The following is a 117,691-nucleotide window of genomic DNA, read 5'->3' on the forward strand; positions in this document are numbered from 1 at the left end:
GAGTTCACATCATCCTGTGGAAATGAACCCCACATCCTCACCAAGTGCTGACATGACAGTCATAAAGTACCACACCAAACTTGAATATTATTTTGTTAATTGAATTTTTTCATGCCATATATTCTAATAATGCATCTCCAAACTCTTCTAAGATAAAGGAAAATACAATTTTGGCTATAAAACATTCCTGTTCAGAAAAATAAAAGGGCTGGTTTTAAAAACATGGTAAATTATTTGAAATGTGTAATTGGCAGCTAGAATTTCATAGAAAGCCTTCTTGATGCGTATGTTGATAGAAGACGGTTTAAAAACTTGAGTGAGCTTTTCACAGATGTGAAAGTACAAATGACCAGAAAGTATATTCAACTGGTCAGTCTCACAAAACAGTGTGTTCAATGCAAATTACAGATGTTGTTGATTAGATTTCCATTGCTGTAATAAATACCACGACCAAAATCAACTTGTGAAGCAATTGGGGTTTTTTTTTTTTTTTTTTTCATCTTACAGTTTTTAGTTCATCACTAGGGAAGCCAAGACAGGAACCTGGAGATGGCAGCTTGAGGTACAGACCATGGAGGAATGCTGTTCATTGGCTTACTCTCATGGATTGCTCTGTGTGCTTTTTCTTAAGTGCCCCAAGACCACCTGCCCAAGCATGGCACTGCCCACAGTGGGCTGGGCTTTTCTCTATCAGTCATCAATCAAGAAAATGTCCCTCAGACCTGCTCAAAGGCTAGTTTGAAGAGAGAGATGATCCATAATGATGGGAAAAGTATGGTGGCAGAAGGAAGGGTGAAGCAGCTATGCAGATCACATCCCCAGTCAGGAAGCAGAGATGAGTGCTGGTTGTCAACTGCTTCCTCCTTTTTTCTTTGTAGTTAGCCTGGGAGCACTGCCCGGGAGTTTGGGGAGGCTTGTTCTTAATTAGGAATGCCTGGCCTTACCTTGGCTTCTTTCTTGCCAGTTTTCCTTAACTTATTACATCTACCATTTACCTCTGGGCTTTTCCCATTCTCTTCTTTAAATCTTACTCTTACTCTGTGGCTTGCTGTGTAGCTGAGTGGCTGGCCCCTGCAGTCTCCTCCTTCTCTGGCTGCTAGATCTCTCCACCTCTCAGATTTCTCCCTCTGTATATTCTCTCTGCCTCACCTATCCTTTTTCCTGCCTTGCTATTGGCCAGTTCTTTATTAGACCATAAGACGTTTTACACAGGCACAGTAACACAGCTTCATAGAGTTAAACAAATGCAACATAAAAGTAACACACCTTAAAATAAAGATTATCTATCACTATCCATATCTGACAAGAGTGCGTCATAAAAGTTTTAGAAATGAAAACAAATTTTTGACAGGAAGATGCCATAAGCATAAATAGAACATATTAATATTATACATGTGACAAAGTGGCTTTCTATAGGAGGAAGCTATCATTAAAATATATAATAAGGCCGGGCGGTGGTGGCGCACGCCTTTAATCCCAGCACTGGGGAGGCAGAGCCAGGCGGATCTCTGTGAGCTTGAGGCCAGCCTGGTCTACAGAGTGAGTTCCAGGAAAGATGCAACGCTACACAGAGAAACCCTGTCTTGAAAAACCAAAAAATATATGTATATAAGTATGGTATCATATATGATGGATAATTCTTTGTCGAAGCTTTACAAATCATCAAAAGATTCATTTCTGGGGTTGGGGATTTAGCTCAGTGGTAGAGTGCTTGCCTAGCAAGCGCAGGGCCCTGGGTTCGATCCTCAGCTCCACCAGAAAAAAAAAAAAGATTCATTTCTATGTTTAAAAAATAGTAATGGTGGGGGTTGGGGATTTAGCTCAGTGGTAGAGCGCTTGCCTAGCAAGTGCAAGGCCCTGGGTTCAATCCTCAGCTCCACAAAAAAAAAAAAAAAAAAAAGTAATGGAAGAAAAGGTAGGATGATTCACAGAAAAATAAAACTAAACTAATCTCACAGATAATGAAAGCCAAATTAAAGCTACAAGATTTTGTATGGTGTGATATGACTTGTCTTGTAATACTGAGGAGGACCAAGTCTAAGGCATACATGCCAACCAGTTTCCCTGCCACTAGCTTCATCCCCCAACCTTGTGATGTTTGGGGAGGTTTTTTTTCTAATCAAATTTTCAGAGGTTAGACCTGATGAAATAGGTTTAAGTAATTAAAAAATATTTTCTGATTTATTTTCAGTAGAAAATTAAAACAGCTGTGAAGAACAGTTTGAGACAAATGAGTTACTAAGAAGCTAAGAAATCAATACCTAAAAAGTAGCTATAATACCAGAATTATGAAGTCATAGACAACTGGGGATGACTATATTACTCCAAAAACATAGTGGTCAGATTATCAAATATAGGGAGCCATATATATTCTGAGTCAGAAGGAACTTAGGAGCATACAAGACAGATGTGAAAGGCGTCAAGGTCTCTGGAAATTGCTTCTTAGGTGGAAATCAAAGTAGACCGAGGGTAGTGAGGGATAGCTAGAGACTAAGAGACTTTTCAACTCGAGTTTGTGTAAATACTGTAGAGGAATCTAGAGACTGAAAATGAGCAGACAAATGGAGTTCAGTAGAAAATGGTTGGGACAGTGGGGTGCAGGAGATGGGAGTTTGATTTCATAATGGAAATTGTGAAGTCTAGTTTTAATTTAGCTCTAACCCTTTGATATTTAAATTGCTTTAATTTATGGTGGAGTAGCCATGCCCTTCCACAAAGAGCTAAGTGCTAAAGAATTTAGTTGTAGTGGGCCATGAGGGTCTGTAACACTTAGCTATTCTTTTTTTCTTTTTGAAGATTAATTTGTTATGTGTGTTTTGTGTACATGTTAAGTGCAGCATGTACATATAGTGCCAGTGGAAGCCAGAGGAGGGCATCAAATCCCACAGAACTGGAGTTACAAATTATAAGCTGCTTTGTGAGTGCTGGGAACTGCGTCTTCAACAGCAGTAAGTACTCTTAACCACAGAGCCTTCTCTCCAGCTCTGACTCTATTCTTCTAAGACGAAACAGATGGCTTTGAGTCTTACTAAAGGAAATCGGGACTCTTGGGGCTTATTCAATTGAAACAATTATCCCAATAAAGACTTCATTAGTGATTTTTGGTTTTTTTTTAATTATTTTGAATATTAGCTGAAATATTTTGTGGGAGTTGGTTGGGAGTGCTGTTTTAGAGCACTTTCTCATTTGTAACTAGTAGTCTTAAGAACTTATGTTCTTGATTTGTAATGGTTATCTTATAAAAATACAGTTAAACTAAATTTTGAGGGAGTCCAATAATGGTTTAGCATCAACTCCCTCAAGTTGTCCTCTGACCTCTATGCAGGCACTGTGGAAAATGTAACATACACCCACCCCACCCTGACACACATGCACGCACACATAAATAATAAAGCATAAAAAATAGATCTTGAGGGGTTTAAATCTATAAATCAACTGTTCAACTTTAAGAGTTTCTTTCTTTTGTCATCAACTTGTCTATGAAAAAAATGTATAAACATTCATTATACACACAAAATAATGTGCTGTAAAGGAAAGATAATGACTTGGTAAGGTCCTGATCCCTGGGTAATTGTAGAACTAGAGATAGGCCTGTATTTGACTTCTGTCTGTCTTTATAACACTGCACGTCTCAATAGACTTGGGCTGGTCCATAGAAACGAATCAGGTTTACTTTACAGTTAGTTTTGCACAGTTCTTGGGGGCCAGTCCTCTAACCATGTAACATAGATACTGTTACAGAGAAGTTAGGCACTTTGCTCAGTGTAACATTCTTGGTGGTAAACCCAGAATTCTAATCCATTATTACACTTTGCCTTTCTGACTAAAGTTCTGTTTAATCTGCTTAGCATTTGGGTCAGAGCTTTCTCTCTGGAACTGAGTCAGTCTTTGTCACTCCTTGAAAGTCCTAAGCCTGGACACCCAGTCTCACTTTCCCAGTTACTTTTTAAAAATTCTTCATACGTTTTATTTCTGCTGCTCTTATGAGCAACTCCAGTACACTATTCAGTGGGAAAAGCAAGTATGCTTATTTTATTCTTACACTTCCAGTTTCCTCTAGATTTTCAGTAGACTATATATAAAGTTAGGTTATGGATGTTTCTGTTCCTGTCTATTAAGCTTTATAAAATATAAATGAATTTTTAACTTTACTTTTTTTCTGTATCTATTAAAATAACTACTTTATATAACAAAAACGTACATTTTTTCCTATTGTTAAATCATCCTTGCCTTTTGGGGATAAATTTAGATTATAATGTTTTGTTAAGTAGTATCTTTCAAAATCTGTTTGTATTACTTAGTTTTTAGTATATTGTCAATTTTTATTTTTCTAGATTGAATTTTAGTAAGTTATATTTTCCCAAGAATTTGTTTTATCTAATGCTTAAGTGTGTTGGCTCAAAATTGTTCATAATATACACATTTTAAAATCTATATGAATAGATGTTTTATTGTTGAGCAACCTGTATTTTAGTTCACTTATTCTTTAGTTCTCCTTTATCTGTTATTCATTACCTGTTACTGATGTTTTTAGAATTTATTCCGTTTCTTAATATTTCACATAGGATAGTCCTAGTACTCGAGAGAACACCTCAGCACAAGCCTTTAGGATTGAAACTCTCTGATCTTATAGAAAAGTAAACAATGTGTATATAAATATATATAATAGTTATAGGACTGCTGTATATATCCTGTAATATATAATGTTATACATTTTACACAAGTGCAAAGATTAATAGAAATGGCCATGAGTCTGTGATACATAAGTGTAAAAAATGACTTATTAATTTGACTGGTTTATTTGGACTGAACTTTAAGAAATATTTATACAAGAAAGTTGTTAATTGGAAAGTAACAATCTATAGCTTTAGCCAATGGAGAATATTGAACCCCCATTATTTCTTGAATAACATCTTTTGTCAGCTTTAAAATTAGCTTTTTGTGATATTGTCCTAAGCACCAAGAAACAAAATTAATTTCTACTCGTAAATTCTACTAAAGAATGTTTTGTAAGAAAACATACAACTGAAATCATTCAGTTTCTCTGAATGTGTAATTTAACTATAATGGCAATATTGAACACTTTTGGCCCTTCAAGGTTTTGTATCTTACTTGCTGTTAATAATAAACCATGACCAATTGAGAGGTTTTTATACTATCAATTTCTCTAAATTATTCTTCCTTTTCATTACTAAGCTGCCAGGTGGAGATGGCCTTTTTTTAAATTATTATTATAGTTGGATATTGTAAAGATATTCTTGTTTGTTTGAGACAGGGTCATACTCTCTCACAGTCCTGGATGTCCTGAATTGTAGACTAGGCTGGCCTTGAATTCACAAAGATCTGCCTGCTTCTAAGATACTCTTTTTAGGAGGAACTAGCTCACTAGTGTTTGCCACTGTGAATGGCTGAAAGAAAGCCTCATTTTCTTGATTTCCTACTCTTAATCTGTGGTTGGAACATTGCAAGGTTTCACAGAGAGCACAGAAATTAGATAGACTGAGAGGTCCTCTGTAAACCTTTTATACACTCTTACCTCTTGTCACTTGTCTGCAGAGCTTTATCTTCTCATAACTTGCATTGTTATTTAATGTTTGAACTAAGCAGTTGTCATCAAGCAGCTCACAAAGCATATTATGAAATGGCATGAAAATGCCTATTCATGTAAATTTCTTGTATGGAAGCACTGTAACTTCCTTTAATAGCTAGTTTGGGTTCTATTTGGAGAGATAAATGAGTGTTTGAGGGGCTGGAGATTGATAGCTCAGCAATTAAGAGCACTTGCTGTTCTTCCAGAGGTCCCAAGTTTAATTCCCAGCACCCACACCACATGGCATCTCACCACTGTCTCTTAACTCTAGTTACAGGGCATCAGATGCCTTCTTCTGACCTCAGTGGGCCCTGCATACATGTAATGCACATACATACACACAGACAAAATACCCATAAACATAATATAATAAAATAAAATTTTAGAAAGGAAACATTTATTAAAAAAGAAAACAGTCTGTTTGAGGAGTGTGGACTGGAGGGAAGAGGAGAGGATGGAGAAAAAAGGAAAGAAAGTTCTTCATTAATACTAGTACAATGTCGAGCCTGAGTTAAACATTGTAGACTGTCTTGTGAATCAATAACCAGTTGAACACTGACTTGTTAGCTATCAGCTAAGTATAGCGATGGTCATCAGTAAGCTACATGTGACTCTCATAAGTTTATCCTAAAGCTAGAAATTATGATTTAAAGAAAATTGTAGTAAAATGGTATATAGAAAAATGAACTTTTACAGAATAGAATGTTTAGCAAGAACTTTACCATGTTTATAAAAAAATCATTATTGGTGGAAGTTTTTAAGATTTTTGGGAATGGAGAGGTTTTTGGCTACCTATCTGTAATCCAGTAAATTACAAGAGAGTGATCTATTGAAAATTTTTTTATAAAATATAATACATTTCGAATTTATTCATTTTCTATTTGGGGTAGCCTGGTAAATTGCAATTGAAACCTGTTGACAGTGTGACTAAGAATATATCGTTCCTCGGTTTTCTTTGAGGGCTGTCAGATTACTCCCACATTGTACTGCCATACTTCCATAGATAGGTAAGAAGCATATCTACTAATCTTAACTTGGGGTTGATTTTAGGCCACCAACAAAATGGAAATGAAAGAGAATGATAAGACATGGAGAATGAGCCCAGACAGTGAATCTTCATGGACTACTGATGCCGAGGCCAGTTCTGGGAAGAAATTCACCATTCCAAAGATCAGGAGAACAACTGAGAAAGGTAAAATTTCTATACGAAATGAGAGCTTTTGTAGAAACCCTATTTCTCTGGCTCATTTATGTTCATTCTGACTATACTAGACTAGGTGAAGTCAGACCTTTCTTTCCCTCAGATACACATGTGCCGAGATGACACAGGATGGAGTAGACAGAGCTCCCGGTGTTCTCAGGAGTTACATGGAAACCCCTGGAGTTTTACATGTAAAACAAATGCAGGCTAGGTTCCAAAGTACAGAGAAGAAAGGCCTGAGGAACCTGAGGCTAGGGAATAGTTAACAGTACATTTTCTGGACTTTTTGTTTGTTCCAACCATGATGCCTACCATCTAGAAATACCACTTGGCACAGGCTTCTCCTACAAAAAATGAAATAAATAAAAATCATATTCTTTGTCCTGGGACTAAAAGTGGGGCAGCTTAGAGATATGGGAGCTATTAAATACTATACTAAAACTATGAAATACCAGGAATTTGGGTGAGGGGCATGACTACACCTTTGTCAATAAATGTTAAGTAGAGGAAAGAAACAAGCAAGTGCACCTTGCCAACAAATGTGGTGTCAGAAGAAGCCAAGTAGGGAGCCCAGACTGCAACAAGGTTAGCGTTGTCTTTCCTTTACCAAGAGTGACCAAGTAGGGAGCCTGGACTTTCCTTTCCTGCCATCCTTTGTCTTACGGCATCAGTAGATTCCATACTTCCACTGGCCTTGTGACAGTGAGCTGTCCCTTCTTACTAGGGTAGAGATGCGGAAAGCAAAATGCAGAGCTTGGTCTTCTACCACATCCAGGCATTCATCCCTCCCACAAACCAGTGGAGGCTGAGTAAGTAGGCCGCATGTACTTTCCCTGCCTGCACTTTTCCTGCCTGTGAGAGCATCCTCCGGAGTATTGGTGTATGCCCTATAGAGAACAAGAACTTCAATCCTGCCTTGTGGGATTTAGCTGTTCACTTTGACTACCAACAGTTTCCCAAAGCAGCATGGTTTTGGGAAAGACTTGATAAAATACAAGGCTAGATATGCTCTAGAGTCTCATAATAGTACCTAGATGTCCAAGACATAATAAAATCTTTTAATAGTACCACCATTCAGGAAAACCTCAACTTGAGTGAGAAAAGCTTCTGCATAAAAAGTCAGTACCCTGAGTACACCAGCTGGGATTATTTGAAAATACTTTATTTTTTAAATTTCTACACATAGTATATTTTTATCATTCTTTCCTTCTCCTAAGTTCTCTCACGTCTCTTCTACCTCACTATCCACCTTTGTTCATGTTTTTTCTCTCCCTCAAAAAAAAAAAGGAAGAAAGAAAAAAGGAAAAAAATCAACTGAAAGACAAAAAGCACTAAACCATAACCAAAAAGCACACAAAAACTACGGAGCCCATTTTGTGTTGGTCAGCTACTCCTGAGCATGAGGCCTGCCCTGTGATGTGATTGACAGACCCAGGTTCACTTCATTGGAGAAACTTGTTTTCTTTCTCCTAGAAGGTACCACTTTTAAAGCAGCCATCATAAATATGCTTCACTAAGCAATGACAACCTTGAAACAAACTAAAAAACAGAAAATTGCTTCAAAGAAATAAAGTAGGTAATGAAGAGCCAAATAGAAAGCAGGTGTGTTGTACATTCTTGGAATCCTAGTAGAGGCACAAAGTTCACAAGTTCAAAGCCTTCCTTTCTACATAGTAATTGAAATAAAAACTCAAGTAAAACCTTACAAAACTGCAAGGAGAAGTAGACAAATCCACTATTATATTTGAAAATTCAGCACCTCTTCATCAAAGATGGATACATTCAGCAGATGAAAAATCAGTAAGATTGTAACGGAACTCAACACCACCATCAGTTATCTGGATTTAATTCATAGCTATACACTATTCCAGCAATAGCATAGTACACATTCTTCTTAAGCTCAGATGAGACACAAAAAACAAACAAAAATAAAAAGCCACATCTGTGCCTTAAAATATACCTCATACAAAAGCCTATTCTTAGATCAGAATGAAATTTAAACATTGAAATAGCAGAAAAGATAGCTGGAAAATCCCCAAATACTTGAAGATTAAACCAACACTTTTTTTTTTTTCCTTTGAAGCTGGGTCTGAACCCAGGGCCTTGCGCTTGCTAGGCAAGTGCTCTACTACTAAGCTAAATCCCCAGCCCCTAAACCAACACTTCTTAAGTAACATAGCTCAAAGACTAAATTACAAATGAAATTTTAAACTAAGTGGAAATTAGAACACAAGATTTGGGGGACACGGTAAAAGCAGTGCTTTTAGAGGTAAATGCACAGCATTCGATGGATGTATTAGAAAAAGATAAAGATCAACAACTTAAGATTGCTAAGAAGAATGCCAAGCAGAGAAGTATCACTATAGATCTCATGGACATTATCTTCTTAGTATATGACTAACTCTGTGCCCAATATCTCATACACTAAATAAAATGTAAACTGTTGGCCGGGCAGTGGTGGCGCATGCCTTTAATCCCAGCACTCGGGAGGCAGAGCCAGGCGGATCTCTGTGAGTTCAAGGCCAGCCTGGGCTACAGAGTGAGTTCCAGGAAAGGCGCAAAGCTACACAGAGAAACCCTGTCTCGGAAAAAAAAAAAAAAAGGACACTTGAAATACATAGTAAACCAAGACTCACACAAATAAGCAGGGCCAGTTAGACGGCTCAGTAGGAGAAGCATTTGCCACACAAACTTGACAACTGTAGTTCGCTCCTCAGAAGCCACAGTGGAAGGGAGAGAACCAACTACTCAAAAGTTGTCTTCTCACCTCCACATTACAGACATGCCCATTCTCAGATAGATAGGAACATTGTGTGCACACAAAAATAGAAAGGAAATACGCCATCTGAATAAGTCTATAGTAGAAATCAAGTTAATAGTTATCTACACTGAAAGCACCAGGCCCAAAATGGGCTCACTGGTGCCTATTCCTATACATTTAGGGAATAAATCATACCAATTCTCAGTAATCTCTTTAAGAAGATAGAATCAAGCCAGGCATGGTGGCACATGCCTTGAATATCAGCACTCTAGCTGCAGAAGCAGGCAGATCTCTGAGTTCAAGACTACCCTGGTCTATATAATAAGACCTGTCTCAGAAAAAACAACAAAAAGAATCAGGAGTCCAGTTCCAGAGTATGGGCCTACAAACCTTCTTTAGTCACAAGCCACATTTCCTGGATAAATAGAGCCACTACTCTCATTAAAAAAAAAATAAAAACAACTTTGTAGCAAATGGAAACTATCACAGAAAAGCCACAACTAGAGTCGGTATGAAGAGCCAAACTCCAATAGATACATCTACAACACAGCTCCTGGGAAACAGTCTCTCCCAGAAATGGCTTTATAAACAGAACTGGAAAATTGGCAATATCAATAGACATGTTAACATGGAAGGAGGAAAATTTCAAGGGGTCCCATCCTAGACAAAGAACTGTAGGCAGCTAATGACAGCTGGGAGACAGAGAATTAGCAGTGAGACTCCTTCCTGGTTGTCAGTTGAACCCTGAAACCATATACACACAACAAAAATGGACTGGCAGGTTGTATTTTATATGCATTTGAGTCCATCTTTACCCTAATAACAAAACAGGGCAAAAACACTGGCCTGTGCTTTGTTTTCCTGTAGTCTATCCTTAAAATACATGCAAGCCCTGCAGTGAATGTTAGGAAGTTAAATACAGCAGTGTATGAAAACCTTTCAGGTGAGTGAGATAGCTTTGTGGAGAAAAGCACTTATCAGCAAGCCTTAGGACTTGAGTTCAGTCTCAGAACCCACATGGCAGGAGGGGAGAGATGACAGCTCCAGTTAATCCCTTCACCTCCTACACGTGTATACGTATACACAAGGGGTGTGTGTGTGAGTGTATGTGTGTGTGTGTGTGTGTGTGTGTGTGTGTGTGTGTGTGTGTGTGTAAGAGAGAGAGAGAGAGAGAGAGAGAGATTTTAAAAATTCGGCTTTTAACTGTCATCAGTTGGCATGTATTCCTCAGGCATGTAGGGCTAGTTCAACATTAGAAAATCGTGTGTATGTATACATAGGTATATATATGGAAAAATACAAGTAAAGCAATAAGTACAAACTGACATTTGCAAAAAAACAAAAAAAAAGGCTTGGTAATTAGTAAAATAGAAATAGAATGTCCCAATTTTTGTAATGCAGGTGTAGTATCTCTCATCTCAAATTCTGAAATCCAAAATCTCTTGAAAACCAAACTGTTCCAAAACGCAAAAATTTTTACAATGCCATCATAACGCTTCAACAATTTAGGATTTAATATTTCAGACTTTTAAATAAGGGTACTCGAGTGATGACATCTATCCAGATATACTAAAATCTGAAAAAGTCAGAAACCTGAAATACCTATTCTCAACTACTTAGAATAAAGGATAGTCAACATGTGTTTGCAAAAAGCCTACAGCTAATGGATTTGAAACAGTAAAAATCTTGAAGCTTAATTTAAACCCTAAGATCAAGTCACAACTGTGTGCTTTTTCACCACTTTACTGAAAGTCAAGCAATTGGAAGGAAAGAAAGAAAACTGCTCTTGTTCTTAGATGGCGTGATGTGGATGTAAAAAAATGATGCTCATAAGCAACTTTAGTGACTTGTTGGATTTGAAATTTTAAAAACCCATTAATACCCATTATATTAGTATCTAAAATATAGTACAAGTCCATAGGGAAAAACTACAGTTCTGATTACTCCAATGGAGAGATACTAGTTCATATGACAAAGACTTACTATGGCCAAAAATAGTTTTTTTCACAGCCAGAATTGTAGATTGATTCCCATCTATTATCTCAGCAACTGATGTGGAAATCAACAAATTGATCTCAAGTTAATGTGGAGAGGCAGAAAATCCCTAAAGCCAACTTAATATTGAAGAATAGCAGAGTCAGAGGAGTAAAACTACCCCAGACTCCAGTACACACTGTGAAGTACAGTACTAAAGGCAGTGTGGTGATGGAAAAGGCAGAGGCAAATAGACCAGCGTCACAATAGCTGAGTAGCATGCACAACTGTAAAGGTGCAAACAGTTCAGTAGGGTGAGATAGGGCCGTCAGCAAGGAGCGCTGGAATGACCAGATAGTCACATGCAAACCCTGAGGATAACTCACAAAAATCTGTTCCAATATGCCAGACATAGAAACAAAACATACAACATACACCTGCTGGGCAGGGTGCCATATTCCTTTAATCCCATCACTCAGAGACAGAGGCAGGTCGATCTTCTGGTCTATATAATGAGTTCTAGGATAGCCAGGGTGGCAGTGTGACCCTGTCTCAAACAAAACAACACCTCAGATAGTATACTGGCTAGTTTTGTGTCACCTTGACACCAGCTAGAGCCATCAGAGGAAGGAGCCTCAGCTGAGAAAATGTCTCCATAAGATCCAGCTATAAGGCATTTTCTCAATTAGTGATCAATGGAGGAGGACCCAGTCCATAGTGTGTGGTGCCATCCCTGGGCTGATGGTCCTAGAAAGCAGGCTGAGCAAGCCAGGAAAAGCAAGCCAGTAAGCCATTTGCTCCTGACTTCCTTCAGTAATGAACAGTAGTGTGGTGTTTTGTCACATCAATAGAAACCCTAGCTAAGATAGTTAACTTAAGAGAAAGTCTAGATGACCTTAGATTTAACTGTAACTCAGTTACAGTGCCAAAGGCATAATCCAAGAAAGTGATGATATATAGCTGGACTTAACTAAAATGGAAAAGGTGTGCTCTGAGAAGTACTGTCAATGGGATGAAGCTCAGGGACCTTCCCAGTTTTACAGGTAGTCCTGGTGCTGGCCTCGTGATACGATGTAATGTGACACCCAGTCTAGTTCTGAAATGGGAAAGCTACCTGATTATTTAGAACTTGGTGCCACTTTGCTGATAGATGTGGAAACATGAAAATTTTGGGAGGATTCTGCATAGAGCATAATGATGCACCTCTGTCAGCAGGTGGTACAGATTAGAGTGGGATTGTATCTGTTGACAAGTACAAGAGTGTTTTGAAATGAATGAGATGGAACAGGCTTTGGAATATATTTAGAAGCACCCTGAGAAACTCAAAGGAACCAGAGGGACACTTAGTAAAAGCCCTATTGCACTCCATAGCATCCAGTTGTAGACATATACTTTTCTAGTACCATACTTAGAGATGTTTTTGTTCCTTGTAGTGCAAAAGCTCATCTGAAAAGAGTAAGCTGCTATATTGAACCATAGCATTCATAATGACTTGGCAGTTGCCACCAAACATTTGACAATGATCTAAATAGGTCGTCAGACAGCTCCTGATGGGCACATGAAATTGGTCACCATTTCTCCTTGTGACTATAGAGCTGCTACTACTGATAGATAGTAACTCTGTAAAGCTCAGGACGTTGTAGTGAAGTAGAAGCTTCTTTAGGAATGTGAATATTGTTACCTTAATAATGATGACTTTTTAGATAAAGCTTGAGATGGGGTACTACATGTTGTTGGTTTCAGATTTTAGAAGTCAAACCTTATTTGCAGTCTGTAAAAACATGAATAAGTACCTCAACTCATTTCTGTCGTACACCTCAGTAATGATTGAGAAATTGGGTGTGGAAGTTTGTGTATGAACAAGTCCATTATGTTAAAAAAAAAATTAACCTTGGTCATAAATTTTGAATTTTATACAAAAAATAGCTACAGACGTTGAGAACCTATTTTAAAACATATAAAAGACTGTTAATTCAAACATGGAAACAACTCTTAAATGCAACAGTGAGAAAACAGACCAAAAATCGGACCAAACATCTTGAGAAACTTCAGCAAAGATGATAGAAAATAGTGTATAAAAAGATGATTTATGCTGGGGGGTGTGGTGGTGCACATCTTTAATTCCAGCATGTGGCAGGAGGATCTCTGTGCGTCCAAGGCCAGCCTGGTCTACAGCAAGAGCTCCAGGACAGGCTCCAAAGCTACACAGAGAAACTGTCTCAAACAAACAAACAAAAAATTATCATCATATATCATTGGGGATATGAAAGTTAAAACAGATACCACTACACACTATTAAAATGGCCAAAATTTAGAACACTAATCAATCAGGTGCCAGGGAGGGTATGGAGCACAGGACTACATTCACTGCTGGTGGGGACACAAAATGCTGCTGTTGTTTTGAAACAGTTTAGCAGTTCAACCATATTCTTAACATACACTGTCTTTACATGGGAAAGACCAAGAAGTGCTAACAGAAGCTACCAGGTTTGTGTAATTATTAATTATCCACATTGTGGAGTCACTGTGTGATTTAAGTTAAAAATTAGTAGCCTAAGTTCTGGGGTTATCATTTGTCTGTATGTGTTAACCATTGATAACTCTAATATGGTATGTGGAGAAAAACAAGCCTAGTGTTTTCACATACATCAAGTGTAGGAGGTTGGTATTCCTGTGGTCCAACCTTAACTGTATAAATTGGTGCCTTCATTTGTTAATGGACTTTCCAAACTCAACCATGCTCTTGTCATTGTACAGATGTGCAGTGTCATTTTAAACACAAATCACTCTTTCCCTCCTTTTCATCCTTAGTTTACTTGTCTTCGTGTCTCACCAACACAAGAGAGTATGACTTCATACATGGCACTCTGAAGCAGTGCAGGCTTAATACAAGCTGTGACCTGCAGGTCACGTGGCAGTTTGGAGATACAAAGCTGGTCCGCAATGAGTATCTCGAAAAACAGTTTTCTGCTAAGAGGTGAGTGTGTGTGGCGGAACTATGTTTGCATTGTCTGGGTTCTTTTTTGTTTGTTTGTTTGCTTGTTTTGTTTTGTTTTCGAGATGGTTTCTTTGTGTAGTTTTGGTGCCTGCCCTGGATCTCACTCCATAGACCAGGCTGGCCTGGAACTCACAGAGATCCACCTGGCTCTGCCTCCCAAGTTATGTGCCACTGCCACCTGGCTGAGATTGTTTTGGTTTTAATCATGGAATCACGCTAATTTACTTTGAAAGTTAGTAAGTATCACTAAGAAAGTGAACGTAGATTATTTAATAAGAGTTACTAAGGAAAGGCTAAGGAGATGGTTAAATTAAAGGTGTAGTGCCTGCTTTGCAAGCATGAAGACCAGAATTGGAACCCCAGCACCCATGTAAAATTCAGGCACAGCAGAGAGCATGTTTGTAACACCAGCTTGGGGTGGTGAGGGGATGCAGGTGGATCCCTGAAGCACACTGACAACCAGCTTAGCCAAATGGCTGAAGTTCGTTCATTGAGTGGTTTTAAACTGCCTCTAAAACAGTGGTTCTCAGCTTGTGGGGGTTGAACCACCCTTTCACGGGGGTCACCTAAGACCATTGGAAAACACATTTACATTATGATTCATAACAGTAGCAAAATTACAGTTGTGAAGTAGCAATGAAAATAACTTTATGGTTGGGGTCCCCACAATTTAGGAGGACTGTGTTAAAGGTCTCAGCATTAGGAAGGTTGAGAACCCTGCTCTGCAAGAAAGGTGGAGAGCAGCTGAAAAAGATACCTGACGTCACCTCAGCCATGTGCCAATATGCACACAAGTACATGCATATGCCACACACAGACACACAGATTTACTGAGGAAAATAATACAGATATTTCCTTCTCGGAATCTCTTACGATGCTAACAATTTTATGTGACATTTGTTTCATGCGATAATGTAGTCAGATTTCACATGTCCTTTTCTAATTTGTTTTTGTGTGTGAAGTACACCTGCCTCGGTGTGCAAGTTAGAGGGGAGAGTTAGACTTCAGGTAATTACCTGCATCACTGCACCTTTTTTTCTTTTAATTTTTACTGTGTTTTACTTACTTTGTGTAGAAGTCAGTTCTTTCCACCATGTGAGTCATTAAACTTACTAGCAGCAATGTCTTTACCCAATGAGCCAGCCATCTTATTGACCCCATTACTTTTTATATAAATACTTATGACAATTTCATACATGTATACAATACATTTTAATACTATCTTTTTCCCATTCCACTACTTCAGCTCCTCCCAGGCCCCACCACTGTGTTCCACTCCCAACTTCATATTCTCTTTTTTCCTTTTCATGACCTACTGAGATGCATTAGTACTGCTGGTACATGCGTGAGTATAAGACCATCCACTAGGAGCAAGGGTAATTAATGTACCAGAGGCCAAACCCCTAAAGAAAATTCACTTTCCTTCTCCCCTAGAAGCCATCAACTTACGGTAGTTCCTCAGCTAGAGGAAAGACCTTGTGAGCCCTCCCTCATCCATGCTAGAATTTTGGATGGCTTGATCATGTGCAGGCAACCAGAGCAGCTGTGAGCTCATGAGTGCAATGGTCCTGACATGTCCAAAAGATACTAATGTCTGTCTTACATTATTCCGTGACACTCCCAGAGCCCTGGGGGGAGATGTGATACAGATGTTGTATTTAGGGCTAAGCACTGCGCAGTCACCAGTTGTGAGTCCTGGTCTTAACTGCCATCCAGTGCAGCAAGAGACTTTCCTGATGAAAGCTGAGAGCTGCACTAATGTATGGGTTTAAACATAACCATTTAGAAGTCAGTTTGGCATTCTATCGAGTTAGCAGGGCCTGTGAGTTCTCTAACCACAGATTCCTGATACCATGCATGAGTTCTATCCTGTGGAATGGCCTGAAGTCCAACCAGAAAGTGGCTGGCTATACTACATTTATGCCTCTATTGTACTTACGGGCACATCTTGCCACTTATTTTTGTAGCTTTCAGGGTTCACAGCCAATAAGATTGTTGATGATTTTTCTCTCCCAAGCAGCTTGTATAAGCACCTTCCAGAGCTATGAAAGCCAGCTAGCAGAGAGAAAGCTTCCAGGATCTTTCACTGACCTGGATTTTGTTGTTTAGGCTAGACTGATTGTCCCCTGAGACCTGTTTGTCTCCACCTACCTACCTTGTGTGTGTGTGTGTGTGTGTGTGTGTGTGTGTGTGTGTGTGTGTGTGTGTGTGTGTCGCAAAGCAAGCACATTACCCATTGAGCCATCTCTATCACCACTTCTCATTTTTTAACCTTCAGTTTTGAGAAGCATACATAAGCTCATGTATTAAGCATCATTTTTTTTAGTTCCCTTATGCTTATAAATGAGAAATAACAAAGTAATCATAAAATAATAACACTTGTGTCTTGACTCAATTATTGGTGTTTTAAGATAGGATTTCTTAAGCCCAGCCTGCCCTCAAACTTAGCATTAACAGAGTGGACCCAGGATCATCCTGCCTCTACCTCCCCAACATTTGCTTTTGGTTTTTTGAAGCTCATGACCATTGTATTAGCTTGAGAGGAAAAACAACAGCGAAGGCAAGCCATAAATCTTAGCCATTGCTAAAAGGAGAGAGACACTCCATCTGAGTAAGGACGCCAAGAAAGGAGGCAAGTTCAACAGTAGAGATCAGGAAGCAGCTGCATCATGGGGTGGAGCTGGTGCTCTTCAGGGAGAGGGAGATGTTTCAGAGTGTGAGGGCAAGCAAGTTTAGGCCTTCTGCCGGTTTCCACAGAACAGATGGCAGGAAACGTGAAAGTTAAACTTCCGTGAGTTGGAACTCAGAAACATGGCAAGCTCAGCAGCAACGGTCTGTAAGCTTTTTGAAGAGCAGATGTTAACCTGACCACTCCTCTTCACGGGGCTCTTTGAGACGATTTTCATTGTACAGCCAGTTACTTCTCCTGGCTTTTGTTTGTTTGTTTGTTTGTTTGTTTCACACATAAAAAAAGTGAACGCTACCCAAGTGATGTAAGGTATTTTAAAGTATTTCTAGTAGCGGACAGTTAACGGGATTTATTATGTTCTTAGGTACTTGTCCAGTTAGCCAAAGGCTTGTTTCTCATAGAACTTCACATAACCCAGCCCAGTGTGTTAGTTTGTGTGTTGTTCCTCTACTGTACCATGAATATAGTATCTGCTAGATTGTAAAGATAGTATCTGTACCATGAATACAGTATCTGCTAGATTGTAAAGATAGTATCTGTACCATGAATACAGTATCTGCTAGATTGTAAAGATAGTATCTGTACCATGAATACAGTATCTACTAGATTGTAAAGATAGTATCTGTACCATGAATACAGTATCTACTAGATTGTAAAGATAGTATCTGTACCATGAATATAGTATCTGCTAGATTGTAAAGATAGTATCTGTACCATGAATACAGTATCTACTAGATTGTAAAGATAGTATCTGTACCATGAATACAGTATCTGCTAGATTGTAAAGATAGTATCTGTACCATGAATACAGTATCTACTAGATTGTAAAGATAGTATCTGTACCATGAATACAGTATCTGCTAGATTGTAAAGATAGTATCTGTACCATGAATACAGTATCTACTAGATTGTAAAGATAGTATCTGTACCATGAATATAGTATCTGCTAGCTTGTAAAGATAGTATCTGTCTTCCTTGTATGTCCATAGTGTAAAACTGAGTGTGGCAACACAGATGATGATTAAATTTACACAAAACTCAGTTTTTAAAATCCGTGATGCTGGGCAGTAACCTAAAGCTTGGAGTCCCAGGTGGAAAGGAAAAATGAATAGACTGCTTAGCAGAACAGAATGATAGCACAGAGATGAAAAGAAAGACTGGTAGCCCCGACTCCCGCCTGACCCTTCATTTCCCACCACGCCTCTTAGAGAAGTGAGTAAGTTTATAATGTGTGGTCTAAAGTAAAACAAGTGGCCCCAACAAGACGCCAGTCTGCATTCTTAGGTACTCTCTGTTTTTACCTCTTAGCCATTAAATTAGTAAAGACGTGAATATCCTTCATCTATGAATTTTGACTCATTGGGCATTTGCATTCTTTCTGTTTCAAACATAATATTTCATACCTAAAGAGAAATGTGAGTAAATTAGTTTATTGACTTAAAAAGTCTCATGACTTTACTCTTTAGCCTTGAAAGTCAAGTTATAATAAACAAGATATCCAGGTAAATGTGAAATAGTAGATTATAATAAAATATAGGTATATAAATCAGGAGTTGATCAAGGAGTCTTAGAGGTGTTTTGTTTGTAAAAGTTTAGAAATTTGAACTGGACTTCTGGGTACAGAGTTACTGAATTTAATCCTCAAGTTTGTTCACATGTGTACCAGCTGAGTCCCCCCTTTTTAAGAATTCATAAATATCTTAAATCCATATGGAAGTATATCATTTTAAATATTGTCTGTACTCACCTCAGTGCGGTGATTAAATTCTTATGTAAATGTCCAGTTTTTACATTGTTCATCCCATGGTTAATTTCATCTGCTTTATTAAGGATTGGTTACAAGGGTTGGTTCTAAGGGTAGGTAGAATTATAACAGTTTAGGGAAATGACAGTGAGAAAGATTGATTTAGCAGGTTCTGAGAAAGAAGCCGATCTGATATGAACAAGGAAACACAGTTTTCCTGATAATAATAGTGCTCTTGGCATGTGACTACTATTTGGATGACCCAGTGCTAAGTACATCAGGACAGAAAAATGGGATAAAACCAATGCTGATGATAATCTTAGTTACTTAATAAATTACTCCTGATAAAGACCACCTGATAGCTGAGATTATGAAGTTATTTTTAAGACTGTAAATTGTCTATACTTGAAGTCTCTACGGCTTCTCACCTGAAACTGAATTTTGTACTGGGAAAAAGATAGCCCAAGTAAGTTATTCCAAAATATAGCTGTGGTTGAGAGAAGGTAACAGACACCTCCCCTCTGTTCTCAGATGGGAGGTTGGGATAACCTGATTTGGGACACTCTCCTTGTAGTTCATGAAGCTGTAGTTATTGGAGAAAACACACAAAAATGTCAGTATGTTTAGTGTTGGGGCTGTTACCTGCTTTAAATCAAAGACCACTTTTTTAAAATAATAGAAACTTAAGATCCATAAAAGATGTTTTCTGATTGTTATATTATCTCCATAGTGTTCAGCTTTGTAAGTTTAACATAGAGAATTCCTCTTTTCCAGAGTTTGTATGAATATAGGTTTAAAAAGAACAATATTTAGCCACGACTTAAGTTTGAGACAAAGCACAGGTCTGTCTGTCACCTTTGATATTCCCTAAAGACATTCTTTTCAATAGTTTCTTCCTGAAGAATAAACTCAAATTTATACAGTAAAGAGTTTTGCCAGGCATGGTGGTAAACATCTCTAATCCTAGCGCTCAAGAGGCAAAGGCAAGGAATATCTTTTCAGTTCCAGGACAGCCAGGGTTATTGCACAGAGAAAACCTGTCTTGGAAAAAAAAAGTTAATGGAGCTACAGAGATGGCTCATTTGGTAGTGTACTTTCTCCATAAATATGAAGACCCAAGTTCCCCAGGAAGCATAACAGAAATATAAAACCAAATGACAGCACCCTCTAGTTCTCTACACAGATGGTGAAAGATTTTTAATGCAAGAAGACAAGAAAAATGCAGCTCCAAATTAAAATCCAGGTAAAGGTCATTATATATTCAATTTATAGAATGAAAAAGTCTCAGAGACTTATTACTAGGAAACCAAAATCCATAGTCTTAACTATTGTCTGAAGTTCTCCTGCTATGGTTATGAACCTTTGGAATTCTGAGGGCAAGAGACCTAGTTATTTAGAAGGATATACTTTACAGTGAGGCTCAGTTGACACTGGCCATTGCTGTACCATTCTTCACTTTGAAAAAATGTATTTGTAGTTCTCTAGTGTTTTTTTTTCCACAGTTGTATTTTGACTGTGGATAATTTAATTCTTAGTCTTGAATGGATGTAGACTCTGTGGATAAATATTCAAACCTATTTGAAATGTAGGCATATTACACATTTCATGGATATAGAGTGAGATGTAGGAAATATATGGAATTTTTGGATAGTTCTCTGTGTGAACTGAATAGAAAATGGCGTTGTGTCGTGTGATCATTGGAAAGTGTGTTGAATGTTTATGAGAAAGGGTAGCTAGATGAATAGACTGTACTTACTACTTAACAGAATTCTACATCATCATACATAACCTGATTTACCCGTTGCCTCACTCCCCTAGACTTATTATTTCACTGATGAATAAGTATAGTTAAGATAGTTCAGTGAAGGTGCACGGTATGAGCCTTGCTTGAAAATCCTGGATTGGTGAAGTATGTTGTCACCTGGTCATTGACACAAAAAGACATATAGGCCTCATTGTTGCTGGCACACCATAAGAGGCACCTGACATGTTTAAGATGGTGCAGGGAAAAGGTTGAAAGGTTAAATTCAGAATCTGTCCATAGTAAAGAGCTTATGCGGTTGGAGAGACAGCTCAGTCTTACTGATCTTAGGAGACCCAGATTGATTCCTAGCACCCAAATGATGGATCACAACCGTCCATAAGTCCAGTTCCACAGAACCTGACACCCTCTTCTGGCTTCCATGGACTCCATTTATGCATGTAGTATACACATATATACATACAGGCAAAACACCCATACATGGGAAAATAAAAATATTTAAAGAAGCTCATAATACCCTCCCAAAGATACCCCCAATACATATATTATCCTCCTTGGCAAAGTGTTGTAATTGATGTTTTTGATGTAACTGATGTAATTGAGTTTACAGACCTTGAGATGTGGGGATATCCCATTATCTAGGTAGATCAGATTTAATTACTTGAGTTATTTAAAAATGGAATAAGAACATAGGTCAGAGAGAGAAGATGAAGGGGTTGGGGAAAGACAGGTGGTGAGAGAGTCTTAGCTGACCTTGAAGATGAAGAAAATGGATTATAAGCCCGGGAATGTATAGGTAATTGCTAGAGGCTGGAAGGGCCTTGAATAATGAGAAAGAAGACAGGATGTCATTCTACTACTAGTGAATTCTGCCAACAAGCTAGCAGGATCCTCCTCTAATCTCCCCGGCTCCACTTCCCAGGCTGGAATTATAGGCAGGCTTACAGATTTCAGTGTAGGGGGGTTCCTCAGTAGTTAAACTACTTGCCGCAGTACAAGTGAGAAGATTGGAATTTAGTTCCCCAGAAACCTACAATGTGAGGTGGAGATCCCCAAAGTAAGCTGGCTAGCAAACCTAGCCATGTCATTGAGTTCTGGTTTGATTGAGAGACCCTGGCAAATGAAGAAGGTAGAAGAGTAATGGAGGATGATTTCTGATACCACCTTTGGGCCTCCATATGCATATATGTGCATACATACCTACACACATGCAAACATGTGTCTACATACACAGCAACAATGGGAAAAAATTACAGGGCTTGGTACTGTGTGCTGCTTCAGACAGCTGAGATTTCTTGGCATATTTCCCAAGGCTTAAAGTAGAAATATTGTATTACACTTAAAGCTGGTTAAGTACTTAATCACTAACAATTTGATGGCAATTGAGTTCCCTGTCAAGCTTTCCAAAGAACCTCATTTCATTTGTTTTCTAATAAACATATGCTATATAATGCTTTCCTTTTCTCCTTTATGCACACCAAGTACCTAAACAGTTCATTTATTATTTGTTGCAAAGTAAATTTAAGCTATATTTACCATATAGGAGAGAGGGAGGGAGGGAGGGAGGGAGGGAGGGAAGGGGAGAGAGAGAGAGAGAGAGAGAGAGAGAGAGAGAGAGAGAGAGAGAGAGAGAGCGCGATCATATATACAGACCAGTGGCTGTCTACCTACTATCTGCAAGTTATCTTGGAATCTATTTGGGATGATGTAAATAACTATGACATAGGCATTGAGTGAAGGAAGCACTTGCCCCATATTTAGTTTCAGAGATTTTCAAACAATCTTTGGAAAGACAAGATTCTAATTTTGTTTCTCCTGGCCATTAGTTACTCTATGCAAACTAGCTTCTTTATTGAGTTTTCTAACTTAAAAGACTTCCATTACTGTTTTTTACTTAGTAGTTAATAATATAGTAGTAAAAAGAAGAAAAAAGAAAGGCCATAGTGTCAAGCCTGCAAGCTGGAGTGCTGCAGATTTCAATACCTGAGTGCCAGGTTGATTTTGAGCTTTTAGTTCAGAGCTTAAAATATGTGTAAGGATCAGGCTCTGATACATTTGTTTCTCATTAAGATTGCTGCATAAAAATATGAGAAGTTTTCAGAAAGTTATAACTCTAAATATTTTTAAATATTTTTAATTTTGAGTGTGTGTCTTTGTGTGCTATGTTTGTCTGCATGCATGTATAGAAACTGGAGGACAAATTGAGGTATCTTTGTGTCTTGCTCTCTCTCTTATTTTCTGAGCCAGTCTCTTATTTGAACCATGCTGTTTCAAATAGAAAAGCAGGCCAGAAAATCCACATGGTGCACCATCTCCCTACCCCCCCAACATGACCTACAGGCTTGGAACACCATGTCTGGCATTTAGGTGTCTGCTGGGGATCTGGAATAAGGTCCTCATACTTGCCTAGGAGCACTTCACCCAATGAACCATCTCCCCAGTCTCTTACTTTTTTAAAACTCAAGATAGATATGGCCTTTAGCATGAAATCTGGTAATAGAACCTTTGGTGAGTGTTCATTCTTCATATGCTTAACTGATTATACATTGCTATACGCACAAAAGTCTATTCAGGTTCACTGCTTCTGGCATCTCTGAAGGAGACATTGAGATTAAAGTCAGAATGTCTTGCACTGTCCAAAAGACATAGTGAAAATTGCTTTATGAATTTTAGAAATTTCAGACAGGAACAACTTGCCACATTAGTGCTATATTGAGAACTAAAAACATCAAGTAAAACATACTTCACTGACCTTGAGAGGTTGGAGAATGTAAAGTAAAGGCCAGGAGTGGTGTAAGAAGACTCCTAGGAAATAGTCATCCAGACACAACAGGACTGATACACAGATGAACTCATGGAGACTGTGACAGTATATACAAGATATGGACAGATTCAGACCACACAAAACAGGGTCAATCCCAACACAGACGGGAGATCAATACAAAGTACCATCCCTAACAAAGGAGCTATTTGAAATTGATACCTGCTGGGAAAGAGGAATTGAGGTTTTCTCCAATGCAATGTGATTGGGTATATTGTCTGTACTCATTTATCTTAGAGGGAGAGAGAATATGAAGTTAGGGAGAGATTGGGAGGATTTGAGAGAGGGGGAAGAATATAATAAAATATATATGAAAATATTTTAATTAGAAAAAGATTCCAGAGTGGCCAGTATATCATCCCCCCCCCCATAGCTCTCTTGACTAGTGTCAGTGCTCAGCAGCTGCCGTACACCATCTTTCTGGTCCTGAGGACACTGACCCACACAACATACCCCTTTCCTTTGTCGTCTTCTAAACACCTTGGGACCTTCCTGGTGGAATGCCCTTTGTTCTCTAAGTTAACTCTTCTCTCCTGATAGCACTTAAACGGAATTTTATTTCCCATTTCACAAGATGCAGAGCTGGCTGCTGTTTGACATTGTGGCATTATCTTAGTGTTTGAATAACTTTCAAAAAGCCAAACTCTTACACAATTTACAGAGCCAGAAATAGTTCTAAAACCTAATTGTTTTTGGGGTTTTTTGTTTTTTTTTTTTGGTTTTTTTTTGTTTGTTTGTTTGTTTGGTTTTGGTTTTTTTTTTTTTTTTTGAGACAGGGTTTCTCTATAGCTTTGGAGTCTGTCCTGGACTAGCTCTGTGGGCCAGGTTGGCCTCAAACTCACAGAGATCCACCTGCCTCTGCCTCCCTAGTGCTGGGATTACAGGTGTGCGCCACCACCGCCCAGCTAAAACCTGATATTTTTTGTTAACATTTTTATAATCTTAAGTTCTATTTGGGCCTAAAATGTTTTCAAATGAAATTCTGAAAGCATTTGATAAAACTGAAGCATACCCATTACCACAGTTGTGAAACTTCAGAAAAAGCTTTCTAAGACTTTGGTTAGCTGAGAATTTATTGTTACATATTTTTCAATCAGTAAAGCTTGAGATTTTTATTGTTACAGAATTTTCAATCAGTAAAATACCTTAAAATGATACTATGTTGTCAAGTATGACATATGCCTATAATCCCAGTACTTGGGAGGTTGAGGCAGGAGTTTCAGGAGTTCAAGGCCAACCTGGGCCACAGAAACCCTAACTCATGAGAGCTAACCAAAATAGCAATAATATTGTAATGTTTACAAACAAGATGATTGATTAAAGTGATACTTTGGGCCAACATGGTCAGCAGTGGCACTGTCAAAAACCCTTTCTCTACAGCCTGCGTTCTGTCTTTATTACTTACCATGCTGTAAATAAATGATTGTGCTGTGTTCTTGTCCAGGCTTCATTAATTCATTTACAGAGCAGTGGTGGCATAAATTCTCTGTAATTCTTAAGGATGCTAGGATTTTCACACAGGTGATAAAAATGGGAATTGGCCTTAATTTAATGTCACTAGTCACATTAGCCACTAAAAAAAGAGGCTGTCCTTTGAAGGTGGATGTTGTCTCTACTAGCTATGAGAGTTGTAGATTGTACGTTCAGTAGAAAGCTGGTGAGTGAGTGTCTGCTGTGGGTCTGCCTTCATCAGTCACCTCAGCTGGTCTTTGGGGTAACTGGCTGCAGCTTCTGCAGCAGCACTTGGTGTGTCACTTGGCACTTAATACTGTGGAGACTTCTTAAACATAATGAATCAGCTTGTGCCAGCTGCAGAATCCTACCTCTCCCTCATCTCAGCCACCACAGTGCTGCAGTATCAAGCCTTGTTCTCAGCTGGGCATTGATCTAAGGAAGTGTTGTAACTATTGATCTTCTATACGAACTACTAAGATTTCTCATCAGCAAAGAGTATTTTCCTTACATAGATGAGTATTTACCGGATTATCAGTTTTTAATGGTCTTTAAGACCAATTCTTATGTTTTTCACAACTGACTAGTACAAGAGACCTTGTCCCCTTCCAGCTTGCAGCATGCATTCCTTGCTAAGGTTAACATTTCAGGATTTTCATCTAAAGACAGGTAGGTGATTCTTCCCTTAAAGGTCATTGTAAGATTATGAGCAGGCCTAATTTAAGTAGGACCGGGAAGGCCTGAGAAAGAGAGAGATGGGAGAATGGCCAATCTATAGAATGAATATTCAGAATGTGCATACATATACACATATGCACATGTGCATATATACACATATATACACACACACATATATATACACATACATTAAATATATACATATATGTATATGTATCAAGTACACCATCCTATGTGGTATGCTTCATGACATCCTCCCAAAATTTGAAAAATAAAACTTTAGGTCACTAGACACAGATCATCATAGAATATACAATTAAAGAATGTTTACAGTATTGACTTAATTGGTAAAATATAAGAGATACAACAAATGAATATATGCTTTTGAAGTAAAAAGAACACTGATGGACTTGATTGGTTAGATAATATTGGACTGCCATAAACTGTGGAGGCCAGTAAAATGAAATATACTTTATTATTCCAGCCCTATCACTATTACTTTGGCTAAACCATCAGGCAGCTCAGTGCATTTTGAACCTTAAATGTTTTTAAATGTTTATAACAAGAAAAAGTTGTTAGATATTTGAGAACAAAACATGTGTAATAGAGCTTAAGATTTTGTACTGGCTACATGAAAAGAGTTACCAGAATTGTTATTTATTCAAGCTATCCATAAATCCTGGCGTGTAATCTTGAACTTGGTCTTCAGATAGTTTTTGGTACTGACTTAACCATCCTAGTGTAGGTTGGTACCTCAGACTATTGTCAGCACTTCTGCTTTCTTTGATAGGCTGAAATAGTTTATCTTTTTGAAAATTCTAGATTAACTATGTACATCGTTTATTTTTACTTAGGTTAGAGATGCGTGAGAATGGAAGATACGGCAGAGAACTGGAAGAACATTTCTGCTTCTTAGCACTTCCTCAGAGTGCTATGGTAGAAATCTACCAGAATGGGCCGAGTACCAGAGCATCCCCACTGAAGATACTCGGGAATCCTGTTCTTGGAGTTTATATGTTTAGACATGTTGATGTTGCCTTGAACTACGCTCATAGTCGAAGCACTACTGTAGAAAGTATTATGATTTTTAAGGTAGGTAGTAGCATAAAAACAAATACTAAATATAGGAGCAATTAAAGTCAGCTTGGACATAGTTTGCTTTAAGTTTAAACGATCTTACATAAAATTCCACAAAATATTTCCTTTGTCGTCCTTTGGAATTTTCCCTTTCTTTACTCTTTACCTGACAGTGGCACAAAAAGGCAGCACTCCCCATCATTGTCTTCCCCATACACACTTTCTCTGCATTCCTTGCCCCTACGTTGATTTTTATCATACTATATAGCATCATAGTAGTTTATGTCCTCTGACCAGCTACAATATGATTGTAGCATAAGCTAGGTTTATTGAGCTATTTCTGTGTAATAGCATTGTACTAATGTCCATTATTTTTAACAAATGTGCCATGCTTTTATATACACACACAGTTGGTAATTAACATGATATTGTAAAACACACAGATTAAGAAGAGGAAACTGATCAAGGAGATCACCCAGTGGGGAGTTATCATGCTACACAAGCATACAAAACTGACTTTGAATCCCCAGCACCCAAGTGAAATGCTGGATGTGACCACACACACCTGTAACCCCGGAGCTGTGCAGGAAGCACAGAGAAAAGGGTCAGACTTGCTGGCTACAAGCCTAGCCCCAGTTTCAGTGAAAGGCCGTAGCTCAAAGGAATAAGTCTTCCCCTGGCCTCCTCATATTGCACATAGTATGTGAGCACAAATACACAAAACCAGAAATATTCTAGGGGTGTGTTCAGTAGTAGAGTGCTTGTCTGGTGTGCATGAATTCCTGGATTGGAATCTTAACACTGGAAAAAGAAAAGTGGTAGCGACCCACCTTTAATTCCAGGACTCAGGAGGCAGAGGCAGGCAGATCTCTTGAGTTTGAGGCCAGCCTGGTTTATAGAGTGAGTTATAGGACAGTGAGAGCTGTGTAGAGAAATCCTGTCTCAAAAAACAAAAACAAAACAAAAAGAACTAAAAAGATATGCACTCAATTGTCAGTAATAAAATTTGGGGTTAGTGGTATGGTTTAGGATAGAGTATTTTCCTAGCATGCGTGCATCAGTCCCTAGTGCACACGTGAAAACACACACACACACACACACACACACACACACCATGAGTCTTTCAGGCTCTCCAAAATGTGTTTGGAAAATAATATAAATGCATAAATATGTTTTAAAATTTTATTATTTCAGTAAAATACAATAAAATGTACTCTTAGCAGTTTTTAAATATAATCCAATAGCTCCAAATATATTCATATTGTTCAATCATCACCATCCATTTCCTCTAGAACTCATTGCATCTTCAAACCAAAATACTACACACATTAAACAGTTCATACCGTACCTGCTCCCTCTAGACCTCGAAAGTCCGCATTCTACTTCTGCTTACAGTAGAGTTTAACTACTGTGAACACCTCAAGTGAGTGAAGTCACTAACTTGATCGCATCATTTAGAGCGTGCTACATGTTCATCCCTCTTGTCAGATTTTTCTTTTTATAAAATATATGTACTATATTTACATTTTATTCACCTTGATTATTTAAACTAGTGGTTCTATAACAGATATACAAATATTTCTTAAAAGCCCTTTGGGGCTGGGGAACGCCTCAGTCATTAACATGTTTGTAAGTATGAGGAATTGAGTTTGGATCCCCAGTGTGCATGTAAAAGAGAGATGTGGAATATCACACATAATGCAAGCTCTGGGGAAATGGAGTATAACAGGAGGATTCCTTGGGCTTGCTGGACAGCCAGTCTAACCAAATAAGTGAGCTCCAGATTCAGTGAGAGACCCTGCTCTAAACGTAAGGTATTGATTGAGGAAGACACCAGGCATCTGTAACGTGCACACACACACACACACACACACACACAAACACACACACACAAAATCAGGTGTGCGTATATATACTTACCCCACACAAAAAATCCTATACTTAAATTTCTTTATTATGTTTATTATACCTATAATAGTCAGAGGACAACTTGTGAGGATCAGTTACCTCCTTCCACCTTGTGGATCCTATGGAAGCTATTAGACTTGCCACCAAGCACCTTTACTTGATGGGCCATCTCACTGGTCCTTAAGTTTTTTGTAATATACCCAGAAGTGCTATTTCTGGACCAGATGGTAACTCTGATTTATTTTAATTTTTAGGAATCACTACATACTGTTTTTCTATCAGCATTGGAATGATTTAACTGGCAAGCAATTGAGACCAAGCATAAAACTTTGAACAGTTTTATGGTCAAACTAATTCTGAGCAAATATTCAGGAATTGAAAATTAGCTGATTGGAGAGGAGATGATACAGTAGAACAAACTAGGTAGATAAAACACTAAGACCCCAGACCTTGTGCACAGTTTCCTATCAACAGTGCTTAAAGGGTCCAGTTCTTTACATTCTTACCAACATTTCTTTTAATTCTGGCTTCAAGGAATGACTTAGAGAAAGCCCTCTTAAATTGTTGAGAAAGGTTGAGAAGTGATGTGACTGGCCCCACTGGGTTCGGCCCTCAGCTCCGGCAAAAAAAAATAATAATTACACTTAACTTGGCTTATAGTGTGCAGAAGCCTTACACAATTACATAGTAAAATCTGCATGGTTTTGGTTATCAGTTCTTGGTCACTGTTCTTCGAAAAGACGTTTTACTTTGTGTTTTGTTTGCTTGTATTTCTTCAGTGATATTTCACACTGTTTTTAATACTTAAATGTTTGCCTTGTAGCCAGGCGGGGGTGGCGCGTGCCTTTAATCCCAGCACTCGGGAGGCAGAGGCAGGCAGATCTCTGTGAGTTCAAGGCCAGCCGGGTCTATAGAGTGAGTTCCAGGAAAGGCGCAAAGCTACACAGAGAAACCCTGTCTTGAAATAGCAAAAAAAAAAAAAAAACAATTAACTTATGCAATATACTTTTGTTTATGCATTTTAAGAGGAATTTAATTTTTTTAAGTTGTTCTTTTTGTTGAATTATCTGTCTCCATTTGCTGAAATGGTGCTTTTAATTACACACCATATTTTGGAGCTGGTGATACACACCTATCATTCTAGCACTTAGAAGGTAGAGACTGGAAAGTTATCACAAGTTTGAGGCTAGCCTTGTCTACATAGCATATTTCAGGCTAACCAGAGCTTTACAATGAGTCTATCTCAAAAACCCAAAGCAGAAAAACAATCTATAATCTTTTACTGTCTACAATTACATCACCTGGTCTCTCTCACTGTTCTCTATTTCTAGCTTCAGTATTCATATAGTCTTTTATATATACTTTCACAGTAAATTCACTTCTAAAGGTAGATTTTCTGAAACTTTTATTAGAAGTAACTAATCTTAGAGCTTAATTTGGGAAATAAGAGATATATATAATTACCATGTTAAAACATCACATTTATCAAGGGCATGGACTAACAGTTTTATTAATACATCACTATTATAAGCTTGAAGGTTTAAAAGTATTTGGGTGTTGTCTTTTGCTTTTTAGGTTCTCTTTGGAAAAGTAAAGAAAATTCAACCTTGTATGGATAAAAACAAGGTTTCTCTGGATCCTTCTCCTAACTTTGATTGCCACATGTCAAGAAATATGCCTTCTCTGAAAGATACCATTGAGCTACAAGCCTACAATTCAGTGGTATGTTAATGTGAGCATTCATTTGATGACTTAAAAGACACACATAGTACAGGAACTCTTTTAGGTGCCATAGACTTAATAGTCAGCTGTCAGTTTCTCTTTTGAACAAGGCTTCTCAACGGCATAACTACAATCATTTATATTTCAAAGTCTCTGAAAGTAAATTTCAAATATTTTGCCATTAAAAAAACAGGTGATGGTAGATAAGATGATAAATACTTTCAGGTAAGTTGATTAATAACTCAGTTCTGATATATATCAGAACATTACATCAAGACCTGAGGAGATAGCTTAGTCAATAAAGTGCTTGTCTTGCAAGTATAAAGACCTGAATTTAATCCCCAGAACCCATGTTTTAAAACCAAAAAACAAAAAAAAACAATAGATGTAGTGCTATGTGCATGTAATCCTAGTGCTAGAGAGGCAGAGGAAGAGGGTACCTAGGGCTCACTAACCAGCTAGCTTGGTAAATTCTCATCTGTGAGAGACCTTGTCTGAAATAGGGGGCACTGAAGAGTGATACCCAAGGTTGACCTCTGGCCTCCACATGTTCATGTTACTGCACGCACACATACAGAACAGAAGTCACATTAAACCCTATAAATATGGCCAAATATGTATCAGTTAAAATTGACCTTGAACAACAGTATTGATTCTTTATACTTTGGAAGAGATCAAAGGAAGGCTTTATGAATTAACCATTAAGTAAAAGAGCAGTTTTTATTATACTTTAATACTTTGTAGATCTTAATTTATAATTGAATATGTTTATTTTATAAGTGAAAATAAGTATTAGAAGTATATGCATAAGTTTGCATATGGAAAAAGTATTAATATTTATTATTTTGGACTTGAAATAGGTTTCAGGACATATACAAAGCATTTTTATAGAAAATACTACTTATTTTGGAACAGTAATATGCTTCTACCAGTATTAGTAGCTTCCAAGTGAAAATATGGTGGGAGGAAGCAAAGGAATTGTATACGTCTTTAACAAAACCAGGGTTAAAGATGGTAGAGGGATGTGAGAGTTATTGTCTTCTCTAAGGTAATATTCAGAGACAGTTAGAAGTTTATTTAGCAAGCAAGCCAAGCACCCTAAAGAGAGATGGAGCTGGACTTTCTCAGAGCAGGGCAGCAACTGGGTTCTGTGTTGCAAGTTTTTTTAGTTTTGTGACTGTTAGGAGGTATTTGCCATTTCATAGGATAAGCATACTGGAACCCATCATCAAAATCAAGAGTAAATGGTTTGTAATGAAGCCAGGATCCTTCAAGATGTAGTCCCCTCTGTTATTGCTCATGTGTGGGAAAGTTCCCTGGTGCCTTAGGTTTTGACATAGAAGGAATAACTTCTGCATGCTTGAGGTCATTTAAGCAGAAAGCAGCATTTTGACTACCAGAGCTATGGAGATAGCAGGGGTTTTTGCTACCTTTTATCTAACTCCTTTTTGAGATTAATTTTAACTCCGCTGCAAAGCTGGGGCCAGAGTTTTACAATAGTTTTATGTTCTTATGTCTTTCAGGTGTACTTCTATGAATATGATTTCTTTTCAAGGCCAGTAGATAAACCTAGACAGTGTCTTCCATATGCAGTAGTAACAGTAAAATATATTGGTCAAAAGGCAGGTAGTGGACAACTTATAACATCGCTGAGATTCCCATCCACAGGATTTCCTAAGAGGCTTGGTAAGATACAGTCTTAGTCAACTGTGTTGGTCTTAAATTCTGAATATTCTAATACATTGTGCATCTCTAACCAAAATAGTTGTTTTATCTGCCTTCTATTTTATATATCTAGGATCATATTACATGTTTTTACCTCTTTGACTTAGTATAGGTTCATGTAATTTTTCTGTATTGATAGCTGTTACAACCTTTCATTTTTATGGATGGATGGAGAGTATTGCATTGGTGACTACACCATTGTATTGGAAAAGTTTAGGTACCTTACAACTTCTCACTCCACATTGCTGTTTATGTGCGGGTCTTGGTGCTATTGTGCTAGCTTTACTTGGAGAATGTATTCACACTAAGAATGTATAGCTTAAACTACAGGTGATGTCATGTGATTTTTCTAAAGTGGTTGTATCAGGTGCACGGGGTTATATAATCATTCTATATCTTGGCGATACATAAATTTCTAAAAGTGTCATTTTTAACTAGTCTAATGATTATTATATGTTAGATCATTATGATTTTAATTTGTTCCTAATTTTTAGTGATACTAAAGAATCTTTTCAACTTTGCTGGTATTAGACTTTCTCATGTTTTGTGTTGCTATAGTAGATTGCTTCTGATTTTGGCTTTTGTCCAGATGCTAACAAGATTAGGGTCTCATGGTAAATTAATCGGCCAGTTGAATTCTCACTTTATGTGTGAATATATGAGATAAATACATATACTATTATATAACATATGTGTTATATATGGCTGTGAGTGTGCCAGTACCCCCGCATTATGCATAGTGAGTCAGAGCAGGATGACCAGTGTCTTTTTGTGTATTAGTTTTTTCTAATTGTCCCAGCACAGGATCTCACTGAACTGAAAGTTTGTCTTACCAGCTGTGCTGATAATCCCTCTTGGGATTGCCTGTCACTGCACCCTAATACTGGGCTTAAAGGAGTGCACAACCATTTGTGGGTGCTAGAGATTCAACACAGGTGCATATGGTTGAAGACTGAGCACTCCTAATCATTGACCCATCTCCCTAGCCCCAAGCCACTTCTCTGAAATTTATGGTCTAATCTTTTATAAACACTTTTAAATTGAGGTGGGCTTTTTGTATTGATTTGAACTATTTTCTCTGACTTTGTGATTTTTGTCTTGGATTTTTTAATCTGTGGACAGAAACATGTCATGTGTTTTCTTGAGTCACAGTCTCATTCTGCAACCCAAACAAGTCTGGAGCTCTTTGTCATATCAAGGTGGCCTGGAATACACAGTGACCCCTCTTATTCTATCCTCTCATCACGCCTTATATGAACTTCCTGATATGAGATACATTGTTATATTAAGATAATTGATGTTAAGTCTGTCTTATTTATGAACATTTTTAAAAAGTTGATAGGACCAGGCATGGTAGTACACACTTTTAATCCTAGCATTCAGGAGCAGAGGCACACAGATCTCTGAGTTCCAGGCCAGCCAGGGCCAATAGTGAGACACCTATCTCAAGAAAAGGAGAAAAATTTAAAACTTCCTAGCTTTGTTTCACCATTTTGGTCTTCCCCTTCCTGGAAATATCAACCACTTTGTTTTCCATTGGCACATCCAGTTTATGAGAAAATCACCTTGCTCACTGGTCTGCAGTAACACCCCTGTAGGACATCAGTCAGCAGCAGGTACTCTAGAAGCTGCCCAGTGCCTTGTGCTCATGTTTGAGTTATCCTATCAATATCTACCACAGTACATGTCTCTTAGAGTTTTGGTTGTGTTTAATTGGTTCTACACATTAATTTGTAAAAGGAAAAAAAGACTTAAAATTTCTAGTCTGTTAACATTTCATTTCTTTTCAACATTTTAATTTTGTGATTTTTTTCTATAAAATTTTAAGTGTCTTTCTATAAAAAACCGCTTCACTTTCCTTTTTTAATTGTTTGTTTTTATTTTATGTGCACTGGTGTTTTGCCTGCATGTGTGTCTGTGTGAGGGTGCTAGATTCCCTGGAACTGGAGAGTTTTGAGCTGCCATGTGGGTGCTGGGAATTGAACCTAAGTCCTCTGGAAGAGTACCCAGTGCTCCCAACTACTTAGCCTTCTCTCACTTCATTTTCAGTAACTTCACTCTTGTTATAGAATGGTGTGTGTGTGTGTGTGTGTGTGTGTGTGTGTGTGTGTGTGTATACACATGTGTATGTACGTATGTACCTATGTGTACATCCATGCCATGGTTGGCACAGGGAGGTCAGAGGATAACCATAAGTGTTAGTCTTAGCCTTCCACCTTTTTGAGACAGTGTCTCCTATCACCACTGTGGGACTATGAGCTTCTGGGAATTTTTTGAATCTGCTTCCCATCTTGCTCTTACAATTTAAGGGGAAAGATCAGTAAGTCTGATATCAATTGTGACATTTTTGTAGATGTTCCAAGATTAATAAAATTTAGATTTTGTCAAATGCTTTTTATCTCTTGAAATGAACATGTGAATAATCATTTGGTCCTGACACATATCTTGTGTTCTACTCTGCTTCTTACAATTTTGTTGAAGAATTTTTTCTTTGTATTCATAAGAGCTGTCTGACGCTTCCTTGAGATGTTTTTGTGTGGCTTTAGTATAAGGATAGTATGATCTCCTGGGATGAGTTGAAGCGTTCTATTTCTTCTTTAAGTTTGTGCAGAATTGCTACTAATTTTCAACCTCGTGAAAATTGACACTCGTGAAGCCATCAAGTCTGAGTTAAGTAGTGTATGAATTAGTGTTTTTCACTTACATCACAGCTTCCTAAACTATGTCATGTTGTCAGATGTGAGAGTCAGGAAAGAATTGGCAACGGTAGAAAATCGATGAGCATATGGTGGCCAAGAGTTAACTCAGAATCAAACCTGTGAGTGCAGGTCTGTCTGACAGTGCTTACCTGTGGTGTGGCGTGTGACTTCCTGCTGCCTTAGTTCACACACATGTGCCTTTGCACTGCACATACCATGCACCATTCGGTACCAGAACATGCTGCCTGAGACTTTGGCTGAGATTCCAAAACATAATGGCTCAGTTACAGAAAAAAGGTTTTCACAGTTTTTCTGCTATCATTCCTCAGCATGTATCAAATTAGTATAGCTCTGGATCTGTTATGCTAGAATGTATGATTTTAAAAATTGCTCTTGGAGATACTGACCTCTATAAATGAATTGAACTTGTAATTAAAACAATTTCAGAAGTGACTATCAACATAGTCCCCATTTTGTTCTACATATTTATGGAAAAGAACTTTCTCACAATTGATGACTATAAAATTAACCTTCAATTAACTCTTAACTGGAAATACTTTCTTAGAGTACCAATTAGCTATCATTTAATTTACATGTAAAAGTAAGCATATCCATCTCATTTGTATACAAATTTGCTTTTATTTAAATTTAATATATGGCAAAATTATATTTATGTCAAAGAACTGTTTAAAAGCAAGCTTATTCTTTATTATTGGTAAGTGATTTGTATACCTACTTTATAGCTTTATATTTGGAGTCAAGTGAAAATTTCTCAAGATAAAAATGATCACAATTCTTAAGCTTTGGCTAAGATCAAGTGTAACGTCTCTTTTTAGCAATTTAATATCTGATATACCCTCTATCCAAGGACAGTTGCCTGATGGATGGAGAGGGGATGAGGGAGGTAAATGTGGGAGTGAAAATCACTAGAAATTAAACACAAAATGAATAAACCTTCCTGTACATTTTTATGTAGGAACTTGTTCATTTCGTTTTCCTCACATAATACATTAATATACAGTTCTCTATGAGTTGTTTTACTTCTTTAGGATCAGTAGTAAGTAATTTGAGTCTACTGATTAGGGCCTTTTCCTCAACGTTTTGTTTTGTTTTGATAAGGTCTTGTTGTTATGTAAACGTTTTTAATCCCAAGTGTTTAGATAAAGGATGTTCAGTCTGTGTTACTTCCAAGAATACTTACTATACTATGTCTACAGATTGAGTTTATAGTACTTTTTCTCCCTGCTTTAAAGTTTTTTACATTTTATTTATGTGTGTGTTGGCGTGCATGGCTCACACCTGAAAGCCAGAGGAGAAGTTTCAAGAGGTCGTTCTTCCACAGCTGCTCCTGGGGTTGAACGTCAGGCTTGGTGGCAAACACCACCCCCTGAGCCATCTCTTCTGCCTCCCTACTTTATACCTCATTGTCATTTGCTGCCTTTTTCCTTTTCTCACGGTAAAAGGAAAAGAAGTAAGGTGATAACAGGTAGAGACCATTTTTCCTCTAGTATACATATAGATGCTGCCATGAAATATTGAAAGTTAGTATAAGGAATAATCTGTAAAAGAAATGTTTTTCTGCTGGGCAGTGGTGGTGCACGCCTTTAATCCCAGCACACTGGAGGCAGAGCCAGGTGGATCTCTGAGTTCGAGGCCAGCCTGGTCTACCAAGTGAGTTCCAGGAAAGGCACAAAGCTACACAGAGAAACCCTGTCTCGAAAAACCAAACAAAAAGAATAAAAGAAAGAAATGTTTTCCTATTTAATGTTTTCTCCATATATATATATTTTTACAACAGGGTAGTTGAGGCTAGTCCTACACTCAGTAGCTAAGGATGCATGACCTTTAACTTCTTGCTTCTTGCCTCTGTCTCCCAGATGCTAGAATTACAAGTGTGTACCCTCGCACCTGGTTTTATGCAGTGTTGGAACTTGAACTCAGAGCTTCTTGGTAGCACATTTACCAGCTGAGCTATATCACTGGCCATCTCTTTTTTTATTATATATTTATTTTTGTTTGTTAACTACGGGGTGGTTACCCACCAACCCCACAACTCTCCAGAGTTATCTTGAGTGTGAGCAGAAGGAAATAGTAGATAGAAGGATTTAGATTGTGGAGATAAACAGATAGAAAATACAGGATAGCCTGGAACTTATTCCAACAGGCCCTGACTGTCTCTGCGCTAAGGCATTTATAGAAACGCCAAGGGAGGGGGAGCAAAAGCCCTTTCCTCAGCACAGCCAAGTGCAGACCATCTCAGACACCTGCACTCAGGCCCATGGTCCAATCATCCTGTCTATGCAGACCTGCTGAGTAAAGTCACAAGGAACCTGAAAATGGGCTCCCACAGTTAATGCACTCACATGTGTGCCAGGCTTGTATATGAAGATCATGAACAACATATAGGACTAAGTTTTCTCCTTCTCCTTCTCTGGTCTCGTCCCAGGGACCAAATTCAGGTCATCAATCATGATAGCAATCATTTTTACCCAACGAGCTATCTCACTGTTCTCTCCAGCTTTCTGTTGTAATATTTACAATTTTTATTTATCAAAATTCACTTCTTATCAAATAGAAATTTTTTTAGGTTAAGTTGCTTAGACTATGATTATATTTTACATTGCAACATTTTATTCCTTATTGATTTATTACTTATTTTCTTATCTCTCTGCTTTTTGTGCTAAGAACAGATAATCTCCATTGGGCTATTAAAAGAACTCTCAGTTAAAATTACTCATGACATATTTTTGTATTTATGTTTCCACAGAAAGAGCATGTTCTCTGAGTAACTGTACAATTGCCAAAAGAATTGGAAAAGGAAAAGATGCTACAGTCATCTTTGAGCACTTCAGGAAACCTGTCGATTCGTTTGTTCAGGAAAATTGTCCGTGCAAAGCACTAAATTCCGAGATGGGTCCTTCCAACTCAGATGCTTCTAGTTCTTATGGAAATGTGCAAAATGGAAACAGTTCTATGTTTGAAGGATACAATGGACAGATAGATAATTCATCAGAAGTTAGAGATGCTTCTCAAGTACACACACACAGTTCAGATCTTTCTTTCATGCCCACTGCTAACACAGCAAGTGGTAATGGTGACCTGTTCAGTGTGACATACCTTAGAAGTATTTTAAATAGTATTTCTGCTGTTCTCCCCTCTCCGAGCAGTATTGGCTCAAGTACAGTTATTACTTCAAAACTTATTAAGGACCCAAGACTGATAAAGAGAGAACAAAGCATGAGAAAACAAAATAATTCTGCAGGGTTAAGTGATGTTTTGCCATTTGATCAGAGTGTGGGTCATGGTAATTCAGAAATAAAGCTGACATGTATGCCAGCTAGTTCCGTCTCTTCACCTGAAACTACCCCTGCTGATAATGCTGTTACTAATTGTGCAGATGCTACTTGCTTCAGATTCTCTTCTGAAAGTTCACACTGTCAGGTTCACAATATGGCCTCAAAGGACTGTGACTGTACAGCATCTAGTAAAATTGCTACTACAGAACAATGTAAAGAACAAAACAGTTTTTCCTTCCCTTATTATTTACCAAATGCATTTTCAGATGTTGGGAAACAAAAATACAATGAAGAAAAGGCCCAGAGAGCCCAAAAGGGAAGCAACATCCCAGTTTTAACTGAGCAAAGCAATGAGCCACAGAAATCCTGTGAATCAGGAAAAAATACTTATAGTAAAGACTCTCCGAGTCACATCTCTAAGGCATTGTGGTCTTCTGATTTAAACGATACATATAAGGTTGGTCACCAGATGTCTGCACTCTTCCCAGTCCAGAAAAAAGGAAGCCTAGATGAATATGTGCAAAATACTGGAATGATAAGAACCTTCATCAGCCCAGAGGACAATTCTAAACATGTTGTGAACCAAACTTGGTGGAACAAAACTGTTAATTATTTTACTAATGAAACTAAAAGCCCAATTGATAATTGCATTACACTGCACCAGGAACACGAAGATGAAAATCTTAATCCTTTTAGGGGAAATTGTGAAAAAATACCAGTTACTCATAAGTTACAAATGTCCACATCTCCTATATCTACCACAAAGGATAAAAATGAACAAGATCATGCAGCATTGAAATTAGAGTATAGTCTTACTCCGAATATGAGGTGCCTTTCACAAAAGAACCCTCACTACTCTTTGGAGCACAGAGATAATATTCATACAAATTTTGCCATGGCTCAAGGGCTAATAGAATTGAAAGCAGTACAAAATAATCAGAACTTTATTAACATTATGACTGATGCTTTCCAGGAAGCCAAAGATGATCCCCTGGCCAGAGATCAACTCATTGATAGAGTTATTTCATCTTCTGCCATTGACATATCTCTTGACAGTTCAGGTTGCAACATAGTTGGAGAATATATGTACATCCAGAGGGAAAATGAAAATGAGGTGGTGTCAGAGTGTAACCTTCAAAAAGATTGCAGAGGAAGTTCTCATATTAAAGATGATGTGCAGGACGACAGCCTGTCTTCTGATGCAGAGTTGAGCTCTGATCTGAATTTGAAAATTAATTTGCATGAACAAAGAGATGATGGAAATCCAATTGAGGCTAAAGAGAAAGATAGTGCTGCTTCATCTCCAGAGTACAATACAGGTAACATAAATGAGAGTGAGAATATAGTTGAAATGAAGGAAATTGAGAGTAACACCAAAGGAGAAGTTCTGAATTCTGAAGAAGGTTCCACATTTAAGGCAGTTTGGGGAAAGAAAGGTAGACCAGCAAAAACTACATCATCAGATAGTGAAGACAGTATGGCTGCCATAAAACAAAAACATGCACCAAATGATGGAAGAAGTGTGGAACACTTGGTGTCCACATTTCCAGAAACAGAAGGTTCTTCAGTGTGTGTAGCTTCAAATGCTACAAAACAAGTAGTTGGTACTACTGTTCTTACGTTAAGCACAGATTGTGAGGATCAACAAAAACACCAGCTAAAGAAAACTTGCTCCTCTGAGATTTCAGATTTAGGTTTAGTAAAACATGGCATTTCTGATGAAATTGATACTGATAAAGATAAATTACAAGACTTACATCAGTTAATAACTGAGGATTCGGTTCTTCAAACTTGTGAATTGGGTAGTGAAATTGAAGTAGAACTTGAAGAATGTAATGATGCTTCTGTGTTGCAACAAAATATACATAGCCATGGAAATGTTCTTTGTGAAGAATTTGAGTTATATGAGACCCTGAAGTCCCGGATTGATTGGGAAGGCCTATTTGGAAACAGTAATGAAGAGATGGAAACCTCAAGTTTTGCAAGAAGGGAAGATACTGATCCACATCATTCCACAGACTGTAATTGTATGTCTTTTTCTTCACAAAAAGACAAAAGAGAGCTCCACAACCCAATTTTTCTTCCAGATCTACAAGTTACAATTACAAATTTAATTAGTCTAAGAGTCAGACCCACTGATGATTCTTTAGAGTTGAAAGATAATTTTTACAAACATGTAACTGAACCCACAGAATCAGAAGCAAATAAGGAGAAGGTGTTTGGATTTGACATTTATTCCCAACCTTATGGAGAAAATTCAGGTTTTTCATGTGAAAATAAATTTGGTAATTCAGTGCAAGAATCAGGACATGTGGGCAAATCTGGAATTTCCCATTCTTCCAATTCGAGTCATAATACACATGTGAGTCACATATATGGAAAACCAGACAGTGATTCTTTGTCTACTCTGCCGTCTAATGTCACAGTAATCAATGATAAGAGTAAATGTCCAACAAAATCAAAACCTGACTTCAGTGACACTAGAAATAAAAAGGACATGGAACCAAGAAGTAACAAAAGAAGCCTACATGCATCTTCTAGGGGTCAGAATATATCCCGGAAAGATTTCAGGCAGCATGAAACACATGAGGAGAAGAAGAGGAAGCCAACAAGTCATGACTCCTTTGAACGTTTTACTTCCCTATCTCAAGGACGAATTAAAACATTTTCACAGTCAGAAAGGCACATTAGGAGTGTACTGAATATTCTAAATAATGAAGCATCTTTATGTAAAAGTAAACATCTGTCCAGAAAACTGGACAAAGCTGTTCTTCACTTAAAAAAAGCTCATAGAAGAGTTCATACATCTTTGCAGCTTATATCTAAAGTGGGGAAAAAGGGAAAGGGCCCATTACCAAAAGCATATGCAATAATATGCAATAATTTCTGGGAAAGTTGTGATCTTCAAGGTGATAGTTGGATGTCTGAAAGAAGATACTCTACTAGGCATTTTTTATCCAAAAGAAGATATGACAAACAGGAAGAGAAAAGATTATTAAGATTTGATTTTGATGAATCATTGGCCCCGGTATCAAAGCACAGATCTTATAGAACAGACAGAGAGAGAATTGCAGAGTGCCTTTCCAGCGAAATTATGTCTGGCCATGTCTCCAGTAGTCTTACCACTTTCCATGTGAGAGAATTTTGTGATGAAGAACAACTTCATGAATCACAGTTACCCCTAGCCTATACATCCCAGAGTATAAATCAACGAGAACACACTAATAGCATTGGGAGAAATGCAAGCTCTTCTGAACTTGAGCATTTTTCTGAAAGCAGTGGATATATGCTTTACCCAGATGAAACACTAACAGAAAAAGAGTATCAGACTGATACATGGTTATCTAATAGTGACTCTGCAAAGCTTGAAAACCATTCAACATGTAATATTAAGGATATAACACGAGAAAATAATTCTGAAGAGAAAACAGTGGTATGTGAAAGTAATTCAGTGTCTATAAGTTTCATAAAAGAAAACATAAGTCATAGTCGAGACAAAAGTTATGATGTAACTTTTAAAGCTAACACTGACATACTTGTTTCAGTTTTAGACTCAAACAAAAAGCACTTTTTAAATGTTGGTATCTCTGAACAAGATAACCTTGTATGTGATGGTACTAGAAATGGGGAAACAATTTTTCCTGTAGGAAAGTGTACAGTTCTTACAGAGATCACACCACACATTCCTACAGGAACTATAGCAAACAGAGGGTACACTATTCCTCCATTGTCACCAATTCTAGTAACAGCTGGTGAGGAAGAATCTCCTGTGGGGGGGAATGAACTCTTTCATATAAAGGAGAATGAGGTGAATATTACTAAGCAGTCTGAATTGGATCTAACACCAGTAACTGAAGAAAGTCGTAAGAGAAATATAAAAGAACTACCTTCCAGTGATAGTTCTCTGCTCTTAAAAGGGAATGTAAATGGTCCTTCCAAAACATATGTTGCAAAATACATTGAGGAAGAAAAAATGAGAAAAATTGAGCAGGCAGTTTACCAAAAAATGATTACTGAAGAATCAACTGTAATTATTGGGTATAAACATCAGAGTAAGATCCTAAAAGAAGAATCCTTCTACTTACCCAAGAAAATAAATAAAAACAACTTGACTGGTTCTCGTCTAGGCATTAAAAATTCTACTCTAGAGACAATTACCTTGAAAAACATTCTTAGTCAACTTAGTAAAAAACAGAAAGCAAGGCAAATTAAGCAACTTAGTAACTACTCTCAAGCTGACTGTCCCTCCAAACCAACCACTGCAGAAACCAGTCATAGGCCTGTTGTCCATGAGAACTCTGAAGTAACTGCTCCTCCAAAGAAGCCTCTGTCACACATGCAGGAATTACAAGAAGAATGTCGCTTAGCTAATTACTCATCCCATATGACAGAACTGTCTCAGATTTTACAGAGAGCAGATAAAGCAGCGTCTTCACAGATTTTAGAAAAAGAGACTAAAGTTTGTGAAAATATTCTCCCTGTATTTGTTGAAGCTTTTGAAAGAAAGCAAGAATGTTCACTTAACCAAATCCTGATTTCAAGAAAGCTGTTGGTAGAACAGAACTTGTGGAATAATTGTAGACTAAAATTAAAACCATGTGCTGTTGATACTTGGGTAGAACTTCAAATGGCAATGGAAACTATCCAGTTCATTGAAAACAAAAGAAGGTTTTTAGAAGGTGAACCAACATTCCGAAGTTTGCTGTGGTACGATGAGACCTTGTACAGTGAGCTGTTTCCCAGGCCACGTGGATATCAGCTGCAGTCCAATTTCTATCCTGCTTTTCAAGGACGATTAAAATATAATGCATTCTGTGAGTTACAAAGTTATCATCATCAGTTAGTTGAATCCTTAACACAAACAAAACAAGGAAATAATTCATACTATGCATTCTTAAAATACAAACGGCAAATAAATGAATGTGAAGCCATAATGAACCACTATTCTGATTGCTTTGACTTTTGTCTTTCTGTTCCATTTGCTTCTGGAGTTAACTTTGGAGATAGTTTAGAAGACTTGGAAGCCTTAAGAAAAAGTGTTCTGAAGCTGATCAGTATACATGGGAGCTCTCCTAAAGTTCATTCTTATCCAGGGAAAGAAGACCATTTGTGGATTATTTTAGAAGTGGTCTCTTCAAAGGTTAGTTTTATCAAGAGCAGTGAAGAAATAAGTATCAAAATCTGTCTTTATGGTCTGGAACATATATATTTTGATGCTGCAAAAAGTCTTGTATGGAAAGGGAAAAGCCACTCTTTCCCCAAAAATTATTCTGAAAAGAACCGAGAAATAGAGAAGATGTATGAATGTGCTTTTTCTAAGTGGAAGAAGATCTATGATGTCTTGTCTAAGGATTTAAACAATGAATTAACTCCAAGTAATGGGCTTGAAGAAGATGGCATGATTGCTTCCAAACAGTCAGCTCTAGTTAGCATTCCAGACTGTAAGCTGAACAAAGCGTGGCTTTCATACCCAAATATTGGTTGTATTAGTGAGATACTGGATCAAGCTGAATCTGCAGACCTAGAAAAGTTACAGGATCTCACTCTCAAATGTACAGTTCACTTAGAAATTTTAAAAAAACACTTCCAGATGCTACAAGAAGATAAAATAGATAATATTTTTATCACTGAAGAAAATGTTTTAGATATGCTAAACCACAACCTTGGGGCTGTGATTTTAAAGCCTGAAGCTATTGAGATTTACATTGAAGCTGCCATGCTCTCAGAAACCATTCACTTTCTTAAAAATTCAATAGCAAAGAAACTACACAATCAGAGGTTTCGAGGTATGCTCTGGTTTGATTGGTCTCTTCTTCCTGAACTTGTTGGCTGCCAAAAAGAAATGGCTTCCTTTTCAGCTGATGACAACCAAACAGATTGCCTTTGGAAAGTGATAGAGACCATGATTTCTCACCTTAAGAAAGAGCTAGGTGTTATCTGTGACTACAGTGAAGCTGTTAATTGTTCCTATGCTCAGCGTTTATTCTCTAGAGAACTTAAGGAACTTTCGGGAATTAAAAGGCTTCTAAATGCTTCTAAGTATTCAATTCCCACGTATATTGACTTGGCACCACATATCGCATCTGTAAATTATGGAAACACTGTGGCAGAATTAGAACATAACTACAACCAGCTTTTCACATTACTCAAAAATATAATGTCTGTCCCTCAGAAAGATTTTGGAAAAATGGTCCATATTATGAAAGTTCTAAAGACAATTGAACATATGAAGATGATAAGTGCTAAAGGTACCAAGTTGTCCACTCATCTCCTCTTTTTCCAAATGCTGCGTAACAGAAGAAACACTTTGCAACTAAAGAGAAAAGAAAAGATGGGTACTCCCATTACAGCACCTGAAGAGACAGGACAAATACCCTCAGCTGCAGAGAGCACAATAAAAAGCTTTTCAAGTTCCTCTCAAAAACGACCTGTGACTGTGGACAAATGTGAAGTCTCTGAGGGAAAAGGAAATACTGATGCTGTTTCCATTTGTAAAAAGCAAAAGGTACAAATGTTTTCACATCAAACTTAAAAATATTCTTGAAAACAAGTTTACTCTAAGCAGAAAAGTAGCTTAAAAAGTACAGAAGTTGAGGTTAAATGATTCATATTCTCTACAGAATTATATAATTGAGATACCTTGCAGATACGTAACTTTGGAACAGTTTTGTCATTTAGAAAGTATTTCATGAAAGAATAAATTCTAATAACTAATAAGAGGGCAAGTTCATTATTGGGAATGTGAGTTATACCAGTTACTTATTGATTGGTTTCTTAAGCCAATGTTGTGAGTATTAATAACTAGCTGAAGAAACCTACCTATTTAACCTGTCAGAAGAATAGTGTAGAATTGGTTTTTTGAGACAAAGTTTCTCTGTGTAACAGCCCTGGATGTCCTGAAACCCACTCTGTAGATAAGGCTGGCCTCAAACTTAAAGAGAGTTCTCTGTCTCTGCCTCCTGAGTGCTGGGATTAAAGGCATGTGCTATATAACCACTCGGCAGATACTTTTTAATATGTGATTGTCAAAGCATTAGAAAACTCATATGAATACATTTTTCTCAGCATTTATACAATATATTAAAAAAATAAAAACGTCACAAAAACCATAGGATATATGCTCTGTGGTTGACTTATTTAAAGATAAGGAGGCCAAACATTTATCTTTATAATATTGAGGTTTGAACCTAGACTCTGCATGTGCTAAGCATATGCTATATCTATAGAACTGTGCTTCCAGCCAGTTTAAAGTGGTGGCCAAGAAGAATGAGAGCAGGGTTAAGGGAGGTTGTTATTCATGCACACGCAAAGGGAGACAGGCTGGGGTAGTTGTTCCAGAAGGAATTTGAACTTGATCCTTACATAGTAAAGTGTAATGTCACATGAAATGTGTTGGTTTTTTCGGGTTTGGTTTGGTTTCGTTGGTGATTTAAAAGGTAATGAATTCTGAGTACAGTTAGAAGTGGTAAGTCAGCCAAGATTAGAAAAGGGTGCTGTTTCGTAGCATAAGAATGGAACATGTAGGCTGGCTGATGGTGCTAACCCGAAAGTGTTTCAGGTTTTGGCATTTTCCAGATTTGGTTATATTTACATATGTATAGTCAGATAGCCTGGTAACGGAACCAAAGTCTAAACATGAAATTTATTTTATGTGTCATGTATAACACCCAAAGGTAATTTTGTAGTAATTTGAATCTTTGCTTGCAGTAAAGGTTCCTGATGTGAACCTAACAGAGTGTTGTGCCATAGCTCAAGCTACTAGATTTCGAAGGCTTTGGGGCCTGGAGATGAGGAGCACTCCTCTTGTATTTGACAGAGAACTCCTTAGAAAACAGATGGATAGTTGCACATCTGTGGTGCACAGACATACATGAAGGCAAAAACACTTGTACACATAAAAATAAAAACTCCAAAAAAAGAATTTGGGCCAGGTGGTGGTGGTGCATGCCTTTAATCCCAGCACTTGGGAGGCAGAGGCAGGCGGATCTCTGTGGGTTTGAGGCCAGCCTGGTCTACAAAGCGAGTTCCAGGAAAGGCGCAAAGCTACACAGAGAAACCCTGTCTCAAAACCAAAAAAAAAAAAAAAAAGAATTTGTGTATGGGCTGTGGAGTTGGCTTAGCAAATAAAAGTACCTGCCTTGCATCTGGCAATCTGTGTTCTACACTCAGGATCCTAAATGAGAGAACTAACCCCCCGCAAGCAGTCCTCTGACCTCCACAAACACATACACTCATACAGGTGTCTGCACACCAAATAAAGTGGAATGTAATTTATTTCTAAAAAGGGGGGAGGGTCTTAGTGACTTGTTTACTAACAAGGGAACAGTAAATTCATCTTGGTGGCACATGCATCTTTTTCAATCACAGCGCTGGGGAAGTAGATGAAGAAGGATCACAAGACCAACCCGAAGTACATAATAAAGTCCTGTCTCAAAAAACATGGCAGGAACAGTCATGAATAGACTACAAGATTAGTTTTAAATTTTAAAGGATGTGGGCAAGAAGAATCTTGTCAATGTCTTTTGAAAGCAATTGCTGTAAACAAACTACTGTAAGTCTAGCGGAGGCACTGGTTTTTAAATGGGTGAATAGATTTACATTATAATGCAGTTTGTTGTCACTAATGTAAAACATGGATTTTATTTTTGTTTTTTTACTAGGTTACCCTGAAAGAAGTAAGAAACGGACAAAAGACAATATCCAAGAATCCAAGGTAAGAGTTGCGTCAACCTTTTCATAAAAACTAAGGAAACATGGGCAAATAATAAAAAATAACAATTTGTAGTTATATATAAATTATTGAATCATACATGTAGCTTAGAGGACAGAGGTGACAAACATAAAGTGAAGCCTAATGAGTTTGAGCTCTGTAAGTATTGAAGGCACATGCCATGTAAAATGGCTGTTTTCAGTGCTATAAAGAATAAGTAGCAAACATGGTATATACTCACTCATAAGTGGATTCTAGATATAAAGCAAAGAACAATCAAACTGCAACCCACTGAACCAGGAAGACTATATAGCAAAGGGGACCCTAGGATGACTGTGGCTTATAATAAGTTTTGGTTTTACCCAATTACTGGGCAAGCCTCAATGAAACATTTCACAATTATGATAAGAGTTTATTAGCCGGACAGTGGTGGCACATGCCTTTAATCCCAGCAGTCGGGAGGCAGAGCCAGGTGGATCTCTGTGAGTTCGAGGCCAGCCTGGGCTACCAAGTAAGTTCCAGGAAAGGCACAAAGCTACACAGAAAAACCCTGTCTCGAAAAACCAAAAAAAAAAAAAAAGAATTTATACTGTATCAAGCTGATAATAGAAAAAAAATAAAAATAAGTAGATTCTGAAAACAGATCATTAATGTTAGCTGGAGCTTAGAAATTCTTAAATCAAGAAATCATTTTGTTTAATTGCTTAAACTTTCTTAAAAGTGCATAAAAGAATAGGGCAAGTGATTAATTTTTATTGTGGATTTAACATACCGACTAAATTACAAAATTGATTAAAAAGAAATTGCCATCATACATCAATGAGACATTAATTAAAATGGTGTTTATTTTATATACTTGGGTTCTTCATAGTGCCATAATTACCTAATTAAGACTAAACTTAGCCAGGTGGTGGTGGCGCATGCTTGGGAGGCAGAGCCAGGCAGATCTCCGGACTACATAGTGAGTTCCAAGAAAGGCTCCAAATCTACACAGAGATACTCTGTCTCAAAAAAAAAAAAAAAAAAAAAAAAAAAAGCTAAACTTAGTAAGAATGTCATGTATATTAAGTTGGCAAGAATCCTGCAGATCTGCTTTTCTTATTCTCAGAAGATAGATAAACAAAAAGAATGCTTTAATAAGAAAAAGGAGATTGATTGTGTGGTAGGGACCCCCAACTAAGGCAGTAGTTAGATCCAAAGATGGGGAAAGAGAAGAGGTAACTACTCGTGAGTAATGAGCTTGCCAGTGGGTTGGAAGTATATATGAACTAGAAACTATACTGAACAACTGAGTAGTGGTAGTTTCCTACTTTTAAAAGCTGTGGAGCCCCCAGCTGGATCAGGCCCTCTGGATAAGTGAGACAATTGAATAGCTTGAACTGTTTGGGGGCCATCCAGGCTGTGGGACCCAGACCTGTCCTTAGTGCATGAGCTGGCTGTTTGGAACCTTAGGCTTACACAGGGACACTTTGCCCAGCCTGGAAGGAGGGGACTGGACCTGCCTGTACTGAATCCACCAGGTTTAAATGAATCCCCAGGGGAGTCTTGGCCCTGGAGGAGATGGGAACGGAGGGGAGGGGATAGAGGAAGGTGGGGGCGTGGGCAGGAGGGGGGAGGACAGGGGAACCCATGGCTGATGTGTAAAATTAAAACACAAATATAATTTTTTTAAAAAAGTTAAAAAAAAAATTTCGAATCACTCAGCTGTCCAACACAATATTGGGAATGTTTTGAAATGTGGAGTATATTATCTTCCAACATGGACCATATCTGAATTCAAACCAAGATAGTAAAACTGGAAAGTATTTTACTTGTATACTCCCAGTAAAATGAGAAATGTCAATCCTGTGAATTCTTATACAATAAAAATTCAAATGTTTATCTGTTAGAATGTTACGACTATAGCTTTAAAGTTGCTTGAATTTTTGTTTATTACTTAATAGGACTACAGCATCTCCTCCCAAAGAGGAAGACAAAACAGGAACAAATTCATTTGACAGTCTGAAAAGAGACTCTGCATCTCCAGAAATGGTCAAAAGACAAAGTTCAATACCTGGCTCACTGTCACCTTCTGAGAGCATACAAGACACTTGTACACAAAAGTCAGGAAGCAAAACGGAGCCAACAGATAGCTCATGTCATGGTTCAGAGTATCTCACTGCACAGCAGGGAAACTTCAATGTCACAAAGAAAAGAAATAGGAATTTTAGTGCTGCTGAAACAGATGATAAGGAAGACCGTCCTTTAGTAACTTGTGACCAAAAGGATATAGATGCCTCTTGCTCACCTGACAATATTCCTGCACAGAAGTTGCATGAAAACCCTACAGATCACACACAGATCTGTCCTTCAAACAAAAGAGCAGGAAATGATGACTCTCTTGTGCCTAATATATCAGCACCGACTTCCCATTCTGTGAGGGCCAACCATAGCAATCTTGAAATGAATGACACGGGCTTTAAACATGAAGATAATGAAGTACTAGATTTGTCTATCAAAGATTATATATGTACCAGCTCTCCAGAACCTGTGTGTATCCAGGAGAAAATTCCTGTTCTGCAGGTAGATAAAACACAGCTTGTAAAAACTGAGTCACCGGAAATGTGTGTAAAAGATGCACTGAATCCCAGTACCACACCGTTTGGTTCATATGGGAACTCAGCCCTTGATGTGAGTCAAACAGAACAACATACTCTCTCTGAACAGGATGGAGAGAATCCAAAAGTCCTGACTCAGAAAGTTAGTACATCCTGGAACGCACCTCCACAGCCCGCATGTACTGCAGTATATAATTCTGAGCATTCATTTGGAACTTCATATCCGTACTATGCTTGGTGTTTTTATCAGTACAGCAGCAGCAGTGGCACTGCTGTTACTCACACGTACCAAGGGATGACAACGCACGAGACACCTCCTCCTCCTCCTCCCATGATGACTGCAGTTGCAAGTTCTGTCCAGAACACACATTTTAATCATTCGTACTCTGAACATTTTAGTTCCTTTGCTAGGCAGCCGCAAGCAAATGCCTTTACCCCAGGAAATGGCTATTCTCCATTTCCCATGCCTGTTTCTTACAATTATCAACAACCAGTTTACTCACGGTTTGCGTCTCAGCAGCTGCTACCACAAGCTGCATATCCTTGTCCTCCTAACCCAGGTCTGCTTCCACAAGGTCCCTGGACTCACGGTGAGTTGGAAGTTTCAGTGGAAGATTCATTTCTACTTTTGGCTTAACATTTATGTAAAGGTGGTCACAAGGGATGATCCTTACGGCAGTTTCCGTTGTAGACTTGTGAAATTGTTCATAAACTGAACAGAGTTGAATTTTGTTGTAAGTTGTAATTCTAGTCAGAAAACAGAAAAGAAAATTAGTGATATCACTAATACATCCCTCCATAACCATCCTTAGGGAACAGCTAAATCAATTACAGTCTAATTCATACAGTGATGAAACCATTACAGAAAGTTATACAAGTTTTTAATGACATGATCGTTTTTTAAAACTAACCTCACATATGTGAATAATTAATGAGCAGTAATACTGAAATACTCCCAACATTTGAATCATGTACTCCCCAGTAGTAGTTTATGGTGGAGAGTCTTTCTGCATAATCTGGATTTCATATTGTGAAGCTTTATTTTGATAAATGGAAGGAAAGAGTAAAAAACAAGATGGAAAAGGGGAAAACATCAGTTATTTAGAGCAACCTTTTCCTTCTCTCAGTTTCTAATACCTTCATATAAGTGAATTAAGTCATTAATTGGAAGGTATTAGTTTAAAAAGAACTTGGTCATTTGCCTCTTGAACTTAGACTGTCTTCTCTATGAAGCACCTATTCGTGAAATATCACATTAAACACAAGTTGGGAGGCAGAGGCCAGTCTGTCTCACAGTTCATAGAATTCAGTCCATTAGGAAAGGAAGGCAGCAGAGCATGAGAACTGCTCGCCCTGTTTTTGGGGCTGGTGCTCCAAAATGCAGGTGTTGGTTACATGTTTCAGATCAACCAGAATCAAAACAAATTTTTAAACTAATTTTGCTGAAGCTAGTTTTACAAAAGCAACCAATATATACAGAATCACAAGCAAATTTCTTTTAAGATGATGTTTAGAACCCTTACTAATCCTAAATATTAATAGGTATAAAAGCTTATTTGGGGATACTGTCTCTCTCGATTGGAATGGAAATAATGTTGAATAGGTCTACGTTTTTTTCCCTACTGATGTGGAAATGAGGACCTTAAACATCCTTGGCAAGTACTCTTTCCCTGAGCGACATGCAGCCTGATATAATTCTATATATAATTTAGAAATCTGAAGCCTGTAGTCCCAACTCTTGGGAGGTAGAAGCAGAGGAGTCAGGAGTTTCAGTTTGAACTTGGCTATATGGTGAGGTTGAATCCTGTCTTGGCCATGAGACACCCTTACATACATACGTACATACATACTAAAAAAGAAAGAAATCTGATCATATCAACACTGCTACATTGGAGTTATTGCTGATTCATTAATAAACTATCAAATTGTTAGAGCGCAGATGAGAACATTACAGACCACCACACATATAAGGCCAAATTAGAGTCCTTATAGCTGGCAACCAATAGCAGACTTTCCCAAAGACCTCCCAGCACCAAAAACTCAGGAATACAGCATTCATACAGACAAAAACAGCAATGGCATCATTATCAGGGGCAAGTCAGGAGACCCTTCTAGAATTTGTTTTGACAGAACACATCACTTGTTCTGTTACAAATCTTGGCCATGTACAGGATGATGGAAAGTCCCAAATGGGTTGCCCAGACAGACATAACTCTTCGGAGGAGTTAGAGATTAAAGAGTACTTGAGTGGACAAAAGGTCAGAGTAAGATGAAGACAAGAAGGCACTACCTCAGTTACTTCAGAATATCACTCCAGTTCTTTCTTGGAGTACAGAGTTCAAGTCCTGTATACCCAGCCTCAGTTCCCACCACTACTGCCTCCACAGTCAGGTCCCACTGAAGCTGTTGCTATCTGCTTGGTGGTCCCTCTGGTACATTAGAGATAATTTCTGCATTCTTCTCTAATGTAAAAAGGCATATATGAGGTGGTAATAATAACCTAGGGGCCTTGTCCTTCCCTCCCTGCCTGCCCTGCCACATGAGCTCAAACAAGATGGAATGGTTTGCCTGAGAAAGCCTAGAGGGAGAAAGTGCAGCTGTGCTTCTCTTTCTTGTTGATGCCACTGGTAGGTAAACACCAAACAGATACGGTAGATTTGTAATTTAGACATTTCAAGCCAGTGCTGACGGTGGCACACATGTTTAATCCCAGCACTCAGGAGGCAGAGGCAGGCAGATCTCTGAGTTCAAAGCCAGCCTGGCCTTCAGAGTGAGTTTCAGGACAGCCAGGGCTACACAGAGTTTAGACACTTCAGTTTCTGAATTGGAGATTCTTGATTGTAATTTTCACAAAGGTAGTCATGGTTTGGGCATTCTTGTGTTACTAATAGCTAAACCATTTGTGATAGTAAGAAAGGGTCACTGCAGGATCAAGCCCAGCTGTGACTCAGAAAGCTTATTGCTTCCTTGAGCCAATGAAAACAAAAACAAATACTAAATATTGTGAAATTGCTCTTTAAAACAGAAGACAAATTGCAGTATTGCAAGCTTGTCTTCTAGTTTTTAGTAGTCTAAGCAGTCCACAAAAGAAACCTGTTGCAGTACATGCATACCTAAAAGATACCAAAATCCTTTTCACACCTCAACTGCTTTGGATGCTTATTATTCCAGAGAATGGAACTAATGGACAACACTTGAAACCTGTGTGCCAAACATAATTATGTTCTTTATTATATTAATTCTCATGAATACCTGGGATAAAGATGAGGAAACTATCACCCACAGAACTTTAGATAACTTCTTCAAAATCCTATGACTGATAACTGGCAGGTGTACAATTTGATCTTGACCTTTTTGGCTTTAACTTAATCTTAGACTCTTTCTACTATACTACTACCTAGCATTAGTCTATATCGTTAATATACCTCACATATTTGTGTTGTTTTTTTTTATCTTTCAGCTCCATGGCAACAGAACCCATTTCCGCCAAGGCATTAAGAATAAATCTTTACTGAAATAAAAGCAGTTTGTTTTCCCAAGCATTTTTGCCTCTGTATTTTTTTGCACCTGCGTATTTTCTTACTTTAGTGTGTATGGTACTTTTAAATGTATATAAATGTGGGATGTGTAATTATAACAGTGTATCACATAAGATAATGGGAAATTAGGATTTTTGTTTGTTTGTTTGTTTGTTTGTTAGTTTGTTTTTGTATGTGGAGCTGAGGATGGAATCCAGGGTCTTGCGCTTGCTAGGCAAGCCCTCTACCGCTGAGCTAAATCCCCAACCCCAGGAAATTAATTTTTAATATCTGAACTAAGCAAAATTACTTCTGTGCAGTTATAAAGGGGCTTGTTTCAACATTCAACATTATCAGCTTTAAGCAGCAATGGCAAAAATCTTTAAAACCAGGGTTTGCTTCTGTTTTCAATACATTGTTTATGATGTTTTACCTTTTTTTTTTTTTTTTTTTTTTTTTTTTTGTCTGAGACAGGGTTTCTCTGTGTAGCTTTGGCTGTCCTGAAACTTGCTCTGTAGACCAGGCTTTGAGAACTCAGAGATCCGCCTGGCTCTGCCTCTGAAGTGCTGGGATTAAAGGCGTGCGCCATCACTGCCCCTGTTTTACCATTTTTATTGGGCTTAAAAAGAGGAATTTTAGGGGTTGGGGATTTAGCTCAGTGATAGAGCACTTGCCTAACAAGAGTAAGGCCCTGAGTTCGATCCTCAGCTCTGGAAAAAAAAAAAGGAATTTTTTTTCATTAGTCAGTCATCAGACCAATTATTTCATAATTCTTGATGCTTTATTCATTTAATTTATAGTCTTATGGTGAGCTCCTTTAATTTCGTTTACTATATTATTTTTGCTCAAAATGTTTATAAACAAAAAAATAGCTCATTTTTTCATTGTTTTCTTAAGTTGAGTTTAACATTGAGAGACATTTTTCACAAGAGGCCCTCTCCTCAATTTCTTGAATATTTGGATGGTTCTTTTAATTTTTTTAACACTTTGCATGTTTACACTTAATTTAACCCATATTGAAATGGTTCAAATAATTCTGCTGAAATATGGTTTTAATGTTGTAGTTATTTTCACCTTCAACATTCTGCACAAGTGAAGTTTTTCTTGGTAGTAATCATTATTACTAAACAAGATATAGAATGTAGCCATCTTGAGCATTGTCTACACATACATTACCTTTACTCAAGCTAGCAACCATTTCTGTGTTGGTTCAGTCAGGTCAACACTGAGAAAACCTTTCTCAACTTGTAGTTTGCCCTGCTGTACAAGAGACTTTCTGTGTGATGTAAATAATAGTTCCAGTGTTTCTGCAGTATCTTGCACAAGTCTCCAAAGACCATATATTTCAGTCTTGTTTAATATAGACCACCTCAATTTTTAATTCAGAAAAACCTTCTGAGACTCCCCCAGAATAAGCCTTTAGAGTGGCCATAGAATTCACCTTCATCTCGAATTTTGAGTATTGTTTTTAAAATCTGCTTTTATTTATTTTTTGTTCTTGAAGTATTTCTCTTGTCATCAGATTTTTATACCCTGTTGTTTTCCCCTTCCTCACACTTCTTTTCCTGGACCTTCTTCTCTCCTACCACTCTCATTTCCTTTGTCCTTTTCTGTAGTTATGGGTAGTGTGGTAGTCTTTATTCTACTGCATTTTTAGATCTGGTTTGTAAACCAGAACAGATTATCTTCTTTAGAAGAAGAAAAAGCCAGAGCTGGGTGGCTCAGTGGTTAAGAGCACTGGCTGCTCTTCCAGAGGACTGGGGTTCAATTCCCAGCACCCACATGGCGGCTCACAACTGTCTAACTCCTAAATCTTGAAAAAGGAGGAGGACAGTGTAGAGTAAGAACAACGCTGGCCTGCCAAAATAACCTCACGGTAGACAATGATGGGATAAGCAGGAAGTGAAAGCTGGGTGGAGAGGAAGTAAGAGTTAGCTGGAGACATGGGACGTGAAACTTAACAAGGCTGATTTGTTGGTTCTTGTCTGGGCTCTGTTAAGGTCCTTCCCTGCCACTCAGTGATGGTTGGTTCTGTTCCCTTCTCTGGATGTTTCCTTGATTCTTCAGATTATCAGTCCACAGACAGTGCTTTTTGGTTTTTCCTAGATTATATTTTTTTGTTATTTTTGGTTAACTGGTTTTTGTTTTTTAACTTTTTGTGTATGGGTCTTTTGCCTGCAAGAATGTATGCACCACATGCATGGCTGGTGTTCTGAGGTGACTAGAAGAGGGTGTCAGATTCCCTGGAACTGGAATTACAGATGGTTATGTACTACCATGTGATTCTTGTAACCAAACAATGTCCTCTGCAAAAATAGCAAGTCCTCTTAACTGCTCAACCATCTCTACCCACTACTATCTCTTTCCAATTCCCCTTATTGCCCGTGACTCATATTGCTCCCAATTTCATGTCTTCTTTTTTTCCCTCTCATTTATAAATAACAACTCCAAATTTCATTAGTTCTACCCACATGCCCAGTATGAGGCTATCTACCAATTATGGACCACTTACCATAAACCGTGTTTCCAAAAGAGTAACTCTCCTGTAGCTAACAACTCCTCTGCTAAGGCTCTGGCTCCACCCCAAGCCATATGGAATTTAGACTGGCTCGATCTTGGGCAAAGTCTTCCACAAGCAACCACAGCTGCTGAGAGTTGATGTGTGTGACAGCCATGTTATGTCTAGAAGTCAGCATATTACAGCTCTTCTCCCAATCTGCCAGCTTTTACATCCTTTCCTGTCTTGTGATGTGCTCTGAGACTTGGATGGGTTGAGGCCGATACAGATTTCTCTACAACTGAACACTCACAGTTACTCATACTTGGAAATTTGATGAGTTATGAGTCTCAGCATTACTACTAGCCACTGCAAAAAGACGCTTCTCTGACTAAAGTTACCAGCAATACAAATGAGCAACATAAACTTAAGTCTTTAAAAGGCAGTTTGATAAGGTGACCATTTAGCAAAATAGTAGGTTCCCTTCTAAGGTATATGATCTCCCCAGTCATTAGCTTTTGACATTTTTCCAGTATCCTATCAGAAAGGAGTTGTTTACCTCTTTAACCCTGGTGCCACTATTGCCTCCTTGGGCACACCTTGCCAAGAAGATTGGTATTGTAGAATTTGGGTCCAGTGGTGGACAAGACCATTGATAATCTTTTCTCCCCTCCCCCACCCCCCGTAGTTTATACTGTTCCTTTCAGCATTACAGAAGCTAGCCAACTAGGGGAGTTTTCTGGTCAGTTGAAGTTGGTTTTTCTATGTCCTGTGTCCAAAGCGAGTGGTATCTTCACCAGTTGAGTCTTGTGGTGGACAACTGTTGTAGTCTCATTCTGTTGCAGTGATAAAACATTCTGACCAAAAGTAAAGGATTTATCTGGCTTATGCTTCCATGTTACATCATTGAAGGAAGTCAGGGCAAGAACTCAAGCAGGAACTTGCCCCAAACACCATGAAGTAACGTTGTTTGTTGGCTGACTTATTCCCAACCCCATGCTTTGCTAACGTTCTTATGACCACCTGCTGTAAACAGTAGGCTGAGCCCTCCTACATCAATTAATAATCAAGACTATCCTCCATACCTAGGTGGGTTTATTTGTGTTCCCTATTCTATTCCACTGTTCTACATGTCTGTCTCTGTGCCAGTACCATGCTGTCTTTCTTTGTACAGCTCTGTAATATAATTTAAGTCAAGTACTCTGATATTTCCAGCAGTGTTCTTTCTGTGGTCTTTTGTGTTTCCATATGAGCTTCTGGATTTTTTTTTCTAGTTCTATAATTTCAGAATTTTGATAGGTATTACATTGGCTCTGTAGATTATGTTGGTAAGATAGCTGCTTGACAATATGGATTCTGTCAATACAAGAGCATGGGAAGTCTTTCCATTTTCTGATATCTTCTGTAATTTCTTTGTTCAGTGTGTTGAAGTTTGCATTTGGAGAGGTTTCGCTTCCATACTTAGGTTTCTCCCTTTATTCTTTTTCAAGCTATTATGAATAGGACTTTGTTTCTATTTTTTTTTTCTCAAAAAAAAAAAAAAAACTTGTTATTGGTCTATATGGAGAACTACTGTTTTTTGGGGAGGAGGGTTTGTATGTTGATTTTGTAACTGAAAATGTTTACTAGACTGAAGAGTTTTCTAATCAAGTCTGTAGAGTCTTTTAAGTGTAAAATCATGCCATCTGCAAATGGAGATGATTGGACTTCTTCCTTTCCTGTGCTTATGTCCTTTATGTCTTTTCCTGTCTTGCTGTTCTGGCAAAGACTTTTAGCATTACATTGAATAAGAGTGGAGAGAACAGGGCTGGAGAGATGGCTCAGTGGTTAAGAGCACTGGCTGCTCTTCCAGAGGTCCTGAGTTCAATTCCCAGCAACCACATGGTGGCTCACAACCACTTGTGATGAGATCTGGTGCCCTCTTCTGGCCTGCAGGGACACATGCAGACAGAGTACTGTATACATAATTAATAAATACATCTAAAAGAAGAGTGGAGAGAACAGTTACCCTTGTCATGTTCTGATTTTAGAGAAAATGCTCTCCTTTTCCTTCATTTAGTATAATGTTAGCCATAGGTCTGTTGTATATGGTTTTTATTATCCTGAGGTATAGTCTAGCTGTTCCTAATTCCTCCAGATCTTTTATCATGAAAGGATTGTGTTAGTTAGGGTCTCTATTGCTATGATAAAGCACAATGACCAAAATCAACTTGGGAAGTAAAGGGCTTGTTAGAATTTACCAATTGTAGTCTGTTTTATCTAGGGAAATCAGGACAGGAACCTGAGGGCAGGAACTAATGCAGAGGCTGTGGAGGAGTGCTGCTTTCTGGCTTGCTCCCTATGACTTTCTCTGCTTAGTTTTTTTTTTTTTTTTGGTTCCCAAGACACACAAACACACACACCACCACACCATACCACAGTGAGCTAGGCCCTCCTATATCAATCATCCATTAAGAAAATGCACCACAGGTAGATCTGATGGCAGCATTTTCTCAACTGAAGAGTGTGATGATGTATTGTGTCCCTATCCGAGGATCAGAGGAAAAAGCCAACCACTCTTAAGTAAACATAGAAGTCAGGCAATGGTAGCACACACCTTTAATTCTGTCACTTGTGAAGCAGGGAATCTATCTGGATCTCTCTAAGTTCAAGGCCACACTGGGGAACAGAGCCAAGCATGGTGACACATGCCTTTAATCCCAGCACTAACCATAGAGGTCTGGGGTCTGAACAGAGAGGAAGTGACAGAGCTGAGCAGAAAGAGGAAATGATATAGCTGGGCTGAGAGAGCCAATGAGAGAACAGAGCAGAAAGGCACATAGGTGTGGGTATACAGGAAGTAGCTCTCTTTGAAAGCTGTGGAGTTGGTGAGGTGAGGTTAGCTTGTGGCTTTTCCAATTTCCCTGATCTCTCAGGTTTTCACCCCTAAATCTGGCTCTGTGTTTTTTATTTAATAAGATCAGTTAGCAGTTCGTCTACAGAAGAGAAACCCTGTCTCAAAAACTAAAAACAGAAAAAGAAAAAAAGAAAATGAAATCTGATGAGTGTTGGAGGAGATGTAAAAAAGAGCCCTGTTCACTGCCTGAGGGAGGCACAAATTAATACAGCCCTTATGGAAGCCTGTTGGAAAGTTCCTCAAAAATAAAACACAACTACCACATGATTCATCTAAACCAATCCTGGGCATGCACACGGAGAACTCCATACCCTTCAGTAGAGATATTTACACCCACATGTTTATTGCTGTTCTGTTCACTATAGACAGGAAATGGAACCAACCTAATTACCCATCAACAGATGATGGATAATGAAAATCTGCTACATAAATAAAATGGAATACTTTTCAGCTCTAAAGAAAAATGAAATCACAAAATCTGCAGGAAAATGGAGTTAGAATGTATAATATTGAGATCATACAACTTCAAAGAGCAAAAGTGCATAGTCTCACTCATACAGCTCCTAACCTATTATATATATATACCTACATACATAAACAAATGTACATGTGGCTACAGTAGAAGATGTAGAGAAAAACAAGAAAGAGCTAACTGTTAGAGCATGAGGAAGGGCTGAATGCAGGCACAGGACATGGAGTTACAAGTATAAAGCTAATGTTTTCTCGTTTTAATTCTGCCATGGATTATTCAGTTTCATTTTGCTTTGGTTTTTGTGGATACATGCATAAAAATATAATTGATAGTAGAAGTATAGAATCTAATGCGAAGCTCTGCAGCTTCACTGTATAGAGGTTCCTTGAGATGTATAAACTTCTGAAGGTTTGGATACTCTCACAGCATAATTTTTTTTTAATTTGCAAGTTCTTTACAATAAAGTTTTAATTAATAAGGTAAAATAAAACTGAAATACTAGGAACATATATCAAAGCAGTTTATAAGTCTAAGAAAGTGAAAAACACTCTTATAATTTGTTGGCCATTTACACTCATTTGGATTAATGTCTATTCATTAATTTTATTCATATTCATATTCATATCATTTGCCCATTTTTAATGGAAATATTTATTTTTAAGTTATTTATTATTTATTCTAATTATCAATCCCTTGTCATATATATGAATGGGGGTGGGGCTGTGTGTGGTTTAGGGGACCAAACAGAGCTCCTGCCGCTAGGCTAGCGCCTTACCACATCCCATGCTTGTGTGTCATCCCTGTTTGTGTATCTTCCCTTGTCAATGAGATGGAGGGTAATATTTCCTTCATGGGGTTATTGAAGGATGGAGTAGAAACATGCAAAACATGTAGTATGTAAGAGCATGCTCTGAAAGCACTCTTCACTTCCTAGGTGCAGTGGCATGCAACTCAGTCCCAACACTAGGAGGCAAGAGGGGCACTTGGGCTCCAGGGTGCGAGGCATCTGAGTGAGCAGAGACTGAAAGAGCTGCATCGAACTTAGCATGTGCGGGAAGCCAGTTGGCAGAGAGGTGGGAAGGCCTTCCCTACAGGCAAGTGTGGGAAAAGCCTGCCACAGTCTCCCAAGGGAGAGCAGAGGGCGCTCTGCTAATGGCTTGTAAAGGGCCATGAACCCCGCGGCCCAGCGCCTCGGGAGCTTTCCCCACGACTGGGGAATGCTTGCCCTTTCTTAACGTTAGACTTCTTCTTCTGAGGGTCCTTTTTTCTCTCTTCTGCGAAGCCTTCTCCACCCTCACTGCCTTCAGCCAGCTCCTTCGCGGAACCGCCTGCTCTCTTAGGCCTTACCTCAGGAGGCGGGACCTCTTCTTCCCCATTTCCCTCCTGCTCAAAAGTGCCAAGGTCTGCGCCTCACCTGCCCCCTTGTTTTCTCTCAAATTCTGATGAACAGCTTCCCGAGCTTCCCTCGGCTTTCAAATCCTTTTATTAATAAGACAAAGAACCGCCGGGCGGCGGCGGCGCATGCCTTTAATCCCAGCACTCGGTGGGCAGAGGCAGGAGGATCTCTGTGAGTTCGAGGCCAGCCTGGTCTACAGAGTGAGTTCCAGGACAGGCACCAAAAACTACACGGAGAAACCCTGTCTCGAAAAAAAAAAAAAAAAAAAAAAAAAACAATTTTTTTTTTTAAATAAAGAACCCTTTAAAAGGACCCTGAGTTCCCTGATAATACCCACACTTCACAAGGAAGACATCAGTGTGGTGTGGCATGACTGTAAACACAAAACAGCAGGAAGCTGGAAGGTCCTTCATGTGGCACACGGTGAGAACTGTCTGGGGTTGAAAAGAGGGGCGACAACGTTTCTCTCTTCCCTAGGTCACTACTTAGTAAAACCTTTCAGAAGTTATATTTTAACAGGCTCCCTACTACCTCCAACATCCACTCACATCACACACTTGTTTTCAAGGACCTCCTTCCCTAACCTCCATGGGGTTCCCATTTCTCCTCAGGCCGTATTCTTTGATCTCCAGGAGTTCAGGAAATAATTCTCATTCCACTCTGAGCTTTTCAGGATTAGGCAAAGCCATCCTTCTTTAAACCTGTGTGGCCTAGGGCTGGAGGGATGGCTCAGAGGTTAAGAGCATTGGCTGCTCTTCCAGAGGTCATGAATTCAATTCCTAGCAACCACATGGTGGCTCACAACCATCTATAATGAGATCTGGTGCCCTCTTCTGGCCTGCTGGCATACACTCTGGCAGAGTATTATATACATAAAATAAAGAAACAAGTAAGTCTTAAAAAAAAAAAAAAAAAGAATTCCATAAACCTGTGTGGTCTAACCTCAGAGACTACAGTCATTGTTAGTTTTACACACACACACACACACACACACACACACACACACACACATCAGGTCTTTCCCCTTCTTCAGGCAACTTCAAAGGGATTTGCCTGGGGAGAAAGTTCAGGGTTCAGTTCAGATGATATCCTTTTGATGCAATCACTCTCTAGAAGAAACAAGGAAAATAATACATTACTGAAGTACTCAACATACACGTTTTACATTTCAACTTTGAGCCAGGTGTGGTAGCATAATCCCAGAATCTGGGAGGTGGAGACAGGAGGATTAGTTCAAAGTCATCCTCAGTTACAGAGCAAGTAGCTAGCCTGGAATACAAGAAAACTTGTCTTTAAAAAAAAAAAAAAAAAAAAAAGTCAAGGCCTGCAGAGATGGTCCAGGGAGGAAAGGTGCTTGCCTCCAAGCCTTGCAACCTGAGTATGATGCCCAGACCCCACCTGGAGCTGGAGAGAACCCACTCCATAAAGTTGTTCTCTGACTTCCAAATGTGTGCCACCCCCTCGCAACATTAAATAAACATTCATTTACTCTCCACAACTGACAAAGATTGTGCTCATTCATTTCAACGGATGACAAATCTGCAGCTTGGGGCAGTTTGGGGATTTGCCCCATGCTGAGACACTAGCAAAACCAACTCAGGAACCCCTGCCTCTTCATAATGGATGCTGTTTACCACTTGAGTTCAGCAGCTGCTGAGCACAGTTCAGAGGATGCACAGTCATTTAGCACACCTTCACAAGGTCTCAGTGGCTAGCCTCTGCTACATAAAGAAATCACTAATTACAGCCCAAGTCTCATAGTTACAGCAAAGAATGTCAAGCTGGAATGGCCACAGATAATTTTTAAAAATCATTTTATGGGTTGGAGAATTTAGCTAAGGGGTTAAGCAAAGCCCGGCGGCGGTGGGATACACTTTTATTTTTATTTTTTATTTTTTTATTTTATTTTATTTTATTTTATTTTGGTTTTTCAAGACAGGGTTTCTCTGTGTAGCTTTGCGCCTTTCCTGGAACTCACTTGGTAGCCCAGGCTGGCCTCGAACTCACAGAGATCCGCCTGGCTTTGCCGGTGGTGGCGCATGCCTTTAATCCCAGCACTCGGGATACACTTTTAAATCCCAGCACTCCGGAAGCAGAGGCAGGAGGATCTCTAACGCCAAGCCTGGTGGTCTACAGAGCGAGTTCCAGAACAGCCAAAGCTACCCACAGAGAAACTCTTATGTAGGAAAAAAGAAAAAAGAAAAGAAAGAAAGAAAAAGAAAGGTTAAAAGGTTTTCTAATCTTGCAGATGCCCGGAGTTAGCACCCATTTTAGGCAACACCACCCAACTCCAGCTCCAGGAGATCCAACACCCTCTTCTGATCTCCCTTAGGCCCCTGCACACAGGTGACAGAGACATAAATATAAACAAGTCCTTTTTTAAACAATTATTTTATCTTTCTGATGCAGACAAGAAAGGGTCCGAGATTTGGGGGCCTCGCAGCTAATTGCGTAGGACATGAACTCAATCACTATCTAGCGCCTGTTCCCGGACTGTGAAATGTTGAGAAAAAAAACCCCAAGAGGCGCCCCAATTCCAAGTGCAGAGAAGGGGGTCCAAGGAGGCGAGAACCGGATTCCCAGAGGGCGGAGCGGGAAGGATGCTGGCTGCCCCCGCCCCCGAGGGAGGGAGGGAGGGGGCCCTCGGAACCGTTTCTCCGCCGAGCCGCGCGAGGGCGCTGCCCGTCTCCTCGTGCGCCGAGCCCGGCGGCGCCGCCCCCTCGCCTTTTCCCCGGCGGAAATGCCGGGGCGATGACGGAAGCCCGGAGGGAGGGAAGAGAAAGAGCGAGAGAGCCGGGGCCTGAGCGCGGAGAGGCCTGCGGGCGGCGGCGGCGGCAGCGGCAGCGGCGGCAGCGGGCGGGTGCCGTCGGGCCGGAGCCTCCCCCGAGCCGCGCCGCGCTCCGCGCTCCGAGCCGAGTGCCCTTCGCCGCGCCCCGGGGCGCGGGGCCGGGGCCGAGGCCGAGGCCGGGGCCGGGCGGGGCGGGGCGGGAGCTCCCGGAGGCCGCGGCCCGCAGCTGCCCGCTGGGCTTGGGCGGGGCGCGGGCTGCGCGCTCCGCGGCTCGGTGGTCCCGCCGGGGGCCGGCGGCGGGGGCGGCGGCGGCGGCGGGGACGCGCGGCACGCCGCCATGGACGACAAGGCGTTCACCAAGGAGCTGGACCAGTGGGTGGAGCAGCTGAACGAGTGTAAGCAGCTGAACGAGAACCAAGTGCGGACGCTGTGCGAGAAGGTAGGCGGCCCGCCGCCGCGGAGGAGGAGGCGGAGGAGGAGGCGGAGGCGCAGGGCCCCCTCCCCGGGGCGCCTGGAGGGTGGGAGGGGGTGCGGGGACCCCCCACCCCCCAAATACACGGACAACTCTCCTGAAAGTCGTTGACAAGGAGACTTGGGCAGCGTGGGGTCGTTCGCGGGTGAACGCGGTGCGGTGCGGTGCGGTGGGGAGCTCCGTCGCCCACCACGGGGTGCATGACGCTTTTGTTTGCAGACTAGGGGGCGTGAAGGCAGGCGGACCCGCGTCCAGCCCGGCTCCCTTTGGTGGAGGCAGGGGGTGGTCAGGCCGATGTGGGTGCCGAGTGGCTCTTCGGGAGGGATGGTTTCTTCTTTCAGGGCGAAGGCAGCAGGTGTGGAGTTTGGAAACCGGGTTTCCTGGCACGGGGATACAACCCGGGAGGTGTCCTGTTTAGAAGCCGCCACATGACGCAAAGTTACTTCCATTTTTACCGCGTGTGTGTGTCCGCCTCCTCCCCTCCCCATCCCCCATCGCTTGCAGGTGATGGGTTGGTTGGGTTAAACCCTTCCTGATGGTGTTTCCTTAGCTTTCAGAAATCCGTATCCATTGGTTTATTAGCCGCTGGGATTCTTAAAGTCTTACTTTTTGCATTCCTCCTTTATATTATGGACTAAATTGCTTCCCTGTATTTTCCTGTTAAAAAGTCCCGCGAAAGAGTAAAGGAGTTAGTTATTTCAAGCCGTAATCTATATTTTTCTTAGAAACCGGGGTACTACCAAAGGATTTTGTCTGTCTTATTTGTAAGCACTCTTCACTTAGGGTAGGGAGTAATAGCCTGTGTTTTTCAGGAGTTCGGTGTTGTCCAAGGCCTTTGTATATTGAATAACTACTTAGCACAAGAGACTTTCTTTCTTCAGATAGAACTGTGAAGAAAATGGTGTTTCCGCCAGTGAAACTGTTTGCCTCTAGCCTCAGTTAGGTTTTATTTTCCTTGTGTAAATAACCTGTAATTTCGTACGTCCTCAGAATTAACCCTTTAGATGATCTCTCCCAAGCTCGAGCATCACTGAACTGTCCAGTTTGGAAATTGGCTGAGTCAGTCGGCCTTACTGTAATCGAGACATCCAGAACTGGAGGTGCAAACCAAGTCAGTCCGGTGTTTGCTGCCTATGACGTTCTGGTAATTTTAGGGTACGTCCTTGCAGAAGGTTGTCCCACTGCCCGGAAGTATCCCGCTTGAGTCTTAAATTCTCAGGAAGCTTTCTGGATCTGTTTTTTTATATAAAAAATAATAATTTTTTTTTCCATTTTTAACTTTAGCTTCTCAGTAAACAGGATTGCCAGTTCGTAGCACCATACAGTGTATTTAAGCTGACATCTTAGGCTGTGAGCGAGTGGGTTTTCTTTGCATATCTCCACTAATTCAGAGTGTCACCCATCACTTGGTCCTCTGACCCATAGGATGGAGTTGCCGGTGGGAGAAATAGTTGGCTTCACAGCCCTCTTCCCAGCATCTCTGTGGTGTGTGTGTGTGTGTGTGTGTGTGTGTGTGTGTTAGTCTCTAGTCCCCATTTTGTAATAGGTTTAATTTTTTTGTTGTGTTTGTTTTTGTTTTTCGAGACAGGGTTTCTCTGTGTAGACCCTGGCAATCCTGGATCTCGCTCTGTAGACCAGGCTGGCCTCGAACTCACACAGATCCTCCTGGGTCTGCCTCCCGAGTGCTGGGATTAAAGGCGTGCACCACCACTGCCCGGCTAAATACTATTAATTTTTAATTATATGTCTGTACACTAAGTGCTGATGCCTGAGGAAGCCAGAGGCGTCACAACTGGCTGGTGGTGAGCTGCCTAGTGGCGGGCAGGGTCCTGGGGAAGTAACCTATTCTGGTCCTCTGTAAGAACAGTCCAGGTTCTTACCTGCTCAGAATTCAGCTCTGCTCCACAGCTTGTTAGCTTCCAGTTCCTGCTCTTCTCATGCCTCCTTATCTGAGGCAGGGATGACACTTAACAATCTTGTGGATAGAAGCTGTCAAGAGGCTCCTCAAACAGTCCTGACAGGAAGAGCACGCTCAGGGAATACCAAGAGAGCGAGAAAGGATCTATAAGTTTTTCCTCTCCTTTCACATGTCACTCCCCTGGCTTTGTGTTCACGAGAAGTCTGGTGATGGTACTTCAGAGGAGATTTTGTGTCTGGTGGCCCTCGCCAAGACTTGGTGTATTTCCCGCTATCTCCAGCACACAAACTACCGGGGTTTACAGCAATGTTGTAAACTAAGCAGCTTTGCTTCCCACTTGGTCCCGTGAACGCTCTGCTCGTCCGCAGCAAGAGTGCAGTGTAGGGGGTGTAGCAGGAAGTCGAACATGATACAGATCACCTGTTTTTAACTCCTTGGCTAGTTTTTTAGGTTTGTTGTTTTTCTTTTTTAATTTCTCTTTCGTGTTTGGGTGTATGTCTGATGTGTTTGTGAGTGCACATGGCGGGGTGGGGGTTGTCAGAGAACAACTTTGTAGAGAAGGTCCTCCCCTTACACTTCATATGAGTTCTGGGAATCAAATTGGTGTCTCCAGATCTGGGCATCACGCATCTTTGCCTGCTGAGCAACTTCTCGGCCTAAAAGTTAGTAAGTTTTTATAAAGAACAGGTCTCAGTATGTAGTCCTGCTGCCCTGGAACTCTTACGTAGACCAGGCTGACATCAAACTCTGCCTGCCTCTGCCTCCTGGGTGCTAGGAATAAAGGTGTGCACCAGCATGCTTAGCCCACCAAGGTTTTTAATGATGTGCATTTTAGATGTTTTGTAGAAAGTGACATTGTAAGATGTTTTCCTCTAGAAATCAAGTCCCTATCCGAATTCAGCTTGTCTGAAACTGAAGAATCTGAAGTCTAGGTCAGAGTGGTCCTGTAAAGCCTGTAGAGGCCTGTACTGGGCAGGGGTGGTAAGACTCATCTTAGTGTCCCTGGGTGAGTAGGTGCCAGTGGGGGAGCACAGAAGACAGGCGTCTGCCTCCGAAGTTCATGGCTGTCGCTGTAAAATAGTGAGGCGACAGCCGCCATGCTCACCTAAATTAGCAGTCCAGATTGCAAAGCGAACTAGACTCTTCTGTGGGCACACATACTGCTTGTGTGCACAGCAGCTTTTAAAGATGACGTGCCGGGGAGCTGCTCTGCTCTATCCAGAACCTTCTGTGACTAGAACTGTATTTAACTCTCGTCTTGGGAAGAGTTAAAAAAAAATGTATTTTTGACCTGTTCAGCTTTATTTTATAACTGAAGAATGTTTGTGATGATAATATGAGTGGGGGTTGGGAGGAGGGGAGGAGCTGCTTCCTGTGTCAATCCGAAAACCTGAGGCTGGTGTGAAAACGCGGGAAGTTCTAGTAGGGTTGGAGAGATGGCTCCACCGTCGAAGGCTAGGCTCACAGCCCAAATAAGAAGTCCGTGTAAATCCTGTATTGAATTGATGGTTCTGTTTCACGGCTTGGCTTAAAAGCCTTAACATAAGCAGACATTTAAGATTTAAGTCCATAATGGGAAAGAGCATATACTTGACTTCTGAAGCAGAATTGTGTTACCAAAGGTTAGATCCTGGTGGACAAAGAACATATGAATTGAGATAATAGAAATTCACGTCTCTGTTGAGGGAATTTTAGTTTTGCATTGATTTTCTTTTACACTCTTAAGTAAATGTAATAAAATATAAACCTAGTCTAGGTTGTTGAAAGTAACTTAAATGAGGGCTGGAGAGATGTCTCAGCAGTTAAGAACACTGACTGCTCTTGCAGAGACCAGGGTTTATTTCCAAAACCCATGTGTCAACTTACAACTGTCTGTAACTCCAGTGCCCTTTTCTGGGTACCAGGCACACATGTGGTGCATAGACATGCAGGCAAAACACTCATAAAGTAATAAATCTATAAAAAATTGTTTCAAGTAACTTATATGAAAACACCTTTTTCCCCCTTCTATTATTATTAGTGATCAAATGTTACCTTTCCCTGACATTACTTTTCAAATCTGGTGTTGGTGGCGGTCATACTCTTAGAAAGGAGGTCTATATATACAGATTGTTCCCTTTCTAGGAAGGGAAAGCTTGACATTGGACTTGGTTTGTATCTTTTGTAATCTATAATAATCTTGCATCCTTGTTTTTAATATTCTACAAATTTATTTGGATGTTGGGGCTTAGGGTGTGTGTGTGTGTGTGTGTGTGTGTGTGTGTGTGTGTGTTCATTCAGAGAAGCAGAGCAGCCACAGCCACCACCTCTCACCTTCCCAACACCTCAGCCTGAAAGGCCCAGTTCCTGTCTCCTCCCGCCTTGTATTCCTCTCTCTGCCCAGCCATAGCACTTCTGTCTCAGCCTCCCTTGTGCTGGGATAAAAGCGTGTGTAACCACTGTCTGGCTCTGTTTCTCTTTTAGACTGGATTAATCTTGTGTAGCCCAGTATGGCCTTGAACTCACAGACATCCAGACTCTGCCCCCAGAGTGCTGTTATTAAAGATGTGTGCCACCACCGCCTGGCCTCTGTGTTTAATCTAGTGGCTGGCTCTGTCCTCTGATCTTCAGGCAGGCTTTATTTGTTAAGAATATCTCAAGAACCCTCCTTTCCTGCACTCACCCAGATCCCTTAAGTCTCTTTGTTAGCCTTTGCCTGTCAGAGTCCCCAGATAGGGACACAGAGCCCGCAGGCAGACGTATAAAATAAAGGAAATGCATAGCCTGAGGCTGGGGTCCCTGCCCTGGGAATGGTTGAGGATCAAGAGTTGAATGGTGGCTTAGGCTACCTGTCCAAGGGAGAGGACAGAGAGAGGAAGGCCAGTGAGGGCAGGCGGAAGAGGGAGAAGGAGAGGGCTCCTGAACAGTGCCTGCCTTTCAGTCCTTCGGTGTTGGAGCCAGGATGGCTTCATCTTCGTTTTATTTTATTTATTTATTTACTTACTTATTTTGTAAAGAGAGCCTCATGTAGCCCAGGCTGGCCTCCATGCTTGCTTTTTTTTTTTTTTTTAAGATTTATTATGTATACAGTATGTATTCTGCTTGCACGTATGCCTGCAGGCCAGAAGAGGGCGCCAGATTGTACAGATGGTTGTGAGCCACCATGTGGTTGCTGGGACTTGAACTCAGGACCTCTGGAAGCGAAGCCAGTGCTCTTAACCTCTGAGCCATCTCTCCAGCCCCGGCTTCGTCTTCATAACCACATTCTTCATCCCTGACAGTGCATCTGCTTTTTTAAATTGGTCTCGGTCAGCTTATTCGTGTTGCTATTCCCAGCTGTGCATTTAGAGTCGCCAGCGGTAGCTGTAACATATTCCAGTAGTTGAATTTTATTTCTAGCTACTTTCTTTTTCTTTTCTTTCTACCCCCCCCCCCTCGGTGTCATCATTGTCCACTTTAGAAATCTTTGCATGTTTGCATGTACGTCTATATGTATGCCTGTTCAAGTGTGTGAGTGTGGGCAGGTGTGCATAAGCCCCATGCTTGTGGCGGTCAGAGAACAATCCCAAGTGTAGTCCTCGTTTATACCGGGTTAGGCCCAGCAGCTGTGGGGAATCCCACCTCGCATCTTGCTGTAGGAGCCTGCTGGTATCAGAGGTGATGATACACTGCACGTCTAGCTTCGCATGGGTTCTAGGCATCTGCACCTAGGCCATTCCTTATGCTTGAGGTTCCCCCGCCTTCGCTGGCTGTTGAATATCTAGTTCTATGAAATGCCTTAGGAGTTTGTTGCGGGGAGACAAGTTACGCATGTTGCAGAGTGAATGTTGGTGATGTAATAACCGCTGTCACCCTTGCCTGAGGCACACTTCTCTGCTGGTGGACTACGTGGTGAGCACAGCTGAACTTGAAAAACACAGTTGTGGTTTGTGAACTTGATAACAGTTGTGCATTGACCATTCACAGGCTTTAAAGAAGTGACATCATTTGCCATTAATCATGATTTTTAAAAAACAGTGGTTGTTCACATGATTTACAGGCGCACAGTAACAATGTGTGTTTGAATTGCTCACAGAATACTGATGGCACTGGGAGATGGTTCAGTGGGCAAAGTACTGTCATGAGGACCTGAGTTTGGACCCCCAACACCCATGTAAAAAGCCAGACATGGGGAGCTTGAGATAGAATCCTAGAGACTTGTCTGGCTAGCCAGTCTAGCCTGATAGGAGGGCTCCAGGTTAAGTGAGAGGCCTTGTCTGAAAAACGAACATAGAGAACACCTGATGTCAATCTTCCACACTCACCTGGCTCACACAAAAATACTGTAGTAACTGTGTTCTCTCTCTCTCTCTCTCTCTCTCTCTCACGCACACACACACGGGAGTACTTATATATGTACTTGAATGTGTGCCACAGTGTTTGGGGGAGTCAGAGAACCGTGTAGGTCCCAGGACTAGAACTCGGGTCATCAAATTTTACCCATCTGTTACTCACTGGCCCTCCCTGGTACCTGACATTCAGACCACGTTGTTGAAGGCCTAATGTTAACCATGGATATGGAAATACATGTATTAAAATTGTGCCCAATGAGCCGGACATGATGATTGACACTTTTAGTCCCAGCACTTGGGAGGCAGAATGTGGCATGTGCATCCATGCCTTGCTGGAAACGTATCTGTATGTGATAATTTAAGCCTTGGTCTCTGTCCATATGGAATGGAGGAGTATTTGTGGTATTTTGTTTACATTAAAGCAGGACCAGAGGTTTAACATCCTAAAACATTTTACATTTACCTTGGTCTCATATCCATAACTGGCTTTTTAAGAGTATATGACTTTATTCTAAGTGTGCCTTTAGAGCTTACTGTTGCTTGGCATGTAGACAGTTGATGTTGTTTAACACAAAGGGTTAATTTCCTTGTTTAAAAGGAGGGGAGGGTTAGGCCAAAGCTGAATTGGTAGAGTGTTTACCCGGCATGCACCTGGCCATGGGTTCAGTCTCCAGCACCTCATGTTGGAGGCAGAAGGATCAGAAGTTATTCTCAACTATAATGAGTTGGAACCTAGCCTCTCTTTTAATAAAACCAAACCCCCAAAAGAAGAAATGCTAAGTCATGTAGTTAAGCCTGTTAACAGTGAAGAAAGAGAGGCACCGTGCTAACGTTAACTGTGAAATTTTCTCTTGTGCTGGTCTTGCAGTGTAGCTAAGGCTGGCTGAGAGCTCCAGATCCTGCTGCTTCAGCCTCCTGAGTGCTGGGCAAAGCAGGGGTGTGCTACCATGCTTAGCAGCCTTGTAGAGTTTTTTTAAATTGTCTTTTAGATTGATTTTATTTTTATGTGTTTGAGTGTTGTGCTTGTATGTATGTCTGTGTACTACGTGTGTGTCTAGTCCCTGTAGAGGTCACAAAAGGCTGTTGGATCCCCTGGAACTGGAGTTACAGACGGTTGTGAACCACCATGAAGGTCGTGGAAAGTGAACCCAGGTCCCCACTGATCCACCTCTTTAGCGCTGCTGTAGACTGTTAGAACATCATATAAGACTGTTCTGGGGATTGCCTGTTCCGTGTTTTGCTTTCTGTGAATTTGCCTAGAGTTAGAGATGTACATTGTAGCAGCTCATTCATGTGTAGAGGGGAAGCATTGTAGCCTTCAGGGAATGTTATGGCAGTGGACCACCTGTTGGCAGTAGAGGGTGTGACAGACTTGAATACACGTTAAACCCAAGAATAGTTTTTCAGTGTATGAAAAAGGCAGTCAATGGCTGGCATACTTGAATAGAATGTTTGCAGTAGTAATTCTCGCTACCAAGTCATAGCTCTACCAACTGTGGTCTTTTTGGTTTTTGGAGACAGGGTTTCTCTGTCTGGCTGTCCTGGAGCTTGCTCTGTAGACCAGGCTGACGTCAAACTCAAGAGATTCGCCTGGCTCTGCCTCCTGAGTGCTGGGATTAAAGACGTGCGCCCCCGCCACCACTATGTGGCCCCAACTGTGGTTTTAAACCACAGTCTACATTACAGCTTTAAATTTAGTCTTATCTGTGTCCCAGAAATAATCAAATTTCTGTTGCTACATCATAGTAAAAACTGGAGAATTACATTCTTAGAACTGCTGATGACTTTTTGTACGTACAGTAGGAGTCCATGCATAATTCTCGGGTGTTTGTACTATAATTCTCCAGTGTTTTTACTAGATTGAATAACTGCATCAGTCTAGGTCTGCCTACTTGACTTGTTAAGTTAGAATAAACCCTAAGTTAACGTTGTGCATGCGCACTGACCCTCACAAGTACTTTCAGTAATGTGGTAATGAGAACATACTTTATTATACAACTAAGAATCAACCCTCAAAGCAATTCAGTTGGGGGAAGAAGAAAAAACAAAACCGGTTGTTTTTACTTTATACATGGCAAAGACAGGAGTTGATGTTTAGAGATGCAGGCCCCTGGGTACCTCGTCCAGCAGGTATGAAGACCTTATGTCGTGCATACATTAGCACTGGGAAGAAAGCCTTTGCTTCCTTTCTTTCCAACTAATCAGGAGAGGGAAAGAATGGGCTCCACTGTCCGCAGCTCTCCCGGGACCACTGGCCTCATCTCAGCAGCTTTTGTTGGAAAATCAGAATGAAAAGAATCTGGCAGAAATAAGAGGCTAGCTCTCCAGTCAAAATCAGCCTAAAAAATTTACAACACTGTACACAAATCACTGCTGATGGAATAGAGATGTCACTGCTTAGAGCTACTTCAAAATAAAAGGATGAGGTAGGGATGTGGCTCAGTGGGAGAGCACGTGTCTCGAATATTCAACAACTGGGCTCTTTGGATCCTTTACCAGCAAGAGGGAGGAGGCAGCTGGGTGTATCCAGCTGGCTTAGGTCAAACTGAGGGTACAGTGACTTTGTTTACAGTGGTTTTCAATTGTTAACCCTCCGTTGATTGATTTGGTGGAAGGTGCATGCCACCACATGGCATCCGCAGCATGACATCCATGTAGAGGTGAGGGACAACTTTCAGGTGTCTGCTCTCCCCTTCCACTGTGATCAGGGGATCGAATCATCCTCAGGCTTGGAGGCAAGTACTTCAGCCCGCCGAGGCATTGCTCTAGCTCCCAGGTTTAGTCAGTACTGTGGATCATTACATAGAATATATTGAGTTGCTAAAGGGAGTGTGGAGTTAATAGTCTTCAGAGAAAATGGAACCCTGTAAGCCAGGCAGCCTGTGGAAGCGGCTCAGAAAGGAGTGTGTGGTCATCCTCTGCTAAAAGTGAGTGAGTTATATAGCTGGCAGTGACCTTACTAATCACTTCCTAGTCCGTTGCAAGGCCTCTGGGGTTGCTTTTCTCAGTCTTACTGCAGTCTGATGGGCAGCAGCAGCACTTTGACAGCAGGCTGCTTTTCCTGGCTCTGGAACGTGCTCTAGTTCCCGTCCGGACTGAGGCCTTCCTGCAGCATACTCAGCAACGGTTTGGTTTTGTTCTCTGTTTTTTAAATATATTTATTTATTAAAATTTTTTTCATTTTACGTACCAACCCCAGTTCCCCCTTCCTCCCCTTCTCCCGCCTCCTCACCGGTTTGGTTTTGTTTTTAAGCTTTTTTATTTTTATTATTATTATTATTATTATTATTATTATTAAACAGATGATCACATGGTTTTCTGGCTTGGCTTTTTCACTCATAAATCAAACGCGAGTTAAAAATTATTATCATTAAAAATTAGTGTTCCATTGTGTGGACAGACTATGCTTATTTTCGTAAGTGTCTAGAAGAGAAGTTCCCTTTTCCAATAGTGTAGTGTTAACTAGTGGTTAATTTGTCAAATACATACAACAGAAAGCCCAGAGCAGTAGAGGTTTAAACAGAGTAAGAGTTGGTTGTTTCTATGACTGAAAATTCCAGGATTGAAGGATGCTTTGGACCACGATCATGTTAAGCGCTCGTTTTACCAGTGAGCTGCACATCCAACCCCAAGAATCAGGCTTTTACTTCTGAAAACATACAGAACTGGGAATGTAGCTCAGTTGGTAGAGTGCTTGCCTAGCATGCACAAAGTCCTGGGTTCCATCTACAACACTGTATAAATACGGAACATGAGGTACATGTTTATAACCCAAGTGTTTGGGAGGTAGAGGCAGAAGGATCATCTGTTACATAGCAATTTTTAGGCTAACCTTGGCTGCATGAGACCTCCATCTGAAAAAAACCAATCTGAATTTTAAAACTTTGAACAAATAGCACTTACATTGTGAATGCAAAAATAACAGAAAATTACTGGTATTTTACCACATTAGTAAGCCAGTGGGTGATAATGGGGGTCACTGCCAGGTGAATACTTACATTGTAACTTGAAAGACCTTCCCGGGGCTAGAGGCATGGCTCCATGGTTAAAAGTGTTTGCTCAAAATTGTGAGAACCAGAGTTAGATTTGTGCCATCCATGTGACTCGGGAGTCACGGACACCTGTAATTAATTAGCTCTGTGGGATCTGACCATGTCTTCAGGCCTCTAGGCACATACATTCATATATACTCACACAGACAAAAGGGAATAGGAATACATGCTTTTAAAAAGGAAAGAACTTCCTTGGCAAAGGCAGGCTACTAAAACCCTCCTCCAAAGTCTCCTCGCTGGGGTGGTAATCTGAGCACTTGGGAAGTTAGGCAGAAACATCTCCATCAAGTTTAGGCCAGCCTGGACTACGTGGGTCATTGTTTTGAGGTAGGGTTTAACTAAGGAAAGTGTCTCCTCACTAAAACCAAAGGCTGCTCTGGAGCACATTGAGTGAGTGCTCTGTTTGGCACACACTTAGTAGACTATGAAGGAAGGGAAATAGTGTCATCTCTGGATGGAAAATCCAGGGGATTTTTCGAGTATCGAACTAGACCTAAACAGTAACAAAATTAACACTAAATGTGTGTTCAAGCTTAATGAGATATTAAGAAATATTGGCTGGGGTGTGGCTCATTGGTAGATTGAGTACTTTTTAGTGTGTGAGACTCTGGGTTGGGTCTTTAGCAACACACACACACACACACACACACACACACACACACACACACACACACACACACACACACACACACACACACACACAGACATACAGGAAAGGAACTTAAAACATGAAAGTATTAGACTCAACTTTAAAAATCCTAGCATTGTGTCAACTAAAAATTACCATGAACTATAGTCGCCCATTGCTTAATGCTTAGGTTATGTTCTGAGAAGTTCATCATTAGGCAATTTTACCATAGGAATGAGAACTGCAGATATGCGAGGTTGCTGTGGGCAGAATTCAGCATACTGTTTCACACAGCTTTTTAAAGTACCACAGGAATACCCTAACAAAAAAAAGTACATGAACAGTTACTTACATTACAGCTATAGTGTATATGAAATTGCATGTGCTGTACTTTCTATATATCTGGTCACAGTAGATTTGATTTTTATACTAGCATTACTTCAAAACATAAGTAACACATTAACCATGTTAGAACAGCTCTGACACTGTCATCCCTGAAGTATAAGGTTGGCCATGATGGCATTAGGGTGGTAATGACTATATCTAGCAGCAGCAACACAGGAAAGTAGAAGCCGCCATGAAACTTGGGAAAATGAATCTAAGTAGTGAGTTACATATTTGTCATGGAAATAAATAGGTTTTTGTAGCAGGAATCTTAAAAGGTCTTATTAATAAAAACAAATTTGGAGCCAGGTATTGGGGTGAATACTGGAAGATCAGGGAAGCAGAACAAGCCACAGCCACCTCATCTGGCCAATTCCTCAGCTGATCTGTTTCCTCAGACTAGAAGCCTCTGAGTCCTCATACAAATGGATCTCAGCTGAACTGCTGCTCAAAAGCCTAAAAGCTTAACCGACTCTAGTTCCTGATTTTCTCACCTTATATACCTTTCTACTTCCTGGGATTAAAGGCGTGTGTCACCATACCTGGCTGTTTCTAGTGTAGCTTTGAACTCACAAGAGATCCAGATGGATCTCTGCCTCCAGAATGCTAGGATTAAAGATGTGTGTGCCACCATTTTTTGGCCTCTACGTCTGTCTAGCAGCTGTTCTGTTCTAAGTTTATTAAGGTGCACAATATATTGGGGGACACAATATCACCACAAGTTGTTTTTTTTTTAAAGATGTATTTATTTATTATGTCTACAATATTCTGCCTGCATATATGGCTGCAGGCCAGAAGAGGGCACCAGATCTCATTACAGATGGTTGTGAGCCATGATGTGGGTGCTGGGTATTGAACTCAGGACCTTTGGAAGAGCAATCAGTATTCTTTACCGTTGAGCCATCTCTCCAGCTCCTCACCACAAGTTTTTGTTTAGTTTGGTTTGGGGTTTTTTTTAGGAGTGGTTTGTTGGTTTTTCAAGACAGGGTTTCTCTGTGTAACAGCCCTGGCTGTCCTGGAACTCACCTTGTAGACCAGGCTGGCCTCGAACTCAAAGAGATCCACCTGCATCTGCCTCTGGGGTGATGGGATTAAAGGCATGCGCCACCACTGCCTGACTGGTTTAGGGCTTTTTGAGATAAATCTTCCTGTGTACGAATGGCTGGCTAGAGCTGGCTGTTTAGACCTGGCTAGTCCAGAACACATACATGTGGCTCCCACACAGAAGTGGAGCTTTTCGTTACCCTCAGAAGAAGCCCCCACCCTCAGCTGTTGTTTCTGAATCTGATCCTCCACTGTCCTGAGTGCTAAGGAGCCTTAGTCTGCTTTCTACCTGTCTCTGGACATGAGGATAAGTGAAGTCATGCATCATATGACCATTTGTTTCTGGCTTCTTTGACTTAAAGCATAGTATTGTCAAATTCATAGTAGACCAGTGTGGTTTTGTTTTTGTTGGTTTTTTTTATGGTTGGTTATCGCTCTCAGTCTGGTTAGGTATGCTATGTTATATCAATTCATGACTTGATGGGCATTTGAGTACTTTGTACTTTTTTTGCCAACTAGCCCTTGCTGTACCTCCAGAGGACCCGAGTTCAGTTCCCAGTGCTCGTGTCTGGCTCCTCACAACTGCCTGAAACTCCAGCTCCAGAGGATCTGATGCCTCTTCTGGTTTCCAGACACAAATAAATTAAAAGCAAAAATAAATCTTTTAAGCAAAAGAATAATGCTGCATGGATAATTGAAACATTTTCATTTCTATTCCTACCACATCACGTAGGGGATCCGAGTTGTCTGCATCTTTGTAGACGTGTCATTGCTGGTCTTTGCTGTTGTAGCCACGAGTCGGGGTGTCTCTCTTTGTGGGGGTTGTAGCTCTGGCTGTCCTGGAACTCGCTCTGTAGACCAGGCTGGCCTTCAACTCAGAGATCCACCTGCCTCTGTCTCCTAAGTGCCGGGGATTAAAATTGTGTGCCACCACCGCCCAGGTGGGTTATTTTATTTTTATAAGGCATACTTCCAAGTGATTTTCCCCAGATTTTCTTTCAGTGAGTAAGAAATGCTGTTAAATGTGTTGGTTTTCCTTTTCCAACAGGCTAAGGAAATTTTAACAAAAGAATCAAATGTACAAGAGGTCCGCTGTCCTGTTACTGTCTGTGGAGATGTGCATGGCCAATTCCATGACCTTATGGAACTCTTCAGAATCGGTGGAAAATCCCCAGATACAAACTATCTATTCATGGGCGACTATGTAGACAGAGGTTATTATTCTGTGGAGACTGTGACTCTTCTTGTAGCATTAAAGGTATGAGTAAGCATTAAAGAAGGAGTACCTGCAAACTAGGCCAAAGGCAAGAATGTTTAATTTCGGGTCTGTTCAGCTGAAATAATAGTTGGCTTTACATCTTTTAAAGAGAGATAAAAATCAATGCATTAAACTTGCATCACTTCAGATAAATGTATAACTCATTTGGGTCATCTATAACTGAACTCCGTGAATTATATTTGACTTAATTACTTACTTCAGGTAGAATCATTAAGCAAGTCTGTAACCCAGGCCATGAAAAGTCCATTGTTCTTGACTTCCTGTGCTCCCTGCCCTGCACTCCACGCTTCCCACTTGAGCCTTGGGAAGCTGATCCTTTATTCCACCTGCTTGTTCTGCCAGATGGAATCTCCTTTAGCTCCGCTGTGTTCCGTCTTGTGTTCCCGTTCCCAAAGTCTTCATTAATTCCTAGTCAGTAGAGTCGAACTCACTGACTCTGTAGTCTCCTCTGTAGTTTGCTCTTAGTTCACCTGCTTGTAGATCAAACTTCTCACCACAAAGAGTATTTTTATTCATTGCTCTAGACTTTCACTTCTTTCTTTATCCAGTTCCACACAAGATTACTCTAGCCACTTCCTCCATGTGCCTCCTGCCCAGACTCTACAAGTGCTTGGGAGTTTTGGATTTCAGAGAGTTTACACGTTCATAATGAGATAGATGTCTATAGTAGGGACCCAAGTCTAAGCATAAAATCCATTTGCTTCATCTAGGTCCTTCCTTAAATTTAACAGTTAATTTACAAATAGACAAAAGAACTAGTTAGAGAAAGGAATTTGAGGTTAAAACTAACACAATACTGGTGAGATATGATGGTACCACAAGTTTCTTTTCCTTTTCTCCCAGGTGCGCTATCCAGAGCGCATTACAATATTGCGAGGAAATCATGAAAGCCGACAGATCACCCAAGTATACGGCTTTTACGATGAATGTCTACGGAAGTATGGAAACGCCAACGTCTGGAAATACTTCACAGACCTCTTTGATTACCTTCCACTGACAGCTTTAGTAGATGGACAGGTGTGTATGTGTGTAACTGAGTCTTACAGAAGGAGGTTAAACATGAAGAAACATTTACTATTGGAAACTCGATCTGTATTTACAAGTTACGTTTACATATCTGACTTTTGGTTTATTTAAAATGGTGCTAGGAGTTGAACCTGGGGCCCAGTGTCTGGTGAATGCTAGGCAAGTGCCCTGCCACTGAGCCACATCCCCGTGCTTTGATTAGTCTGTTTTGTGGGGGTGGGGGGCATATATGTATTTTGGAGGCAGTCTCACTAAGCTGCCCAGGCTCAGACTTACTGAACTCAGCACAGCTTGATAGTGTAATTCTCTTGCCTTAGGCTCCCAAGTTGCTGGGGCACCAAGCCCTGCTTCCCTGGCCTGGAAGTCTTCCGGCCAGAGATGTGCCAGTGATAGGCTAGTGTAAATAAATGCCTGTCTGTGGGTCTATATAGGAATTAGTCACACAAGATGTTTTCAGAAATTGTGTCCATATTACACTGTCTCCTGGATCTCATTAGTAACTTCACTCCTATGTATTTTCACAGTAACTACAAGTATCATACTGTGTATCTTGTTTATCAAAGGGTACTCTGTTTCCACCATACAGAGGCATACATAAGACATTATACAGGTTTCCTGTTTCAGCGTTTAGAGGCTTCATGGTGAGCTGATTCAAATCCATGTATAAAACAGTAAGACCCTGTAATTTTAAATGATAAAAGCCCAGTGTCCTTGAAGGTGTAATAGATACTCTTTGGCTTGCTGGTTTGAATAAATTTGATTATAACAATCCACATTTTCCCAGCCATGATTTTGGATACTGCAATAATTAAAATGACAATCCTTGGCCTATACTTGCTAACTTGAATGAAAGCCTCAATTTATAAGGTGTTAAATTTTAATTAAAATTTAAATTTTGGGGGGCTGGAGAGATAGCTCAGAGGTTAAGAACACCGACTGATCTTCCAGAGGTCCTGAGTTCAATTCCCAGCACCCACATGGTGGCTCACAACCATCTGTAATGAGATCTGGCGCCATCTTCTGTATATAATTATTAATACATCTTTGGGGGTTGGGGATTTAGCTCAGTGGTAGAGCTCTTGCCTAGCAAGTGCAAGGCCCTGAGTTCAGTCCTCAGCTCTGTTAAAAAAAAAAAAATTTAAATTTTTCAGGCAGTAGTCTTTATTATTCTTAAAGTAATGAACAAACTGTTTTAGAAAGATAGTGTTAATAGTGGTGGTAGTGTGTCTGATTTTGAAACTTGGAATATACATTGGTAGAGCTCTTAATGTTTTTCTCACACCAACCCAGTCCTCGGTCTTTGCCAGCACACACATACCCCATGTGACAAGTATGAACACCTCAGAAGTCCAGTAGATACAACAAACAGGTACACAGAGTCAGGGTCCTGGAAGGGAATGGCAAGCTTAGGGTATATATGTATATTGTTTTCCGTGTGTGTGTGTGTGTGTGTGTGTGTGTGTGTGTGTGTGTGTGTGTGTGTGTGTGTGTGTGTGTGTGTTTCCGTGTGTGTTTCCGTGTGTGTTTCCAGTATATTGGTACCTAGGAAACCAGCTGTAAATACTGTCTGTGCACACGGGTGCTCCTTGTGCTTGGATGACTCACGCTTTGCTGTCTGAGCGTCTCCCTAGCACCAGATCTCTTGAGGTGGTGGGAGTGGTGGTGTTTTCTTTTGGTTTGGTCTCACTTTTGTTGTTGATTAACATTTATTGGGGGGTGTGAGGGGGCCTGGTCTAGATCAAAACCAGGTTGCCAGGCTTTACAGCATGTGCTGGGCTGTCTTGCCAGCACCCCTAAATGTCTATCAACAAGTCTACCAAGCCTTTAAGGAACATCCATTATCTGTGGAGCTTAGGAAGACACAAAACTTCAAAATCCTCACAGGTAGACATGATGTACATGCCTGTAATCCCAGCACTTGGGATTATAGAGCTTTTGTCTCAAAAACAGAAAAAAATCTGAAGCCATATGCTTAATGTAACTTCAATACTCAACCAAATACAGCAAGCACAGAAAGATAAAATGAGACCATAAATTGGGGGGAGAGGCCAAATCCTATATCTATGATTTAAAATTCAGTTGAAAACATAACAATGATGGATTTTTTTTTTAATTTTACACTGACTATGCTTTATTAGGGAGAGGGCTGGATACAGTCATGTAGACCTATAACCCTAGCATCCAAGAGCTTCAGGCAGAATTGATGAATTCTAAGCCAGCCTGGGCTACATACATAGCATGATCCTGTCAGTCAATAAATAAGAAACTGTTCACTAAAATTTTCATTATTCTCTTTGATCCAGTCTTCAGAAGATAGTCCTGAGAATAGTTTCTTGAAACACTTGTCATTTTATGTCAGAAGTTCTAGATGTTCACTGCCTGTAGTAAAAGGAACTGCAGACTACTGGGGAGGTGGCCCAGTGCCCACCTGAGAGCTTTCTCCCAGTGAGGGCATTCCCAGAGCGAGTAGCTGCCTAGCCAAATCAGCAGGCTCTGGCTTCAAGCACCTGCCCCAGTAGTGGAGCGTGATGAAGACACGCAGTACCGACCTTGGGTCTTGCACATACATGTGCACCCACTAACATGTAGACCTATGCGTGTGCAGACTGCATGCCGTTAACAGGAAGAGGAGTGTGCAGGAGAGAGAACTGAGTGCATACAGCATAAGGAGAGAGCAAACTCCCAAAAGTTGTCCCTTCCCTCGGTTAGATGTGCCCTACACACGCCACACACACATCAGAAGTAATTGAAGATGACAGACTGTATAGAAAATAACCTGCCACTGTGGTAATGTACTCAGTAAATCTCAGGAAGACAAAAACCTATTGTAACCAGTGACGGGAATCAGTAGGATGCTGACGTTTACAGAAACACGGTTTTGCACATCACGAGTACTCAGCAGAAAACAGTAGCCGATGAGGAGGGTGAAGATCATACTTATCAACAGCACTAAATAAAACGCCTGTGGGGCGGGCAGCTGCACTGCTCAGTGGCAGAGCATGCAGAAGGCCCCCACACCCCCAGGACCACAAGGGAAGAGAAGGAAAAGCCCCTGCACCCCAGTACTATAGAGGCTGCCGCTGCTGCTGGTGGTCTGACTCTGCTTTGCACTGCAGTTAACAAGTTTTTCAGTTCATACTGTTTTGGGGGCAGCAGGGGCAGGGTGGGGGAGGGGAGCTGTCAGGGCTAACATTTACAATCACTACTTACTCTTCATTAATTTAGCAACTATAAAAAAATTTTTTTTCTCAATTTCTAAACCAGATATTCTGCCTCCATGGTGGCCTCTCTCCATCCATAGATACACTGGATCATATAAGAGCCCTGGATCGTTTACAAGAAGTTCCACATGAGGTGAATTTGGCGGTTTTGTTTTGATTTTAACAAAAAAATATAATCACTTGTGGTAAGGCTAAGCATAACTGCTAATAATTCATAATGCATATCCGTTCTCCTTGACCAGGGCCCAATGTGTGATCTCTTATGGTCAGATCCAGATGACCGTGGCGGATGGGGTATTTCACCACGTGGTGCTGGCTACACCTTTGGACAAGATATTTCTGAAACATTTAACCATGCCAACGGTCTCACACTGGTGTCTCGCGCTCACCAGCTTGTAATGGAAGTATGTACTTTTCCTTTAATATCATGGTGTATGCATCTATAATAAGGCTTCATGACTTGGGATGTAGGAACTATGTCCTCATTACCAAATGAAGGAGGAATCTTAATTTACTTTTGGAAGTAAGAAAGCTGCTACCTCCCCAGAGCAAAATTATCAGGTTTGAAATTGAGACATAAGAGTTGTGAAAATAGTGCCCCAGGTTTTTTATATTCTTTGCTCAAATTCCTAAAGTGTATCTTAAGCATATGTATCCGCTCTCCTCCTATCTCCTCCACCCACACTTCACTCTCTTCTCGTGTTTGACTAGCCCTGACAAATGCTCCTTACCCCCAAATCTCCAGGTACATTTTGCTAAAGCCATTATCTGTTGTAACCAGTATTTCAGTCAGAACGTTTCCATTGGTATACTCCTACCTAAATACTTGAGTCAGATTATTTTAACAAAGTTTAATTTTTACAGTGTGTATAACAATCCAGGTTATAAGTAATTGTTCAGATTTTATGTGATCTTGATGTTTTGAAATGACCAAAGTTTTATTTTATAAGAAATACCTTTCTAAATCTGGGCATATTAGGTGCTTGTACTCCCAATATTTGGGAGGCCAGAGCAGGGGGGTCATGAGTTTCAGGCCAGCCTTGGATATATAAGGAGACACTCTTAAATAAAGTCCCCTCGGTGAGGGCTGGAGTGATGGTTCAGCAGTTAAGGGCACAATCTGCTCTTCCAGAGACAACTCAATGGAGACTTAACTGATGTTCCTATGGTTATGGAGTTATCCCGTGCATGCTTGAGATGCAGACTGTAGAGTAATGTGTCCTTAGTGCTTTGTATCCAGGAGGTTTGGAGTCTGTCCCACTGCTGGTTATAGTGACTGGTCACTTAGTTGCAAGCAGCTCCTGTTAGCATTGTCACTACTAAAGGGACAAAAGAGAACACAGTCCCTCTAAACCAGCAAGGAATGCCTTTAAGAGGGTGAAAACTTCACCAGCCCAGAGCAGGCAAGGAGCAGTGTAGGAGCGTGAATAAGAACACATCCATGGAGTGACATAAACCTCATTATAATTATATAATCATAAATGTCAGTGGTGACTGGGTATAGTTTTTTAATGTAATGACTAAGACTTTTGCTTTCCTAAAAGTCAGAGACTCCCAAATTAGAAGATAATCAAATTTCAGTTATTGTTTGAGACAAAACTAAAACATACTTAACATCACAAATTAAAGGATGGGAATGATATGTTGTGAACCAAATAGATAGTTACCAAACACAGCCTATGGAGTGAGTGAGAGGTTCTGGTTACTGATGAGCATTGCGCAGCTCTCCAGGAGAGCTGACTCAAGTTGCAGTTTGCCTGATACTACCTCCAAGATTGATACAGCAAACTTTGGAAGCCAGGTTCTTTCTATCCTGTCTCAGCACTTGGGAGTATAGGGCAATTGTGAGTTTGAGACCACTGTGACCTAAATAACAAGATTCTTTCTCAAAAAAGAAAGAACAAAAGAAAACCAAAAAATGCACATATACACTCTAAATAATAATACTTGGCAGAGTTTATGAGTGAAAATGGGGGGATTACCATCTTTGTGTGAGAAGTTCAGTGTAGCCCTAAGCCGAGATCCTAAGTATAGGTTAAGAAAAGTTCCGTGGTTACTGAGAAGTAGAATAGGAATCTTGGACCTAAGAGTTGTACAGTATTCTGAGCAGGTGCGTAAGCTGTTAGATCCTAGAGGTAACTTGACTATATAGCCACAGAAGTACTTAGGATCTGAGCTCTGTGTCAAGATTGAACTTGATAATGAAACAATGACCTCCTTACTGTTGCAGGGTTATAACTGGTGCCATGATCGGAATGTGGTCACCATTTTTAGTGCGCCCAATTACTGCTACCGCTGTGGAAACCAGGCTGCTATCATGGAATTAGATGACACTTTAAAATATTCTTTGTAAGTAACTGTACATTTTCTTTGTATGTAATCACTTTGGAGAGAAACCTAACTATTGAAAAACAGAGTTGGGGGCTGGAGAGATGGCTCAGCAGCTCAGAGCACTTGCTAGTCATGAGGTCTGGAGGTCAGATCCACAAATACCTCTAACTCCAGCTCCAAGGGATCTCTATAGATACGTGTACATATGTGTACATACACTGAGTCATACACATGTGCTCACATGAACAAAAATCTTTTTAGGATGAAAAACACTAAAGAGTTGTTTATGAGATGATAGAACATGGAATGTGTAAACCCTCTTCCCCAAACATTTAACTAGAAAAATTGTTTTCTTTTGATGTGCTGTACATGCAGCCACAGCCTCATACATGCCAGTTCATTGCTATGCCATTGAGTTACATACCCAGCCCAGAAAAATATGATTTAAACTTTATTGACATTTTCCCAAGAGCTTACAGGTAATGGGAAAACATTAACCTTAAGAGACCTTAAGCCAAGCGTGGTAGCACTCAGGAGGCAGAGTTTTAGACCAATCTGGTCTAAGTAGTGAATTCCAGGACAGCCAGGACTACATACAAATACCCTCAGAAAAAGAAACAAATTAACAAGAACCCAGACAGATAGAGAAACCTGTCTATTATTAGAGACTTGCATTCCTCCCCTTACCCCACATTACTCTTACAGAAACTACTGCAGGGGATGGGGAGATGGTTTGGTGGTTAAGAGGACAGGCTGCCCTTGAGAGGATGCAAGTTTAATTCCCAGCACCTCCATGGCAGCTCACAGCCATCTGTAATTCCGAGTCTCAGAGGTCCCTCTTGAGCCCTGGTACTCTTAATCATGTGCTATAACTTACCTTAAAAAGTTTAAAGTAATAAGACGTGTACTACTGGGGGATGGGGCCCCGTCAGCCCCTATTTACCTAGTATACATGAAGCCCTGGGTTCAAGCCCAGCACTATGTAAACTGGACATGGTGATGCAGATCTATAATACCAGTATTCAGGGTTCAAGGCCAATCTCTGGGATACAGGGCACCTTATTTCAAAAAACAAAACAAGAAAATTATAAATAAATAAAACATTTGCTGTGCATGCTAACACATGCTAGCCTAAGATCCTAGCACTTACGAGGTAGAGGCAGGGAGATCAGGAGTTCAGAGTGGGCCTTACTGTAAGTTTGGGGCTACTCTAGGCTGCATGAAACCTTGTCTCAAGAGCAACAAAAATTGAAAGTAAAATACTTCCCCTGGCAGTTGTGAAGTCTGGGTGTCTGGCTATGGTTTCATCCTTTCAGGACTACTTGGAGAAGGAAAATACAAATGAGGTTGCTCTCAAGACCACAGAGTTGGTTCAGACTACAAAAATGAACCAGAAAAAGTAAATAGCTGGTGGTTTTATCAGACAGAAAAGGCATTTGATAAAATTCAGTGTTCTTTAAATAAAGTCAGCAAACTCTTTACAGAGGAAGCTTGCTGTGCCTGAAGGCAGGTACACTCACCCTGATTTAACATGATGGAGAGGATCAGCACTGATCCTGAGGCCTTTCAACTGATAATAGTGTCACGGTCTTTTCCGCCAGTCACTAACAGCATGATATCTAAATTTCCCCATGGCTCTGTGCAGTGAACGATTGATCACCTGTAGTGAGGTGCTGAGGGTCATTCAGGCCACATGGAGTGCAGTAGTAGTAGGAGGAGGAGGAGGAGACAAAAAGGAGGGCTTGTCTATTCAGTGTCTTCCTGGCTCACTTGCTGACTCATTTTCTTTGTCTTTCAGTCTTCAGTTTGACCCAGCACCTCGTCGTGGAGAGCCTCATGTGACCCGGCGTACCCCAGACTACTTCCTATAACTTCCTCCCCAGGACCTTTCTTTGTATGTGGAAGTACACCTGGCTTTTTAAAATATATATATATATTTAAAAACAGCAATTATCTATGTGTTTCTGTAACAAATTGTGATGTCTTGACATTATAAACTACATCATGGACCAAACGTGCCATACTAATGATGAGCGTTTAGCACAATTTGAGACTGAACTTACTACACTGTGTTCTAGATCAGTCTGCCTGCTGTGTTGTAGGAACCATTCTTCTTGGCTGGTTAAGCAAAAGAAGTCACTGACTGCTTCATCTCCTCTGTGCTTGGAAATTTAGTTACAGTGTTTAACTGGCATGGATTAATAGAGTCGGAGTTTTATTTTTACGATTTCACAAGCTGACTTCCACTAATTCATTACCCTTTATTTTATTGAAATGTATAACTAACTGAAGAAGAGATTCTTGGGAGTATGTTGTCATAACATTAAAGAGATTTCCTTTCATTTGATCTAAATTAGTGTTTGATGTTGATCTGCATATTTCTGTATATTTGTCCTGACAGTGCTTGCATCCTGTTTGGTGTACTGAACAAATAAACTTTGCAAGGTAAACAAGAATATCTTAACTGTGATATGCATTTAATGGAAGCATTGCCGTTTTAAAACTTGATACAAATACCTAAGACTGGTTTTCATTTCCTTTTGGCTTTTTAGTTGATCTGGTATAGTCCCAGCTGACCTTGACTCCTTGGTTCTCCTGTATCTACCTCCCAAGTGCTAGGATTAGGTGTAGGGCACCTTGCCAAGTCACAAATTTCAGCTATACTGACAGAATTTACATGGTGAGTTTAGGGGCTGGGGATTAACTCTGGTAGGGTGCTCCAGGCCTTAGATTCAAGTCCAGGTTTTGTGTGTGTGTGTGTGTGTATGCACCTTATAGTTTACATTTAGAAGCAGAACAAAGTCAAATATTTGCTGATAACTTTTAGACCATTAAAAGGCCATTTGTTTACATTTCTAACCATTTCATTGGGTGATTTGTGTTGATAATTTTTAAGTACAAAATTTGAATTGTCTGCCTTAATAACTCTAGACTAAATATAACAAGAAACTTTAAAGGCCAAGATGAGTTGTCTCCTTTGACCTAGAAATAAGGATAAATTGATCTGAGTTTAGTAGTGGTACTATTCCAAGGTCATAAATACCAGCTCTAGAGTGATTATAAGACAGACACCAGGCAGATGGTGGTGGTGCACACCTTTAATCCCAGCACTCGGGAGGCAGAAGTTTGGGGGCTGGGATGTAGTTCAGTTAGTATAGAGTTTGCCAGGCATAATGAAACCCCAGGTTCATTCCTACCACTTTATAAACTGGGTGCAGTAGTTTAGGCCTGTAATCCCAGCACTTGGGATGGGGGACAGGAGGATCAGGAGAGTTCAAGGTCACCCAGGGCTATCTGAGACCCTGTCTCCAAATATTAAAGATTAAGACAGACTCTAAAGGTATCAGTGCATACAAAAAACAACAGCTCACACTCCAAATGTACCTACCAACAATGGCCTTGTTTACTGTAATTTCAGTATGTTCCCTGAAGTTTATGTGTTAAAAACTTCATCCCTGGATTTAAGTCAAAATTACATAGGATCAGTTCCACTCTGAAAATCAGTAGAATCAACATTCATACTTGAAGACTTTGAAATACTGTGGTAAGGTGGATGCAAGAAGCAGAAATCCGTTCTTACATAAGCTAGGGGTTGGTTGGTTGTTTTAAGATTGTCTAACTCAAATTCCAAGAGGCATGTGCCACCGTGCCTGCCTGAAGCCTGGTATCAGATGTCTGTCCTACTATATCCGTTTTACTTTGCTCTCACGGTGGTACATTGGAAGATGACACAGTCCACAAACCACTACATACAAAGCAGTCCTCTTCACGTATGCAGGTGTGCTCCTATGAGCGAGAGGAGCCCAAGGCACAGCCTGGCTTTAATGAGAACACTGGTGGGAGGCCACTAGTAACAACTTCAGGACAACAGGTAGTGTGACTTCTTCACTGGCTGCTCTGTTCTTTCTCTTCCACATTAAGTACAGTGTCCACAGATATTCCTATGTCCTCCAGTGACAAGCCTCCCTCCGTTTCCAGAGGCCTTCTGGGAAAGGAAGTGGAAAGGCTGTATAGGGATTTGTGGTACCCAATTTTCATCATCCAGTCAAATAAGACCTAGAAGAAAAAAGGCTTTAGTTTCAGACGAAAGGTTCTTCCAGAATCTTTCTCACTGTGACATTGTACAGCTGTCACTCTACAATTGTGTCCCAAGAAATGAAAAGCAATTTCCACATCTTCCAAAGAAATTTTCTAGACTTTAAGGAAGAGCAGTATGTCATGAACTTGGAGATCTGAATAACCTTAAATACCTTTGTTACACAGAAGATGTAGGCCTATTAGCATGGTAGTGACAAAGCCTCATCCATAAATAGGGAATGGAAAATAATCAACAGAATGTTGAGAACAAAAAACATTTGGAAACAAAAATTTGGATCAAAATCACGAAGCAGCTTTGTGAAAATTAATATATTTGGGCCCCTGAGACAAAGCCCAACTTACTGTGGGGCTGTTCCTATAACTACCCATAAAGATCACCATATACACTGGCTTTAAAGTCCAGCACCACAAAAAAAAAAAATTAGTCACGATAGTTTTCAAATCCTTTGCCTGGCGGTGGTGGCGCATGCCTTTAATCCCAGCACTCAGGAGGCAGAGGCTGGCCTAGTCTACAGAGTGAGTTCTAGGACAGGCGCCAAAACTACATAGAGAAACCCTGTCACGGAAGAAAGAAAGAAAGAAAAAACGCAAATCCATTTGAAAACACATTTGCCTCAAAATATGAAATATTTTGGTTTTTTTGTTTTATTTTTTTCTTTTTCGAGATAGGGTTTTTCTGTGTAGCTTTGTTCCTTTCCTAGAACTCACTTGGTAGCCCAGGCTGGCCTCAAACTCACAGAGATCCGCGTGCCTCTGCCTCCCGAGTGCTGGGATTAAAGGCATGCACCACCACCGCCCGGCTAAAATATGAAATATTAAAGCATGTCTTGCTTCAAATAGAAAAATAAGCTGGATGAATTTCCATACAGCTTAGTCCTTGCTACTCAAGAGCTGAGGCTAGAGGACTCCTGGAGCCAAAAGTTACTGGATTTGAGACCAACCCAGGCAACAGCAAGATCTGTGTCTCAACAAAAAACAGATAAGTGACAAAGATAGAATATTCCAAGGGAATCCAAGTATCAATGTAACCCTGTGGTGGAAGAATCTGTTCACTATGGAGATGTGTCATTCTGAGTGGTTTAATAAAAAGCTGAACAGCCAATACCTAGGCAGGATTTTCAGGCACACAGGATGCTGGAAAGAAGGGGGTTGTTGCAGGCAGAGAAGCAGCAGCATGGACAGCACAGAGTAAAGGTAATAAAGCCAGGAGACAAAAAGTAGATTGATAAAATGGGTTCATTTAAGTTATAAGAGCTAGTTAGTAACAAGCCTAAGCTGTCAGCTGAGCTTTTATTACTAAATTTTTATTACTCTGTCGTTTATATGGGAGCTGGCTGGTGGGACAGAGAAAGACTAGCTACATTATCCTTAACACTAAAAAGAAAAAAAATTAATGGGAAAAACAACAAAATGTAAATGCAGAGAGAAATCACAATTCAAAGAAATTACCAAACCTTATGCAATGCAGAATATCCATATTGTCTATGTGGTAACAGATCCCACTGCATTTGAACACACTACTGACAAATTTGATAAGTAACTATTTCTGAAAACATTGACTTCCTCACCTGTGAATTCCAAGACTTGAAAAATCTCCTCCTCAAAACACGCCCACTTGGGCATCGAAGGGCAACAGTAACTACCTGGGGAATACAAATACTCAGGTAAGCCACAGTGGTCACCCAGACCTGCAATCCACAGGGGAAGCTGAGTCAAGAAGATTGCACATTTGAGATCAGCCTGAGCAAAGCACGATAGGAACTCCAGTCTGGCCTAGGGATGGGGCTCAGCTCATGTACAAAGCCCTAGGTTCAATACCCACTCCTACATACACAGGGGGTGGTTCATAAGCCAGTTGCCGGCACTGCAAAGGCAGGGCAGGGGCATCAGGAGCTCAAGATGTTATGCAGCTGCACAGGAAGCTGGAGGCCATCCTAGACTCCGGGAAGCTCTACCTCACAAAATGTTTTTAAGCAGGCTGGAGACATGGTTCAGTGGTTAAGAGCACTGGCTGCTCTTCCAGAGGACCAAGGGTCAATTCCCAGCACCACTATTGCCACTGGCAACCTCTGTAACTCCAGTTCCTGAGGATATGATCCCCTCTTCTGACCTCCATGTGGAGCACAGACATACATGCAGATAAAACACTCATACATATCCAATAAATCTAAAAGAAATGACTTTTAAAGGGGCTGGAAAGCTTTATGGTTCGTACTGAGATTAAAGGTTCAGGTCACCACTTGGCTGTGTCCTTGAACAACACACAGAGACTCTGCCTGCCATGTGATGATTGGCTTAAGGGCGTGTGCTACCACCACCAGACCTCTGCTAAATGGCTTGCTTCTAGCTCTGACCCCCAGGCAACTTTATTTATTAACATACAAATAAAATCACATTTCAGCATAAATAAAACATCACCACAGCAGGCACATGCACATACACATAAAAAACAGACATTTTCCTCTCGGGGCTTCAGTATCTGGATTACTGTCTTGAATTGTCTTGTCCCTGTGATTAACTTTCAGATTTCTCTAAGATACACAAAGCACCAAACTTCAATGTTACAAACTGAGTCTCTCTTAACTGCATGGCTGAGGAGTCTAATGGACGCTGACCTTTCACAAGGTGGGACACTGGCAGTCCCCTTTTTGGACATTTTCCCAATAACCTGATGGCTCTAAAGACGTGGTCCTCCTGCATCAATCACCTAGAGCTAAGACAGCCCACAGCAGAGGCCAAGACAGGCGCCCACCATGCCCAGGCAGGTGCGGTATCCGTCCCAGCCCAGCCAGGGTGACCCACTCTTTAAATGCACAAGCGGTTTCATCTCAGGGGAGACTGGTGTGCAGGCGTCTGCCTGTCTGTCTCAATGCTTGTTCTGTAGTAAGCAGCTCACTAAAACAGTGAGTGCTTAAAAGACAGCTCAGCAGACTGCCTCCCAAAGCGGCACTCAGCTGAGCCTCGGGTGCCATCCTCAGAAGACCCGACTCCAGGGCAGCCACAAGGAAGGGCTCTTCTCTCTAACCCCAGGGGTAGGTGGGACTTAGCTGCCTAGGACATCAAAGGAAATGGAGAATGAGAGAAACTTACCTCTTCAGCTGTTTCTGAGGGCTCTTCAGGTAAATCAGGAACCTACAGAAATATGGGTAGTAGGTGGAAGGAGAGTAAAACACATTTCCAAGAAGTGGCCACTCTCAGGAAAAGCCCTGCTCACTAGGTTACATGCATCTAGGGTTTTTTGTTTGTTTGTTTTTTGTTGATTTTTTGTTGTTGTTTTGTTTTGTTTTTCTGTTTTTCAAGACAGGATTTCTCTGTGTAGCTTGCGCCTTTCCTAGAACTCACTTTGGAGACCAGGCTGGCCTCGAACTCACAGAGATCCGCCTGGCTCTGCCTCCCGCTGGGATTAAAGGCATGTACCACCACCACCCGGCTAGCATCTAGGTTTTAAGAGAAGGCTTCTTATACATACATCTATCAGACATTTATAGTGAGGCCCAGTCTGGTGGCTGAATTAAAGGTGTTTGCTGCCCAACCTGACTGGGTTTGATTCCTAGGACCCACATGGTGGAAAATACGAACCAACTCCTGAAAAGTTATCTCTGACTGCGTACATGCATACACATATTCACACACGATAAATTGCTACTGTAATTTTTTTTTCTTTTTTTTTTTTTTTGGTATTTTGAGACACAGTTTCTCTGTGTAGCTTTTGAGACTGTCCTGGAGCTAGCTCTGTAGACCAGGCTGGCTCTGCCTCCCAAGTGCTAGAATTAAAGCCATGCACCACCACACGCCTGGCTACTACTGTAATTCTTATAAAAGCTTTTTTGAGACAGGGTTTCTCTGTGTAGCTTTGTGCCTTTCCTGGAGCCTAGAAGTCACTCTGTAGACCAGGCTGGCCTCCAACTCAGAGATCCGCCTGGCTCTGCCTCCCAAGTGCTGGGATTAAAGGTGTGTGCCACCACTGCCCGGCTTTATAAAAGTTTTTTAAAGCTTTACAATAGAGCTGGGTTTGATCTCAGTGAGTTCAAGGCCAGCCTGGTCTATAGAGTGAATTCCAGGACAGGCAGGGCTACACAGAGAAACCCTGTCTTGAAAACCCCAAAAAAAGAGTTGCCGTGGTCAGTGTCTCTTCACAGCAACAGAACATTGACTAACACTGGCTAACAACCCGGGTTCAATCCCCGGGGGAAGTGGATTCTCATAGGCTGTACACTCAGATCTTCACACTCTCATGTACACTCACATACACTAAATAATTTTTGTTTTGTTTTGTTTTGTTTTTTAGATTTTTCTTTATTATTTATACGGAGTTCTGCATGTATGTCTACCTGCAGGCCAGAAGGAGGCACCAGATCTCATTATGGATGGTAGTGAGCCACCATGTGGTTGCTGGAAATTGAACTCAGGACCTCTGGAAGAGCAGCCAGTGCTCTTAACCTCTGAGCCAAATCTCCAGCCCCAGGAAATTCTTCCAAAAAAAAGGAGAGTGAGTTCACACTGGGTAAGGCAGCCCAGTTGGCGAGTGCTTGCCTAGCATACACCAGACCCTGTAACTAACCGCCAGCATGCTTCCCTAAAATGTTTCTTTTAAGATGTTCAAGGATATTATATAAAAACACACTATGTAATGAAACAGGAAAAGCCTTGGGTTGTAGTACAGGCTGTTGTCCCAGCACCTGGGAGACAGAGGCATAATGCCTTGCCGTTATGCCCAGAGTTACTTAGAGACACTGATTAAAACTTCTGCAGCTTATGTAAATAAGGCATACAGAAAATGAACTCGCTTATACTTGAGCCCTATCCCAGTATCTCAATACATACAGGAAAATACCCTAAAATCTGAAATACTTCTGATCTCAGGCATTTCAAGTGAGGGTATTCAACCTGTAAAAGTTACTGACCACTCACAAGACCCACACAGCAAAGTCTTCAAACACCTAAAGGAATGCTGCCCTTCATGAACTCTATCCTTATCATCTTTTAACTCAGTATCTTCTAGCTCTCCTCTAAATTTGGTTCAGATTTTTGTTATTAAACAGGACCAAGGATCTATACAGCTTTCCCTCTGCAAGGAGGTGAGAAGACACCATCCTCCTCTTCCCCTAGTAGCCACCTCTCCAAAGAACACACTCTGGCCATGCAGTGACCACACTCAGTGAGTGCTCTGGACGAACCTCCTTCTTGGCGGGCTGCTGAGCAGGTGGTGAGATTTCAGTTAAAAGCTTGGGCAAGTTGCGTCTTCTTGCTGCTTCTCTGTTCGCCGTTTCCAAAGACACCTGACTCAAATTTTCAAGCACCGAATCTTCATCTCCCTGGTCAAAAACAACCGAAAAATTCTAAAGAGGCATGTTCTGTTGACTAGATGCTATTCGTAATGGTTACATTTTTAACTCTGATAGTCATTTTTAGATCCAGAAAACTAAAGCATAGCCATTTCTTTGGACAAGAAAACAGGAGGCTCCAGAATTTACCTTTACCCATCATCCCATCCCCATCCCCCAGCTGACAGAAACTGGCAAGGCCCTGCTCATCTTGTTTCTGGTTTGTGTTCTGGCACAGATCATGCTAGGTAGCCCTGGCAGGCCTGCAGCTCTCATGGAGTCCAGATTGGCCTTGAACTTCAACAGGCCCTGCTTCTGCCTCAAAAGTGTCCTATCTCTAGCTAAACACCAAAGTCTCTCCACAGACAGAAACAAGGAAATGGCTAACAGTAGCCTTTCTCCCTCTCAACAGAGGAAGCGAGACAGTGCAGATGATGTGCTGTGCAGACACCAGGTGGGCCGTGGGGACACCAGGTGGGGGGGGACACCAGGTGGGCCATAGGGACACCAGGTGGGCCGTGGGGACACCAGGTGGGGGGGGACACCAGGTGGGCTGTGGGGACACCAGGAGGGCCGTGCGGACACCAGGTGGGCCGTGGGGACACCAGGGGGGCCGTGCGGACACCAGGTGGGCCGTGGGGACACCAGGTGGGCTGTGGGGACACCAGGTAGGGGGGGACACCAGGTGGGCTGTGCAGCTCTTTCCCTGAATCAACCCCACCCCATAGGAGGAGGCCGGAGGCTTGTCCTACAACCCAGGAACAGTAGAGTCTCAGATGCACAAGGCCCTCCTGGGAGTGACAGAATCGACTGCTGCTGGGGAGCGGCTCTGCTGACGGCAGGCTGCAGATGTGCAGGAAGGCCCAGGGATAGACTCTGTAGAGCAGTGTCACCCATGGGCTTTGGAGTGATGCAGCTGCCTTTACTCCTGGGAGTATCCGCTCACCCACATGCCTGGAAACTCACTACGCTAGACTGGGATGGGATGGTTTCCTTGGTCACTCACTCATGCCCCACCTTGGGTAAATAGGCACTTGTTTTAGTCTCCCCAAGGAAGTCACACGACTACATGTATGTAAAGGAATGTCTCAGTATGTGACTCTAAAACATCCACAGCTAAATAGAATCATAGTATTTGGTTCTATTAAAAATCAGGGAGCCAGGCGGTGGTGGCACACGCCTGTAATCCCAGCACTCGGGAGGCAGAGGCAGGCGGATCTTTGTGAGTTCGAGGCCAGCCTGGTCTACAGAGTGAGTTCCAGGAAAGGAGCAAAGCTACACAGAGAAACCCTGTCTCAGACAACAACAACAACAAAAAAAAATCAGGTTTTCTAATTCAGATTCAACCTACATGGTAACTCATCACTCTAAAAGGCAAAGTATTCCAGGAAGTGCAACACTTCATACTCCACACTACCATCTACCCCAACACTTCATACTCCACACTACCATCTACCCCAACACTTCATACTCCACACTACCATCTACCCCAACACTTCATACTCCACACTACCATCTACCCCAACACTTCATACTCCACACTACCACACACACACACACACACACACACACACACACACACACCCCAACAGGAAACATATAATAGGATTCAAAATATAAAACCAGTGTTTGTCTAACCTCAAGTCTGTGGCCAGGAGTTAATTTCCAGGTTTTACCCGTCATTTGATAAAAGCGTTCCTCTAGTTTTTTCAATTTCATTTCCTGCTGAGGTTTTAAAACACTCTGGATATATCTGCTGGCCTGTTTTAGAAACAAAGTGTTATTACTATACATTAGTGTTTCTACACATTGCCACTGTCTATGAAGTCGTAAGTCAGGAACAAGGTGTGAGAGTTGAGGAGGGTTGAGTAAGCATGGCCCCGTAGTCTCTGTGGTGCTTTGAGCAGGAATGGCCCCCAGAGGCTCATATATTTGAAGGCTTAGGCATTAGGGAGCGGGACCATCAGGAGGCGTGGCCTTGTTGGAGGAAGTGTGTCACTGGGGGTGGGCTTTGAGCAATTCAGAAGCTCAAGCCAGGCTCGGTGTCAATCTCTCTTCCTGCTGCCTGCTGATTAGGATGTAGAACTCTCAGCTTCTCTACAGCACTACGTTTGTCTGCTTGCTGCTGTGCTTAGCCACATGAGGACAATGGACTGAACCTGTGAAGAAGCCTCAGTTAGATTTCCTTTATGAGTGCTGCGGTCATGGTGTCTCTTCACAACAGTAACCCTAAGACAGAATCATATATTTGAATATTTAGTCACTTCTTGGAGGTGTGTCCTCATTGGAGGTGGTGTGTTAGTGGGGGTAGGCTTTGAGGTATCAAAAGCCCATGCCAGGCCCAGCATCTCTCACTCTGCCTGCTACCTGAGGATCAAGTTATAAAACTCAGGCTAGAGAGATGGCTCAGTGGTTAAGACCACCGACTGCTCTTCCAGAGGTCCTGAGTTCAATTCCCAGCAACCACATGGTGGCTTACAACCACTTATAATGAGATCTGGTGCCCTCTTCTGGCCTGCAGGGTTACATGCAAACAGGACACTGTCTGTATGATAAATAAATAAATCTTAAAAAAGAAAAAAAGATATAAAACCCTCAGCTACTTCTACAGCACCACACTTGCCTGACACCATGCTCCTGCTATGATGATAGACTAAGCCTCTGCAACTGTAAGCAAACCCCCAATTAAATGCTTTCTTTTATAAGAGTTGCCTGGGTTAGAGTGTCTCTTCCCAGTAACAGAACAGTGACCAAGATATAACAACAACAACAACGACAAAACAACAACAAAAAAAACCACATGTAAAACAAGCATGTTCTAGGCATGGTGGCACACACCTTTGATCTCAGCACTCAGGCTGCTGAACCGAGGCAGGGGGATCCTGAGATTGGAGCTAACATTGGCTACAACAGTGGTCAGCACAAACGCAACTGTCCATGGGTAAAGGTCTCTGCCACCATGCCTGACCACCCACCGCGTTCAAACCCTGGGGTCCACAGAGTGGAAGGAGAGAACCAACTCTCTGCACACACGTCACAAACACATCAATGAGCCTGGGTAATCCCAGCAGGAAGGGAGTGGAGGCAGGAGACCAGCATCCAAGGTCAGCCTACACTACAAGAGACCTTGTCTCAAACTGGAGGGAGCGCATGATTTGACGCCCCATCAATTAGACATCAGTAAGCATCCACACAAAGACCTCTGAGCCCAGCACTGCGAGAGGGCCCCCACAGGAGTTCTGAGGGCCAGCCGAGCCTTACCTGCTCCCCCTGGGCCTCCTGTTGCTTTTTTCTCACCAGTTTTTGTCTTTTCTCATTCTCTTCTTCTCCTTCTGCTCCCAAAACATAAAAACACTCTTATTCTCAAGTATCAAAGAATCAAATCTGTTTTCTCTAAAAATAGTCTACAGATTTCAACATTCTGAAAGACATTAGCACTACCTATTTTTTCAAATAATGAAAATGAGGTACATTCATTCAACCCGTAGAAATGAAGACATTTCCATATGAACTGTAATAAAAGCTCTGTTCTGAAACAATTCACTAACATATATTTTTATATAACAAATTCCCTTTTCTGGAGACAGGGTCTCTCTACGTAGCACTGGCTGGCCTGGAACTGGGAATCCTGCAGCCTTAGCAGCAGCATGTATCACCACACCCAGCTAAACAGTTTTAATATCACATATTAGGCAGCATCAGCCTTCAGTGGAGGCCAATAACCTGTCAACCCACAAATGAGCCACATGACTCAAATAATGCAAACACACCGTTTTCAAGGGCACATCTCCCAAACAGCAGTCCTCAGGGGCTTGCCAAGCAGTGTGAGAGGCAAACCATCTTCCTGAAAGCAACATGCTTTCACTTTTTTATTTGATTTTTTTTGGAGTGCTAAGGACTGAAACTGTTCATGCTTCTACAACTGAGGTTCACAACAAGCTCTGAAAATACAACTCACATAAAATTGCTAAAGGAAATTACAATGTCCTTCTTTAATTTCCAAATTGAGTCAGCTGCAGTATAAGAGATCAAAGCAGAGAAAATACAAAATCTCTCACCAGGAATCCCCAAAGCATCCATGTTGCCATATATTATTGGGTTGAATAATCTTTTCCAATTATGTTTTTTTTTGCCTGGTTAATGTGAAAAGGCTATAAATTTATACCATTTGTTATATTTATTTATATTTTAAAAGTAATAAACTACAGAGGCTGAGGGTGTAACCTGGTTAGTAGACACACACACAAGGCTTGCCTAGCACACACAAGGTTCTGAGCTAGATCCCCGGCACCACATAGTCCCAGGCTTGGTGCATACTTGTGATCTCAGCCGTCAGGAGGTGGAGGCAGGAGGATCAGAACTTCAAAGTCATCCTCAGCTATATATATAGTATGTACTAAGCCAGCGTGGGTTATAGAACACTCTATCTTAAAAAACAAAAACAAATTTATTACTGGGAAGCTTTTGTTAATTTACATTTAAGAAGAGATGTTAGTTTTAAAGTAATCTGTTATAAGGGCAAGTGCAATACTGTTTTTTGTTTGTTTGTTTGGCTTTGTTTTTAATTTTGTGTGTGAGTGTTCTGTCTACATGTATGTCTGTGTACCACATACGTGCAGTGCCCATGAAGGCCAGAAGAGGGTGTCAGAACCCTGGGAAGTAGAGTTAACAGACAGCTATGAGACACCATATGGATGCTAGGAATAGAGCAGTCAGTGCTCTTAACTACTGAGCTATCTCTATCCCATGGCGTTTAGTGTGCCTAAGGCTGGTAAGATAGTTCAGTGGGTAAAGACACTTACTGCCAAACCTTATGACCTTAGTTCCACCCCTGGAACCCACAGGGCTTCCACTTGAGATCACACATCATAAATTAATGGTCAAGGGCTGGTGAGATGGCTCAGCAGTTAAGAGCACTGACTGAGGCCAGGTGGTAGTGGTGCACGCCTTTAATCCCAGCACTCGGGAGGCAGTCAGGTAGATCTCTGTGAGTTCAAGGCCAACCTGGTCTACAGAGTGAGTTCCAGGACAGGGACCAAAGCTACACAAGAGAAACCCTGTCTCGGAAAAAAAAAAAAAACAAAAGCAAACAAACAAAAAAAGAAAGCACTGACTGTTCTTCTAGAGAGGTTCTGAGTTTAATCCCAGTAACCACATGGAGGCTCACGACCATCTATAGTGGGATCTGATGCCCTCTTCTGGAATAAAGATGTACATGCAGATAGAGCACTCAAGTACAGAAAATAAATAAATTTTAAAAAAATAAACAAAATAAATTAATGGTCAAACAGTTCTTATTGTCAGATAAACAAATGAAAGAAATCTGAGTAGAAAAGGTTACTTTTTTTTTAGTGAATAAAAAATGTAAAGGTAACACAAGTAATAAACGTACCTTTCCGGTGAACTTGGGGAGGAGGCTTAAATGAGTTAATCCAGGAGGTGGCCACAGAAATGACTAATGTCAGCAGGGCAAGCAGCAGGAAGATCCGGCCACTCAACAAAACGAGATCTTTAATTCCTTAGAAAGAAAAATTGAAACAAAACATTTTTCATTAGAAGAAAAATTCTCTCTCCTTGCTACTAATAATAAATGAGGGATTGTTTGCTCTAGAAAGAACGCTAAGTGATGCAAGCGTCCTGACTGGCTTCCTAAGTCTACTGGGGCACTAGAATTCAACCTGACCTTCACTACCACAGCAAGCAAAAACTAATTCTAGAAGCAACATCCTGCCAGGCAGCTGTGGCGCACACCTTTAATCCCAGCACTAGGGAGGCAGAGCCAGGCGGATCTCTGAGTTCAAAGCCAGCCTGGTCTACAGAGTAAGATCCAGGACAGGAACCAAAACTACACAGAGAAACCCTGTCTTGAAAAACCAAAAAGAAAAAAGAAAGAAAGAAACATCCTGTTTTAGGAAGACATAGTGTTCAGCTGTATTATAAATAGTATGAGTATTAATAATGCCTAAGATTTGGTTGCCTTATAAATAAGATTGAGAGTAGTATCTTGTCAAATTCCAGTTCTATTTTAAATAGTCATTCTCAAAGAAGACATTAATTTTTTTTTTCAAGAATTTGTTATTTGGGGCACTCAGGGTAGAGAGGCAAAGTGCATCCCTCCATGCACATGAGGTCAGAGGACCAACTCGCAAGACTCAGCTCTCTCTCTCCTCCACATGGGTTCCAGGAATCCAACCCCGGTCATCAAGCTTGGCAGTAAGCACCACCATCCTGCTGGCCCAAAATGTCTATTTGCTTATTTACTTATTTGGTTCTGGGCCTTAGCCACCAGCCTTCTAAGAATACTTCTCTCTACTGAGCTATACAATCCTGCCTAGTCCCTGAAATGCCAAATTCTCTCTCAGGACTGAACTGTGCCATTGTGTGTTTCTCTCGTTCCCAGCACTTCCTCATTTACACACGAAATTACTACTCACACGTTTACTCTGGGGAGGTAATAATGCAGTACTCCTTGCACTGTTCTGAGAGCTCAGGCAAAGATCAATTGTCAAGAGCACCAGTCAAGTGTGGCGGCGCACGCCTTTAATCCCAGCACTCGGGAGGCAGAGGCAGGCAGATCTCTGTGAGTTCAAGGCCAGCCTGGTCTACAGAGTGAGGTCCAGGACAGCCAAAACTACACAGAGAAATCCTGTGTGTGTGTGTGGGGGGGGGGGGGGGGGCAGGGCACAGACATGACAACAAAGTAAAAGCATCAGTCTGTGTCACACAATCTGTTAAATGCTGAGGGAAGAGATACACAGTAGGATCAAAATTTATCCTGAGTTTTTAGGAGGTTGTTGTTCCTTTGTTTTGTTTTGTTTGGCCCTGAACCCTCATTCCAGAATGGTTTTATTTTTGATTTTTAAAGTTTGGCAGGCACAGAAGAACCATTTTATTCATATGATAAGGACTAGGTCCGAGTGGACCTTTAACTGGAGGTAATTTTTTTTGTTTTGTTTTGTTTTAATGATTTATTTTTATTCTGAGTGCACTGGCGTTTTGCCTACATGTGTGTCTATAAGGGTGTCAGGTCCCCTGGAACTGGAGTTACAGAGAGTTGTGAGCTGCCATGTGGCTGCTGGGAATTGAACCCGGGTCCTCTGGAAGAGCAGCCAGTGCTCTTACCCACTGCGCCACCTCTCCAGCCCCCACTGAAGACTATGTAAAGAAGGACTTACACAGTTTAGAACCTCACCAGTCATGAGGTGTGCTCCTCTGGTAACCTGATTAGCACCGCAGCTGTTGCACTGGGAGATGGATCGCTAACACAGACTTAAATACTGTTACCAGATTTATCAAGAACCCCCGCGGGGAGGGTGTGCAAAAGCAAACTACTGCTGCTGCACAGCAGAGCAGTCCAGAGTGAAGTGGCCCAAAGCACACGGGCTGCCGCCAGAAGGCCAGGTGCATTTTCTCCAACTCGTGGCTTAGTGTTCTTAAACACTGTGATAAGGAACAGAAACACAAATCTGATGTGGTCTCTACCCTCAAGTGCCCTGAGGTCCCACCATGCTAAATGGTGACCTTCTCGATGACTAGGGACTCAAATATGAGCGCCAAGTGAGGGATTCTACATTAGAGTACGGACAGGAGCGGGTGATCTGTGCAGTCATGAGTGTGAATTCTTGCTGCTGTTGTTGAAATAAAAGTCGTGTTGGGCCAGCAAGAGGACTCTGGATAAAAGTGCTTGGTTCCCAAGCCCAATAATCTGAATTACTTTGATTCCTCAGGACCCATGTAGAGGTGGAAGGAGAAACCTGACTTCCAAAAATGGCCCTCTGGGGCTGGAGAGATGGCTCAGTGGTTAACAACACTGACTGCTCCTCCCGAGGACCCTGGTAGCACCCACATGGCAGCTCACAACTGTCTGTAACTCCAGTTCCAAGGGCTCTGACACCCTCACACAGACAGATGTGTAGGCAAAATGCCAATGCACATAAAATAAATCATATTTGACTCCAAAATAAACTCTTACCCACTCTGGGGTGAGATCTATTTCGGGGATTTTTGTTTTGTTTTGTTTTGTTTTACGCTAACACTACCTACAAGTCTTTCCAGCAGCAGTGGAGATCGAGATTGCAAACTGTGTCTGACTTAGAATAGGATTCAATAAATGTATTTGGGTTGGGGATTTAGCTCAGTGGTAGAGCGCTTGCCTAGCAAGCGCAAAGCCCTGGGTTCGATCCTCAGCTCCAAAAAATAAATAAAGTGGGGGGGGGGGGGGGTATTTGGGGACTCTCTTTCCTTGATCTTGCTGTCACCAAGGCCTTCCAGGCGATGGCTCCGTCTCAATGCTCGGAAGGCCCCCGTCTCTCATCACGCCTTTCAAGGACAACAGTTCGTATCTGTCCCCGCGCTTCTCACTCCCAGTAGACCTTGGCCAGACTCTCAGCGAACTTTTCCCGCGAAACGGAGGTGGCGCCGGAAGATGGGCGGGCGCGGTGGACTCTGGGAATTGTAGTCAAAGCCGCGCGGAGGCGCCATGGCCAGAAAGAAACTGTACGCACCACTCGGGTGAAAAGACCCCAGGGCGGGAGACACCGAGGACGAGAGACAACACTTACCGAGACTCGGAATCCCGCGCCGGAGCTCCAGACACAACAGAGGGAGAGCGGAGAGCAAGAAAATGCCAACGACGCCACGAGACGCCATGGCGCCGAGGACCCGCCGGGCGCAGTGCCCGCCCCTTCCGGCCGTGCCTTCCGGTGAGGCTGGCGCGTAGGCCTCGCGCTGTGAGCGACGTGGGCAGGGTCTCAGGTCCTGAGGCTGCGGCGTGGGCCCCACGAGCTCAGCCCCTCCGGGATCAACCCCATCGTCCTGGCCTCAGAAGGCGCGGGTCATCTCCTTCGGCTGCGGAGGTCCAGGGAGGCGCCCGTCCTGCGGGGATGTCGGGATGGCTGTGGATTGCCCGAGGGCCTAGACGATGGCGCTAGAAGAGTGAAATGGCGGGAAGGAGCAGTTGGCGCTGCGGGGCCTCGAGGCCTTGGGGTGACTAGCGTTTGGTCCCCAGCTTCCTAGTTACTCAGCATTTTCTCACCCTGACAGGTCCCGCGGGCCCGCTGCCCGCCCCACACCCGCGTAGGATCCTCTAGACCTGCGCCCCCGCTATTGCGCCCCCTCTCAGTTTGCGCACGCGTGTGCCACTGTTAGGACTTAACCTTGGCCTCACGGTTCTGTGACGTCATTGTCACTCCATGGCAACTCGGCAGCTCAGGTAGGGAAGGACTCCCCCACTGAGAGGATAGCCAACTTTGCACATCTCAAAGCTTCCAGTCACTCTTCGGTGTAGCTCAAGTAACATTTATTTATGCCCCACCACATGCCTGGTTCTCTAGAGCTCAGAGATGCAAGTATGTGGAAGTTACTGAATCTGTCCTGGACAAACTCAGCTCTGGGAGAGATGCCCCCGTATGTGATGTCTGGTGCCATCATAGGAACGTGTGCGTACAGTGCTACCCAACCACATTCTGCAGGGCGGAGAAGTATTTCCTGAGGAAGTAATGTCTAACTTGTGGTGGTTAGGAATCTGGACTGGGTATGCCTATAATCCCCGCACTAGGGAGTCTGAGGCCAACTTGGTCTACATTGTTCTAGGCCAAATAGGCAGACATGTTGAGGCATTGTCCAAAAAAAGAATGGAATGAATACATTTGGGAGACAGGATTCAAAAAGAAAACACGATTTCAAGTTTAGGAATCAATGCGAAGGTGCTCTGGTGGCTAAAATACTGCTGAGGTTGAAAGTTTGAAGTATACAGAGGAAGCTAGGCATGGTAGCCCACGCCTTTAATCCCAGCACTTGGGAGGCAGAGGCAGGTGGATCTCTGCGAGTTCAAGGTCAGCATGGTCTACAGAGCAGTTGCAGGACAGCCAGTGCTATAGAGAGAACACTGTCTCAAAAAAGAGAAAAGTGTACAAAGGAGAGAAAGACCTTGGAACACTGACCCCTAAGTGGGATGTCTCCATCAAATCCCTGCCCTCAGGGATCAGGGAAGCCCAAAGAAGAGGAGGCAGAAAAAGTGTAAGAGCCAGAGGGGATGGAGGACACCAGGAAAACAAGGTTTTCTAAATCAGAAAGATCAGTGCACATATGAATTCAGAGGCTAAGGCAGCATGCACAGGACCTGCACGGGTCTGCACCAGATGGGGGCCTAGAGCTGAAAGTAGAAGACACATCTCCATCCCTAACCCAGAAACAATCCCCAACTGATAACCACTTGCAAATGAAAATTTAATTTTCTCCAAGGGAGTCTCACTGGGAAAACCAACTACTCTCCAGGGTAGGGTAGCCTGCATGCCCAGGTGTAGGAAAAGAAAAGAAAAGAAAATGAACTCAAGGGCATCTTTGGAGGTTCTTTGTCTAATAATGTGTCGGGGCTTTTTTCTTTTTTAAATTTTATTTATATATTTTTCTTATCCCTTTTTACCCTACAAGTCCTTTGTGTATATATTATGGCTTCCAGTTTACTGTTTTTATGGAATTCCCAAGTGCGCAAACATGGGTCACTGTTTCTTGTGCCTTCTCTTGGGCTCTTTTCCTTCTGTTTCTTTGTCCTGTTCCAATGTGTTTATTTTTGTTATCCCTTAGAAGCCTGTCTTCTATTGAGAGACAGAAAGGGGTGGACCCGGATGAGATGAGAGGTGGGGAGGAATAGAAGGAAGGGGAAATGGACATATTATGTGAGGGAAAAAAAAAAAAAAAAAAAACTTTTCAATAAAAGGAAAAATTCTTGAAAAAAGAAATGTAAAAAGGCAAATTGGACCTAGGCCCATTGAAGATTGCTTTGTAAATAGGCAATGAATTTTATTGCTGAGTGTGGTAGTTTGTGGCTATAATCTCAGCACAGGAGGCTGAGACAGGAGGATTGTGACTGGTTCCAGGCCAGCCTGTACACAGTGAGATCCTGTGTCAAAATAAAAAACAACAAAAAAACTTTAACTTCAAAAAGCTCAGACTGTTTTTCTCTGCTGAGTAGTACTCCGCTGTGTATATGTACCATATTTTCTTTATCCATTCTTCAGTTGAAGGGCATCTAGGTTGTTTCCAGGTTCTGGCTATTACAAACAATGCTGATATGAACATAGCTGAGCAAATGCCCTTGTGGTATGATTGAGCATTCCTTGGGTATATGCCCAAGAGTGCTACAGCTGGGTCTTGGGGGAGATGGATTCCCAATTTTCTAAGGAAGCGCCATATTGATTTCCAAAGTGGCTGTACAAGCTTGCATTCCCACCAGCAGTGAAGGAGAGTTCCCCTTGCTCCACATCCTCTCCAGCATAAGCTGTCTTCTGTGTTTTTGATCTTAGCCATTCTGACAAGTGTAAGGTGGTATCTTAGAGTCGTTTTGATTTGCATTTCCCAGATAATTAGGGATGTTGAGCAATTCCTTAAATGTCTTTCAGCCATTTGAACTTCCTCTGTGGAGAATTCTCTGTTTAGTTCTATAGCCCATTTCTTAATTGGACTGTTGGGCATTTTGATGTCTAATTTCTTAAGTTCTTTATATATTCTGGATATCAGCCCTCTGTCAGATGTGGGATTGGTGAAGACCTTTTTCCACAAAGCGATGGATCTAGAAAAAAATCATCCTGAGTGAGGTAACCCAGACTCAGAAGGACAAACATGGTATGTACTCACTCATAGGAGGATACTAGATGTAAAATAAAGATGACTAGACTGCTACACAACTCCAGGGAGGCTACCTAGAAAACGGGACCCTAGGAAAGACCCAGGGATCGCCCAATGACAGAGAAATGGATGAGATCTACATGAACAACCTGGACGACTGGGAGTAATGAAGGGCAAGATTTGAGGGAAAGAAAGCTTAGGGGAGCAGGAGATCCCAGCTGGATCAAGAACAGAAAGGGAGAACGAGGAATAACAGACCATGATAAATGAAGACCACATGAGAACATGAATAGGCAGAGTGCTCCAGAGGTCCGCAGAAATCCACAATGATATATCCTCTGTAGACTGCTGGCAATGGTCAAGAGAAAGCCTGATCTGACATAGTCTGGTGATCAGATGGCCAAACACCCTAATGGTCGTCTTGGAACTCTCATCCAATAACTGATGGAAGTGGATGCAGAGATCCTCAGCCAGGCCCCAGGTGGAGCTCCAGATGTCCAACTGTCGAGAAAGAGGAGGGACTGTAAGAGAGTGAATTGTTGAATCCAAGATTGCAAAAAGCACAGGGACAAATAGCCAATCGAAAGAAAGCACATGAATTATGAACCAACGGCTGTGGAGCCCCCAGCTAGATCAGGCCCTCTGGATAAGTGAAACAATTGAATAGCTTGAACTGTTTGGGAGGCATCCAGGCTGTGGGACTGGGACCTGTCCTTAGTGCATGAGCTGGCTGTTTGAAACCTTGGGCTTACACAGGGACACTTTGCTCAGTCTGGAAGGAGGGGACTGGACCTGCCTGTACTGAATCCACCAGGTTTAAATGAATCCCCAGGGGTGCCTTGATCCTGGAGGACATCCCATGTTTTAAGTCCCCAGCATAGACAAGCAGTATTTACCAAGTTTGTTGGCTGTGAACTCCCATCACTGTAATTGCCACAGAAAGACCACAGTGGTAACCTTTTCACTAAGCTACGTAGTTCTTAATGTAGGCAAGTGTACCAGTACTCTGACGTAATCTCATCAGTACCTCCAAAAAGGTGAAAGGTGATTTTTATAGATTCCCGTACTCTTGAAGTGGTTTGGGTGACATTTTCAAGATGGAGTTCGGGTCATTACATAGTTCGTGGTATCATAGTTTTTTAGCAATAACATAAAGAGATAGAAGTCAGATTTCCCACTCTTGGGTTGTTACAGATGGAATCCAGGCCTGTGCATCCCCTGCTCTGTTTTGATGAGAACAGGGATTTGGGGATTTGGCCAATTGAGTTCAGTCTCTCACTGTTGGAGAAGGAAGCTGTTTTTGTGAGCAACTACCCCTTCAGATAAATGAATTTTGAGGCAGTTCCTATGTTCACCATGAAGATCTGTACTGATTTATAGTCTCTGGTAAGGAAAGATTTCCTGGAACAAACACTAAAGCTACAGTGATTAATGAAGAAATCTTTAATCTTAGCAAAGATGAGTAAGTCATGGGCTACAGATATAATAAAATCTTATGAAACACCTCAATTGTGGTATATGTAGAGAGGTTCTTTTCTCTAGTGCTGGGAAGTTAACCCAGGACCTGATTCGTCCTCTTCACACACTTCAATTGATATGGTGGCATGGGCCACCACACCTGGCCAGGTGACACATTTTAAGTTTACATAATTTACCTATTAAACCAGGCCTGAGTGTGCAGACTTACAGGTCCAACTACTCTGGAGGTTGAGGCAGGAGGATTAAAAGTTCAAGATCTACTTGGCTACAGACAAAATTCAAGACCAGACCCTATCTCAAAAAAAAAAAAATTAGCCCATAATCACAACACTTGGGAGATGGAAGGAGGAGGCTCAGGAGTTCAGAGTCATCTTCATGCACATAATGAGTTCTAGGCCAGCCTGCTCCATGAGCTCGTGTTTGAAATGCTTTCTGTTTTAAATGATGTATTACAGTGGGCATGTGCTGCTATGGAGATCAGAGGACAACTGGGAGGAGTTGGTTTTCTTTTTCTACCATGTGCATCCCAGAAATTAAACTCAGGTTGTCAGGAGTTGGCAACAGTCCTCTCTATCCACTAAGCCACCTCACCAGCCAGCTTTTAATTTTTTTTAATAACCAGGATGCAATTCAGTGATAGAGTCATTACTTGCTCAGCATATACAAGGCCCTAGGTTCAATCCCTAATACTGCAAAAAGAACCAAAAAATTAAATAGTTGGACATAGTGGTGCATGTTTATAAGCCCAGCTCTTAAAAGATTAAGACAGGTCAGGTGGTGGTGGCACACACCTTTAATCCCAGTACTCGGGAGGCAGAGCCAGGTGGATCTCTGTGAGTTCGAGGCCAGCCTGGTCTATAGAGCGAGCTCCAGGAAAGGCACAAAGCTACACAGAGAAACCTTGTCTCAAAAAAAACAAAAACAAATAATAAATAAATAATAAAGACTAAGACAGGATTGCATAAGTTCAAAGCCACCTGGAATACATAGTATGTACCAGGTCAGCCTGAGTTGTAAATCTCTGTATCAAAAATATATACTCCAGACATAGTGGTTCACACCTTTAATCCCAGCACTCAGAAGGCAGAAAACAGGCAGATCTCTGTGAATTCAAGACAGCCTGGTCTACAGAGTTGAGTTTCAGGACAACCAGGCTACATAGTGAGACCCTGTCTTCAAAAAAACAACATACATACATGCTGTCTTAGGGTTTCTATTGCTGTGAAGGGATACTATGACCACAACAAAGGGAAACATTTCATTTCATTGAGGATGCTGCTTACAGATCAGAGATTTAGCCCATTATTGTGGTGGCATGGTGGTGTACCGGCAGATGTGGTGCTGGAGAAGGAGCTGAGAGTCCTTCATCTTGATCTGAAGGCAGTAGAAGGCGTCTGTCCACACTGGGCAGATCTTGAGGCTAGGAGACCTCAAAGCCCACCCCCATAGTGACACACCTCCAACAAGGCCACACCTTCTCCAACAAAGCCACACCTTCTAATAGTGCCACTCCCTATGGGGGTCATTTTCTTCCAAACACCGCACATGCGTAAATATTTATTCGTATATGAAACCCTAGGTTCAGGGCCTAACAAAACATAAATTAAGTATGATGGCACACCTGTAATTCTAGAACCTAGGGGCCCATGGTCATCTTTTGCTACATCCTTCCAGACAATATATTTTTTGTGTGTTTCAAGTTTTATTCATTTATTTTTTAAGATATTTTCCCTTCCCTCTCCTCCCCCTTCAACCCCTCCCATATAATCCTCCTTGCTCTCTTTCAAAACCATGGCCTCTTTTATCATTGTGTTACAGGCATATATATATATACACACATACATATATGAATATATAGGTATTATGTATATGTATTTAGGAACACAGACATGTGGGGGTGTGTTTGTGTGAGTGTGTGTTACTAAATACATAAGTAAAATCTCATAAGTTTATCTGTATAGTATTACTTGTATGTATGTTTTCAGAGCTAGCTGACCATTTGGTTTTTGAAGAATCAGTTGGTATGCTTTTCCCTGGTAAAGACTATTTCTCCCACACTTGGCATACCTTAGTTATTTGTGTAGGGTTGAAGTCTCATGAGTTTTATTTAAATGTGGCCTGCGTCATATGTATTAAGTATTTCTAAATTATTTTTACAAACTAGAAGTTTTGTATTAAAAAAACAATTAGGGGGCCAGGAGATGGCCAAGTGGGTAAGAATGCTTGCTCTGCCCAAATGATGACCCGAGTTAGAATCTCCAGCATGCACATAAAAAGCCAGACATCAGCACACAAGCTTGTATTCCCAGCTTGAGGAACAATAACAAGCCAGTCAGCTAGCTCAAATGGTGACCTTCTGCTTCAGTGAGGGTCCCTGTCTTAAGGAAATAAGACAGAGAGCCACAGAGGAAGACATCCTGTCCTGCTCTGGCCACGGCCTGCATGCACAAATCCCTGTATACCCTGTGCATGCACTGCACACAACCAACTAGCTTAATTGTCAATTTTTTAAACTTTTTGTTTGTTTGATTCCCCCCCCCCCCCCCGAGACAGGGTTTCTCTGTGTAGCCTTGGTTGTCCTGGAACTCACTCTTAGACGAGGATGGCCTAGAACTGGGAGATTCAAGTGCAGGGATTAAAGGCGGGCACCACCTGGCTATTTACTTGTTTTTTCAAACAGGATCTTACACTGGACGCTGACTTGGAACCACTTCACAGTCCATGTTGGTCGCAAACTCATGTCAATCCTCCTGTGTTGGCCTCTAAAGTAAGTGTTGAAATTACAAGCATTATAGCCTGTTGCAGGATATTCAATCACACTGTGAACCCTGAGTTTGCATTTGCGTTAGTTAAATAAAATCAACCTTGGTTGAGGGAGTGGAGCCAGCAACTAGTTGACTAATTGATTAGCCATAGAGAGTCCAGTGGAGCCAGGAATATGGATGAAGAGACACATGGGAAGGAGTAGCTTCTTTTTGGTTTGGGATGAGTGAAGAAATGCATCTCTTGCTGGGTCTCCAGCCAAAAAGCAAGGTCAGCTGGTTGCTTCTCTGATCTAGCATGTTTTCACCCCTACATCTGATTCCAAGACTCTGTTGGTAAAGAGAACAACAGAGACATAGTTTAAACCTACACATCTCACCACCGCTGAGCCAGTGCCAGCAGGGCTGGAAGTCCCTCCAGGCCAGGGCCGGAAGTCCCTCCAGGCCACAGCCCGAGTGGTCGGTGGGGTGCTGACTGTGGGGCCATGGGACTGCAGACAATTACAGTGTAAGTAGATTCACGTGCAGCTGCTAAGCTGACAGAAAGACATCATTAGCCACTATGTTTGACTTACTTCCTGTTAATTATTAACACTGTTTTGAGCAGCAGGGACACACACAAAGAGAACAACTCCTAGGCATTGGTTCTCTCCATTAACCATGCGGGTGTCAGGGGTGTAATCAGGTTTGGTGGCGACCAACTTTACTCATTGTAAAGTAACATTTCAGTGGCCCTTGTTTTCACTTCTAAAAAGGAAAAGAAACGAAAAATAAAAAGAAAAAAAAGCTGGTTTCTGGGTAAGATTGGCGAGCCAAACATCAATCAATGTTTGCTTATAGTCTCACTAACACAGTAACAGAAAAGCCCAAGGCCTGTAGGGTGTTCTGAGTTACATAGGATGCATCAGAGAAAGACAGTCACTCCAGAATGTAATTCAGGTTCTATGGCAGCAGAGAGGCTCAGCCCCTATGAACTGAACTTTGAACAGCCAAGCAGAAGTATATTCATTGATTGTGGCACAAACGTGGCTTTTTGGGTAAAACAAGTTCCTCATACCCAAACCCCTGATGTAATGTTCCATAAGGAAAACATCACACCTGCAACTTTAGTCCTTATTGTAGTCTTTGCAGTACCCAATAGTGCAAGAGCTCCAGGTGTGCCAGGATTGTCTCGTGACCAAAGTTATGCCAAGGCTATAAAACTCCTTCAGAAAAACAACTCTCTAAGTCACAGAAAACAATCACTGTTTTCTGCAATGATTTCTTCAAGGTCTGAGAACCTCCAACAAACTATCACAATCTGATGTTTACTAATATTTTTCCTTCTACAAGGAGTAGAAGGTTGGAGATTTAGCTCAGTGGTAGAGTAATTGCCTAGCTAAGTGCAAGGCCCTGGGTTCGGTCCTCAGCTCAAAAAAAAAAAAAAAAAAAAGGAGTAGATACAATGACTCCCCTAATTTTTCCTTCTACAAGGCCCACAAAAATACAACCAGGCAGTGGTGGCGCACGCCTTTAATCCCAGCACTTGGAAGGCACAGGCAGGTGGATCTCCGTGAGTTTGAGGCTAGGCTCGTCTACAGAGTGAGTTCCAGGACAATTAGAGCTGTTACATAGACTAACCTTGTCTTGAAATGCCCACCCTTCCTGCAAAACAACAACAACAACAAATTGCTCTGGCTGTCCTGGAACTCACTCTGTAGCCCAGGCTAGCCTCAGACTCACAGAGATCCGCCTGGCTCTGCCTCCCGAGTGCTGGGATTAAAGGCGTGCGCCAACACATTGGCTGAACCGCTAGTTCTAAACTGGTAAGTGATATTTGTTGAGTGAATGTTAATATACACGTATAATATGAAGGTACATCATTCCCAGGAGAAGGACAAAGGAAGCATGGGAGAGAGCAAGAAACCAAACCTAAAGCTTGGTCTCTTTTAGCATCAACATTATTAATTCCATTCATGAGAGCCGAGCTTGACGCGACCTCTTCACTCTGTTGACTTGGGATTGATTGGGGGGGGGGGGGGGGCACATTCCAACCACCATACCACATGGTTTTGGTGGCACATGCTCACACCTCAGCAATGTAGCCATACAAAATAAAGCCTACTTTTATGTATTTATTTGGGGGCAGGATGATATTATGCGGTTCAAGATAACTTTGAACTTGTGGTCTTGCCCCAGTCTTTTTAATGCTGGAATTGTAGGTGTGTGCCATCATATCTGTCTGTTTTAACCTTGGGTGGATTACATTTGATTACATTTAGTAGTTGTCTCCATAGTCTTGAAACCGATAGCTTCTTTGTTTGTTTTTCAATTCTTAGAACTTTAATACTTTAGAAAGTTGTGGGGCTGGAGAGATGCTCATTGGTTAAGAGCACTGACTGCACTTCTAGAGGACCTGGGTTCAATTCTCAGCACCCACATGATGGCTCACACTCTCCAGTCCCAGGGGTCCGATGCCCTCTTCTAAACTCCGCAGGCACCGCACATAAGTGGTGCACAGACATTCATCCAAGCAAAATACCCAAAGACATAAATACAAAGGTTAAAATAATAATAAGTTGTCATGGCCATTTTTTTTCTTCACAGTCATATTCCTCTTTGTATCATTTTGATACACTTTTGGTAATCCACATTCAGTCACTGTGATGGTTGGAGGGTTCATGTCCCTTTGGAACTCTGCAGGAACCTAATCCAATATGACAGTACTTAGGAGGTAGGCTTTCAGCAGTGGTTAAACTGAGTGCTCCGCCCACATAAAAGGGATTAGCACTGTTACAAAAGAGATGGAAAGGAGTATCCTTGTGTTAGTCATATGCCTAGAGGAACAGAACCAAGAGAAGGGAGTGGAGATCACTGAGGGGTCAATCCTTGTGTTAGTCATATGCCCTAGAGGAACAGAACTGAGAGAAGGGAATGGACATCACCGAGGGGTTAAGTCTATTTGCGCAGTACAGGCTGCATAGTCAAACAGGCCTGTCTGCACGCTGAGAGCCCCATAGCCACTCAGTCCACCAGGATGGATGCCTGGGCAGTCCAGTCCAATAGCAGCAGGTGGATGCACTCACCGGCTACAAGCAAAGGCACACAAGCAAGCACAAGGCTTTTTTCACATCTGAGCCCCACCAGAAGGCACTCCCCACTCCGAGGGAGAGTCTTCATCCAGTTAATCCTTCCTGGAGGCACCCTCAGAGATCCATGTCTCTCAGTTGATACCAAATCCAATCAAGTTGACAACCAAGATTAACTATAACCCTAGTCTCCATCCCTACACTCTGCTCTTCAACGTTCACTGTGTAAGAAATACAGCAACAAAACGCCGTCATAAGAGTCTTTATCACATCGCTGTGACTGTGGAGGTGTATGTGTAGGGAGAGCCTCATAAGTGCTAGAAAAACAGTCTACTGCTGAGCTATCTCCCCTACCCCTTCGAAACAGAGTCTCACTAAGTTGTTGGGGGGAATGGAGAAAGTCCTGAATAAATGAAGTTCCAAATGAATGTTTACTGCTGTCATGGGCACGGCCACGTCAAATACCCTAGCCTTGGACCCATAGAAAATGGCAAAGCCATTGGGGCTCAGAGGGAAATGGCAAGGCCTTCTCTTTGAGCCCACATGTGGATGTTAACAGTGTGTACAGGAAATGTCCACCCCAGGTATTTATGGCTTGAAGACTGCTCCCTTATGGAGGCTGGTTCTACTGAGATTAGCTTCAACCTGTCTCCTTGGACCAATTGATTGCCATAAACCCTGCCTCCTTGTTTACACACACACACACACACACACACACACACACACACACACACACACATATATATAAAATAACTTCCCCTTGTTCAGCTGTATGCAGTAATCCTGCATCTCTGTATAATAAACATGCTGTGCTTCTGGGTGCTCTGGCTTCTCCAACAGAGAGACCAGTCCACCCAGTTCCCAGCTTTTCAGGGTGTCTGTGTTTGTCTTTTCTGCATACTCTCGCCTCCCCAGTCAGGTCCATCCCTGGAGCCATGCTGGACACAGCAAAGTTGCTTAGGCCTGCCTTGAATTTGTTCTGTAATCCAGTCAGGTCTTGTCTTTATTTTTTTATTTTTGTTTTTTACTGTTTTGGTTTTCGAGACAGGGTTTCTCTGTGTAGACCAGGCTGGCCTCAAATTCACAGAGATCCGCCTGAATCTGCCCTGAGTGCTGGCATTAAAGGTGTGTGCCACCATTGCTTGGCATCTTTATTTTAAATCACAGGTGTGTGTGTGTGTGTGTGTGTGTGTGTGTGTGTGTGTGTGTGTATCAGAGTGTGAACATAAGTGTGGGTACTCCAGGAGGTTAGAAGTGTCAGATCTCCTAGTGCTGGAGTTTCAGGCTGTTGTGAGCTACCTGATGTGACTTCTGGGAATTGAAGTAGGGTTCTTTTAACCACCAAGCCATCTCCCAGCCTTTTGTAGTTGAGAGAAGGTCTCACTGTGTAGCATTAGCTGGCTGGAAACTCAGGGCCTCAAATTCATAGAGATCTGCCTGCCTTTGCCTTAAAAGTACTGGGATTAAAAGTGTGGGACACACCTGGACTTTAATTTTTTAAATTTAATTTTATATTAATGTGTATGGTTGTTTTGCCTGCAATTATGTCTGTGTGCCATTTCTGTGCCTAGTGCCTGTGGAAGCCAGAAGAGGGCGTCGGATCCCCTGGAATTGGAGTAACGGACAGTTGTGAGCCTCCATGTGGGTGCTGGGAATTGAACCTAGGTCCTCTGGAAGAGACACCAGTACTCTTAACCACTGAGACAGCTCTCAAGTGCCTAACCTTCAGCATTAAAAAAAAAAACAACTTATTTGTTCAATATTTCTATTCAAATTTTAATAATAAAAACACCCAACATAAAATAACATCTACATGCTCTAAGAATTGGAAAAGGAAACACATAAGAAAGAAAAATTAATCATCAGGAAAGAGCTGAAAGTGCACACTTGGTGTTGAGGTACACATTACCAAACCTGGTGACCTAGGCTTTACCCTGGACCCACATGGTAGAAGCAGAAAACAAACTGCAAACACTGTCTTCTGACCTCCACATATGTACTTGCACAAGTGCATGCGCACGTGCGTGTACACACACACACACACACACACACTTAATAAATAAATGTCATTTAAAGATTAAAAAAATCTACAACCCAAGGTGGGTGGCACATGCCTTTAATCCCAGCACTAGGGAGGCAGAGCCAGGCGGATCTTTGTGAGTTCGAGGCCAGCCTGGTCTACCAAGTGAGTTCCAGGAAAGGTGCAAAGCTACACAGAGAAACTCTGTCTGGGGGGGGGGGGGGATCTACAAATGACTATTGGGGATATTATTTGAAGGTGTGTTACTTTTGTTTATGTTGCATTTGTTTAACTCTGTGAAGCTGTGTTTGTCTTTTCTGCATACCCTCGCCTGTTACTGTGCCTGTCTAAAACACCTGATGGTTTAATAAAGCACTGAACGGCCAATAGCAAGGCAGGAGAAAGGATAGGCGGGGCTGGCAGTCAGAGAGAATAAATAGAAGGAGAAATCTGGGAGAGGAGAGATCTAAGAGCAAGAGAAGGAGGACATCAGGGGCCAGCCACCCAGCTACACAACCAGCAATGGCGTAAGAAATAATGAAAGGTATGCAGAAATAAAGCAAGGTAAAAGCCCAAAGGCAAAAGACAGATGGATTAATTTAAAGTTAAGAAAAGTTGGCAAGAAAGGAGCCCAGCTAAGGCCTAGCCTGGCATTCATAATTAAGAATAAGTTTCCATGTGTGATTTATTTGGGAGCTGGGTGTCGGGTTCCCAAAGAAACAAAGAGTAAGAAAACAACCAACAATGAACAACAGATAATAGGATTAACAAATACAACTTTAAGTATGCTGAGAAGGAAAAATGGTTAAATCAACCAGAACAAAGTATCTATGGAAGTACTATAGGGAAACCTGTTGTTTTGTATGCTAGTTTAAAAAGTTATGAGAGAAACAGGGTGTGGTGGTACACACCTTTAATCCCAGCACACTGGAGGCAGTGGCACTCTGTGAGTTTGAGGACAGCGTGGTCCGCATAGCAAACTCCAGGTTAACTAGAGCTATATAGTGAGACCTATCTTTAAGGAAAAAAAAAAGGATGTTGGGACTAGAGAGATGTCTAAGTAGTCAAGAGCACTGGCTGCTCTTCAAGAGGACACGGGTTCAATTTTCAGCACCACATGGCAACTCACAACTGTCTGTAATGCCAGTTCCAGAAAATATGATGCCCTCTTATCTGCATGGGTACCAGGCATGAACATGATGCACAGATATCATACATGCAAAACAAACATGCACATACCACTACAATTAAAGACACAAAAGGAGAAATGGTTATAGCAGAGGGTTGAAATCGCCTTCTCTTCCTTTCTTCCTCTTTCTATTCTATTTTTTCTCTTGGGGTATGGGTGTATGCCTGCGTGTGTATATATGCACTGCTCACAGAGGCCAGAGAGGGCATCAGATCCCCTGGAACTGGAGTTACAGACTCCATGTGAGCTGCCATGTAGGTGCTGGGAATCGAACCCAGGTCCTCTAGAAGAACAGCCAATGTTAACCACTAAGCCATCTCGCCAGCCCCCTTCTTCCTTTTTTTGAGACAGGGTTTCATTATGTGGACTAGGCTGCCCTCAAACTCACAGAGATCCTCCGGCCCCTGCCTTGTGAGGCATGTGCTACAGACCTGGCCACTATTTTATTTCTGAGCTGAGAGGAATGTTTTTATTCCATCATCCTTTGAGATAAAAAGCATTCCATTCCATCATATTTTGAAACAGGGTCTTGTTATGTAGTATAGGGTGCCTCAAACTTGTAATCCTTTTGCCTCTGCCTCCAAGGAGCTGGTAGGACAAGAAGTTGTCAATCTATCAGTCACTTTATTTTTCTTTTCTTTATTAATTAATTTCTTTCAAGACAGGTTTTTGTTTTTTTTTTTTTTTTGTGTGTGTGTGTGTGTGTGTGTGTGTGTGTGTGTGTGTAGCCCTGGCTGTCCTGGAACTCACTCTGGCCTTGAACAGAGATCCTCCAGCCTCTGCCTCCCGAGTGCTGGGATTAAAGGTATATGCCACCATACCCAGCTTCTTAATTTATTTCTGAAACCAGGTCTCAAGCATCTCAGCTTGGTTTCAAAGTCACTGTGTAGCTAAGCGTGACCTTGAACTCCTCCTGTTCCTCCTATCTCTACCTCCCAAGTGCTAGGACTGCAGGTGTGACATCACCATGCCTGGCTTTCTTTTTCATCTTCACTATTGCAATGTCCTTTGAAAAATAAGGACTGAGGCGATGGCTTTAGTTGATAAAGTGTCTGCCACACACCCATGAGGACCTGAGTTCGGATCCCCAGCCTGGAGCAGCTCTGGAACCTCAGTGCTAGGGACTGAGGGAGACAGGCAGATCCCTGGCAGTCACTGGCCAGCCAGTCTAGCCGAGTTGATGAGATCCAGGTTTTGAGAGACAGCCTGTCTGGAAGAATCAAGTGGAGAGGAAGAGGAAGAAACCTGACTTCAGCCTCTGGCTTCATGCATGCACAACCACATGCACACACATGTACATCCACATTACACACACTGCAAAACACTAAATGGTGCAAAAATAATACCACAGGTTTAAATTCAGAATAGGGATGGTAGTCTTATTTCCAAATCAAGTACCCTTGTAATTTCCTCTGGACATCTTCTGAGGTCTAAGTAGTTGTCCGTCCCCCCCCCCCCTCTCCGCAATACACACACTCTTTGATTGGGTTTTGAGACAGGGTCTCTCTATTATGTAGAGCCCTGGCTGTCCTAGAACTCCTACGTAGACCAGGCTAATCTCAGACTCAGAGATCCACCTGCCTCTGCCTCCCGAGTGCAGGGATTAAAGGCGTGCACCACCACAGTGGAACTATAAATCCAGTTTCTCAACAAAGCGGACTCCAAACTGCCTCTGAAGTTTTTTACAGCACAGTGTGCGTCCTGCTAACTTTGAATTTAAGCTTTAGCTGTTCTCTGCTCTCTTCAGTTTTTATCCTGAGCCTCAATATTGGACACCGAAATCATGTAATAAGTCCAAGTCATATAGGTCTGCACAGAACTAGACAACTGGAATTACAGATGGCTGTGAGCCGACATGGGGGAGCCAGGAGTTGAACGCTGCCCCTCTGGAAGAGCAGCCAGTACATTTAAGTACTACGCCATCTCTCCAGCCCCTGGATTCTTAAAAAGCAAGACAGTATCGTATATGAAATCGAACGCTTGTTATTGCCTCACAACGGCACCTTTCTCATTACTAGCAGTATTTAATCTTGGTCTTTTGGACAAGGTGTTGACTGCAGAAATAGCACCCTTTCCATTTTATGATCAAGGAGTCTTTCTCTCTCTCTCTCTCTCTCTCTCTCTCTCTCTGTGTGTGTGTGTGTGTGTGTGTGTGTGTGTGTGTGTGTGTGTGAATTTTATCTGTCTATATAGCTTTATTCCCATCAAACTTTAACGCGGTGATTTTAACAATCATCGATGGTTCCTAACAAAGCTGCTTTCACTATAACCTTGAAAATGTTTTCTCGCTGTTATTCTGTCTACATTTATTACAGGGTATTATACTAGAAGGAAAAAAAAAATCTTCCTTCTTCCTTGATGACTTTGAACCCAGGTTCCTCCTACCTCCCCCTCCCAAGTCATTATTACTTAGCAAGCAGGAAAAAACCCAACTCAATGAGCTCTATAACGTTCTAATCCGGTGCGTTCTGATTGTGTGCGGGGGAGGGC

General features: G+C 41.4%; 3 protein-coding genes across 3 annotated transcripts; 2 read left to right on the forward strand and 1 right to left on the reverse strand.

The window, feature by feature from the left end:
* Positions 1-2,932: 2,932 nt before the first annotated feature.
* On the forward strand, positions 2,933-52,946 carry Tex15 (testis expressed 15, meiosis and synapsis associated). The gene is made up of 10 exons (XM_036166749.1): positions 2,933-2,948; positions 6,641-6,782; positions 14,338-14,503; positions 26,525-26,762; positions 30,231-30,377; positions 31,901-32,063; positions 37,569-44,602; positions 46,758-46,810; positions 48,751-49,994; positions 52,865-52,946. Exons 2-10 carry the CDS (start codon positions 6,653-6,655, stop codon positions 52,900-52,902), a joined length of 9,213 nt encoding a protein of 3,070 aa, XP_036022642.1. The 5' UTR covers positions 2,933-2,948; positions 6,641-6,652; the 3' UTR covers positions 52,903-52,946.
* A 10,020-nt stretch (positions 52,947-62,966) lies between these two features.
* On the forward strand, positions 62,967-86,092 carry Ppp2cb (protein phosphatase 2 catalytic subunit beta). Its single transcript, XM_036209338.1, has 7 exons — positions 62,967-63,410; positions 76,828-77,037; positions 77,902-78,075; positions 81,349-81,438; positions 81,548-81,709; positions 83,536-83,654; positions 85,435-86,092. The coding sequence occupies exons 1-7, from the start codon at positions 63,309-63,311 to the stop codon at positions 85,505-85,507; spliced, it is 930 nt and encodes a 309-aa protein (XP_036065231.1). The 5' UTR covers positions 62,967-63,308; the 3' UTR covers positions 85,508-86,092.
* Positions 84,075-101,759, reverse strand: Ubxn8 (UBX domain protein 8). The gene is made up of 8 exons (XM_036209339.1): positions 101,620-101,759; positions 98,451-98,576; positions 96,320-96,390; positions 94,697-94,819; positions 92,912-93,049; positions 90,825-90,866; positions 89,303-89,377; positions 84,075-87,692 (listed from the first exon to the last, which is right to left on the reverse strand). The coding sequence occupies exons 1-8, from the start codon at positions 101,705-101,707 to the stop codon at positions 87,522-87,524; spliced, it is 834 nt and encodes a 277-aa protein (XP_036065232.1). The 5' UTR covers positions 101,708-101,759; the 3' UTR covers positions 84,075-87,521.
* Between the last annotated feature and the right edge of the window lie 15,932 nt (positions 101,760-117,691).

Source organism: Onychomys torridus, chromosome 17 (genome assembly GCF_903995425.1).
Source record: "Onychomys torridus chromosome 17, mOncTor1.1, whole genome shotgun sequence".
In the NCBI taxonomy this organism is placed as follows: Eukaryota; Metazoa; Chordata; class Mammalia; order Rodentia; family Cricetidae; genus Onychomys; species Onychomys torridus.

What these genes read in the sequence shown, in the direction of transcription:
- Ppp2cb (XM_036209338.1), top strand. Translation starts at nt 63,309, where the DNA reads ATGGACGACAAGGCGTTCACCAAGGAGCTGGACCAGTGGGTGGAGCAG. An exon ending in TGCGGACGCTGTGCGAGAAG is followed by an intron (nt 63,411 to 76,827) that starts GTAGGCGGCCCG and finishes CTTTTCCAACAG; the next exon opens with GCTAAGGAAATTTTAACAAA. An exon ending in TACAAGAAGTTCCACATGAG is followed by an intron (nt 81,439 to 81,547) that starts GTGAATTTGGCG and finishes CTCCTTGACCAG; the next exon opens with GGCCCAATGTGTGATCTCTT.
- Tex15 (XM_036166749.1), top strand. Translation starts at nt 6,653, where the DNA reads ATGGAAATGAAAGAGAATGATAAGACATGGAGAATGAGCCCAGACAGT. An exon ending in CAGGAGAACAACTGAGAAAG is followed by an intron (nt 6,783 to 14,337) that starts GTAAAATTTCTA and finishes TTTCATCCTTAG; the next exon opens with TTTACTTGTCTTCGTGTCTC. An exon ending in AAACAGTTTTCTGCTAAGAG is followed by an intron (nt 14,504 to 26,524) that starts GTGAGTGTGTGT and finishes ATTTTTACTTAG; the next exon opens with GTTAGAGATGCGTGAGAATG.
- Ubxn8 (XM_036209339.1), bottom strand. Translation starts at nt 101,707, where the DNA reads ATGGCGTCTCGTGGCGTCGTTGGCATTTTCTTGCTCTCCGCTCTCCCT. An exon ending in CTCCTGGCCACAGACTTGAG is followed by an intron (nt 93,050 to 94,696) that starts GTTAGACAAACA and finishes GTTTTTGACCAG; the next exon opens with GGAGATGAAGATTCGGTGCT. An exon ending in TCAAGTCTTGGAATTCACAG is followed by an intron (nt 87,693 to 89,302) that starts GTGAGGAAGTCA and finishes TTTTTCTTCTAG; the next exon opens with GTCTTATTTGACTGGATGAT.